This window comes from Miniopterus natalensis, chromosome 4 (genome assembly GCF_054644295.1).
Source record: "Miniopterus natalensis isolate mMinNat1 chromosome 4, mMinNat1.hap1, whole genome shotgun sequence".
NCBI lineage: Eukaryota > Metazoa > Chordata > Mammalia > Chiroptera > Miniopteridae > Miniopterus > Miniopterus natalensis.
The window spans coordinates 65,024,471-65,166,059 of record NC_142084.1 but is presented as its reverse complement, the minus strand read 5'-3'; the positions used below and the strand labels follow the sequence as shown (position 1 = coordinate 65,166,059).

The following is a 141,589-nucleotide window of genomic DNA, read 5'->3' as shown; positions in this document are numbered from 1 at the left end:
AAGGTTCAGGGAACAGTGAGTCACCTTCAGCCCCACCACCTTCTGGAGACACAAGTGTGAGATTCGGCCCTTGAGTTGGCAGTTCTCTGTATTCTGTTCCTCCAGTCAGAGGTGAGGTTGATCTGAGCAGACATCAAGAGCTTTGCAAACATAACCCTGACTTCCTAATGCAGTCACTCGTTAACTCATTGGCTCACCCACTGTACCAGTTTTCTGTGGCTGTTGTAACAAAATACACAGACCAGGGACTTTAACACCAGAATTTTATTGTCTCAGTTCTGTAATCTAAGTTCAAGATTAAACTCTTGGCAGGGCTGGTCGCTTGTGAGCCCTGTGAGGGAAGGACCTCTTCCAGGCCTCTCTCCTTGGCTTGTAGATGGCCGTCTTCATGTTCACACGTGTTCTTTCTATATGCATGTCTATGTCCAAATCTCCCCCTTTTATAAGGACACCAGGCGTATTGGCTTAGGGATGGACCACCCAGCTCCAGTATGACCTCACCTTAACTGAACTAATTCCAACTGCAATGACCCTATTTCCAAATCTAAGGTCTTGGGGGTTAGGACTTCAACATAGAATTTTTGTGGGGGGAACACAATCCAACCCATAGCACCCACCAGTGAGAGACTCGTTTCTCTCTGTGTGTCTGTCTCACAGTCTCTCTGTCTTTGGTTTTGTGCCCGCGTGCATGTGCGCGTGTTTTTTTCTCACTCTCTCTTTGTCCAAGTTTTTTCCCACCTCAGGGCCCTTGGATGTGCTGTGCCCTCTGCTTGGAAAGCCCTGGCTCTTGCAGGTCTGGCTTTTTTTCAGCTCAGATGACACTCCTTAGTGGGGGGCTCTCCAATCTACCTCACCTCCAACAGTCCTCTATCATGTCCTTGCTGTTCTTCAAACATGCCAAGCAAGTTCCTGCCCCAGGGCCTTTGCCCTGGCTGTTTCCCCTGCCTGGAACACCCTTTGCTCACATGGCTCCTTCCTTCATTTTATTTAGGTCTCACCTCCTGTCACCGTATTAGCTAAAGAGTCTCCCTCTCTCAGTCCTCCCAGAGCCCCTTCTCTCTGGCTTTGTTTTTCCCCATTGCATGTCTCCCCTGCCAGATAAATTATAACCAATTGCTTGAACTGATTCTTGCCATCTCCACCCCAGACTGTCAGCCCCACAAGGACAGGCACTGTTGTCTGTTTTGGTTCCTGCTGTGTCCCCAGCGCTTGGACCAGGGCCTGGCTCACAGCACATGGCCAATAAATGTCTGTGGAATTGACAAATCATGGCTAATCAGAAGATCTCAGAATGACTGCCCTGACCTCGAGCGTTGTAGAAACAGGGTTCGTCCCTGAATCCCAGGCCTAGAATCTTACAATTGACACTAAATCTTAGAATCAGAAAGAAAGGAGTCTTGGAATCCTCCTGCTCCAGTTCCCTCCGTGGACTCTGGGGCACGGTTCTCTAGTTCGCCTGGGTTACCTCCTGTGATGGGGCCCTTATTACCACCTAAGGCAGCCTGTTCAGGTTTTGGGTAGTCACAGGTATGAAAACCCCTCCTTAAGAACTGAGCCCACATTTCCACCTTGCCATTCCCGTTGGCCTCAGAACCACCCCCATTCCTGCAAAACCTGTCCACTCCCTCTGCTCCCAGGAGTCATTGGATTGGGAGGAAGGGATTTGAGGCAAAGAGTCCTGTTTTCTGAGGCTCTCCCCCCCATTCTTCAGCCTCCTGAACACTTCTGACAAAGATGAGAGCTGAAGTGTTAGCTGATAGCTAAGGTGTGAGCTGATAACTAAAAGGTTAACAGATAAGGGAAGCGCTGGCTGATAAGAAAATACTGGAAGGTAACTGCACCATGTGAGGCAAGAACTAAAGTGCTTTGGCCAGGAATTCCTCCTGCCCTCCTTTCTTTCTCAAGCATTTGTTGACCACCTACTGTATGCCAGGCCAAACGCTGGGACAGGAGTTACAAAAACAGATCAGACGCAGTCTGTCCTTTGGGACGCCCAGTCTTACACAGCTGAGGGCTAAGGTCTCTTGGAAGCCCCAGAGCCAGCAAAGTCTTTAAGACACCAAAGCTGGGAGCCGGAGCCGCAGCGGGCGGCGCGCACATTTCCCCCTCCAGCCCCTGCCTGCTGGCAAGGAAACCCCTGAGTATGTCCCCGCTGTTGGCACTTCTGGTCCTGCTTCCTTCTCTCCAGGCGTGGGTGGCAAGTGACTTCATCTGGCCCCAATGGCTGTCACTCAGCCCTAGTCAGACAGGAGACATCACAGTTGCCATGGAAACGAATATGCTTCCCCCTGGGGAGGGGGCGGGTGAGCCAAGGGAGCCAGAAACTGTGGACGTGCGAACTGAGGCACAGAGTGACCCAGGCCTGGTGACTCAAGCGGTGGTGGCAGCAGAGGGTTAGTTAACTCCTTCACCGCCACTCTCCCCTCCTCTGCTCACGCTCCGGGTCCTGGAGGAACCAGGGTTTCAGCGACAGAGTTGAGAGTGTCAGTCCTGGAGAGTCTCGAGCCCAGCTCTCCCCCCAGGCGGCCTAACCCCTGTGCCTCAGCTGCCTCATCCAAAAAGTGGGCACGAGGAGATGCACTCAGGGAATGAACACGGACGGGATGCTCGCCGCGTGCCTGGCACTGTTCGGACGCCCTCGGGTTGTCTAGACCAGTGGGGAAGGGTCAGAGAGCAAAGAAATAAGTGAATTAGAGAAAAATAAACAAGTGCTACGCGGGGAAGTTAAGAGAATGGGGATGCGGTCGGGAGTGGAGGAAGAGGGCAGGGGAGCATTTAGCTGGGGGTCAGGAAGCAGCTCTGAAAGGAGGTGACATACATTCAAGCTTAGATGTCAAGGACGAGATGTCAGGGAGAAGAGTGGTCCTGGTTGAGGGAACAGCTCATGCAAGGGCCCTGGGGCAGGACTGTGCCTGGTTCAGTAGAGGAACCCTGAGGAGGCCTGTGTGGCTGGAGCAGAGTGAGCAAGAGGGAGAGAGGGAGGAGGCGGGGCAGGGAGTGCAGGCCTTTATGGGCAGGGGCAGGATTTGGGCGGTTGCTCTACCGAGGTGGGAGCCCTGGAGAGCTGTGGGCAGGAGACTACCCCTGATTCAGATGCTCACTGGCGCCCCCTGTGGTGGTTGTGGGGAGGGAGAGATGCCAGGGGTGCTGGGGAGGGGACACCCACCACGATGGAGGTAAATGCCCTGGACAGGGGAGAAATAACGGCGCCTGCCAGGCAGAGGCCACCTTGGCCAGCCTCGCTGTGTCCTCTTTTATTGTTGTGCTGATGGCTTACATATAAAAATACATAGAATTTTATTATAAAGAATATTCTTTTCATTTTTCCTTTATATTATAAGTAGCAAGTTATGTTCTTTGAAATTACACGTGTAGGTTGGTTATGCTGTCTATGAATTTTACTCTAGGATGGGCTGAGACTCATGGCACTGGAGGGGGGTCCCTGGTATGGATCCATGTGACAGGGCCTGGCACATAGTAAGGGCTTGGTAAACAGCACCTGTGGTTCATGGGGTCACAGGACAGAGGTGGAAGGGAGACAGGGTTCTCTCCAGGCTTTTGGGAGTTCCATCACGATGACCCCATGTCTCAAGGACCCAATTCCAGGCTCCCCTCAGTTCTTTTTTTGTGGATGGAGAAACAGACTTCCAGAGAGGCCAAGCCATTTTCCCTCGATCACACAGCCTGTCATGGTGAGCCTAAGATTTGAAACCTGGCCGTCTGGGCCTGCTCAGATGCTGTGCGGTGATAAATATTTGCTCTGCCTTTGGGAGAACCCCTGTTCCCCACTCTCTGCCTAACCCCACCCTTCATACTTCTGGTTCTTAAGTGTCCCTGAGCTGCTTAGTGGGAATGTCATATCCCTTGGCCACAATGATTGATTCAGAGGTGGCCACAGGACCTGAGTAAAGCCAGTTAGAATCAGCTTTGGACTTTGCAGGAACCAATAGTCAGGAAGGCTTCCATTTCTATTTGTGTTGCTGATTGGGAAGAGACAAATAAGCTGGATTTTGGGGTCTCTTTAGACTCTATGGAATGGGGGGCCTGCCTGTGAATGAAGCCCACTCAGAGGAAAGCCAAGCTGAGACACTGAAAGAGACAGACTTCCAAAAACTTTTCAACTCCTAGATTCAATAACACCATCTCAACTCCTGGATCCAGGACTTTATAGCTGCAAAACCTGTTTATATGCATATTGTTGGTTTTTTGTTATTTCTTTTTGTTTTGTTTTTTCTAATCTGTTTAAGTTTCATTGCTCACAATTGGAGACACTAGAATTCCTACCCTCGAAGCCTGTGTCCCATTACGGTGCCAGGCTTTCTTTGTGTGCTGGGCAGGCATTGTAAAGAGGCACAAGGATGATATATTTATTATCTTGATTGTGGTGATGGTTTTATGGAAATATACATATGTCTAAACCTATCAAAGTGTACACTTTTACAATTTATCTGTCAATTATGCCTCAATAAAGGCATACGTTTAAAAAATAGCATCTATAGCATCATTTCGGCTCCTGGATCCAGCCATACTTGAAAGCAGGAACCTTTGGATTTTTCAGATACATAAGCCACCAGTCAATGTCCTTTGGGGAAGAATAATATTTATTATTAATTTTTATTTCCGTGTCAGTTTTGTTAACCCTTCTCTGTCTCTTTCATGTCACAGTCTAGACACAAGGGAGACCAGGAGAGGGCAGTGGTATGATGCAATGCCTCTAAAGATGTGTCCAGGAAACTGCTGCGGATAAAAGTTTATCTTTGAGCTCGTTTAGGAAACTGTTCAACAGATGTCTCTTCTGCAGGACTTGTCAGAGCCTTTAATGAATGGGACAACTCTGAGGCTTGCTTTACGCAGTCTCCCAGAGGTCCCCAGCAGGACTGAGCCCCGGATGGCGATAACAGTCACCGCTCATCAATGCCCCCATAATGGCCCCTTCCCTTGCCAGTGTCCATCTCCCCTCCCTTTCTGCTGCTTCCTGGAATCACCTCTCAGAAAACACATTTTCCTTCGAGAAAGTCCCCACACAGTACTTTTCCAGAACTCAGAGCCCCACACTCCCTCCTATTTGGACCTCATTGTTTCTTTGCTTTTTCCCTCCCTTGTTGGAGAACATCAGAAAAACCAGAAGGCCCCTTTCCATCTGGCCTGGGGAGAAAGTCTCACAACTGTACCATCTCCTAGTCAGTCCTCCCTCTGAGCCTTTGTTTATGCTGGGCCCCTGCCTAGCATGCCCTTCCTCTCCACCTCACCAAATCCTCACCCTGTGGGTCAGGATTCCCCGTGATTCTGGATTATGGAATCCATAGCACGGATCTGCATGGTGAGAAGTGAGTCCCTTTCCAATCCTCTCTCATTCCCTCTGATAACATAAAGATGAGAGACTGCACTGGGGCCTCAGGTTTTAACCCTTTCTCTCTCTCTCACTGATGCTCTTTTAAGCAAAGTGAGAGCAGGCTGCAGGCTCCGAACCTTGGTGGGCAGCAACACCTCACTGATGGAATAATCATATTTTGTTTCCATCGCATGCATTTTGCCACCCACCTATTTTTGGCAGGTGCAACTGGCTCTGATTTCCAGGAAAGAAGCAGAGATTCTGTTTTTAAATAAATTCTGGAACAGGTGGGGTGCCTACCTGGCAACAACCATTGCCCTACAATACTTGGGAAACACTCTCCTCTTTCAGGAAGCCCTCCTGGATTGCCCTGGTGAAGCCTGCAGGGTCTCTGCTTTGCCTTCGAAAACCCCACCATTTCTGATGAGGGCCCCCTACGTTGGCACATGCAGAGTGCAGTTTTCACCGCAGAAGGGCAACCTAGAGCATTTGGCAGGTGTCTCTGGGCCTCAGTCTCCCCGTCTGTGCCAGGAGGAGGGCGGGGGTGGCTGCAGTGCTCGCATGGGGGTGGGGGGGTGGCAGGTGCCTCCTTGCCAGCTGGGCCTGCCTTCCCGCAGCTGCTGGCGTTGCCATGGTTACCCCACAAGCCTTCCCCGCCCCCATCCCCCACCAGCCAGCCCTTCACCCTCAGACCAGGCCTTTCCGGGGACTGTGGCTCCTGGGTGTCATGGAAACGGTTTCCAGGCATCCTCAGCAGGCTTCCTCATTGGCTGGCAAGGCTGCAGGCAAAGGTCAACCTCGGGGTCACTTCCAGGGGCCAGATCTAGGTTTCTTCAAGGTCCCCAGCAAGTGGGATGTCTGCTGGGTAAGCTTGATTTTTAACCCATTTGTTCCTGGGGCTGAGGGTCTCAAAGTCACCTGGATGGGGCTGGGACCTTTAGGAACTCCCCCCAAACTCCCAAAAGTCCCCCAAAAGACCTCTGTTTTGAGGCAATGAACTGGGCTTGCTCTGCATATGTGGTGCTGAGAGGAGCCACCAGGCAGCCCCTCCCCCTTCTTCTAGAACCTTCACCCAGCAGTGGTGGCTGCCGCAGGGCAGGGGCTGGGGGCCAGGACACTGGAGTCAGGAGCAGAGGAGAGCAGGGCTGGGACTGGGTCCTAGGGGGTTGGAAAAATACAACAGCAGGTAACTCGCTTGTGAAGGCAATTCTCATGTACCAGGCTCTGTTCTATATATAAATGTGTAGTAACTCACTTAATCCTTAAACAAGATAGGTACCATTATCCCAGTTTTAGCAATGGGGAAACTGAGGCCCAGAAAGGTCAAATGCTTTGCTCAGGGTCACACAGAATGAATAGCAAGAGGGAACATGGATTTGAACCCAGGCCACATGGCTCCAACATCAACAATTTTTCACCACCAGGCTCTCAGATGCTTCCAATAATTGTGATTGAAGGTAACATCTGCCATTGGAGATGGGGGCAGATGGGACTGAGAGGGGGCTGCCAGGAGGGGACTAGGACCCTGGGTAGCCAGAGGGGGAGATGGGCATTGCCAAGGGATGTGGTACAGGGGACTTCCAGGCCCTTCTGAAATCTCCACCAGGGACTGTGGAGCCACCCTGAAGAAACCGATAACTCAAGTTTAAGAAGTGAGCCCATTATGTAAACCCAGTTTCAAGTCCCCTCAGACCCCCAGCCACTCCATCTCTTCCAAACAGATGCTGCAGCAGACCCCCTGATCCATGGAAATTCTGGAAGGAAACTCAGGCCAAGAGGGGTCAAGAAGAAAAATTGAATTTGGACAACAAATGTCTTAGGGTGGCTGCTTGGGTGTTCAGCCCTGTGCTGAGAGGTAACCAAGGGGCACTGGGATGGTGGGTCAACAGAGCTGGACACAGACACACCCAGTACCTTGGGGTCAGGGAGGCCAGAGAGGGGACCTATCGGGCCAGGCAAAGAGGTGACATTGGAAGAGGGACATTGAAACTGGGCTTAGATGGTGAGTAGGAATTGGCCAGCCAAAAGAGAAGAGCATTCTGGGCAGAGGGAACAGCCAGGGCAAAGGCCCTGGGGCAGGGCAGTGCATTGCAAGGTGACTCATGTGGCTAGATCAGAGTGAGCAAGGGGAAAGTGGGAGGAGATGGGGTCAGGGAGGACATGGAGATTGCTATAGAGTGAATATCTGTGCCATACCCCCTCCATGCATTCACTGAAGCCTAATCCCCAAAGTGATGGTATTAGGAGGTAGGGCCTTTGGGCAGTGATTAGGTCACGAGAGTGGAGCCCTCCTGAATGGGCTTAGTGCCCTTATAAAAGAGACCCCTGACCTCTATGAACCAGGATCAGCCTTTGCCAGATACTGAATCCACCAGCACCTTGATCTTGGACTTCCAGTCCCTAGAACCATGCGAAATAAATGTCTGTTGTTTATAAGCCCTCTGGTCTATGGTGTTGTGTTAGAGCAGCCCCAATAGACTAAGACAGAGATTGACTATGCATGGGAAGTTAGGAGGGCTTCATGCGGGAGGTGACATTTGAGCAGATCTGGGGAGAAAAGTGTTCCAGGCACAGGGAAGTAATCAAATAACAGTAGGGGGCCCATGTGGCTGGAACAGAGTGAGAGGTAGCGAGGACAGGGAAGTAGCGGGGACCAAACCCGAGAGGGGCTGTTGCACTAGTCCCGGAGAGAGATGACAGTGGCCTGGCCCTGGCAGTGGGAGCGGGAGTGAGATGGAGACAAGGACTTGGATTCAAGGCATAATTTGGAGTTAAAACCCCAAGTTTTGCTGATGAAAGGAAGTGGGGAGGGAAGGAAATGGAGGAGCTAGGGGTGACAGTCAGGTTTGGGGCTCTTTCCTCCCCAGCCAAGAGAAGTCACCAGGCAAGTTTTGGCCACAGACAGATGGTGAGACTAGGAGGTAACTCAGGGCCACCTAGCCTCCCGGAGACGTCACTGTGCTTCGTGGCGTCCCAGATCCCACCAGCTGCTGACAACATGTGGTCCAGATGTTCCATCCCGGGGACATCTGTGCCAGGCCTTCCCCAGCATTCAGCAAGTTTCATCTGCAGCGTGACATCTGCGATGCCTTGAATGGGGAGGCAGCAGGGTGGAGCTGGGGCTAAGAGGGGGCCCTTTGTTCCGAGTCAGGAGTCTGTCACTACCTCTCACGGGGAGGGGACACATGGACAGCAGAACCCAGCGTGGCTGAAATGGTGTTGGAGATGGGATCTGTGCTGCTTGAGTGTCAGGTATAAACCCCTCTCCGGAAGGGGAGGAAGCTGGCGGTCCCATGCCAGGCGCTTGGGCCTCACAATACCCAGTTGCAAATTCTTGCCTCCGAGCCTTTGCCCAGCCATTCCCCTGCCAGGCGTGTGCTGTTCACTCCTCAGCACATGCTGAGCATAGACCATATACCCAGCACTGAGTACCAGAAAAATAGCAGTGACCAAAACAGACCCACCCCTAAAAAATCCCTGATCTCCTCTCAGTCTAGTGTGAGGCAGGTAATAAATTAACAAATTAAAACAAAACAAAACAAAACATTTTAAAAGAGTGTAAATGCTGGGAAGGAAACAACATAATGTGATGTAAAAGAAAGGACCAAGAAGGCTTCTTCAGCTGGGAGTAGTTAGGGAGGGCCTCTCAGAGGAGGTGGCATTTGCACTGAGAGCTGAAACAGGAAGAAGGGCCAGCCCCCAGTGGGAGGAGGACACTTAAGAGGGATCAGCAAGTGCGAAACAAAGGCTGAGGCAGGACAGAACTGTGCCTGGCTTGTTGGCGGAACTGCAAGGAAACCCTCGTGGTTTAAACCGAGTGAGCAAAGGAGAGGGAGGGAGGCGTGAGGGCCAGGAGGTGAGCAGCCGCTGTGATGCTGGTAGGACAGTGGGACGTGGGTGCGGATTTAGCCTCACGTGCCAGCCTGGCCTTTCCCCACAGCTCTGCGATCCGGGGGCCCCAGCACTCAACAGAAACTTTTCTCCAAACAGATAGGGAGAAGAGGGAAAAGAAAGAAGGGAGGGAAAGCTCAATATTTCTATTGTTCTTATCCAAATAAATTGAGACGTATTTGTGAAAGTGTCAAGGAAACCTCCAGGAGAGAAACTATAAAATCACACAGCTGCTCTGAGGGCCCGTGACAGACAGCTCAGATTAATGTAGCTGTATTTTTACGGTCTGTTAACAACTGATATGGGTTTTAAATATATTATCTTCCATTGTATTGTCTGTCATTTAAAAAACTGCTCATGTCTCCCGTGTTTGCTTTTAAAAGGTTCTTATAGAACCTTCGGCTGCTGAGTTCCCAAATCTTTTTCCTGTAGATATATCATTGCACATCTTCCCGAGCAGCGTTTTCCCTGTACTTTCATGGGTAATTTACCACAGAACCTATTGGAACCCCTTGGGTTTCTTAATTCAGGGAGCAGCTGCAGGAGGCCAGCTTCCTGTCTGGTTGGGGATTTCTGAGATGTGTAGATGGAGCTGTACTGGTTGGGATAAGCAGTGGTGAGGATGTCTTGGGCCTCCATTTCCATGTTTGTCAAAAGGAGCCTTACCTCAGGGAGCTCAGAGTCTGTTTAAGGAGACTTGTAGCAGTCAGCTAATGCTGTGATGATGCCACATAACAAACTATCCCTGAATCTCATAACAACAAACATTGGTTTCTTGCTTATGTGTCTCCACTTTCTCCCTCTGGGTGAATCTATCCATTTCAGAGATTCCTGCCAAGTCTGAACACCACCCTGAATTGCTTTCTGTGCTCTAGACCAGGAAAGCCAGCATTTCGCCCCTTAGGCAGGATTCAGATAGAACTTAGCATCATTATTACAAACCTTCATGTCCACTTCTGGGAAATGGTCCCGTCGCCCACCTCATTTCCCCTTGATCAAAGACCTGGGGGTCTGCTGCCCCTCCTCCCACATCCTCGCCATCACTTGTCAGTCTCCACATCCTTCCCATTCCACCCCCTGAATCTCTCTCTCATCCATTCCCTTCTTTTCACCCCCACAGCCTTTGAACCACTCAATCCATCTTAACCTCAACTCTGGACAGCAGAAATCACCTCCTTCCTGATCTCATGGCCTTCGCCATCTCCTCCTCCTCCTTACTCTCCCAAAGCATCTAGAGTGATTCTTTCTTTTTTTAAAATTTAATCTGTCAAGTCTCTCTCCTGCTCAAACCCTCTTGTGTATCCTCAGAAGACAAAATCCAAGCCCCACAACCTGGTCTTCAACGTCCTCATATAGGACCCCCATTAAATCTTCCACTTTCTCCCTAAATTTTTTCCTGCTGTAATTTCACATTCCAGCCAGGCTGTTCCACTAATTCTTACCTTCCCACCGAAATACCCAGCTCTTTCAACATCCAAACCTTTGCACATGCTGTTCCCTCTGCTTGGAATTCCCTTCCACTTCACAAACTCCTATGCATCTTGTAGGACCCAGCCTCCACTGCACCTCCTCCAGCACAGGGCGCCCCACTCTCCGGTCAGGACTCGTGGCTCCCACGAGCACCTTGTGAATCCTGCCTTTGCTTGTCTTCCTGTCAGTGGGAGCTGCATTTTCCGCCTGTGGGCACCGCCAGCTCCCACCCCAGGAATGCACATGGCTCTAACTACACAGAGTGGAGAGGACGCCCTAACACGAGGCATTAATTACAGAGTCTGGACAATTAGAAGCGAGGCTGGTAGACTGTAGACGTGCAGGCAGCCACAGAGCCATGTATAACGAGGTACTAATTGTGCAAGGAAGACAATTAGGAAGGGAGGTTTTGAGTCACCGGTTCTGCAGTCTGGACAATTAGACATTGGGCCATATATAAAGGATGTACTAATTGCTTGGTTCAGACGATTAACGGGGCACCCAGGAAATAACAAGGCAAAATGCCACCATGCAGCCAGGCACAGAGCCAGGTGGCACAGCCTTGGGGACTGAGTCTTCCCGCAGGACCTCAAAAAAGAGACTTTTCCCCTCGCTGAGCCTCATTCTTCTAATCTGTAAAACGGGATTGTTCATGGCACCTGGCCCACATGAGCATTATCAGATAAATGGCAGCATGGAGGCTGCTAGAAGGTGCTCATTGCCAAGCCCTGGATGGTGCAAGAGGCTAATTACCCAGGTCACACAATGCGAGAATAGATTAGTGTATATGATGAAAATTGAGTGATGGGCACGAGAGGCTGGGAGAACCTAACAAGGTATGAGTTACTCAGTGTGAACAATACAGAGGACATCAGTGAGGTACCCCACTCTGTCCCAGCCCTTATGACCCCACTCCTTGTGGATTTGCCCTTAATTGTGTTCCCTGGGAGCATGGGACTGGGAGCTATGGAGCAGACAGGCCTGAGTTTGAGTTCTGGCATTGCCAGTTTGGTCAGGTACTTCCCCCTGGCTGAGTCTCAGTTTCCTCATCTGTGAAATGGGTGCATTTATCATCCCCATATCTCCAGATTCGATAAGGTGTCACACACAAGCACTTAGCACCATGGCCAGCACGAGGAAGAAACGGGATACATAGTGGCTGTTTAAGTATCATTATTCACATCAGTGTTTTCACTATTGTCAGCCACCGTGAAATGTTTCTCACAGTTCCCTCATGGCTGCGCCTGCACTCCAAAGCCAGGGTTCAAGGGCACACACAGGGCCTTGCAGAAATAGCTGTCCCATCCAGACTAGAATGTTTCTCTTGGTGGCTAGGTGGCCTGGGACCTGGTGGAGGGTGATGGCTGGGTCAGCACGAGCCTCCAGGAATAGTTGTTCAATGGGTGGGAGGGACTCCTGGGAGGAAAGGCCTGCTGCTGGGCATATGTGGGGTTTCTTCAGGTGAGCAAAGAAGGGTGTTCCAGGCAGAGAAACCTGTGTTCAGTGGTATGGAGGTGGGAAGATGGGGCGATGCTGAGGGTAATTCAGGAGTGGTGGGACTAAGCCATAAAGGGCATCATCGTCTGAAGGGGAGGGTGTCGGATTGACTCTAGAGGCAGTGGGAGCCACAGGAGGTTGTAGAGTAATAGAGGAGCTGCATATTACATCTAGAAGACCCACTGGGGCTTGGTGTGAGCTTCCTTCCATTCTGGGCAGGAATGTCTGAGGTCACTTCTGCTTTAATGCAGTTTAGAAAAAGCTTAAAGCATCCTCTTTCCTCAAATACATGTCCTGTGAGAAGCCCTTGGCCCCTCTCCAACCCTGTAAGAGCCAGAATTGATTGCTTACTGTATACCAGAACATTTCTTTTTCTCAGGTAAAACAAAACCAAAACCAAAAACTTATGTTCCCCCTTTCCCTTTTACCCCTAGGAAGCCCAGACCCAAATGTGAGGTCCAATGATAAGTACCTTATTACAGCCCCAAACAAAAGTAGGACATTATTGTAATTACTCCTCACAGAACCTTACCAGACAGGAACTGTCCCCTACTCCGGTTCAGGACCCCCAATCCCACCTACCCACAGTGTGTATATATCTCAGTTTTCCCGGGATAGTAAGATGATCAGCCCTCCGGTTTGCCCGAAGCTCCCTGCTATGTGGGGACACAGGACTTCCAGTGCTAAACCCAGGGAAGTTCTGGGTAAACCAGGATGAGTTGTTCACCTATATGACAGCTTTTAAAAAATCGAAAAAGATCAAACAGCACGCTTTTCCCACCCAGGGGCCCATTCATTTAGATATCATGGAAGCACCTGAGCCAAGTGTGTCTTCTTTTTACTGAGCGCTTGTTAATAAATTAACAAAAATAATAGCAAACAAACCCCTAGTCATTGTCCCTGGAGAGGTGGCAGAGCACTGCTGAGTCTTCGAGGAGGTTTGTACCGGGGGCCCAAGGTCTGGCCCTGCCCCTGGGTCGCTGGGTGACCTGGGGAGCATGCTGGGCGTCTCTGGGCCTCAAAGGGCACTGCGGGCTGGGAGGGTTCGAAGCTGAAGCTGACCGATTATGTGAGTCTCCATCAGGTAATGCTGGGGAGATGTGCCACCTCCCTGAGGACGAGCTGCTCAGGGTGGTGGGAGATGAGGCTGGAATGTTTATAACATCTTATGCTGAGCGCCCACCGGGGTTCAGCCCATCATCGCCCGTTTGGACCAGTGCTGTTGGCCACGCCCCCACTGCCTGTCATCCCCGCAGTGGCCACCAGAGGGCGCCTGCCAGCCCAGAGTCGGGTCGGGCCTGTCCTCTACCCACAATCCTCCAGGACTCCCTCCAGGTAAGAGCCCAAGTCCTCCCTGTGGCCCACAAGGCCCTGCACAACCTGCCCCTGTCCCCTCCCTGCCCTCACCTCCCTCTCTGCCCCTGCTCACTCTGCTGCAGCCACACAGGCCTCCTCGCTGTTCCTCCAACACGCCAGGCAGCTTTCTGCTTCGGGGCCTTTGCACAGGCTGTTTCCTCTGCCTGGGACACCCTTCCTCCCACCATGACTGCTTCATCTCATCTTTCATGTCTCAGCTTAAATGTCAATTCAGAGACGCCGTCCCTCAGCATGCCAGCTAAAGTTGCATCCTCCCACCAATCACTTTTTCCCACACCGCCCTGCTTAAATTCTGCCCATCATGTGTCTCTGTTTGCAGCGATCGTTTTGTTTGTTTACTTGCCTGTTCTCTCTCTCCAATGTCCAGCAGCTCCAGGAGGGTGGGAAATATTGTCACTTCTGTTCTCTGCTGGGTCTCCAGTGTCTAGAGCAGGGACGGGCATACAGTGGTCATCAGTGTTTGTTGAACAAATAAGTGAACAAACAGAGGCAGAGAGGGTAAGAACACAGATGTGGGCGTCGAAGAACTTTATGTTTAATTCCTAGTTCTGCTGCACACTGGCTGTATGACCTTGTATCAGTAGCTTAACCTCCCTGTGTCTCCATTCCCCCATCTGTAAAATGGGAAAATCTAATGAAATAATTCACATAATGTGCCTTGTGCAGCGCCTGACAGCTAGTTGGGCCTCACTGAATGAGCAACTATTACAGGAAAGCCAGTATCCCACTTGTAGGACCCGATAACCTTCATCTCAGAGCCCTTGCCAGGTCAGGACACGTGGGCCAGCCTCTTTCTTTTTTTAATGGCGTATGTTTCCATACAGCGCATGTTCTATGGTTTATCTACCATGTCCCCACATGGTGGACACATATCACCAACAACCCTGCAGGGCACACCCTTGGGCACACCTCTTGGCACACCCCGTGCAGGTGTGTCTGAGTTCACAAAAGAGGATGAGTTGCTGCTCTGCAGTTTGATGCCTCGCTAATACTTGGTTCCATCCATTTTCCCCCAATTTTCCCCCAATCTCATCAGTGCAAAACGAGATCTAGTTCTGATTCAATTTTCCATTTCCTTGACCATGATGACTTTTTGGTTTTTTTTTAATATATCTTTATTGGTTTCAGAGAGAGGAAAGGAGAGGGAGAGAGATAGAAACATCAATGATGAGAGAGACATTGATCGGCTGCCTCCTGCACGCCCCCTACCGGGGCCTAGCCTGTAACCTGGGCATGTGCCCTGACCGGGAATCGAACCCCGATCTCCTGGATCCTAGGTCGATGCTCAATTGCTGAGCCATGCCGGCCGGGCTGCAATGACTTTTTCCCCTCCTCCTCCTCCTGGTAGAATGGACGTGCCCAAGAGATGTGGGCATTGCCACCCACAGGCACAACACGGGTGACGTGCATGGCCTGCCAGCACCGCAACTCAGCCCAGGAATGAGGGGGAGGAGGCTGGAGAGAGGCTGGAGCGTGAGCTCTGAGCTGCTGGTGGGGCCACCAATCCCCTCCACCCCCCATCACTGTGATCACAGTGTGTTCCGGTCAAATTGGGAGATACACCCCATGGAGCAGCCTCTGTGCATTCATTGATTGTTGGGAGGTCAGAGTCAGACTGCCAGTAACAGCTCAGTGGCCCCCCCAGACTCCCTAGACCCGGAGTGTTAGGGAGGAAGAACTGAGGCTGCCCAACCAGGCTTGATTCCCAATTTTTCTACTGACTGCCATGAGACCTGGAATAGGTAATATCCCCTCCCCAAACCACTATATGCGTATCTGTGAATGGAGCATTAACAGCCTCCTACCTCCCAGAATTCATTCATTTAGTCATTCATTCAACAAGTATGTATGGAGCACCTACTGTGTGCCAAGTTTTGTCCTAAGCCTTGCAATTTGTAACAGTGAGTAAAACAGACAAAATCACTGTCGAGATGGTAACAGTCTGATGAGGTCATGGGCAATAACCAATGTAGAAAATAATGAATGGTTTTGAAAAGGATGTGAAGAAAAATAAAGCAGGGTGAGAGAGTAGAAAGTGAAGGGGGCATGGTTCCTTGAGGTGGAGTGGTCAGGGAGGGCTTCTCTGAGGAGGTGATATTTGAGCAAAGACTTGAAGAGGGTGAGTAGAGAGCCAGGTTGGTATCTGGTTGGGGGTGGGGAAGCACTTCAGGCACAGGGAGGAGCCAGTGGTGCAAAGGCCCTGAGGTAAGTGGGACCATGATGGCATATTGAGGGAACAAGGAGGAGGCCTGGGTGGCTGGAGCAGAGAGAGCAAGGGGAAGAGAGGGAGGAGGTAAGAACAGAGAAGGGATGGGGCAAGCTGTGTGGTGCAATGGTTAGGCCCTAGGAGCCAAGGCATCTGGAGTTCAAATCCTGGAACTGCTCCTCAGTGGCCAGCGACTTTGGGTCCAGAGAAGCCCATACAGGTGCTGAGTATCCCCATGCCTCATTTGCCAAATGGAGGTGATGATACAGTATCTGCTTCATAGAATAGAGGAGTCTGAGCAGGCAAAGAAGAGATTTAATCTGTGACTTCTTTAAAAAAATTCTCTTGGGCCCAGCCAGTGTGTCTCAGTGGTTGAGAGTCAAAACATGAACCAGGAGGTCACAGTTTGATTCCGGCTCAGGACACATGCTCAGGTTTTGGGTTTGATCCCCAGTAGGAGGCGTGCAGGAGGCAGTAATTGATGATTTTCTCTCATCATTGATGTTACTATCTTTCTCCCCCTCTCCCTTCCTCTCTCTGAAGTCAGTAAAAACATTAAAAAAAACTCAACTCTCTTGGGCTGCAGGAATGGGAGCCTGGAGGCCAGAGGAGTTTGGGGTGGTGTCTAGACAAGAGATGACAGCTTCCTGTGAGGGTCTGTAATGTCTGACACGGCTGGTCTTGTCAAATCCTCACCTCGTGGTCATTTTATTATTTTATTATTTCCATTCCACAGGTGAGAAAACCTAGGTCATTTCTTATTAGCACACCACCCCCAATGTTACCTGGGTTTCCTTTTTCCCTCTTTCTTTAAGAACAAGAATTTATTGATGTCCTTTACTTCAGCTCTGACCACAAAAATAACTAAACAAACGAAAGTGTGGTAATAAAACTTAGCTGCCATCTCCCCCAAAGAGCCCCAACATGTGTGTTTCCTTTTAGTCTTTTTTCTATGTGATTATATACTTTGTAATTTATTTAATGGCAACATACTGTTTTTTTCAATTGCTTCTCTATTGTTATTTAGGTTGTATCTGATGGGTTGCTATTATAGACCAGGGAATAACACCCTTGTAGCTACGTATATGTTCACATTCACAATTATTTTCTTGGGAAAATGTCCTAGAACGACTAATTGGAGGGCAGGCATAATTATTAGGTTTTCCTCCCCTCCTTCTTCCCTTTCTCCCCTTCTCTCCCTGCCTCTCTTCCTTCCTTTTTTTTTTACTAATTTAAGACAACTTTATTAGAATCCTTACATAAAGCTCTTTGTATCAAGTAAATTTTCACACCCAAACACACACACACAATGAAAGAATAGTAGCATATCCTTTTAGCAAGGTTCTTGATGAAAATAACGTGTGATGAAGCCCTTGCCGTGAGTGACCCCGAATGAGACCACCCTGATTTCCTCTTTGTCCTTAGAACATATTGTTCCATCACCTCTCGGCCTTTTGGCTAAGATCAAGTGTGGAAACATATTGTTCCCTTATTGATTCTTGATTTTGAGACGGATCCAGAATATCCTCCTAGGAACACTCGTCATCTGAGATTTTTACCTGTACCATCAATTTCACCGTCAGCATCTGTCTCCAGGGCCTTCACTGTTTTTATTGTCATTGAGGTGAAATTCACATACCGATCATAGCCTTGGGATGTATCCTTTTGATGCAGATTACCCAGTGTTCAGACATCCCTCCACCCCGGGTGGCCGCTACTACTATTTTGTTGTGTTTTTGTCCAGTCTTTTTTCTGTGCATGTGGGATGTGGGCACCTGTCTCTCTGCGCCTGCTTCATTCTTCCCCTCGTTACAAATCTGATTTGATTAATCACTAAAGCGAGGGCCAGGAGTTTGTCTGTCTTGGACACTGCGGTGCCACCGGTGCCTCGAACAGCCTGGCACACGGGGACTGGGTAAATACCTGGTGAATTAATTCATGAGCAACATCTCGAGACTTGTTTTATTTTGCAACCCAGGTGCTGACATTACAGGACCTTCTTCCTAAGCGTGTGAATATGGGTGTGACATGATCGGTACAGGTTCGAGAACATGTCCTCTGATTCAAGTGGAGACTTACACCCCACACCCTACCAGTGTCTCCTGCTCTCACACGCCTGCTTAGTGGAACATCAGGACGTCACCAAAGAGTCCTCCGGAAACACCCAGTCTACTCTCCGTTACAGTTGGGGAAGCTGAGGCCCAGAAAGGGGACATGTTCTGCCCGGAGAACCACAAGAAAAAAAATAGCAAGAGGGTCCCTTTTGTTTTTAAAGGACAGTGACTCGAATGGGTGACACTTGACTGGGACTTTGCACTGTGCGCCACATACCTTATCTCTTTTGACGGTCACAACATTCTAGTGAGGCCGGCACCGTTGGTGCCATACCCGTTTTACAGAGCAGGCAAACTGAGACTCATAGAGGGGAAGGGAATTACAGGGTGAAAAGAAAGAGGGCAGCTGGGTAGGAGACAGGGCTCATGCAAAGACTCGGAGGTGGGCCTCGCAGACGGTGCACAAATACGCGCCCCTTCGAGGGGCTCCCACAGCTGCTCTTGCTAATCCCCAGACAGCCCAGGGGCTGGTCTGACAGATAAGCAGACGCGCTTGATCTGGGGAAGCGACTGCTTAAGCAGGGGAACCGAGGCCCGGAGAGGGGAACGAGGTCGGGAGGCTCCGGGAGAGAGGCCGTGACACCCCTGCTTGAAGGGAGGATCTTTGTCAGTTCCGCAGCAAGCCGAGGGGAGGTGATGCTAAATCTTCCTGTGTCAAAAATTAACAGGAAATTTATTTCAGCGGCATGTGGATGCACCTTTTCTGCTCTTCTCCCTCTCCCAGGCCACACACATGGTGGGGTGGGGGATTTTAGTTAGAATGAGGGACAAACTAGGGGGCCCAGATTCAACAAAGTAAGGGGCGGACTCTCCAGAAGGGCAGAGAGAGAATAGAGCCCCACTCTAGGTCCAGGGAGGGGGAACTGAAGCCCGGAGGAGAGCACGCAGACTCACCTTGCCCCTCCCGCGTCACCACGGGGTCCTCCGCGCACTGTGCGTTCATTCAGGTGAAGCCCCGCTCGAGCCCCATCTCCCGTGTAGCAGCACATTGTCAGCACACAGTTGGAGCTGCCTGATGTGTGCTCACCCCCCCAGACACACAGCCCGGCTCACATGGGAGGAAACTGCGGCCCAAGAAACTTGGGTGGGTGACATGCCCAAGGTCACTCAGCTAGGGGTACTTGGCACTCAGCTCTGCTTTCGACCAGCCTGTAATTTTTTAACTGCAGGCAGCTCTTGCTCTCTCTCCCTCTCCCTTATTCTCTCAGAACCATTTAAACGATTACAAAGATGCTATTTTTATCTCAGAGAAAATTCAATTATAGACATTGACCTTTATGTTTTTCCCAGGCTCACGTGCTGCAGGCCCGGGGTGTGAAAGGCTCCTGTGAACGTTCTCAGAAGAGAAACGTCTTCAAAGGCAGAAATAGAGGGGTAAGAGGAAGAGCAGAGGTCAAGGGTGAAGGTGCAAGGTCACGGGATGGGAGGCATGCCTCAGCCCTCAGGGGGAGACAGGAGGGCAGGCAGGCCCTTGTCGTCGCCACATTTTGGGGCCAAGGCCAGGAAAATCCGGAGTGTACTCGCTCTGAGCGCGGACTCTTCCTGGGCTGCCCACCTGCCTCTCATAGTATTTTCTGTTTTCCTGGACAGATCTTTCGGGCTGTAGCAATAGTAGAAGCTCATCCAATGGGTTGGGGCTTCCCTTAAGTATTTAATTATTCAACAAATATTAACGGTATGTCAGACGCTGTCCTAGGTGCTGGGGGGAAATGGTGACCCGACCAGATGAAATGCTCCATTTCCAAGAGCCGATGTTGTACGTTAAAAAGTGAACGAGCCCGATATATGTGGGTGGCAAGAAGGAAGGAAAGAAATGGAGCAAAAGAGGAGGGGGTGTGGGGAGGTAGGCCCTGAACAGGGCGGTCGGGAGGCCACGGGGAGATGACGGCATTGGAACACTGGAGGCCGGAGGAAGGGGCCACACCACAGAGCCACACCCGCCAGGGCTTCAGATATTTTTCTACACATAGGAACAACTTGGGGATCATAAGCGGGATCCTATTTAAAACCGCTCTCTCCCGGTGAATTAATAACTGCAATAATAGTTAGGCCTCCTAACCCAGCGCTGGGCATTTTATAGTTCGTTATGTTCTCCTAACAGCTTAGAAAGGAGATGTTTTTATTAGTCTTCATTCATAGAAGAGGGAAAGGGTCATGCAGCGAAAAGAAAGTCTGGATGGGACCCCAGATCAGCCTGATTCAGAGGCTGGGGTTAGCCAGCCCCCGCTGCGGGGAGGGGTGGCTCCCCTCCCAGGGCAGCCCCAGCCGCAGGCCTGGCAACCTGCTCCTTTGAGATGCTAATTAGAAGATTCCCACCCTGGACCCTTCCAGAGAACTCCGTGCCAAAGGGGCACTCCCTCCCCCGCTCCCTATGTAGGCAAGGTGTTACCCGAGCATCCGGGCCTGAGGGACTCAGTTTCCCCAGGTTGCGTCACTTGCTCTGAGGCTGGGTCCCTGGAGGCTGAAGACGGGAGCAGAGAGAAGGGCTGAGCTCACCAGTTCGGAGATTGGAGATACCAACCGTGGCCCAGGAGCCAGGCCCTGAACACTCCCCTTGTACTATTCATTCAGTGTTCAAAAAATTTAGTCTTGTCTATTTCTTTGTTTGGATAGGGAAGGGTAGAACAGGGTATACAAGTGAAGAACAGTTTTTAGGTGGCACCTGCCTTATGCCAAACCCTATTCTCAGCGCCTGATTAATTGGTATTAATTCATTATCTCATCCAAACAGCCCTCCAAGGTGCTCATCACCATTTTTGTTTTGTAGGTGAAGACCCTGAAGCACAGAGAGGTTAAGTGGCTACCCCAAGTCACACAGCTGGTCAAAGGCAAAGCTGGGCTTTTCGCCACTGCCTTTGGAGGTACAAGAACTCAGGGAGAGAAAAAATTCTCCTCTCCACCCTGGGCCCGGGCACCCAGCACCCATCCCTAGAGGCGGCCACTGTCATAGGCCCCTGATCCGTCAGGACACCGTGCGCACACGTAAGCCCCTGTGCGTGTCGTCCCCCCCCCCCCCCCGCCTTTCTCACTTTCGCGTGTATTCGGTGCTGTCCTGCACTTTCCTTGCTGTCACTTAGCAATCCCCCTTCGAGGTCATTCCTTATTGGTACCTGGCTTCTCCCTTTTTACGCTCTGTCAGCTCCTCCACAGAGAGCACAAACCAGACTGGTTTTAATATGGTAAAAGACACATAGTATAAAATTTACCATTTTAACTATTTAAAATGTACAACTCAGTGGCATTAAGTACGCTCCCAATATTGTACAATCATCACCACTATCAAGTTCTAGAAATTTTCCATCTCCACAAGAACAACAAAAAAATTTTTTAACCCTCACCTAAGGTTATATTTATTGATTTTATTTTTAAATTTTTTTCTATTTTTTATTTTAATTTATCTTTATTGTTAAAAGTATTACAGGTGTCCCCCCTTTTATCACCCCCTTGATCCCCTCTACCCCACCCCCAGGCCTTCCCCATAACAATGTCTGTGTCCATGGGTTATGAATATAAGCATATAAATTCTTTGATTACTCTCTCCCCACCCACTCTCCCCTCCCCGCCTTCCCTCTGAGATCCCTCAGTCTGTTCCATGCTTCTGTGTCTCTGCATCTATTTTGTTTATCAGTTTATTTTGTTTATTATATTCCACATATGAGTGAGATTACATGGTACTTGTCTCTCTCTGCCTGGCTTATTTCGCTTAGCATAATATTCTCCAGGTCCATCCATACTGTCCCAAAGGGTATGAGATCCTTCTTCTTTACAGCTGCGTAGTATTCCATGGTGTGAATGCCCCACAGCTTTTCTATCCACTCAGCTACTGATGGGCGCGTGGGCTGTTTCCAGATCTTAGCTATTGTCAACTGCGCTGCTGTGAACATGGGGTGCATAAGTTCTTTCTGATTAGTGCTTCAGGATTCTTAGGATATATTCCTAGACGTGAGGTCACTCGGTCAAATGGTGGGTCAATTTTTAATTTCTTGAGGAACCTCCACGCTGTTTTCCACAGTGGCTGCCCCAGTCTGCGTTCCCACCAGCAGTGCACCAGGGTTCCCCTCTCTCCACACCCTCGCCAGCACTTGTTTGTTGACTTGCTGATGGAGCCATTCTGACAGGTGTGAGGTGACACCTCATTGTGGTTTTAATTTGCATCTCTGATGATCAGCGACTTTGAGCATTTTTTCATGTCTCCTGGCCATCTGCATGTCCTCTTTGGAGAAGTGTCTATTCAGGTCCTTTGCCCACTTTTTGATTGGATTGTCTTCCTTTTGTTAAGTTGTATGAGTTCCTTATGTATTTTGGATATTAGCCTTTATCCGATGTGTCGTTGGCAAATACGTTCTCCCCACGGTGGGCCCCCTTTTCGTCTTGTTGATGGTTTCCTTTGCTGTGCAGGAGCTTTGTATTTCGATGCAGTCCCATTTGTTTATTTTCTCCTTAGTTTCCCTTGCCCTAGGAGATGTCTCTGCAAACATACTGCTACGAGAGATGCCTGAGATTTTGCTGCCTACGTTTTCTTCTAGGATTTTTATGGTTTCATGCCTTACATTTAAGTCTTTTGTTCATTTTGAGTTTATTCTTGTGTATGAAGTTGGTGGTCTAGTTGCATTATTTTGCGTGTACCTGACCGATTTCCCCAGCACCGTTTATTGAAGAAACCCTCTTTTCTCCGTTGCATGTCCTTGCCTCCTTTGTCAAGTAGTAATTGAGCATAGTGTCCTGGGTTGATTTCTGGGGTCTCTGGTCTGTATGTCTGTTGTCCCAGTACCAGGCTGTTTTGACGACAGCGGCTTTGCAGTATAACTTGTTATCCGGTATTGTGATCCCTCCGATTTTGTTCTTCTTTCTCAAGGTTGCCGTGGCTATTTGGGATTGTTTATTGATTTTAGAGAGAGGGGAAGGGAGAAAGAGAGAGAGAGAGAATTCTCACCGTGAGAGAGAAACATGGATTCATTGCCTCCCCTACACGCCCCGATCTGGGATCAAACCCGCAACCTGGGTGTGTGCCCTGACGGAAACCAAACCCGCAAACCTTTCGGTGTACGCGACATGCTCCAGCCAACTGAGCCACACCCGCCAGGGCGCATCTTAACCATTTTTGTGTCCAGTTATGTGGCATTAAGCCCATTCACAATGTTGTACAACCGTCACCCCATCCGTCTCCAGAGCTTCCTCACCTTCCCCATCTGAGACTCTGTCCCCATTAAACACCCCCCCCAGCCCCTGGCTCCCACCTACTCTCTGTCTCCGCCGGCTCCTCTAGGGGCCTCCGCCTGCGGGCACACAGTGCGGTGTTTCTGCGCCTGGCTTACTGCCCTGAGCACAATGTTGTCAAGGTTCATCCACGCTGCAGCAGATGTCAGAGCTTCCTTCCTCCCTTTTTTTTTTGGTTAATTCTCACCCAAGGATATATATATATTTCCATTGATATTTAGAGAGAGTGGGAGGGAGGGAGGGAGGGAGGGAGGGAGGGAGGGAGGGAGGGAGGGAGGGAGGGAGGGAGGGAGGGAGAGAGGAGCATCAATGTGAGAGAGACACAGCGATTGGCTGCCCCCGGCATGTGCCCAACCCAGGCTGGGGCTCAAGCCTGCAACCCGGGTGAGCGCCCCTGCCCGGGCACCGAACCCGAGACCGTCCGGTGCGTGGGCCGCACACTGCCCACTGAGCACACCGGCCAGGGCAGAGCGTCCTCCCCTGGTGAGGCTGATTCCGCTGCGTGGCCAGACCGCGCCGTGTCCGTCTGTCCACTCGCCCGTGGCGCTCGGGCCGCCTCCACCCTTCGGCTCTTGCGAATGGCGCTGCTGTGAGCGGGCATGCGCGAGTTTCCGTGGGGGCGCCTGTTTGCAGCTATTGGGGGGTTAAACTAGACGGTCCTACGGAGCCCTGTGGGTGGGCGCCGAGCCGCTCGCGCTTTCCTTTGGCCGCCGCGGACCAACTGCGGCGCTGCCCGGCTCTGCGCCTGGGCCGGTGGCTCCGCTCCTGGCGCATCGGCTTCCCCACCTGTACTGTGGGGCTGACGACACCCCCTAGGAGGGGGCCGACTGACTGTGAAACTGCAGTAAAGGGCTTGGAATAGGGCCTGGGCACAGTAAGTGCTCAATTAACGCCCGTCCTCTTGGGATGTTGGGAAGCGCTTCCTCTCCTGCCCCCTTCACAGCGTCAGCTTTTCAAACTCAGGAGCCAGGAGGTGGCTGGCTGATTGAGTGTGGGGTGGCGGGAGGGGAAAACGTGGCAGGGGTGCAGGTTGGTACTTCACAGGGGTGACAAGGGTCCAGGAGGCCACGTGGAGCCTGGCACACAGGAGGGAACAGTCACACTCGCTGCCACATGTGCCCTCGGATGAGTGGCCTGGGCATGTGCCGAGGCGGGGAAGTAGCAGCTGAAATTCACTAGACATTATGAGCCCATCGGCCTCCCCTCACAGGCAGAAGCAGGGACACGTGTGGGGGACACCAATGCCACAGTGACATCTGTACCCTGTGCGTCTTCGATGAGATCCAGCTCGTCAGCCTTAGAAAGGCAGCTCTGAGAGGCAGCCAATGCTGCACGTGAGAGAGAGAACGAATCTTCTCGGTCTGTTTACTCATTCACACGCACACACCGGGCACCTACTGTGTGCCAGGCGCTGTTCTAGGTTCTGGGACCTACCAGGGAACAAGTTAGCCGGTTGTGGCCTCAGTGTCTGGTGACTCATACTCCCATTTGACAGATGAACAAACTGAGGCTCAGAAGGAAGGCAGGGACTTGCCCAAGGCGGCACAATTCTAGCAGGAGAGAGAGCCGTTGGACAGGTAAATAATCCCTGACAAATGCACGGATTTCTACCAAGTGGTATTGGAACTGAGAAGGAAATGAATAGGGGAGAGAATAATTGGGTGTGTGCCCAGATAGGGTGATCAGGGAAGCCTTCTCGGTGGAGATGACATTTAGGCTGAGGGCTCAGCGGTGAGAAGAAGCTGGGGATTCAGTCAAGAGTTTGGGGGGCTTCCAGTCAGGATGTTGGCATAGGTAAAGGCTGTGCTCACCTCCTCCCACAACCACATCAAAATTACAACAAAACTACAGAACAATCATCGTGCACAACTGCCCAAAGCCAAGCTGAACAGAAGCCCGATAACTAAGGATACACAGAAGCAGCCACGGAGAGACTGGCCGGAGTGGGGGAGGCCTGGACCTGGCTGGCCCCACACCATGTGGCGGTTAAAATCAGGAGGGATATCTGGGCTGTGGAGGGCCCCCCTGAGGAGCAAGGAGTCCCAGCCCCACCCCAGGCACCCCAGTCCAGTGTTTCAGTACCAAGAAGACACGTCCCCTTAACTCCTGCCTGTGAAAACTGGCTGGGATCGTGGCTGAGGGAGCTGGAGGCTGCTGGGGTCCCAGGCGTTTCTCCTAAAGGGCCAGCGCACAGACTTACTCGGACTCACAGAAGCTCAAAAGGCACCCGGGACGTACAGGGAGGAACTGAATTGTCCAGCGAGGGCTAGAAGGGCAGCTTTCTCCCAGACAGAAGTCATTCATCCATCCGTCCATCCATCCATCCATCCATCCATCCATCCATCCATCCATCCATCCACCCATCCATCCAATTTCCAGGTGGCAAAAGTAGCCACAGAAGGATCTAAGCAGAAAAGGGACATGATAGGGTTTGTGTTTTGAAATGCTTCCTCTGGCTGCTGAGTGAAGGCTGTTGTGTTGGAGTGAGCGGTAGGGGTGGGAGTTAAGGGACCAGGTGAGAACCGAATGGCTGAGAGAGGCCACCTCTCCCCCTTGTGCCCCAGGTTGGTCCAACCTTGTCTCATCCTGAACATTTACTGCTTCCCAAAGTTACCCTGGGTCAGGCACCAGCAAGATGCTTTTGAGGCGTCCTCTCCTCCTTACAGTTCCCCACAGTCCCTCCAGTCCATGCCAGGTAACAAAGGAGGCAAAGTGACCCCAGCCACCTGCAGACATAAATGTTGAGGGTGGAACACCAGGCCAAGAGTTGGGAGGCGGCCACGCATAGGGACAGCCCCCGCTGTGGATGGTAAGGAGCACCCTCCCTGGCAGGCCCAGATGGAGGGAAGCGACTGGGGGGCCAGGTGGAGAGTCCCAAGCCCATCTGTCCCTGTGCCCGCTTTGTTTTATGCATACTGCCACCGTGTGGGGCCTAACTGGATGGTGGCTGCCAAGGCTTTGACAGCTCTGGGGACAGAACCCAGGTGCAAGATGCAGCCGAGGGTGTCTGCCAGATATGGGGGGCAGAGCTGGAACCAGCCCTGGAGCTGGACCTGGAGATAAACCTGCGTTGGCTTTAGACCCTGGGCTGCAGGGAGGGAGGCCTGAAGAGGCTGACATCAACCACAGCCGAGCACTATTTATTGAATGTGGGGCATGTCACATGTACCACTTCACACCATCCACAGAACCACTCCACAAGGGAGAGATTTCTGTTCCTTCTTTGCAGAGGAGGGAATGAAGCTCAGTGATAGGAAGCGACTTGCCTAAAGTGATCCAGGGAAGATGCAGTCCATCCGAAATTTGAACCTGATCTGAGTCCAGGATCCATCCTACTGTCCTTTTCAGGAGGGTATGGAGGGTTGTCTCTGAGCAGGAGCAGCCCCTTAACCTCGGGATGGCAAACGATACTCTGTTCGCCTGTCCGTGGCAGGCATCACTAATCAACGGCAGAACTCTCCCCAAGGAGACAGGACCCAGGCATCACTAATCAATTGCAGCACCCTTTCCCTGCAGAGCTGGAACACAGGTTCCGGATCCAGCCCCTAAGCAGCAATTTCTCACAAATGAGCGGGTGTGCCCTTGGAACTGTGAGGGGAACACAGGCTGACAAAGGTTCCTGCATCTTCCAGACGGACAACATTAAGCCACAAATTCCATCCCTTCCCTGTTAAAAATCCCTTTAGTTTCTTCTCATTGCCAAGGATGAAATTCAAATTCCTGGCCCTGCCTTTGACCTTGCCGTCCCCTCCTGCCCTCCATGCCATCTCTTAGCTCTTCAGAGAGCTCCCTCCGACCAGCCACTCTGGCTAAAGTCTCTCCAACATCTACCCTTCCATTATGCAATGCTTTTGTTTCTTTGTAGCAATTGCCACGATCTTCAGTGATCATCTTTATTCCTCAGTGTGTTTGTCCCTCTCACAAGACAGGGATGTGGTCTGCAGGGTCTGGAACCCGGAATGGATGGGCCGGGGTCCTGACTCCCACCTCCAAGAGGAAAGAACCTGATGGCTCAGCCTATGCCCTGGTTCAGTCTGTTAAGACAGGAAGGTGGGGGTCACACTGCTAATGAGGCAGGGGGCACTGTATTAGTGGGGTGGAGAGTCGGGGCCATTCTCGGGAAAAGCCCATGGGCAGGGCAGATGCCCCAGATGGGTTATGAAAGCAACAGCTCAAACGACAAAGAGAACTAATAATAACAGCAAGTAATCATAGCTAATATTACAATTTTAAAATTAAAATATTGTTCGTATTGGAAAATGGGAAAACCAAGGGTTGGAAATGGAACGCAATGTGCCCAAGATCACACAACGAGTACTCAGATGTTCACTAGAAACCTCCCTCCCCAGGAGGAGATACATTCCTTCAAAACCTGACCAATAGGAGAACTCCCCCTGTCCCCCCCCTTCCCCCCAGGAAATGAAAATCCCTTCCCCTGGAGGCTGAGCCTGGTCCTTCCTATCTCCTGAAAGGGCCCCAAGGGCAAGTCCCTCCCCACAGCATCTCAATCCTCTGTGACCTTCATTCAATCTTGGCATGGCCCCAGGAACATGTAGGGCTTCAACTCCAGAGCAATTATGTTTTCTTTGTGGCTACTCTGCCTCAACCGCTCTGGAGGGCCTGGCACCAACAGCTGTGGGTGAAGTTTGCGTGTGGAGGACAGGAAGTGTCTATCTTTATATTCTGCCATTAACAAGCCTCTGTCATATTGAAATGGCATTTTATTTCTCCTCCTAATAAATGAGAATGTATTTTTTTAGCTCTTCCGCCATCACTTGATTCTCAAGTTCGAATTGTCTGAATGCTTAAAACACTTTTGACTACATCAACACATTTTAACATTTTCCTCTCCTGAATGAGAAAAGCATAAAAAGGGGAGAAAAATGTGAAAACATTTTGATTGTATTAACAGGAGTATGGAGTGCAAAAATCGGGAGGTGATTGTGCCACTTTCTCTGCTTGGAACTTCACTAAGAGGAATGTGTTTAATTCAGAAAACTCTGGTAAACTGGCATATAGGAAGGAAACAGGTGGGATAGGGTATAATATGTGTCATTCATTTTTTCATTCAAAAGCAATTATTGGGCACTTAGTGTGTGTCTGGTACAGTCCAAGGTGCAGGGGTACAGGTGTGAAAGAGCAGATAGCAAGTTCTCCCTCCTGACATGGAGAATGTATGTGAAAACAGAAGTTAAGCAGTTACTTACATAATTAACTATCACAGTCTAAATATAAACCATTGGACATGGGATGGGGAGGAAGCCCAGAGGGGGAACCTCATGTGACTTCTCAGCTGTCTTATTAAAGATGAAAAGCAAAGGAGGCCAGCAGGAAGAGCATTTCTGGCAGAGGGAACAGCATGTGCAAAGGCCTTGATTTCGGAAGGAGCTGGGTGTAGTGGGGAGCAGAGAGAGGATGGCTGGGTCTTGCAGGTCCTGGTGAGGGGATGAGTGTTACTCTGGGAGTCCTTGGAATTTCTTGAGAAGGGTCAGATTTGGAGCACATGAGGAGTAACCAATAGACCAATAATTGAAAGGAAAAACATTCATTGGATAAGTATTTATTGAGCATCTGCTGTGTGCCAGGCTCAGCAAGGTGCTGGGGCCACAGGGGCAAACCAAGATAGGGGATAATGCCCTTGTTTTTACACACGAGGAAACCAAAGAGCAAATAGACAACATGGATTGCCCAGGGCGACAGAGCTGCCAAGTGGCAGGTGTGTCTGACTTTAAACCCTGGGAGTCAGATGTTTCCCCAATTCTGGTCCTTAGAGTGAAAGCTGAAGGCCTGCCTGGAGGAGGAGGAGAGAAAGGTGGTAAGGAGAGGAAGGAGGGAAGGGAGAGGGGAGAGTGAAGAAACGAGGGAGACTTTTTCTGAGCAACCTCCGGAGAGTAGGACCAGGATCAGAAAAGGGAGGTGAAAGGGAGACAGAGACAAACAGATTAAAGGAAAAGCTAACCCTTAGCATAACCTAAAACCAAGGCAGCTGTCCCATGCAGGGAATGAGGGTCCGATTACTGGAAGTGTGCAAGGCCAGCCTGTGTCAGGAAGCGGTTTCCACTCTAAGAAATCCCTTGACCTCCAGGCCCTCGCCTCTCCAACAGCCTGTGATGGAAGGACAGAGGGGACTCCAGCCTGAGACTCCAGGGCAGCCTTGGCTGAGCATGACTCAAGTCGCAGAGAACTGGTTTCCAATCCAGCCTCTGCTGTGTGGACCTAGGCTGGTCATCAGCCTCTCTGTGCCTCACCTGTAAAATGGAGCCATAACAGCACAGACCTCCCAGGAAAAACATTGGGAACAGTGTCTGGAACAGAGAGTGCACTCTGGAATGCTGGCACTTCCAGCTCTGGTCATCAGGCAGGCTGTGGTTGTTACTAAGGCCTGGGAGGGGTCTGGCACACACTGGGAGTGGCTGGCAGCAGCCAACAGACCTCTGGGAGTGAGTGATGTCACTGGTGTTTCCAACTCAGCCCTCTGCAGACTCCCACTCAAGTGCTCAGGGTGGAGTGGGCTCCTATTTATTGAGTTTTGGGGGCACAGGCTGCCCTGTCTGTGGGTGGGGGGCTCACAGACCTGAACCTCATCACACAGGGGCTGAGGGAACTTCAGCCCCTGGGGCAGCAGCTTAGTGCATGCCTGGGGGCTGAGTCTTGGGACTCTGTCATCTGGGTTAATAATACAAATGTGCCCCCATTTAGTCCCAGGCCCCAGAAAGACTGCAAGGAAAGTGTGGCCAAGGGTCACTCCGTCTCCCTAGTCTGTCCCCAGTCTAGCTACTTTTCTCCCTAAGCTGCTTGCATCCTGGTCTACCCTGTCATCACCCGCCCCAGCCAGCACTGTCACCTCCAACCTTGTGTCCTGGCTCCAGCCCTTGCCCACCCGTGGTTTGTCCTCCCTGCGGCAGCCACCAGAGGGCACCAGTGAGCTCTTGAGTCAGTCCCCTTTCTCCTGTGCCCACACTCCAGGGCTCCCACCTCCCTCAGGGTAAAAGCCCCAGTCCTCCCTGCGGCCAACAAAGCCCTGCACAACCTGCCCCTGTCTCCTCCCTTTCCTCGCTTCCCCGCACTCTGCTCCAGCCACAGGAATCTCCTTGCTGTTCCTCCAACGTGCCAGGCACAGTCCTGCCCCAGGACCTTCGCACTGACTGTTCCTGCTGCCTGGGATATTCTTCACCAACCACTTTTAGGCCTGTGATGTTCAATTATCACAGTGAGGTCTTCCCTGGCCATCCTGTTTAAAAATGCACCCTCAGTCCTTCCCTTCTCCTGCTTCATTTCCCCCACTACTTCTCACCATAGATTTATTCATCTGGTTTCATGTCCATCTCTCCTGTTAAGAATTCAGCCTAAGATTGTTGCCTGTTTTGTACCCTGCTGTGTCCCAGTGCCTGGCACAGAGTAGGTGCCTAATAATTGTCTGTTGGATGCATGGGTAAATTTAGAATGAGCTGAAACAGACCTGGGGCTAGAAGCCCAGCCCTGTCTCTCCCAAGCTATGTGAATGCCAGTACATCCTTTTAACTCTGAGCCTCAGTTTGCTTGGCTGTAAAATGGGGAGAAATCACCCTTTTACTCCCTGGGGAGGATTCGTGCTGCTCAGCTGCACGGGAAGCTCTCAGCCCACAACCTGGCACACAGCAGGTCCTCATCAGATGGAAATTTCTGTTGTCCTTTGTCCATGACCTCCCCCCTTCCCTTAGCAGCCTGTTCCTAGCTCAGAGACATTCCAATATTTTGGTTTCTGTTCCAAGAAAAGTTATGTTCCCTTAGGTGACAAGGACAGTGACCCTAGGTTGGGGGGGGGGTGTCCATGTGCTGCTTCTGAAACACCATGAGTCTCTGGGGCACAGGAAAAGCACCCTCTCAAGGGCCCCAGAGTGCCAGGCACCCGGAGAGAAGCTTGATGGGTAATTGGGACGCAAGGCAAGCAGATTTATTTAGCACTTCCCATTTTATCCTGCACGACATCTCTGCTTCCAGGACGATCCCACTCGCAGCCACATGGTTGGATGGGAGCCTCAGAGGGTAGCAGGTGGAGGCCTAGGCTCTAGCACTGCTGGGACATCCATACCCACTCTATGTCCTGGCCAAGTGGCCCCTCTCCAAGGCTGGATTTCCTTTGGAGGTGTGAAATAACACTATGGTATCTAGTAAGTGCCTACTATGTGCCAGGTATTTCTGTGATAACTGCACATAATTAAAGGCAACTAGAAGTTGCTCTTGGATGTTTGTTAACTGACTTAGTGACATGCACAGTGGTTAACACAGGCTGAGTAGAATTGCCTGGCAGTGGCTGCTGCTAGATTAATTTTTGTGAGAATACCGTGTGTAAAACCATAGGCAGGTAAACTGAGGACAACTTTATAATATCCTGGGGTAAAAAATATACCTTTGGAGGTACTTGTGGTTGTCTAGTTATGGGGAGAAGAGATGTCACTCTGATCCCACAACAGTTAAGGCAATCTGTGCCTCACTCCTGCCTGCATCTCCCACCCCCAGCTCAGAGCCTTCTAGCTCTGCCCAGAATAAGGCCTTTCCCCTTCATCCACCTCTTTGGGTGCTCCAGCACTCCCCTACACCCCACTGTAGCGGGGCTGCAGTCTATTCCCAAGATGCATCTGGGCACAGTATACAAATGAAGTAAGTTAACCCTTTTCTCACTCAGGAAGGCCCCACACCCAGCAGGTATTTAGCGAGCCCCAGGGTATGCTTGGCTCTGTGAGAAGGGTTAACAAGCTCCCTGCCAATCCTGGGCCCCCAGCCCAGTTGTCATAGTGACAAGTAAGACCAGGGCTGTGAGCTGGAAGAGTCAGTAGAGCTTCCTGGATGTGCCTTGTAGGTGTTAGGAAAAATATGGAATGACAGAAAGGGCAAGCCTGAAGTAGGCACAGCCTGGGGAAACATCCAGAGGTAGGACCATCGGAGAAGGAAAGGGTATAGCTCTGCAGTCAGGCTGATCTTTGTTTCAGACTTGTCCCTGGACCAGTGATGTCACCTCACAGATCCTCTCAGCTTTACTGAGATATAATTCACACATCATACAATTCACGTATTTGAAATATATAGTTCAATATTTTTAGTATATTCCCAAATGATCATCAGCCACCCACAATCTAATTTTAGAATATTTTCATCACCCCCAAAGGATTCATTGCCTAATCCAAGATCATAAAGATTTATGCCTAATGTTTTTATCCAAGAGTTTTACAGTTTTAGCTCTTACATTTAGGCCTATGATCCATTTTGAGTTAATTTTTATATATGGTGTGAGGTAAGGGTTCAGTTTCATTCTATGGCATGTGAATATGCAGTTTTGGTAGCACCTTTTGTTGAAAAGACCATTGTTGCCCCACTGAACTGACAACCTTGTTGAAATCAATTGATCATAGATGTGAGGGCTTATTCTAGGCTCTAAATTCTATTCCATTGACCTATATGTCTATTCTTATGCCAGTAGCAGTGTCTTGATGGCCATAGCTTTGTAATGATTTTTGTAACTGGGAAGTGTGAGCCCCTCAACTTTGTTCTTTTACAAGATTGTTGGCTATTCTGGGTCCCTTGAATTTCCATACGAATTTTAGGATCAGCTTGTCAATTTCTGCAAAAGAAGCCAATTGGGATTTTAATAGGGATTGAGTTGAATCTGTAGATCAGTTTGGGGACTATTGCCATCTTAACAATATTATGTCTCCTGATCCAGGAACAGGGGTTGTCTTGCCATTTATTTAGGTCTTTTTTCATTTCTTTCAACAATGTTTTGTTGTTTTCTTAGTATAAATTACACACTTCTTTTGGTAAATGTATTTCTAAATATTTTATTCTTTTGATCAATTGTAAATGGAATTGGTTTCTTAATTTCATTTTGCTTGTTCATTGCCACTGCATAGGAAATAAAATGGATTTTTGTGTATTGATCTTGTATCATGCAGCCTTGCTGAACTTGTTTACTAGTTTTAATAGTTTTTTTAGTGGATTCCTTAGAATTGTCTATACACCAAATTATGTCATGCGCAAATAGAGATAGACTTCTTCTTCCTTTCCAATCCGGATGCCTTTTATTTCGTTTTCTTGCCTCACTGCTGGGGTAAAACTTCCAGTAGTTTTGAACAGAAATGGCGACATCCTTCTCTTGTTTTGGTCTAAGGGGGACAACAGCCAGTCTTTTACCATTAAGTATTATGTTAGCTGTAGTGCCCTTTATCAGGTTGAGGAAGTGCGTTCTATGCCTGGTTAGGTGAGTGTCTCATCAGGAAGGGATGCTGAATTTTGCCAAATGCCATAGTCACAATTTGAATCCATGTTTCTCTGACTCCAGAGCCTCAGCACTTACCTGATACACTAAATCAGGGGACTCTCAAAGGAGCCCCCCATGGAATCCAGTAAAGAGCTGGTGTTCAGCAAATGGGGTGCTTCCATGTGTCCCCTTTCTCTTTAGCATTTGAAGTGAACTTGGAGGGAGAGAGAGAGGGAGAGGGAGAGGGAGAGGGAGAGGGAGAGGGAGAGGGAGAGGGAGAGGGAGAGGGAGAGGGAGAGGGAGAGGGAGAGGGAGAACCACGTTTAATTGGAAGGAATGTGTAATGATGGTGGAATCTCTGGCACAGGACAGAGTCGTAGGGGAGATGTTTTAGACCTGTCTCACAGGGATTTAAAGCTGGGTACTATGCAGACAATCCTGAACTCGGCATGAGGAGTCCTGTTTATATACAGTATTGGGCAGCTGATGGCTTCCCTGGAGTTGTCTCAACAAAAACACACTGGAGCTAATTACCAGGTTCTGGGAGAAACTACAGCGTGAACAGGCTGGGCTGGAAGGGAAGGAGGAGGCGGCTGGGAGGGTGGGAGAGCCCCCATCCCCAGCAGAAGATGGAAATGTTCATTGACTGAACTTTTCACCCAACAAACAATGAGCCACACCCACTGCTTTCCAGGTGCAGAGATTGGCAGAGACCCAGAGCCCACAAGCCGTGCCTCCCCATTCTAGTGTTTTCCAGGGTGGAACTTTGAGGCTTTGGCCATGCCTCCGGGGAGAACATTCTCTCTCTCCAGCTTGAAGCTCTGGCTTGCGGGAAGTCTTGGTTTGGTGTTACTGAATCTTAATGCCTTTCTGACACTTGTCAACCTCCTGGGGCTGCCTGGAGGCTAGGACAATGTCAGACTAGAATGTTCTGTTCTCCTTGTATTGATTTTTATGGTCACCTGGCTAGCCATCCTGACTCTTCCCACTGACAGTGGCCACATTTATCAAGCAATCCATTCTTGATTCTATACTTGGTGTCAGATGCTTGGTGTTACGTAGTTCACTTCACTCTTCCAACAACACTAGGAGATAGAGACTATTACTATCCCCCATTTATAGATGGCCAGAGGCACAGCCAGAGTGGGGAGACAGAGAAAATAAGCAAACTCGCCCCAATACAAAATCACTCCAAATTATTAGAAATAATCTGGTACCAAGATGAAGGGTGAGGAGGATCCAGCCTTGGGAAGAGTAGGGGGAACAGCGCCCTAGGCAGAGGGAACAGCCAATGCAAAAGCTCTGAGGCTGGATTGTGACTGATGTTCAAGGAACATTGAAGAGTCTGTTGTGTGTGGAGTGAAGTAAGCAAGGGAGGCGGTGGAGGAAGGAGAGAACGTGGACAGGTTGTATAGGACCTTGTGGGCTTCACCAGAGACTTGGGTTTTTGCCTGGAGTGAGACCTGGTTTACCTCCTCCCCTGGATTATTAACTCCTGGAGGGCAGGACTTTTTAACCTGTTTACTTCTGTGTCCCAGACCATGAAACAGCCTGGTACAGATTAATGGCCTGAAGGGATAGATTTCCCGGGGAACTGTATCATACTTTATGCCCGTTTTCCTTTGCTGCTTGAAAGAACCCTCACAGGCAGATGTAGTTGTCCCCATTTTACAAATGGGAATAGTGAGGCTCAGAGTGACTTTTTCAAGGTTCCTTCCCTAAACAGGTGGCAGAGCTGGGGCTCATGCCACGCCCACGAGCCTGCAGTCTCATTTCACTCTGTCTCCTCGAGCATGCAAGGCTTGAGCACCTACTGTGTATGAGAAACCATGCTCAGAGTTTGTGGGACCATCCACTTGATCCTTTAAAATGGCGCTGGGTCCCCATTGCTTGGATGAAAAAACCAAGGCCGGATTGTCAACGGCTAGGTCAGGGATTGCACCTAGGAAGGACAAAGTGGGCTCTGCAAACCTGGCCGCTGCACTGGCCGCTGGGAAACTCCAAGCTTAATTTAGGTTCCTTGTTTAATTATTCATTCCCTCCTCTCTATTCTCCTATTTATGACTTCCGCCTTCTCATTTTGTTCCCCCGTTAATGCCTTTTGTTTATATCTGCATCTTTGGCCTGGAATGAATGAATCAACGATTTTGGAGGAAAAACCCCTCAAATTCTAAACTTGAGTTCCTTTGTGGGTATGAGGCCCTCTCCAAATACATACCTTGAAGAAATAAAACTCTTTCAACATGTTCAGAACACAGTGACTCCACTTGCGATCTTGTTTGGTGTCTGAGCACTCACATCTCCCACGGTCATCCTTTTCTTTTATATTTATTTATTTATTAAAATATGTTTTTATTGATTTCAGATAAAGAAATGGAGAGGGAGAGAGAAGCACCAATGATGAGAGAATCATCGATGGGCTGCCTCCTGCACGCCCCCTACTGGGGATGGAGCCCACAACCCGGGCATGTGCCCTGACCTCCTGGTTCACGGGTCCAGGCTCAACCGCTGAGCCACACTGGCCGGGCTTATTTTAATTTTTGTCTTGTTTTCTCATTATCCCATTTTCAAGCACCAACGACAGGCTAGGCTGGCACCTTATCACAATTCGTCCTTACACTCTCCACGTGAGCAGGGGCTGCCTTACCCCATTTCACAGATGGGGGCCTGGAAACCAGAGAGGGAAGCCCAGTTTGCAGGTGGAAACATCCAGGCTCCGAGCCCCACGCAGCTCGGCAGTTCCCGAGCTGGGGTTCCTGCGGCGGTTTGTCCTGACTCGGGGGCAGCTGACACGTCATCAGGTGGGATGTTTGCAAAGTGCTCGCTCTGCAGGAAATGCTCCCTCGTCCATGCCCTCGTTCATCAACCAACACACAGGGATTCACGAGCCCCTGGAGCCGGAATGAAACCAGGATGACGGATAGAGGATGGAGTGTGAGGCGGCCGGTGGCCCAGGGCAGGGAAGGCGTCTCTGAAGAGTTGCCCTTTGAGCAGAAACTGGATCTTGGAGAAAGACTATTTCAGACAAAGGATCAGCACGGACAAGGGCCCTAGGTCAGGAGTGAGCAGTTGGTTGAAACTTTAAGGAGCCAGCTTGTCTGGAGCGTGGAGCTCTGAGGACAGAGTGGTGGGTGCGAATGCGGCGAGACGGCTGGTTTTATTCCCAGGGCACTGGGGAGCCTTGGCAGTCTGGAGCGGGGCACAGCAAGCGCTGTGGCCTTTGCGCCAGGGGCCCGGGGCTCACGAGGAAGCCAGGGGCCGGAGCAGCCCCTCGCGCTAACGCCGCGGCCCACGTGTCACGCGAAGCCGTGTACCCCACGTGCTCGCGCGGCCCTTCAAAGGCCCGCGGCCACGTGACGCCACCGCGCGACCTCATTGGCCGGGGGGGCGTGGCGGCCGCGCGGCTGCGCAGTGACGCGCGCATGCCGGCCCCGCCCCGCGGCCGCCGGCCGTGGCAGAGCGCTGGCGGAAGGGATGACGTCACCGGCTGGAAGGGGGGCGCGCGAGCCGGCGCGAGGGGAGCGCGAGCCGCAGTGAGTGTCCTCGCGCCGCCCGCCCGGCAGCCCGGCCGGCGCGCGCATGCCGCGAGCCGCTGGCGCTCGGGCTCCGCTCGGATCCCATGTAACAGCCAGGATGTGAAGCGGGACAGAGCCGGGGGAGCCCAGCCCAGCCAGCCTCCAGGTAAAGGGAGAACAAAAATCCTGAATTACCCTAAAATTGCAAGCTCTCCAGTGGGGGTCTCGGTGGCAGCGGAGTGGGCAGCGCGCCGGCTTTGTGCTGGGGAAGCCTGCACGGCCATTGTGCTCGGAGGACGCTCCGCTGCAGCCGGCTGCATGCCCAGTCGCTGCGCCCGGCCAGCTGCATCGGAACAATGCCCCCGAGGGCTGGACTGGGCGGGGGCTACGGGGAGGCTCGGCGGGCGGGTGGGGGGCTTCGCCGCGGCGGGGGAGGGGGCTGGGCTGGACTCGCCCGGAGCGCGGCGTTGGAAGCTGCCCAGCGCCGCCGGCTGCACCACCCGGGCTGCGGGCGGGGCGAAGGCGCGCAGGGGTACGTGCATGTGTGGAGGGGGTACTGGCCCCGGAGGCACCCGCGAGGGACCCCGGGCGGGTCCTGGAGCCAGGGGGCGCTGTGCTGGGGGTGGGGTTGAGCAGACGCCCCGGAATGGAGACCAGACCGGGTCGGGTGGCTCCAAGTGCGAGCGAGGGAGGACCGGCAGGTGCGCCCAGGTTGGCTGCTTTGCCCGACGCCTTCCCTCTCCAGTCCCCATCCCCTGGAGACCCCCGAGTCGATGCCGTCTCCCTCGAGCGTCTTCCCGGCTTCCTCTCTCCCTTGAAAGGGGAGCGCCCCTCCATCACCCTGGCCTTGCCCCACCCTTCTGCCGCCCTGGTTTCCCCTTCCAGCCCCCCAGGCGAAGCGAGGCTTCGCCCCCAGCCTCAGGGACTCTGGCGGGCGGACGAGCGCGCGCCCGGCACCCGACCTCCCCAGGGCGCTGGGGGTCCCTGGAGAGGGGAAGCCGCCCCTACATCCGCCAGCCCCGGGGGTTCTGCACGCCGCTGGAGCCCCCTGGGGGCTGGGAGGGTCGGGTCGGTGACGTCATCCCGGGGGCGGAGTCGTCGGAACGAGGTTGAAGGGGGCGTGAGGGGGATGGGGGTTGCCCTGAGGGGAGGCTCCCCGAGTTAGAGTGCCCAACTCCGTGCCCCGGGCGAAAGGGTTTCGGCTAGGCTGCGGCCAAGTTCACTGCTCCTTATGGAAATCTTTCAAATTCAGGAACCCCCCTCTTAGTGCCTACCCCTATAAATCCAGGACACTCCACGAAACCCCCCTAAATCGGGGAACTCTCCTTCAGCCGCTTTTTCTCCAAAATTCTCAAACGAGGGAACACCCTGCGAACTGGATTTTTTTTTTAGCCACACCCCCCCAATCTGGACCCTCCTCCTACGTGACCCTTTCCCCATTTCAAATCCTCCTCTAGTAGCTCCGTAAATATGCAGCTTTTGAGAGGCCGGTTCCTCCGCAACCCTTCTTCAAATTTAGCCACCCCCTAGGGACCTCATTCCCCAAATTAACAAACCTTCCCAGCGTCTCCATCTGAGGGGCACCTCCCCTCCCTCTCCTGGTCTCAGCTGGGATTCCCTGTTCCCCCCGTGTCCATCAGGGGGAGTTCCCACTCTGAGCATGGGGCCCTTCAGCCGCTGGTCAAACCCCTGAACGAACCAGCCTGGGCATCCGGGCTGGTGAAGCGGGGTGTCTGAGGCGTCCAGGTTGGGCTTTAGGGCTCTAAGAAGCGGGACAAATTCGGAGGGTTCTGGAGGGTCCCCAGGATAGGGACCCACCCGCTCTGGGCCTCCGGTGGCCTTCATCCAGACTGGTTGCTGGGGTTCTGGCCTACTCTCAATGTAGTTGTCCCTGGGGTGCAGGGGGAAGGGCCCCTCTTTGTTTGGGGCACTCTGCTTCCTGCTCCGACGGGCTTGCCGCCTTCGAGGAGAGGAAGCCAGCCCTCCCCATACTCCTGTGATACCAGCTGCTGCTGCTGAAGCTTTTATTAATGGCCGAGGAACCCAGTTGATTCTACCATTTGCATAGCTCCCCTCCCCCTCCCAGGGTCCCTTTCTTTTGTACCCCCTCCCCCTGCCAATCTCGCTAGCCTTCTGTCCTTCAGCTATCTTCTTCCTCTGCCAGCTGATACTTTGGCTGAGGATGGCAGGCTGCTGGGGCTAGGGGCGGCTGCTTCCTGTGCCCCCAAATCCCAGAGCCCACCAACTTGGGCCTATGCCTCTGGCTGGACTCCCCTGCCCCCCAAGATGCCCTTCATTGGGCATCTTTTGCTGCCCGTGCTGCCCGAGCTGCCTGCTGTCTGTCCAAGTCTCCCTTCTTCTCCAGAAAGCTTTGTTCTGCCTGTCCCTGGGGTGGAGGGGTGGGGGTGGGGTGGGGGCACCTTCACCATGACAGTGCACTTCTTCATGGGGCTCAGCCGCCCCAGCCCCTTGGGGGCTGCCACCGCCATACTCTGTCACACTGAGAGTTGGTATAATTGGGCTCAGGCAAACAAAACGTCGAGGGAGACCTGGTCTGCCTGGTGAGTTCATGCGTTTTTCTATTCTTGCCACCTGGGCCAGTGACATCGACCCCCCCAGGGGGTAATGGAGGGGGAGGGGCTGGTGCTGTCATTTCAGTGGACTTTGATAGCCTGACCCACTCCCTTTGGGAGATGGGGGATGGGTCATTCTGGTTTTGTCGGGGTATGGCTTTGGAGGGCACTGCTGGGGTGGTGTGCTGGGCTCCCTGGGGAACCCTCTTTCAGAAAGGTTCCTTGCAAGCCTCTGAGCTAGGCCTGTGGTGGGTGCCAAGAGAGGGTCACTGAAAACCAGGTGCCTGCCTGCTGCATAGAAATCAACGTCCATGACCATGGTCTTCCCCTCTCAGAGCCTTTCTCTTTCCCCTGCTTCCCTGGGGATTCCGGGCATCTCTACGTGTCCACTTGGAGTCATGAGGCATTTTCTCCCAACACTGGGACTGTGGCTCAGGGAGCAGGTGGAAGGGGAGAAGCTCCCTGGATGTCAGGGATTAGTGGTGACATCTGGGTGGATGATTCTGGAGCCATCACTATCCACCCATTCTCTTCTATATTTGGGTCGAACACAGTGTGGGGCTCTGCGTGGCATTTCCCGGACCTCGGCCTGGTCAAGGAGACAAATCCAAATCTGCTGGACAAATGGATTTCCAAGGATGACTCAGTTTCCCCTCCTGTCTTCTGGGTCAGCATTGAACAGCATTTTACAGGTGTTAGAGCACAGCACACACTCCAACGGCTGCTCCCAGCATCTGGGCGCCAGGAGACCTGTGGCTCTACTGATTATTCCATCCGCCGAGTGGCCTGAACGACTATCAGCGTCGAGTAAGGTGGCGGGGGAGGGACGGCAGGGACGATGTGACTGAGGCATAGCGTGGCATTTCCACCCTGGCACCCTCTGCCCTGTGTTCACCTGCTAACTGTGACTTTAGAACCTACCGCGACTGTGTGTGTGGGGAAATATAGCGGAAGCATGGAGCGAGAGCATGGGTGGGGATGAAAACCCTAAAAATAAAAACGGATATTTATAAACCCAGCAGGTTTGGGGAATAATTGACGAAGCTTAATGTTTTCAGCTGAGAGCAATTTCCCCCACCCGACTGCATTAGGCTCCATTTGTGGAGTCATTTGGAGCCAGCTGAAGGTTCTTGAAGAGTGTGGTGGGCTTGGTGGTGCCTTGCAGGCCGTGGCTCTTTTTGTGGGGGTCTCGTGCTTCTGAAGGGAGACGGGGGTCTAGGCAAGGGTGCTGAGACACCAGAGTCCCCGGCTTCTCTTCACCCAGGGCAGCCTCCTGGCACTCTCCTGTGGTGGGCATCCCCTCTTCCAGAATTTGTAAGCAGGAGGATGTCCGTCTCCCATGAAGCCGGGTGCAGGCTGTCCTTGCCCTGTCCTTCTGTGCAGCAAAAGATGCCCGGGGTTGGGTATTTGGAGAGACCCCCCACCTGCCCACCAGGCACGGTGGCTCAGCCTTTAGTGGGGACAGAAGGGGAGATGAAGGCATAACTGCTGTCCCTGAACAGGATCCATGTGCCAACCCGACAAAAACCCGCCATGGGTGCGGGACAAAGTTACATCATTGCCTGTTTTAGGGAGAACCAGGGTTTGAGAACTTTTCAAATGGTTTTAAAATTTTTTCTTGTTTCCACCTGGTCTGGAACCAGAAAGCTGCTGACTTGTAGGGTGCGGAAGGTGGGTGCTGGATGGAGTGGAGGTTCAAGTGCATGCTACCCTATTACAATGACGGACAGCCTAGAGACAGACACATCTTAGTTCTGAGATACGCACAAAGTAGTGACACCTGGGTCTCCTAGCCCTGCGGTTCAGTTTGTCACCTCCTCTGCCTTTTAGAAGCTCAAGGATACTGAATGAGGGCTTATCCCCCCCCCCCTTTTTTTCTTTAAGGAAATAAAAGACACTCAAAAAAAAAAAAAGGAAAAAAGTTCTAATCCCATTTCTGTCTTGTCTCTGGCTGATATTTCTGGGGTGTGTGTGTGGGGGTGCATGGGGAGTATGAACAAATCAATTGGCTTACACTTCCGCAAAGGCGAAAATCAGATAGCAGGTGGGAGTGACTCACGGACAGGGCCTGGGCTTTTCATTGCTTTATTTTTGTCTCCTTTTTTCCCCTCCTCCAAGTAGCTGTGGGTCCCCATGCCCCTCCCCAGGCCTGGTCAGACTGGACCTGGGGGCTTGTGCTGTTTGGCCTGGCCTTGAAATCTCCTCTTTACTGGAATCCAGGCACCCCCAGAGTGGACAAGGCTAAAGAGATCCTACACCAGAAAATCCTCCCAGGTTTTGTCCAGCATCCCTGTTGGTTCCTTCTTGGTCCTGTGGATTCCACTCTGGTGGGAGGCTTGGAGCCTTGGTTTCTGGGTTGCAGTGACTTCTCCCCCTAAAATGTCTGAATTGGAGCCAAACTGCAAATGTCATTTTTCTTTCCAAGGGGCAGATTTTGTCCAGAACTCCCTAGGTGGTGGTCTCTGTGACTTCTGAGTTGTTGTTTTTTTAATCTTTGCTGTTGGCCCCTGTAGGAAGGCCAGGAGTCCTACTGGGGAAGCTGAAAATCCCAGTTTCTCTCCTGGTTCTCTCCTTCTCCTCTCCTTCTCTGTATGGCCTCGCATCTGCCCTGGAGCCCCTTTGTGCGGAAGCCTTCTCGCTAGCAAAATGAGGCTGTGCCTCTGGTTTCAGGGTCAGAGCCCTGACTTCCACCGCCTGCCCTGCTTCATCTGTGCACACGCTTGGGCTGGTTATCTGACCTCTGTGCTGCTTCATCTCAGATCAGGGCAGCCACAGCCCATTTCTTGGCGAGCTGGGACATGAGATGCTGTGTGTCTGATGCAGCCCCAGAGGCTTGGGACCCCCCGGGTGGAGGTGGGGGGGGGGGAGGGCAGAGAGGGCTGGGAAGATGCTCTATTGTTGTGCTGTTGTGTGGGTAATTGAGTGTTGGTGGAAATTTAGGGGTTCTGGGGAAGTAAGGTTGACATGTCTGTGTGTGTATAATTTAATGCCGCTTATAATTAACCCCGTGATCAGCTAATGAGGGGATGTCGGGGGTATAATAATAGCTGCTCCAACTTATTTGGAGTTGGCACTCCATGCCAGGGCTTATGCCGAGTAAGCACACGAGGCATGTCCTCATGCTTTTAACCTTCACACCCTCTGTGAGCTCAGTTGCTGTTCTTGGAGTCCCATTTTTCAGAGAGGGAAACTGAGGCACAGAGAGGGGTCTTCACTGGCCTGGGTTTACACAGCTTGTAAATGACTGAGGGAGAAATCTTACCCAGGGCCAAAGGATGCCAGAAGCTGAAGTCTTAATTGCTGCAGAGTCTGGTGCTCTGCCCAATTGTCAAAGAAGTTGTTTTGATGACATTTCACCTGCTGGGGGCACCTGAGAGTCACTGTGGAGGCTTTGGGGCTCCCAGCTGTCTTTCTCAGAGGGTAAGAGAAGAGTCTGGATGCTGGACCAAGGCTGCCTGGGTTCAAATCCCAGCTTGGCCACTTGCTGGCTGTGTGACCTGAGGCAAGTTGCTCAATTTTTCTCTGTGCTTTTATTTTCAGATCTGTAGAATGGAGAGTAATAGTACCCACCAAGCAGGGTTGTTGGGAGGATTAAATGAGTTAATATGTATAAAGCAATGCATTGTGACTTAGTGGGACCTGCTGTGCAGGGGCTTCCTAGCAGCCCCCCATCCCTCCATGGGGTCCAGCATGGAGAAATGTCGGGATGACTCAGCCACTGCAAACTGGGGCGTTTCCCTTCACTGGCTGCGTAATCAAGGCCGCCCCACTTCTGCAGCAGGACCAGGCCAGGTGCCTGGTAGGATCTGAGCCACGGGAGCCAGGTGGGGCTGGTGGGGAGGGCAGGCACTGCCTCAGAAGGCTCTGCGTGCTCCTGAGACTCCAGGAGATCGCCCCAACTGCCAGGATCCATGAGTGAGTGCCCAGGGGGAGGACAGAAACACTTCACAGCTGTGAGGTCTCAGCCTTGACTGCGGTCCCACTGAGGAGTGCTCAGGAGAAGGTCAGTTTACAAGCTTGATGTGCCACCATCCATCCATTCACTCATTCACCAATTCATTTCTTCATTCAACCATTATTTGTTGAATACAGCTGCCAGAGAACTTGAGAGCCGGACTCTGGGTTCAAATTCCAGCTCTGCTGCTCACTGGCTGTGGGGCCTCAGGCTAGTTACATAGCTGTCCTGTGCCTCAGGTTCCTCATCTGTAAAATGGGTGCTTTGGCAATGCTTCACTCATGATAGGGGTACTGTGACGGGCATAGGAACTAAGCCTGGCAGAGAGAAAGCACTATGTAAGTACTTTTCCTTTCTTTTTAAAAAATAATAGCAAATAAAAACGAAATTCTGGGGCTACAGCAGTGAATAAGGCAAGCTGGGTCCTTGGACCCTGCAGTGTATTGGGGGAGATAGTGAGGACATAAATAAGCAAAAAAATATTGACTACAGTAGGGTTCTAAGGCTGAAAATCCGGTGGCACCTAGTACATCACCTGGCCACTATTTTTTCTTGGGGAGACATGGAGGGCCTTTCTGAGATGGTATTTGGGGGCAGCAAGTGCAAAGCAAGGAGGGGGCACCCACCTGTGTGGCCGGAGGTAAGGGAAGCAGAAGTAAGAGGTGGAAGGCCCCACTGGAAGGTGGGCTGGGTCCCCTCACACTAGTCTGGAGGGGGAAACTGAGGCAGGAAGACATGGCAGGAACATCATTCTCAAACCCCAGTGCCCATTAGGGCCTGGCAGGTAATGGCAGTGGGTGAGTGGGCAAGGTGGGCTCCCCCAGCCTCTAGGGCAGCCCCGAGTGGCTTTACAGCCAGATCCGCCAGTTTTTCTGAGAAAAACCAGAAATCTAGATTTTACATGAAATTGCCCCATTTCACATCCCTAGATCTTTCTTTTTCTTAAAACATCTCCATTTGCTGGTTGTGTTACCTTGAACTACCTCACTTGCCATTGTTGAGCCTCTGTTTCCTGGGCTGTAAAATGGGTTTAAGATTTGAAATCACTTTGATGGGTTCTTTAGAGGCACCGGCCCAACAGCCCATGGGAGGGACGAGAACAGGGCCTGGGCCAACGTCAGCGCTCGATAAACGTTGGCTCTGATTATATTAATATTGGTCATAATGATAAACTTGACTTAAATTAAATGCTGAGCAGAAGGAAGCCGGCTGGTCCCGTGGGGCAGGCCTGTGAATTATCTTCTGGCTGCAAGACCCGTTCCTCACACTCTTGTCTTTTCCCGAACATACCTGTTTGCTCTCAAGACTGGGGCGTGGGGGTCACCAGTATCCTGTGAAGAATTTATTGCAGTGGTTTGCAACCAGGGATGGTTTAGCTCCCTGGGGGACATACGGCAATGTCTGGGAACATCTGGGGTGCTTCTGGCATTGCGTGGGGGGGCCAGGGATGCTGCTCAACACCCCACAGTGCCTAGGACTGCCCCCCACAGGGAATGACCCGGCCCCAGTATCATCAGTGCCGATGGGGAGACCCTGATTCATGCTCAGAACCCGCGGCGGCGTGAGAAATCAGGCTGTTGGCTTGTCTGTGGGCGTCCAGCTCCCACGCTTCGCAGGGTCCTGTCGGATTTGAACGCTGAGATTACTGATGGGTTCCCGCTGTGCACCTGTCCTGCCCCACTGCCCAGTTGATTATCAGAAGCAGGTAATTGCCCCTGACATGTGGATTCTAGCGATCGGGAACGGCTTCTGGCGATGGTGCTGGATCTGGAACGTGGAGGGGCTGCCACATCCAGGTTTGTGTTTTTCCTTTTCATCCCACCTGGCCCTGCGAGCCTGGACTGTGTCCCCACTGGGGAAGGGCTTTCGGAGGCTTGAGCACTCTCATTGCAAATTCTGACACCAGTCTTCCCCAGCTGTGTGAGGCAACCCACTATTCCCTCCGCCCTTGATTTTTCTCATCCGTGAAATGGGGACAAAGCTTGCCTGCTGCGTCATTGGGGATTAAATGGTGTCATGTTGATATGGTGCCAGGCACCTGGAGTACACAGGTGGGGAATGAGCGTGTCCTCCCGCCCCCATCTTCACGAACAGCTAGGGGGCTGAGGATGGAGTCCCAAACCTACGGTTTCCCAGCAATTGCAGTGGAGGGGAGATCACCTCAGCAGGCACTGAGCCCCTGTCGCAGAGCCTGCGCTGCATACCTGGTCCTGGGCTCTGGCTTTGTTTGCATTTTCTCTTTTCATCCTTAGAATGGCTCTGAGATGTGGCAGCTATTGCCCCATCTTGCAGAGAGGGAAACGGAGGCACATAGTGGGGATGAGAAACTGGAATGGCTGGAGCCTTTTGTCAGGGCTGCCCCCACCCCAAGCCAAACTGCGGTGTCGTTTCTGTGGTTGTAGGGGTTCCGAAGGGTCTGCACTTGGTTTAATGCTTTGCTGTTATTTTCTTGAAATTCTTAATAATTTTTGGTTGCCCTGCAGTTTCATTTTGCAGTGGGCCTCGCTATTATGCAGCAGTTAGGAGCCGGAGGGCTGCTTCCCATAGCGGTTTGGGAGCAGAGCAGAGGGAGGGACTTTGTTGTGGCCAGGTCTGGATTTCAAATCTGTTTTTGCCTCTCACAAGCTGTGTGACTTTAGGGAAGTTGCTTTGCTTCACTGGATGAGGCACCAGACTCCCCCCTTGGCAGCAGAGTCCCTGCCGGCCTCCCTCCCCTCTCCCCTCCCCTCTCCCTCTTGCTCGTTCTGCAGCCACCACCGTCCCCTACTGATTGTCCCAGACGGGTAGGTCATGGCTGGGAAAGCCCTGCCTCAGCAGCCTAGACGACCCTGCTCAGCTCACTCAGCCCTGGCAGGGAATCTGGAGACCTGGTCTTGAGTGGAGGTGCTGTGTGACTTTGGCTACTCACTTAGCTGTCTCTGAGCCTCTGCATGCCTGAGGTGTCTGTTATAGAAGCAGTGATGAGTGGCCATTGAGAGTCAGGGAACCCCAAAATAGCCCATGAGATTTCCTGTCTCCTGGGAGAAGCCCAAAGGAGCTGGGACCCCAAAAAGTGCATAGTAACCAGGACAGGTGATTTTAAGGCTCAATTACCCCGATGTTCATTTGATACCCTTTGTGTCTGGCCAGATTGCTGGAGAAGACACCAAGGAGGCCCCCGGGAACGGGCCAGCTTTCTTTGGGGGATTGAACTAGACGTTTGAAAAGCCCACACTGGAGCCTTGACAGGGCCTCATATGTGGTGTGACCCCGGGCCAGTGGATCCATCTGCTAGGGCCTCTGTCTGCTCGTCTGTAAAATGGATATGAGGTTCTCTTGGGTGGTTAGAAGGATCCATACCATAGATGCCTGGAAAGTACTGGCATAAACATTGTACAGTACAATGTGATGGTTAACGCCCTTTGGGAGCAAATTGGGAGACCTGTGTATAGGGTTTTGGAGGATAGGGTTTGGGGGTGCTGGGGAGCGGTTGGGTCAGGCAAGTCTGGCTTGTCTCAGTGGTGTGGAGTCATGCCTGGAGCCTCCTGCTGCAGTGCCAAGAGCAGGCTGGCAGGGGCCAGTGGCAAGCCCTGGGCAGATGAACCACAGGCCAGGCTGATGCTGTGATTGACTCTGGAAGGAGGCCTGTCCAGGAACCACCTGAACCGTGCTGGGGAAACCAAGTCACACTAGTGTGGCCAGAGTCCTTGGCAGGTATGGGGGGTCAGTTCTGACTTTCTAGGTCTGTGCTGAGGTCACCCTGAAGGCTACATCAAGTCCTCTGGACTCCCTGTCTAGTGCTCTGCTGGACACCACCCAAATTTCAGTCACTGATTGTGACATGTGCCTTTTGCCCTGGCTGCCTGGTCCTCCTAATGACTAAGTAGTTTTCTTGAAACCCATTCTCTTTTAAAACTTAAAAGAGAATACTTTGTCTTACTTTCATGAATGGGAAACTGGTATGTCCTTGATATAAGTAGGTGGGACTTGACAAAAACTGTGATGGGAGGGGAAAAAAAGACATTAAATAGTTTGGCTGCTGCCACAGAATTGGAGCAGAGGCCTAGGGCTACTGAGACATTAAAGCCACATTAGACTCACCGGAGACTTCCAACCTCCAGAAGGCTAGAAAACGCCTGGGACAGGAATGGCCCCCTTGCCGGTTGAGCCATTGTTACTGATGTGGCTAGAACTGTTTGGGGGTCTCCCAGCCTTGTTGGGAGGCCCGGTTTCCTCCTGCCTTCCGACTGAGTTGCTTGGACTTTCTTGTTTGCATCTGAGTGTTCCTTCTCAGCGGCCTGGGGAGAAGGTTATTTCTCCCTGAATTCAATTAATGAGCCTATTAAAAACTATTTATTTTCCCTGACAGTTGTTTACTGAGGAGAAGGAGATGAATTGGTCAGGCGTCCTCACCAGGCAGGCAGGAGGGAGGATGGGGGGGATGCCTGGAGCCTTGGGTTCTGGCGCTTGGGGAGTGCAGACTGTGGGTGGGGTTCTGTCTTAAGGGTGCCCCCAAAACACAGAGCCTGATCTTGGGCTTTGGGCACTGTTTCTGACTTTGGAGCTTTGGGGGAGGTGGATCCTGGGATGTGTGAAAACCATCCTGGTGTGGAGGCAGGAGCCTGGCCCCAGTGACTTCCATCTCTACTTTCAAGGCCAAAGTGTCCCAGATGCACTGGTTTGCAACCTAAGACCTGACCCCACTGGGCCATGTTTGTGGCAGGGTGTCCCAGTATCCCTTTTCTTCTCCATAGCAGTTGAATCCTATGACTTATCTGGGCACATGGCCACCTGGTGGAAAGAAACATTTTCCATTGTACTTTGAAGCTATCTGTGCTGTATGATTCAGTTCTAACCAGTGGGATAAATAAGCAGGATTTCCTGGAAATGCCTTCAAAGGGAGGTGGTGCAGGCTCCCTTTGACCCCAGCTGGATGTGGAGGCAATGGTAGGCACTCAGGCAGCCATTTTGGACCATGAAGCAGGTATCGTGGGTAAGAATGAGGGAATCAAAGAGATGGAAGGAGCCTAAGCCCTAATGATTGTGGGGTGGGCACGATAGCCCTGAAAGGCCACCCTCGGGGCTTACTTGATGTGGAGAGAGAAATTACGCCATTCTCACAGGTTTTTTGGCCCCCGCAGTCCAACTGGATCCTAATGGCAGCAGTACATGAGCCTCAGGAAATGGTGCATTCTTTTGTCTCCTTCAGGTCTCTCTCCTCTTTTTTTTTTTTAAAGATTTTTTTTTTTTTAATTGAGTTTTAGAGAGGGAGGGAGAGAGAAACACTGATGTGAGAGTGAAACATCAAATCGGCTGCCTCCTGCATTCCCATCCCAGGGATCAAGCCCACAGCCCGGGCATATGCCCTGACCAGGAATTGAACCGGCAACATTTCAGTGCGTGGGACGACACCCAACCCACTGAGCCACACCAGCCAGGGTTCTGCTTGCTTTTAAGTGAGGCTTCCCCTGACCTACCTATTGAGAGTTGCAAGATTTGCCTCTCTACCCAGCTCCCCACTTCCCCCTTTCCTGCTCTGCTTTTACTCGAAGCACTTGTCACCATCTCCCTGTTGTGTGTATCTTGCTTGTCATCTGCTTCCTGCTCTGGCTGGGGCTCCCCAGGGGGCGTTTTGGCCTGCCTTCTCTGCTATGTCCACAGCAGCGCCTGTACACAGTAGGGCTCAATGCATATATTTTGCACAAACAGAGCTCCGTTCACAGGAGAAGAAATGAAGCCTGAGGTCTTCCACCTGGCTGGTGGCAGTGCCGCACTTGCACCAAGCAGGTGGCTCCCAAGTTCTCCCTTTTCACCCTGCCCCCAACCAGTTGGCCAGTCCAGGCGGGCCGAGTCAGTCCCAGTGGCTGCTCCTGATCCTTTCTCTCGCCCCCATGTTCTCACCTCAGCCTCCAGAAATAGCCCCTTTAAAATAGCCGTGTCCCTGTGAGCCTTCCGGGGCCTCTGCCTGCCCACGGATGTGACGCCTTGCTGACGGGCCAGTCTCCTTACTGCTGTGGGATTTTTAAAAATATAGTTGGTGTTAGGTGGTTTTTTTCACCCCTCTTTTATGCCTGAGGAAGCCCTGTCATCCACAGGGCTGCTTTCTCATTCCTGATACTTATCATTTAGGTTTTGCTCTGTGTGTCCCTATGAATATTCCATCAAGGCATGGCTGCTGAGGGATGTCTGGTTGGCAGAGCCAAAAGAGCTTCTGTCATAGGCTGATGGCAGCTCAGGCAGGACATGTGGCCCACAGTCCCAAGACTGGTTGGGAAGCCCTGAGTTTGAGTTCCAGTGCTGTCTCTTGCTGGCTGTTTGACCTTGGGCAAGTCTCAGAACTTCTCTGGGCCTCAGTTTACCTGTCTGTGAAATGGGAACATCTCAGGACTTAGGCAAATGGCCAAAGTTCTCTGGGCCTCAAACACAGCTGATGCTCTGTAGAAGTTATAGGCATTTTTCTAATGTTTTATTCTTGTCATTAATTGAGACAGTGTAAATTAGTGGTTAAGACTAGCTCCAGGTGGCCTGGGTTCAAGTCCCAGCTCTATTCCTTATTTGCTGTGATTTCAGCTCTCATGGCCTCAGTGTCCCCATCTCTAAAATGGGGATACTGATGACCCCAGCTTGCCAGGGTCCTTGGGAGGAGTTACTAAGTTGAACCCCTTAGAGCAGCACTGGGCTCAGAGTGAGGGTGAGATGGTGCTTGTAAATAATATGTTTATTTGGTAAATATTTATCAGGCATCTTTTGTGGGCCAGCTCTTTCTGGAAACAGGATTAGTGAGATGGAAGCTTCTCCAGTTGATCTGTTTGTTTGACTTCGGGGTCCTGGATCAACCTCAGGGTCCTCTCTCCCACCAGGGCAGGGATTAAACTGGCCGGAGGGACATGCTCAGCCCAGGCCACAGGCACTATGCAGGGGCCCCTTCTTCCTGTGTTTGCCCAGCAGGTGTTGGGCCACCGGATAGCTTAGACTGGAGCTGGAGACTCAGGAAAGGGGGCAGAGGGCAGAGTCCAGGGATGGCTCTGAAATGGGGACAGGAGGAGGCGTGGACGCTTCCGATGCTCGCCCAGCGGCTGGTTCAGCTGCAGCCACTGCCTTCCCCACACCCGTGCCTTCAGTCATCCAGGGAGTTTCTCAGACACCTACTGTGTGCTGGGCTCTCCGCTGGGGCTCTGCTGGCAAGGAAGTGCTTGCTTTTGTGAGGCTCGTGTTCTGATCACAGAGAGACAGTAAGCAAAATAAAATATGTGTCGTATTAGATGGTGATAAGAAAAAGCAAGAAAGGAAAAAAAGGGATTTGGGGGGTGGAGGGATGAGGGTTGCCATTTTAAATGGGATGGTAGGGGCAGCTTCATTGAGGAGGTGACAGTTTGAGTAAAGGTGAGATGTAGGTGAGGGAGGAACCAAGTGTTTATGTGAGGGAAGAATGTTCTGGGCAGAGGGCATAGCCATGAAAAGACCCTGGGGCAGAGCCATGGCTGGCATGTTGGAGGATCAGTAGGAGGCCTATGTGGCTGGAGCAGAGAGAGCGAGAGGGAGCGGGGATGGGAGGGGTAGGTTGTTGTGTAGGGCCTTGTGGGCTGTGGGGAAGACTTGGGTTTTTAACCTTTGGGAGGTGGAAGCCCTGGAGGGATATAGTCAGAGGAGGGCTGGGACCTGACTCAGATGCTCACAGGCTCCCTCTGGTGGCTGCTTCGGAGCGGCAGCCTTTGTGGGGGTGAGGGCAGGGGTGGTCTGACCAGGGCAGAAGAGGCAGCCTTTGTGGGGGAGGGGCGTGGGGGCAGGGGTGGTCCTCACCAGGCAGGAGAAACTGCCCTAGTCCAGGTGGGTGGTGATGGAACTGGACCAGGTGGAGACAGAGGAGCGGGGAGGAGTGGTCAGATTTGAGAGAGAATTTGAAGGCAGACTTGTGTACCTTTTGTAGTTTTAATCTTCACAATAGCTGTGAGGGAAAGACTCATACCCATTTGACAGATGAGAACACTGAGGCCCAGAGAGGTTAAATCATCTGACAAGTGTCACACAGTTAGATGTTGCATGGTGACAGGGTAGCCAGCCAAGCTGACCTGATGCTGGGTCTGGATGGGGTACAGCTTGCTCCCCAAGTACTTAACGGCCATCACTTCTTCCTAATTCATAGATTAACCACATGCTTTTAAAGGTTGTGTGAGTTTAGTTTTCTTAGTAGAGAGGTTTGTTGGGTTCCACACCCTGTCCTGTTTTAGGAAAAGACATTGTAAGTGCTGAGGTGCGCAGACCAGTGCAAAGCTGGCGATTCTGTTAGACCTCAGTTCAAAGTCTGCCCTCACCTCTTGCTTAGCTGTGTGACTTGTGACCAGTGCCTGACCTCTCTGAACTTTAATTCTGTGACGTTTGTTCATCCAGAAATATTTTTTGAGCACCTATTATGCGCCAAGCACTTTGTTTTTTTTTTAACCCTCACCTGAGGTTATTTTTTCCATTGCTTTTTAGAGAGAGTGAAGAGAGGGAGGGAGAGGGAAGAGTGGGAGAGGGAGAGAGAGAGAGAGAGAGAGAGAAACAAACATCAATGTGAGAGAGACATCAATTGGTTGCCTCTCACACATGCTTCAAGTGGGGCCATGGATCAAGCCTGCAAGCCTGCAAGCCAGGTACATGCCCCTTGACTGGGAATCGAACCCATGATCCCTCAGTATGCAGGCTCTAACCACAGAGCCACACTGGCCAGGGTGCACCAGGCAGTTTTAGTCAGAGTGGTTATTCCTGCCTTGCTCACTGCAGCCTCCAAAGTGTCAGTTGACAAACCATATTGCTCGGGCCATGTGACAGTGGGCAGGAGCCTCAGCCATTGTTGGTACCTTCTGTGGATCCCTTCAAGGGGGTGTTGGCAGCTCAGAGGGAAATCCTGGAGCAGCTGCCCATGGGAGATGCTAGGTTTCTTGGCCTGGCAACACAGGGATCTGTGCCGTGCGTAAAACCCCAAATTGGCAAGTCTGGGTTAAAAAGCAGTTCAGAAGAGTTGAGCTTGGGACACAGAGGAGTTTTAGGAAAACTTGAACCTCTACTTACACTTTCCATTTTGTACCTAGTTCAGGAGAGAAAGCTGACCAAAATCTCTATTCAAAGAAGTCTAAAAAGCTCTTTCAGTAACTATCAAATCATAATTCTCTGTGATAAGGAGGTCGTGTCCAGTTTAATTGGCAGTGTTTTTTCCCTCTTATTGGTATGTAAAATAATGATGCACCTTAATCTCAGTGAAGCATGGAAATTGCCAGATCTGGCACTGGGATGGGGAGAGGAAGAAAGGATGGGAGGGAAGGTCAAGGAGGGCTTCCTGGAGGAGGCAGCAGCTGATCTAAGATGTGGAGGTTGAGTAGGAGTTAACTGGGTAGTGGGGAAGGAAGACTGTCTCAGGCAGAGGGAACAGTGTTGGCAGGCTTTCCTTCCCATACAAAGTCACAGCGAGTCCTCAAGGTGAAGTAGTTGTTTAATCTTGTACCTTGCACTGGGCCCAGCACATAGATATAAATGGTTGCTGCTCTCAGTCGCAGATCTGGATGATGCCACCCATGTGGGTGTGACTTTCCGGTGACTGTGTTTTGAAAGACCTGAGACCCAGAAGTTTGGGTCTGTTTGAAGTCCTTCAACAAGTTGACTGTTGAGCAGGGATAACTAAGGGTTAACACCCTCGGCTCCCTGCCCCGCCACTAATGAGGTTTCAGCTTCAAACACACAGTGGGCCTGTAGTCTGAAAGGAGAACAAACCCAAATCAAACTGACTTTAGTATAAAAGCAGATGAATCGGGCCCTGGCCAGATAGCTCAGTTGGTGAGGGTGTCGTCCCGATACGCCGGAGTTGAGGGCTCAATCCCCTGTCAGGGCACTTACAAGAATCAGCCAGTGAATGCACAAATAAGTGGAACAACAGATCTGTCTCTCATCAATTTAAAAAAAAAAAGGAAAGCAGCCTGGCCAGCGTGGCTCAGTGGTTGAGCATCGACCTATGATCCAGGAGATCGGGGCTCGATCTCCAGTCAGGGGCGTGCAGGAGGCGGCCGATCAATGACTCTCTCATCATTGATGTTTCTATCTCCCTCTCCTTTCCTCTCTTTGAAATCGATAAAGATATTGATTTTAAAAAAAAAAGAATATACCAGCTTCAGGTGTGGCTTAGTCCAGGGATGCAAACAAGGAGCCTTTAACTGATGAAGAAAAGCAGACCCAGGTTGCTCAGACCCCTTGCCTGAGGCCACAGAACTAAGCGGAGGTTTAGCCAAAATTCAGAGTGAGAGTTGCTGTAAATGTGAAGTTTGTGGCTTGGGAAGGTTGTCCCAGGCCAGGGGGTGACAACTCCATTTTACAGATGGGGATACTGAGGTTCATAGATGGGAAATGATTTGCTGAAGGCCACACAATAAGCAAGGAACAGAGCCTGAAACTGAACTCTCATCAAACCTGTGGTCTTAGACCTCTCACCATATGGTTCTCTGTAAACAGAGGTTAAATGGTAGGTTGGTCCAACTGAGGCAGTGAGGGAAAACAGGTTTGCTAGGGGCCACATTGACCTTGGGCCAGGCTGTCCCCTCCCCACCCAAGAAGTGCCCCTTATGCTCCCTCCTGCCACCCACCCCAGATGGTTATGACATTTACCTCGCTCTTGATGAACACATCATGGGTGACAGGTGGGGAGGTCCCTGCTGACTCTGGCTCCATGCCAGGCGTGGGCCCTGGCCAGGCCTGCCCATCTCTGTCACAGGAGGAAATGAGACTGGCAGCCAATTGTTCTCTGAGCCAGCCACCTTGCTCGCCTTGCTCTCGGAGGCCCAATTCCCTGTGTGTTTGATTGCTTGCTCCAGCCCTCCCTCTCCTCCCCAGCAAGCACCCGACTGACTGCTCAGCAACTCCCGCCGTCTCCGCCTGGACATGTGAGCCGTGCCTCAGCTCACTTCGCCTTTAGGCATCCATGGCATTTATTGGGCACCTACTGTGTACCAGGCATGGAGCTTGGCTGCTGGCAGGCTTTGCCACCACATATCCTGTTCTGTGTGATCTTGAACAAGTGTCCTGACCTCTCTGAGACTCTTTCCTCATCTGTAAAGTGGAGAGAATTAGGTGAGATGTTATATGTAAAGCACTTTGAACAGTGCCTAGCACATAATACATGGTCTTAAAATATTAGCAATTATTATTATTGCTACTGTTATTTTAACAGCAAATACAGCTCTGTTCTTCTCTTCCCTTTTCCACATGTCGTCCCCTCATTAGCATTCGCTGGATCTTGCCCGGTCACCTATAAAGAGTGTTTACAATCTCCACTCTGGTCACCAGTGAGCCAGTGCAGGCCTCCCTGTAGCAGCTCTGTGGGACAGGAATGTTTTTCTTCTTTCTTTGGCTGCTCTTGGCTGCTCCCACTGAGCCAGCTGCAAGAGCCAGTGCAGGCTGCCACCCCCTCCCCACCAATTCCTCCAGGGGATGGTTCAGCCCTAAAGTTTTCTTTCGGACCCTGAGAAAAGCTTCTGAGTGTTGTGGAAACAATCATAGCTCCTTCTCTGGGCCCAGAACCCTGCTGAGGGTCTAGATTCACCAATGGATATGTATTGAGCACCTCCTGTGTGCCAGGCCCCTGACCCAGGTGCTGGGAACAGAGTGGTACAGAGACAGAGGGAAAAGCCCTGTCTTCATGGAGTGTAGCAGGGAGAAAGACAATACACAAGTATTTATTAACGGCCTACTGGATGCCATGCTTTTAAGAAAAATGAAGCCAGGGAAAGGGTTAGGCATTAAGGATGGGCTATTTTTAGCTACTGAATCTAGGCAGGCCTATCTGAGGAGGTGACATTTCAGTAAAGACTATCAGGAGGTGAGGAAGTGAACTGTGTGGAATTCTGGAGGAAAGGTGTTTCTGGCAGGGGGAACAGCCCATGCAAGGGCTCTGAGGCTGGACCATGCCTGGGTTATTGGAAGAGCAGCGGAGAGGCCCATATGGCTGGAGCAGAGTGAGTGAGGGGGAAAGGGAAGAGAGGATGGGGGCAAGTTGTGCAGGGCCTTGTGGACTGTGGGGAGGGTCTGAGCTTTTAGCTCGAGGGAGGTGGGAGCCTTGAATGACTGTGGGCAGAGAAGGGATGGGACTTGGCTCAGGTGCTCTCAGTGTATTTTTGCCACCGCCGGGAGGACAAACCATGGGGGCAAGGGCAGGATCTGGGAGACCAGGGTGGGGGTGACTGCACTAGTCCAAGTGGAAGATGATAGGGCTGAACCAGATGGAGCAGAGGAGAGGGAGTAAGTGGGTGGATTCTGGAAGGGTTTTTCACAAAAGCCAGTGTGATCGGCCACGTGGTTGGGTGAGGGTAAGATTGAAAGGAATCAAGGATGACTCCTAGATCTTTGACCGAACATCTGCAAGGACAAGAAGGGTAGGCATGGGGAACCCCCTATTACAGGATAACCACCAAGGTTCCCAGAAGGCAAAGGGGCTGGTTCTCCCTAGAGGCTTGGTGTGGGCCTTCTGGAGGTGGTGGATGTGATCTGGGGCCCCTGTCCCTGTGCTGCAGACAAGCCAGTGCCCTCAGCAAGGCACATTCTTTTCTCAGCCTATGTACAAAGCACTTAGAGTAGCACCCAGCTACACCTTTGGGGTTGGATGGGGCTCGGGTTGGGGCTTTGCCAACTCCAAGCTCAACTGGGGCCCTTGGGGCAGAAATTCAGAGAGTCATGGAGGCCTCCATTTTGGGATGTAGAGGAGCTCTGATTTGCAGACCAGAAGGTAGAAGCCCAGCGAGGTTAAGGCACTTGCCCCAGGGCACACAGCACATAGCAGGAGTTTGACTACACTCACAGGCCCACACTCCCTCCCTTCCCCTCCCGCTCCTTTTTTTCCTCCTTTTCTGTGTGTCTTCCACCCCAGGGGTTGCCAGCTTCAGTTCTTGGTGGTTTCCAGGTTCCCCTTGGCTCCAGCTTGCACTCAACTCCCGCCTCCACGTGCTCTGGGCCGAGGGGCTGGTGCCAGGTGGGCTCGAGGGACCAGATGAGCACCCTCTGACTTCTATCCAGGGTTCCCTCACCCCCCTACCCAATCCCACTAATGATGGAAGAGAAATGGGAGCGAGGGAGTGAAATTATATACACACGAACATATAAAAATTAGTTTAGGATCTGGGCCAAGAACCACTTGCGCTTGGCTGGGCATTGTGGGTAATTCATCGCCGATTACCATAAAAGCAAGAGCCTGGCTGACAGGCGGCTGTGGGGCTTTTGTTTAAGATTCTGATGAATATATAATTTCTCTCCAGGCCTGGAACCTGAGGTTCCTTCCACCCCCACGGCTTCAGGACCCCTGCCCGCCCTCCCCATGTCACCCACTGCTGAGCACTGCCCCCCAGAAGGATGTATACAGGCTTCTGCCCAAGGGACTGGCAGTTCTGGCCTGCCCAGGAGCCAGGCTGGCTCTGTGTCCATTGGTGAAATGGCCTCAGGGAAGCTTGCCTGGGCATTCCATGCCCCCACCAGCCCCAACAATCCCTTGTATTGCAGCCCCATCCCTGGGCCCAGTTCCCTTAGTCCTTCATGTGCATTTATTGGGCTTCAACTGTTTGCTTGCTCCCGCACAGATGCTGCGGATGCTGGAGCGAATGAGATAGATGGGGCCCCTGTCCTCTGTTCTTTAAGAGTCTGAGGTTGATGGACATTTATGTATATTTAAAGATTCCCAGGAGATGCAAATTAAAACAACAAGATAACCATTTTTTGCCCATCCTCTTGGCACAATTGTCTGGAACTTGGTAATATCCAGAATGCCACCAGCAGGAGAATAAATAAGCATCTCCACTTCGCAACATCTTTTATTTTTAATTTATGTTTCTGGCCAGATAGTGCATACACCTGGGGCACAGTTACGGAGATGCAGAAGAATGCGCGATGGAAAGTCTCTGCTGCCGCCCTCCCTCCCCATCCCCAGTTCCCTTCCCCCAGAACAGATCAGTAGATTTTTTTCTGCAAAGCACCAGATAGTAAATCTTTTCGGCTTTGCGGGCTGAAGGGTCCTGTCTCTGCTACTCAACTCTGCCATTGTAGCGAGGAGGCAGCCAGAACAGTGCAGGGACCAATGGGCGTGGCCACGTGCCCGTAAAGCCTAATTGGCCTGTGGGTTGGAGCTGCCGCCCTGGTTCTGCGTCAGTCAAGTTCAACTTTTGTGCACTGATAGAAATGCTCTCCACCTGTACTTTCTAATAAAGCAGCCACTAGCCAAATGTCTTCGTACACATTTGCAATGTGGCTAGTGCAACTGAGGGCTGGGATTTTAAATTGTATTCCATTTAAATATAAGCAGCCATGTGCGGCCCATGGCTACCGTTTCGGACAGTGCGGTTATGGAGAGCTCTTCTGTGAACATTTAGTAGGCGAGTAGATTTATACTCCTTTGTTTAACCAAATGCTAGCATCCTTTATATGCTGCTCTGTACCTTGGTGTGTTTTTCCCCTCACTTAAAAATATAGTATCTTAAAAGTAATTTCATAATCGTACATCTAACTTCCCCATTCCTTTTCACAGCTGTGACACCAATCTCATAATACTAAGAAATACAACTTTTTTGTGGCATTACTTGGTCCCTTGTGCTGTTATATGTTTAACTGAGCCACTGTTGATGGGCACGTATGTTATTTCAAGTCGTGCTGTGAGGACTTTCTACAGGTGTCCTTTCAGGGGTGAGGACTTTCTACAGGTGTCCTTTCAGGGGGATGGTCTGTCAGATACATTTCTAGAGGCATTGTTTGCAGGCTCAAAGGGGATGTGAAAACATCCCTCCACCTCTTAGCACTGAGAGAGACAAATGCTTCCCCGAGGGCCTGGGAGGCAGGGGTGCAGAGACTCCTCATGGCCTTGGGTGAGCAACAGGGGATCATAATAAATGGGTCCAGGCTTGTAGTAGAAAATTGTAAGTCAGGTGGAAGGAGGCCAGGGATGTGTGTATGATGTCATGGGAAAAAACGCAAGATGGGAAATGACACAAACAGGATGATACAGTTTCCTCTTAAAAACCCACTCTGCATTCTGGTGTTCCCTTTGGTCTGTAGCTGTGTGGGGGAGATCTGTAGAGATCGACACAAACCCACAGCAGAGGTTGCTTCTGGAAGCAGAGAAGAGGGACTCTCCCTTCCGCAATGTTCATGTCTGCTGTGTGCCAGCTGCTCGCTGTTCCACGCACAAGTTATTTATTTATTTATTTTAAAAGATTTAAAAAGAAAAAAGATTTTTAGAGAGAAAGGGAGAGGAAGGGGGAGAGAGAGAGAGAGAGAGAAACATCTATGTGAGAGTGAGATATCAATCAGCTGCCTCCTGCAAGCCCCCTACCAGGGACCGAGCCCACAACCCAGGCATGCACCCTGACTGGGAATCAAACTGGCAACCTTTTGGTGCATGGACGACACCCAACCAGCTGAGCCGGGGCAGATGGGAGTAATTTAAAAGAACAAATCCCCTGTCTTCTTGCAGCTCACAGCTTAGTTGCGGAAACGGAGAACAAACTGCGCAGCAGAATCACATCCACTGTCAGGGTGGTACATTGCTGTAGGAAAAACTCAAGAGAAGGGGAAGGGGGAGTGTCACAGTGGAAGGCAGAATTTTAAGCAGCGGGTCCTGGAAGCCCTCCTTGTAAGGGGAACATCTGCACCGAGATGCTGAGGGAGGGAGCCAGGGGGGTTTCTCGGGAGAAAGTGGTCCTGGCAGAGGGACAGAGAGTGCAAAGCCATCATAGGAGTGCCAGAAGGGGAGGGAAGTGAGCGAGGGATAGAGAACCTGTTTGAAGAACGAATGGCAGAAAACTTCCCTAACCCGGTAACGGAAAAAGTCACGTAAGTTCAGGAGGCACGAAGAGTCCCGAGCAAGAAGAACCCAAAGAGGCCCATGCCCAGAAACATCATAATCAAAATGCCAAAAATTTGAGAGTGCAAAGGCCTGGTGTTGAGTCCTCCTGGAACAATTGCTGAGCCCAGGCCACTGTCCTTGCCCATGCCTGTGCCTCCTTATGGGTCCCAGTGCTAGGGGCAGCTGCTAGAGAATAATTGATAATTAATAATAATAATAAATACCTTTGGGAACCAGTGGTCCATCCTTATGCCTCCAAGTGGCTACCAGCCCCTGACCATGTGCAGACTGCGAGTCACAGATGGGCTGTTTTGAGATGCCATGAATTCTGGGACTGTGTAACTTCCAAGTGAGGCAGGAGGGTGATGGCTGGGGAGGGGAAACTGAGACTCCGATGAGTGGTTCGGGGAGGAGTTGAGAACCAGCTTGGGTTCTGGTCCCTGCTCTGTCACTTATTAGTGGTAAGAATTTGAGCTCAACCTCTGTGCCTCAGTGGGGGGAATAATACTATTCATTGAGGGGGTTCAACAAGCTGCTTGTGGATGCCTGGCTTTCAGGAAGAGACAGGAACAATAGCTGGTGTGTTCCTTGAGCACCTACTGTGTGCCTGGCTCAGTTCTGAGTGCTTTGCCCATACTAAGTGCTTAAAAAGCGTTTTTAGGTCTTGAGGGAGACTGGGTTTTCTTCCAGATCCAAACTCCTGTCTAAAGATGTCACCTTCTCTCTAGACTTGAGAGCTTGGGGAGCTGTGAGGCTGTACTTGTACCTGGGCTCACACAGCAGGCCTGGCCTCCCACCCCCACCCCCACCCCAGCAGCTAGCTCCCTAGTCCCTGTCTTCTCACCTGTGGGGTGTGACTGGGACTTGGCCCAAGGTCCCTAGTCTCATCTCTTCCATTTTGTCCAGTGCTATTTAGGTCTCCTCTTCCAGTCTCTCTTCATATCTTAAGTATCACCTCCTCCTGGAAGCCTGCCCTACTCCCAGGCCTGAGGTATTCCCCATCACAGGTCTGATCTTTAACTGCTGGAGCCCCTGTGTACCTCCCCCACAGGCAAGTAAACTCCTTAAGACTGGGCTGGGGCTGCCTGGGTCATCCTGTGCCCCTAGTGCTCAGCCTGGAGCCTGGTATACAGTAGGGGCTCTATAAATGCAGATTGGGTGTTAAAGGAGAATTGTTGAAGGAGTGTGATGATTGTTCATGCCTCAACTATATTCATTTCTCAAATGACATTCCCCACCCCCTTACCCCACTAATCCTGTTTCTCAGCTACCAGCCACTTCTCTTTCCCTAGAACTTAGTGTGTTCAGCCCCCACCTCGGGGCCTTTGCATGTGCTGTACCCTCTGTCCAGAACTCCCTCTTCACCCCCATATTTTCATGGCTGCTTTTGTGTGTCATTCTCCTTCCCTGGAAGAGAAGCCCTGGGAGGTTGTCTGCCTTGGTCCCAGCTGTGTCCCCAGAACTCAGGATAGCACCTGGTGCAGGGTAGATGCTGAGGTTTGAGTAGTGAGTGACCAAGACCGGGTCCCACCTCACCCTGCCTCAGGGACCTCACTGGCCTGTGTCCCAGTTTTCTTGGTGTTCAAGGGTCTTGAATCCATAAAAATCAGCTTTGGGCACTAAAAAACAATCTTCCTCTGTAGAGGTAGGGAAACTGAGGCCCAGAGAGTGGCAAGGACCTGCCCAGGGCCACTTAACTCCCCGGGGACAGAGCTGGGAAGAGAACCTTGCCCTCCTGCCTCCTGTGGGCAGTGATTGCTAAAGTGGGGGTCTGCCCCCAGAATAAGGCTGTTTTGGAGTGACCTAAGGAGGAGGCGTCAGGTGCCACAGAACTGCACAGACTAGCAGTGACTTTTCTTTCGGTTGACATGTAACAGGTCCAGGAGAGACTCAGTCAGGTGCAGGGTGACCTTTAACATCAGCACCTGCCAATCCAATCTCTTCATAACCAAGTCCCATTCAGGCTGCTGCCTTTAGCAACAGTATCTAGGGAAAATGGAAGAATTCTGTCCATATTTTCATTGTAACAATTTTTCTGATGACTTTCGAGGCTAGGCAGTTAGAGCTGTGCATTATCAAATTAGTTTCTAAAGTAAATTAGTTTAAGGCAGCGATTTTTAACCTTTTTCATCTCATGGCACACAGAACTAATTACTAAAATTCTGCAGCACACCAAAAAAATAAGTATAATTTTGATTGATTTTTTTAAAAAGTAATTACCTACCCGCCCTACCGGGCGTGGCTCAGAGGTTGAGCATCGACCTAGGATCCAGGAGATCAGGGTTCGATTCCCGGTCAGGGCACATGCCCGGGTTGCCGGCTCGATCTTCAATGACTCTCATCATTGATGTTTCTATCTCTCTCTCTCCCTCTCCTTTCCTCTCTCAGAAATCAATAAAGATATATTTAAAAAAAAAAAAAAAAAGTAATTACCTACACTTTTTGCTCCAAAGTGAATTTTTTAAAAAAATCAGATGCCTATACTTGTATTTAAGGATTTCTGGTACCAAGAATTAACCAATTAGATGCAGCCTTATCATGCAACTTGACCAGTAAGATGCAACTCTGTTATATGACCTGTATATTTATGGTTCAAGACAGAGCATTCACACCGGACAGCTATTGTTGTGTTGGCTGTTATCACTTTTTTATTTGACAGTCTAAGGGAAAGAGGTCAGTGCCCCTGATTAAATAGTCAGGTATTACATGTTTTAAAAATTCTTGAGGCACACTGGTTGAAAATCGCTGGTTTAAGGGAAAGGCATGAGCCAGTTGAATGACAGATTTAAAGAGGGGATTGGGGTGTGGCAGAAGTCATGAGAAAGGAGGGTGCAGGTTTTCGAGAGCGCCATGTACTGTTGATCGTAGAGGCACCTTGCAGAGAGCATGTGGCCAGAGCCATGGAAGCAGCCACAGATGGCTCAAGGTGGGAGATGGTGGTGGGCCGGTGGGGGCCCCAGCCTAGAAGATTGTGCCTGGCAGGGGATCTGGCCCTGCTGCCCCAGCTTCTGGTTGGGTCAGTATTTTGGTGCCAAGCTGTAACATGGAGTCTGGCAGTGGCCAGGGCAGTTTTTTACAAATTTCTGCCCTTGGGGCTGGAGTAGCAGCCCCCAGAGAATACCTGGGTTGCAAGTCAGGTAGACCCAGGTGCAGATCGCAGCTTGTGGACTTGTGGCTGCAGATGGCACCTGTCAACCTCTGCCCTGTCCTGCAAATCAGCCCCTCCAGGCTTTGCAAAGCCTCTTAGTTATTCATTTGTTCACTCATTTATTTAGAGATCATTTATTGAGCACCTACTCTGTGCCAGGCCCTGGTACCCAGTGGTGACCAAAGCCAACCCAGTCCCACCTCTTGGCTCCCAGTCTCCAGTAGAGCTGGCCACAGAACTTTCTGTGATGATAGAAATACACTATATCGCTCTGGCTGGTGTGGCTCAGGTGGTTGAGCATTGTCCTGTGCACTGAAAGGTTACTGGTTTGATTCCCGGTCAGGGCACATGCTTGGGTTTCAGGCTCGATCCCCTGTAGGAGGCATGCCAGAGGCAGTCGATTAATGTTTCTCTCTAAAATCAATAAAAAAAATTTTTTTAAAAAAGGAAATACACTAGATCTGCACCAGTACCGTAGCCATGAGCCTCATATGCAGGAAACTCAGTCAGTGTGACTGAGGAACTAAATTTTGAATTTCATTCAATTTTATTTAACTAGTCATCCATGGCTATTGGTTCCCTATGGGACAGTGCTGATCTAGACAATAAACGAGATAAATACAGGGTAGGACAAAAGTAGGCTTACAGTTATTTGTATGGAAAATAATACAATAATTAAAAAATAATAATACAAGAAAAAACTGTTTCAGGTGGTACTCACAACTCTAAACCTACTTTTGCCCCACCCTGTAATTTCAGTGCCAAAAAAGAAAAAAATAGTGGCATGTGTGAAAAGGGCTGAGGGGGGTGCTACCTGAACCGTGTAGTGAGGTCAGTGGGGTGTTTGCGAGGAGGTGATGTTTGAGGGCGACCTGACTGGCGAGAGGGAAACAGCTATGAAAATGTGGAGGAAGGGTGTTCCAGGCAGAGGGAATAGCTGGCTAGTGCAAAGGCCCTGAGGCAGGACTGTGGCTGGTGTGTTGGAAGAGGCCATGTAGCTGGAGTGGAGTGAGCAAGGGGGAAGGAGGGAGGAGGTGAGGGGAGGAGGGCACGGGGCAGATTGTTCAGGGCCTTCTGGGCTATGGGGAGGGCTTGGGCTTTTACCCCAAAGGAGGTGGGAGCCCTGGAGGCCTGTGGGCAGAGGAACAACAGGACGCAGGACCTGACTCAGGTGCTCACAGGCTCCCTCTGGCTACTGCAGATAGGACAGACTGCGGGGAGTGAAGACAAGAGCTGGGGGACCAGGGCAGAGGTGACTGTCTGGTGTAGGCAGGCAATAATGGGAGCTAGATAGGGTAAGAAGGCACATGGAGAAAGATGGACAAATTCATAAGTAATTTAAGAGGGATACTTGGGAGTAGTATTTCCAGACCAGCAGCATGTGCAGGTGAGGGAAGAAGCATCAGGGCTGGCGCCTAGGTTCTAGCCTGAGCCTCTGAAGGATGGAGCTGCCATCAGCTGAGAAGGGGAGAACATGGGAAGAGCAAGTGCATCTGGATCCAGCTGCACCTGAAGGCATCCTAGATTTCTCCAAAAGGAGAGGAAGGTAGCTGGGCCTGTGAAAAAGGCAGATGAGGAGCTGGGGCATGCCTGTAGTGGGCAGTGTGCCTGCTGTGGTGTAGCTGGCAGGCAGATATGGCGCCAGGACCGTGATGTGAGTGTGGGTGACGTGGGCTCCTGGCTGGTCAGCACACGCTCACTGCCCCGGGTCATGAAAAAGGAGGAAGCTGCCCAACCAGTTTCTCCCTCACCCTGGACCCCAAGGGTGTGGAGTTTGGTGGTTGCCTGTAAATGAAACTTTTGAGAGATTTTGGCCCCAAATGTGAGGACAGTGGGGCAGATTGGGAAAGGAATGGGAGTGGGGGGTCCTACCCAGGTATGCGTGGTTTTGCCTGAGGGCACCGCATCAGGGCAGGTGTCAAAGGCTGTAGAACATCCCAACAGAGACACTTGCTGATTGGAATGTATGAGTCAGGTCCTGCTCTTCCTCTGTCCATATCCCTCTGGGGCTCCCACCTCCTAAGCCCTTCCCAGGAAGTGACAGGCCACAGGTTCATATGTGGATGTATAGGAAGTGACAGGCCACAGGTTCATATGTGGATGTCCCTCTCAGTGTCGTCATTTGTAATGCAGAACAAGTAGGAGCTGATTAAATTCTGTGGGTTGGACACAGGCAAATGCTGATCTCCATTTTAAAAGGAAAGTACTAATTTGCACACATAGAAGACTAGAAGGACACAGTTGGCCTGAGGACCTTCGGACTTGTTTCTCCTGCCTGAAACACTGTTCCCATAGGTGTTTGTATGTCTGATTTGCTGACTTCACCCAGGTCCTCTGAGAAGTACCCCAGGCCCCTCCAGGCTTCTAGAGCCTCACTGCATTTTTTTTTTTTTCTTTATATCTCTTAACACTGTCCAGCATTATGCTATTGACAATGTTGGTTTCCCTATGAGTGTCTGTCTTCCTCACTCATCTTGAGGGCAGGGGGGCTGACTCTGTGTCTATTGCTGTGTCCCCATTGGCTTGGCACACAGTAGGTACTCAATAAATGTTTTTGGAAAGAATGAATGAAAATGATCACATGCTCACATTTCCTCTCCAGGAGAGGTGTGGATTATGGGCAATTTTTATGTTCTTTATGCTGATTTTCTGTAATTTTCTGCTGCATGCGCCTATTTTATAATTAGAAGAAAAGTTATTTTGAAAAAAAAATTACCCCCAAATGTCCCAGCTGCAGGGGCTGACGTGATCTAGCCCCATGCTTCTCCCCAAGGGCAGCTGCCTCCTCGGTGTATATATAGAGGACATATCAACAGAATGTTCATGAGCTCCTGGGGGTCAGCCCTCAAGGGCACTGGGGAGGCAAAGCAGTCAGGGAGGGCTTCCCAGAAGTGGCAGCTCTTAATCTTCAAGGTGTTCCAGGCCAAAACCCTGGAGTTGTCCTTGAGTTCCCTGCTTTAATTTATGCTCCACAACTAGTTCTTCAGATAATTTTATTGGATCTGCCTTCTGAATCTATCCAGAATGTGCCTGCTTCTCCCCTGCTTCCTTCCTGTGCTTCCACCTGATCCAGCCCCCTCATTGCTGGCCTGAATATGTGCAGTCACCTCCCCCATGGGTCATCCCTAACCCTCCACAGTCTTTCTTTGCAGTAGACAGAGAGTGCCTGTGAGCACCTGAGTCAGGTCCTGCTCTTCCTCTGTCCATATCCCTCTGGGGCTCCCACCTCCTAAGCCCTTCCTGGGTACCCACAAGGCCCTGTATGACCTGCCCTCCCCTCCTCCCCTCCTTGCCCTCCCCTCCCTCTCTTACCCCCTCACTCACTCTGCTCCAACCACACAGGCTCCTCCCTGTTCCTCCAACATGTCAAGCATGGTCCTGCCCCAGGACCTTTGCATGTGCTGTACCCCCACCTCTGGATTGCACTTCCTCCAAACATCTACACTCCTTCACATTCCCTCACTTCCTTCAGGTCTTAGGTCAAATGTCACTTACTTACTCCCTAACCTCCCTGTTTAAGACTGCATCCCCCCCCCCCCCCCCCCCCCGCTTTGTCCATCTTCATAGCACTTACAGCTAACTGACCCTTGGTGTCTTTTATTTCTTCTGTTTCCCTTCTGTTGTCCTCAGTAGAGCATCAGCTCCAGGAGGGCAGGGATCTTTGTCAGTCTTAGTCACTGCTATGTCTCCAGTGCCTCAAACCAGTCCTGGCTTACAGTAGGTGCTGAGAATTTTTTGTTTAAGAAAGGGTGGGTGAAGATGCCTGCTTTGTGGCCAGATACCACGCACTGTGGCTCCTAGGGGAGAATAAGGTTGGAGAGGGCCCTTCTGGGTGAGGAGGGTCCTGGCTGTTTATGTAAAGGTTTGCCTAGAACCTACTGTGTACCATGCATGCCCTCTGCTGGGTGCTGAGGACCCATGACACCGTGTGTGCTCTGATCAAGACAGACCCTTCCCTCAGAGGTCACAGTCAGTGGCAGAGGCAGGCCCTTGACTAGGCAGTTAACCAATGGGTGATTAGAGCTTTGATGGTGGGGGGCATTAAACGTGCTGTGTGGACGGGGTCACCCAGCTCTGGTAGACCAGATGCAGGCCTCATTCCTGGCTCAGATCGCTCCCACCCCTACCTCGAAGGTGGCTGTGTTCCCAGTCCATGTGGTCACTGCCATGCATGGAGGCAAGAGGTCATCTCCAAGGAGACATGGGCAAGAGGCCCAGAGAGGGCAGGGCTGGCCAGGGAGTGGGTAGCAGGTCCTCTGCCACCATCCCCTGGGTCCTGGACAACCCAGAGATGTGCACTTCTGCCCAGGTCACACAGCCCTGGGCATCCTGACATGTAGATTCACTGAGCACCTGTTGTGCGCTCTGTTTTTAATAAAGATGGGAAAACAGGCCCAAAAGTACAGGTTCTTCCTTGAGGTCACATGGGACATGCTTGGATTCATTCCTGGGTATGTATGAGTCCAGTGCCTGGGCCATCAGCAAAACACCCACTGTGTCCTGGTAGCATTTTCTAAGGGCCCACTGTGTGCCCTTCTAAGCCAGAGGAGGTTACACTGCTTGATTTCACATCCATGTTGATGCAGAGCATCTCCTGTGTGCCCCATGTAGTGTTGGGGTGCCAGGGATCACGCCTCATGAAGCACCTACTGTGTGCCTCCCACAGTTGGGGCTGTGGGAAGGGGAGATATCAGAGTATCTTGTGTTTAGCAGCACCTACTATGTGCTCCATGTAGAATCCACATCCAGACATTCACAGAGAACCTACTGTGTGTCCAGTGCTTTGGGAACTCTAGTGCAGGCCTCTCCAATGCTAGGGGAGGTGGCATTATACACTGTTTTGCAGTGGGGCGAATTGAGGTACAGGTTGGGAAAGGGGCAGATCACCCAGCCAAGGGAACTGGGGAGAGGTGGGGAAGTGACCCTCTAAGGCAGCCATAGTAGGGCATGGATAGGCCACCTTAAAAAGTGAGTTTCCCCTGAACCCTTATCAGGGGCTCCTCTGGGCTCCCACAGCTGCCTGTGTGGCCCCATCAAAGCCCCTGTCCTTTGCCCCACTGGGCGGTGAGCTTATTGAGGGTGGGGCCTGTCTGTGTCCAGTCCAGTACTGCTGTGTCCCTGGATGATTTTAATTTGTAGCAGTTTGTCCATTTGCTCTGCCCTGACCCCCTTCCAGGCCTCCTGTGGCATTGTGGGTAAGGACTCATCCTCTGGACCCAAACCCTGGTTCTAGTTCCTGCTCTTCCTGACCTTGGACAAGTAACCTCTCTATTGCTGCGCTAATCCCTTTGGAAAATTGGGGTGCTGTTGTGGTGACGTGAGCAGGCACAGCGCTTGGCATACACTAGGAGCTCCATAGATGTTAGCTATGGGAGTCATCCTGAGCACTAATGGTGGAACAAGAGGCACTTTCGCCAGGGGTAGGAGTAAATGGGGCCCTCGGCTCTCCAGGCGGGTCTCCGCCCCTCCCTGGAGGCCTCTCCAAGCTCCCAGAACCCCGGGGGCCTCCGCGTTCCCCGCCTCAACCTTGGGAGTTTTCAAACCCGCACCGGGCAGCAGCACGGCCGGGATTGGCTGCGGGGTGGGGCGCCCCTCCCTGCCTCCCCCACTCCTCCCACCACCCTGTGGATCGGGTGTCTCCGGCCTGGCATGGTGGCCCCATCTGTTTCCAATCTGGGCCTGCACTCCGCCCCCTCCTCAGGGTTGTGCCTGGGGTGGGGGCGTCTGCCACCGGGTCCCCCATTCATGCCCCCGGACCCAGCGGGAGGGCAGCCTCTTTGTGCCCGCGCCCTCCCCCACCCCTGGGACTCTGTGTCGGGGGCGCGGCCTCTGCCGCCGGGCTCAGGCTGGGAGGGACTCTCTGCCCCTTAGCCGACCTCCATTATTTTGTGTGTTTGGGGAGCCCTCCGCTGCGGCGTCCGGCATCCAGCCCCTTCATCCGTTGCCATGGTCACGACCAGCACCTGGAAAGGGAGGGGGAGCAGAATAGGGGTTCCCTCTGTCATCAGGTTGCCGAAGGGGGGGGCCTCAGGGTGCTGCCTCATGCATGTGCATGTGGGGTACGTAGTACCCCCCTTGAAGGCTTCTCGCGCACAGGAACCCGGTGGCGGCTTCAGGGCCCCCTGATGGGGCTCCCCCGCGGGCCCCCCGCCCCACTTCCGCCCGTAGCCCCGCCCCGGCCCCGCCCCCGGCCGCGCTCCGGGGCTGCGGCCTCTCCCGAGCCCCTCGCTGCGCGCGGCGCTGGCGCTCAGAGTGGACGCGGGACCAGGGACCGGCTGCAGCGGGGCCCGCGCCCCACCTCTGAGCCGAGCCGCGGGGTGAGTGCACCCAGGACCCTCTCCCACCTCGAGGGCCAGCCTGCGCTGGGCTTTGTTTCCCTCCCTGTCCCCCCCTGGGCTCCCAGGAGGGGGTACCCTCGCGTTCCTCACCCACCCCGCCCCGTGCGGGCCCGGCCCGGCCAAGCTCCGGGGACAGCAAGCCGCCCGGTGCTTCCCACTCAGGCCTGTCGCTCTTACTTTAGAAAACTCCCGACCGTTATGCTCCGCAGGCCCCCTCCCGCCTCGGCCCCCAGCCCTTCTCCTCCCCGACCTCTGGGGGCGGAGCCAGGCGGGCCAGCCTGAGCTGCCGCCGGGCGCTTTGCTGGGGGGCTTATGCGTCCTTCCTCAGGGACTCGGACCTTGGACCTTGGAGGAGGCGGCTGGACCATGGCGGTCGGGTGGGGGATATGCGACTGGTATCTCTGCTCTTAGCACCCCTCAAAACTCACAGAAAGTTTCCCACTCTCCATTTGTCCCTGTGCCCTTCTCGCCAGTGGACCCCAGGTTGATCCTGTGTCTCCTTGGGGCTTTAATAAACTCGGGGGTCAGGCAAGCATATCAGCACCCCCTTCTCACCTCCCATTTCTGACCTCAAGCTCCATGTCTTTGTACCCCCCGTTATAATCCACCAAACTCCTGTTATTGCCCAAGAGTCCAGCTTCCCAAGATTCCTTCTTATCCTGGGCCCCTCCAAAGGAACTCCCTGCAACTCTCCGGCAAGGGGCCCAGCCTCCCATGTTCTGCCTGCCCCTCTCTGAGTCTCATTTCTACCACTTAAGACTCAAGTTGACCGCCAGAGCAGATGTAAGTTACAGCTAGCAGAATGCTTATGTTGGCCTCCCCTGCCTGCAGTGTCTCTCTCTGACCTCAGCTTCCCCTTCTGCAATGGACGTGACCACAGGAACGATGTGGGTAAAGTACCAAGTGGGGCCAGGCATACAGTAGGCATCTGTTATATGCAGGGGACTTGCCACATTACCGGGGTGAGGAGAAGGCTCCCATCCTGGAGGATGACAGGCCCATGATGGGAGCAGAGCTGTGAGGGGGGGACACAGGGTGCTGGGGAAGCCCAGAGGGGGTCCTGATCCAGTCTTGGGCATTTGGGGGGGGGGCTTCCTGGAGGAGGTGAGAGCTCAGCTGAGACCTGATGATAAGTGTGAAGGCTGAGGTTTGGTGGGGAAGGAGGAGAGATGTGCTGGGGAAAGGAACAGCATGAACAAATACCACTGTGAGCCAGAGGGCAGTGAGTAGGGAAATGGGGCAAGCAAGGCACTAGGGGTGCCACGCGATGGGGTCTGCAGCTCTGGAGGCTGTTAGGAGTCTGGATTTTAATGGATGTAGATGAGACTCGGAGGAGATTTTAGAGCAGAGGAGAGATAGAGTAAGACACAGCTACTCCCAGCTCCAGGGGTGTGGGTCAGAGCTTGAGCTGAGGAAGGGTCCTGGGATTGGGGGAAGAGTCCAGAAGGCACCAAGGCTTAGCCTGGGGTGGAGGGATCTGTGGCTTCAGCTTGAAGGATGAGTTCACAGGTGGTCCAGCTGGGGAAGGGTGTACTTGTTAGAGGGACCTGTGTTAAGAAAGGCCCAGAGACCCCAGGCAGACCAGTGCATTCTGGGAATGGAGGTAACCTTTGGGAAGAGGCCATAGGGTGGGCCTAGGGTCAGATCCCAAAGGTCCCACAATGCTGAGCAGAGGTGCTGGGGAGCCCTGAAGGGTGTGAGCAGGGTAGGGGTCAAGCTTCTCCATGAAGCCAGTGTGAGGGGCATGCTGGCAGGAGCAAGCTTGGCGGCCTGGGCACTCAGGGAGTATGGACTCTGGGTTCGATTGAAAACCGGTCTCTCACCTTGAATCCCAGCCCAGCCCCCTCCGTGCTGTGTGATCCTTCACAAGCAGCAACCCCTCTCTGAGTTTCAGTTTCTTCATCGGTGAAACAGAAGGAAGCTCAAGGAGCATTTAAGAGGGCTCGGCACCTTGGGACACCCAGCTAGGATTGCAGATTCCTCCCTCTGGGGCTGGGCCTGGCTCCCTCTCTGCCCTGCCCATCCGCTCATCTTGGGGACAGCACCTAATACAAATGGATATTGTTAAAGGCAGCTCCCTCGCCCCAGTCCTAGATGCTCCAGGAAGGTGGTAGGGCTGGCCCAGCACTGTTTCCCACTGGGGGAATGATGAGGCCCACCAGAGACTCAGAGCTGGAGCTTGGACCCTGCTGGGCACTTTGGGAGCACAGTTATCCAGCGAGGCTAGAAGCCCAGCTCCTGCCCTTAAGAAGGTCTGGGGCTTTTTTCTCAGGAAACTCTGCTCGCCCAGAAGGGAGGTGGTGGGGAGGGAGAAGTGTAGTGGGTGGATGTGAGGGCAGAGAGGTGGTCCAGTACCCGGTGTCCTCAAGCCGCACTGCCAACATCACCAGCCTTCCCTTCCCCTGGCCCAAGGCCATGAGAAATCTCCCGAGGGTCAGAGTTGCACAGTTGAGCCCCCAGACCCCCTATGACAGGATGAACCCTCAGGTGGGGGCAGGCATCCTCGGGCCCCAGGAGACCCTGCCTTGTACGGGTGACACAGAGCCTGTTTGCTTTGCAGTCCTGGGTCATAATCACCCCTTTATGCTCCCTGCTCTGCGTGGGTACACAAGGCTGACTCTGGGATCGCGTGACCCATGCCCCGGCGCCTGGCTGGAATGGGTGCCCACTCGTCCCCCATTAGCACAGTCTGGGATCCCCCAGTGGCTGCCCAGGAAGCTGTATCAGGCCCTGAGGGTCATTCACTGTCCTGAGATCACATACTGGCCAAGGAAGGACACAGTCATGTGATTAAATGTGGGCTCTGGACCAAGGTCCAGAGGACCCAGCCCTAGCTGGGGACCTTGGGCAAGTCCCCAGGGACTTCTCTGTGAGCCTCAGTTTCCTCACCTTTGAAAGGAGGGCACAAACCATGTTCCCCCACAGCCCCCCAACTGGCTGCTGGGAGCAAATGGTGGACAACTCAGTACCTGGCACAGAGGAAACTCTCTTCTGATGGCTGGACAGGACCCTCCCTGGACCCTGGGTTCCAGGTCCCGAAGCTGCTCCTTTCCTTCCTCCCTACCCCTGGCCCAGCCTCATTTGCTGCCCATTATTTCCTGCAACTCCCATGGGAGGTTGTTCCCTTCTTTACAGTCACACCATCTTCCCAAAATTCAGGGATTGTGGCATCATGCGGCACCAATGCACCTGCCTCAGTTTCCCTTTCTTGACAGTGGCAGGGCTGGTGTTGCAGGCTGCTTTCCTGAAAGAAGCACAGGGAGGAGGCTTGGCTGGATGCCAACCTGGCCACATCTCCCCCTGCCCAGAGCTGCCTAGGGCTCCTTGCTGTTCTGTGTTTCTGCCCTGATCTCTTCCCATCTCCTTCCTAGGACCTCTAGGTACTGCTTCTTGCTGTTTCTTGTGTGGATGACCCTCCCCTCCATTCCCATTCACCCTTTAATTCTCAGCCAAATAATAATATTAACATTAAATCTGGAGGCAGAGGGAACAGGCAATGCAAAGGTCCTGGGGCAGGACCATACCTGTTGGAGGAATAGTGAGGAGGCCCATGTGGCTAGAGCAGGTGGGCAAGTGGGGAGAGGTCAGGGAGGGGACAGGGGCAGGTCATATAGGACCTTATGGGCTGGGGAGGACTTGGGCTTTTACCCCAAGGGAGGTGGGTAGCTTAGGAGGGCAGTGACAGAGGAGGGATGGGATCTGACTCAGGTGCTCACAGGTGTCCTCTGGCTTCATGTTAAGGACAGACTATGGGGAAGTGAGGGTGAGAGTGCATTGGCCCAGGTGGGTGATGATAGGGCTGGACCAGGTAGAGGCAGAAGAGGGAAAAGTAACAAGTGGGCAGATTTGGGATAGATTTTGAAGGCAGAGCTGACAGAGCTTTTTTATATTCTCTCCAGGTTCCTTGCAAAAGACCCCACACTTGGGGTCTTTTAGAAAGTGGTCGTTGGTAGGAGGGTTGTGGGCTTTGTAGGGTCTTAATCTCTGTCATAGCAAGTTCCTCCAGCCTGCATGGGGGCCTGAGAGACACTGTCACTTTTTGTCTTCTGTGTGGTGACTGACCCTCTCCTCTCTGAGTCTGTCCATGCCTCTCACCCCCATTCCAGCTTCATCATCCAGGCCTTGACACACACTGTTCTCTCCCTCCCCACACCAGACCCCAGCAGGCTGGCCCTGAGGGAGTTGGGAGCTCATGGCTCGGCCCATCCTGCCCAGATGTCAAGAAGGCATGGACCCAGCAAGGCTAGGGCTGCAGGAACCAGGGGCTAATTTGAAGCTGCCCTGTTTAGAAGGTGCTGCCCCTGGCTCCCATGGGGTGTGGACAGTGGGGGAAGCAGCTGTGTCCGGGGCCCTCCCATACACCAGGCCTTCTGTGCAGCTGGTATTCTAGATGAGGAGACTGACGCTGGAACAGGGATGTCACTCGCTCGAGGGTCCATGGTAGGCTGGGCAGCCCTGGATTTGAGCCCCTCTGTGCTGCAGGTGTGCTATGCTGCCGTGGTTTCCCCAGACGTTCTCTGAGGGCCCACCCAGCTAACCAAAGTGGTCTGGGCCAGAGTCCCCCTTCCCAAATGTGGTCCAGCAGATGTGCGTCTGTGGGTAGGGCCAGCTGCTGTGGTCATCCTGGCCTCATCTGTGCCTCTACCTTCCTTGTTTCCACTTTTAAAGGGCCCATGGCAGGGGTACGAGGTGAGGGGCTATGCTCAAGGTTCCAGTTTCCCCAACTACCCAGTCCCCAGCTGGTTGTGTCTGAGTGTGTATTATAGTCTGTGTACATGCCTATCTGCATGTGTGTGTAGATGAGGAGGATACGGCTTTGCATGTTTCGATTTATTTGCCTGGCTGGGTGAAAGTGTGGTTTGTTCACTGCGTGGCCTGTCTCTGTAGCCTGTGTGCACACATCTGAGTCTGGGGTCTGTGTGTTAAGTTTACCTGCCTGTGCACCACCCCAGATCTGACCTGACTCCATATTTATATTTCACTGCAGCCCAATCATGTACCTGCATTGTTTGCCTGACTATGACCCTGTGTGTGTCTCTTATCTGGCTGTGTGTCTGGCTGTGCTAGTGGTCTGACGTATGTGTATTGTCTGTCCCACTGTGACCCTGTGTGTCTGAATATGTGCATCCGAGGTCTGATTTTGTACCTGTCTGTGTTTGTGGTCTGACTGTGTACAAGTTTTATTTGCCTGCCTGTGACTGTGTGTGTTTTGGCTGGTTGTGTATCTGTGGTCTTGGTATGGACCTGTGTCTCTGATCTGTGTGTTTCTGTATACTGTGGTCTGATTACCTATATTGTCTGCCCTGCTGTGATCTCGTGTGTGTCTCTTGTCTGCTTTGAGTCTGTGGTCTTTGTGTGGACCTGTGCCTCTGATCTGACTGTGCTAGTGGTCTGGCCATGTATGTGTATTATTTGACCCACTGTGATCCTGAGTGTGCATTTTATCTGACTCTGTGTGCCTGAGATATGATTTTGTGCCTGCCTGTGTTTGTAGTCTGACTATGCGCAAATTTTATTTGCCTGACTTTGTGTGTAGCCCCATCTCTATTGCCTGACTGTATGCATACATCTGTGACTGTTTCTGTCTCTCTGTCTGTCTGTGGTCCAATTGTGTGTCTGTGACTGTCTGTGGTTTGACTGTGCAGGCATCCTTCTTTGGGTCTGTTCTGACTGCATGTCAGTTACTGGTCTGACTGTGTGAAAGTTGAGCCCCCCTACCCCCACCTTCCATCCCAGTTTCCCCATCCTCCACCCTGGGCCATGACCCAGCCACCACCCAGTCTCCCCTGGGGCCGCTCCATGGCTGGGCGAGGTGACCGCAGCTGGGTATTTTGGGAGCAAGATGACAGGGGCTGCCCCATCATTATGTGGCACCCATCCCTGTGGTCATGGCCCAGACCCACCCAGGGCATGGCCTGGCCAAAGGGCCTTATCCTTGAGTCTCTCCCTGCCCTTCCCTAGCCCTCTGCCCTGACTGGCCAAAGCAGAGACTTGGGGAGGAGGCCAGCCCAGGGTTCTGCCCATGGGACGCGGGACCCTTCTGCCTTTAGACAAGTTTAGGTTCTTGTGGGAGAAACAGATGCTGAGTGATTAGCATACCATTTAATTTACAAACTAGGGTATATGTTGTGGAGGATGATCTTAGTCACTTCTGAGGCTGTGGGATGTGGAATGGGGTGGGAGGCTGACCTTCGAGGGGCAGTGAGGGTTCCGGAGGAAGTGACAACTGAGCTGAGACTTGTCATGTGGTAGTGGGGGGAAAGGGAGACAGCATTTCTGGCAGAGGGCACAGAAGGGGCAAAGACTTGCAGGGGAGACTGAGCTCATGCTGTGTGGCTGTCAGCAGAAGTGGCTTCCCCTGGGGGTGATGGGAGCCACAGCAGGTGTTAGAGCAGAGCAGGGATCAATAGATGTGTGTTTGGAAGATCTGATTGGTGGCCGAATAGGGCCAGGTTGTAGGGACAATCGGCAGTGTTAGCTGGTATCTCATTCTTCCAGAGTTCCACGCTATGAGGGGAAGAAATTAGGTGTTCAGAGCAAATTCTAGAGCTGGTGTTCAATCCTGGTTTGGGGCTTGGCTGGAGTCAGGGCTTCTGTCCAGGTTTGGGGGCTCAGTCAGTGTTGGGACTCAGCTGGGTGTTGGGGCTGTTTCATTTTGGGCTCCTATAACAGTACCAGAGACTGGGGGGTTTCAAAACAACAGACATTTATTTCTCATGGTTCTGGGAGCTGGAAGTCCAAGATCAAGGTGTGGCGGATCTGATGTCTGGTGAGAGTCCGCCTCCTGGCTCATAGACATTGTCTTCTTGCTGTGTCCTCACCTGGTAGAAGTGCTCTGTTATCAGGGCACTAATCCCATTCAGGAGGGCTCCACCCGCATGAGCTAATCACCTCCTAGCGGCTCCAACCTCCTAATACCGTCACATTGGGGGTTAGGATTTCCACGTGCCTTTGGGGGAGGGACACAGACATTCAGTCTGTAGTAGGGCTCAGCACTTTCTTTCTACCCCATCGTCACCCTGTGACCCTCCCCCATTGTCCTGTAACCCTCTCTTCCCCATCCCCTGGCTCTTCCTCCACCCCCCTGTGATCCTCCTGCTGCCTCCCCCAGGGAGTCCTCCCGGATTCCCCTGCTCGCCTCTCATGGCCCCTCTGTTGTCTCTGCAGACGCTGCCTCATTTGACGTGTGGCTCGAGGCCTTTCTGTGAGGGACTGGGGCCACCCCCCCTCCAGGGCTGAGGTTGGAGGTTGCAGGTCACTGCTAAGCATGGCGCCTGCCTGGGGCCCTGGTGCAGCGTCTGTGATTGGTCCCATGGGCCTCCTTGTGGTCTTGCTCATCGGCGGCTGCGCAGCAGAAGGTAAGAGCCTGGCATAGGGTGTGCGGGTGTCTGAGTATGCATTTATGTGTGCGTGTGTGAACACATGTTGTCCCCAGGGCTCCTGGATTTGCCAAGTGGAACCTCTGTGCTCCATGAATGTTACTGAGTAAAATGCCTACTATGCACTGAGTCCTGAGAGATTCAGAGGCAAATAATAATGACGGTATTAATAAAGCAATAATGGTAGTGATGTCAACGATGCCTGCTTCCCCAGCATCAACTCTGCACCAAGTCTAGTGCTAAATACAGACTTACCTGCTTCATCTCCCTCCAGCCTCTCAAAACCCAGCATGCCTGTTCAATTACCTTCCACATTTTCCGATGAGGGAAACCTAAGGCTCGGAGTAAGAAGGGACTTAATTGAAGTTCCTCATTCCTGAGTGAGCCACAGAGTTCACCTTCCCTTGCTGTAGGTAGAAACACCAGCACCCTGGTGACAGATACACAGGCATCCAAACCTTTCCAGGCAGAGCCAGAGGAGGTTTCTTAGGAAAGAGAGGGCATTGGAGTTGGGGCTTTGTGGGTTTGTAGGAGTTCACTGGTGGAAAGGGCATCCCTAGTGAAGGTGCTAGTACATGCAGTTTGGATAGGATAAGAGTCAATTGTGGGCACACCACCAAGACCCACCCCACCATGCAGGGCCTAGAGGAGACATCACTCAGACCCATGGGGACACAGAGTCAGTCCAGAAGGGAAAGAAGCTGGGATCTTTGATTAGGCCAGTTTTGCTGAAGACCTGCTGTTTGACCTTGGGCTTATGACTCAGCTATCATTTCCTCCTTGATTGAATGAGACTTATAACATTATCCCCATCCCAGCATCCTTGTGACAAAGACAGCTGATAAGCCCCTGCATGCTGCCTGGTACATAGTAGGCCCATAGTCCCAGGTTACCACAAGCATAATAATTATTGCAGCTGGGTGAGAACACCGGAGACACACTCCTCCTCGTCCGTTGGTGCTTTTTCTCGTTTTCATGTTGTTTTTTAGTAAGTGCCTAACAGATCAGCCACCATAATCTGATGAGATGAATACTGTTATCATTATCCCCGTTGTACAGATGGGGAAGCTGAGGCATAGTCAGGTTACAGTACACCCAAGAAGTGGCCATGCTCAGATTTGAACCTGGGCCGCCTGGCTCCAGAGCCTGAATTCCCCACTATGGTATGAAGCTGCCTCCAGGCCAGAGGCCAGAGGCCAAAGGTCAGGGGTGGCTGGGCTGTGATCTGTCCAGTTACTACCTAGGGCTCTGTTCCCTGCAGTGGAAATGGTGGAATAAAGGTACTAAGAATTTTAGTTTTTCATTCATTTTTTAACACAGGGTTTTTCCCTGTGGGCACTGCTGATGTTGAGGTCTTGTCATTCTCCATGGGGGGCCGTCCTCGCCATTGTGGGGGGTTAAGCAGCCCCCACCCACTCGATGCCAGGAACACCCCCAGTGTGACAACGACAGATGTCCCCAGAAAAAGATGTCTTACCCCCATTTGAGAACCACTGACTTAACTTACACTGGTTGAATAAATGATATATTTACTGCTTGGCATTTTGCTTCACTGATAATTACCAGCCTTGGCCATGGTGGAGCTGAGATCATCCCTGTTTTCAGGTGGGGAAACTGAGGCCACAAAGTGGCCATTGTGATGAGGGATAGAGATCACAGAGTTCTAGATCTAGACTCAAATCCTGGCTCAGTTTTGTGACATGGAAGGGACTGTTCTCATTCACATAAGCACCTATTGTGTGCCAGGTGTAGGTTTAGACACAGGACAAAACAAAAGTCGCACCCCCTTATGGAGCTGCTAATACAGAGAGGGAGAGACACTAAGTGTGTTAGATGGTGGACATGCCCAGGAGCAACAAAAGGGGAAAGGGAGATGAGGGTGTGGGGGGTCAGGGAGAGGTCACAGTGAGTAGGTGGCATCCGTGCAGAGACCTAGAGCTGAGGAGTGCACTTCACTGGTATCTGGGGAAAAGTGCCCCAAGAAGAGGGGCTAGCATGTGCAAAGGCCCTTAGGCAGGACCATGTCTGGTTTGCTGGAGGAACAACCAGGAGACCTGTGTGGCTGGAGCAGAGAGCGGCAGGGAGGGCAGGTTGTGCAGAGCTGTGTGGGCTTGGGGAGGACTTGGGCTTTACCTCTCTGGAGGTGGAAGTCCTGGAGGGCTGTGGGTAGAGGAGGGGCTGCACCTGACTCAGGTGCTCACTGGCACCCTCTGCTGGCTGCTGTGGGGAGGACAGACCATTGTGGGTGATGGGAGGAGCTGAGGGACCCGGTGGACCATGGTGGGTTGTGACCTAGGATGTCAGCTCTGGCATGTAGCAGGTGTTCCCTTTGTAAGTCCTCATTTATTATTACTGTATTACTTTAGGTGTTGGTAGTGGTCTAGATTCAAACCCAGGTCTCCATCTTTAGGGCTGGGACATCTCCACCCCAGTAGGTGGGTCTGTTTAGCGGGAGCCCTGTCATCTGGGGCCCAGCAGAGGGCCTGTGGGCACCATGATTGGCATTGCCAGCTTCAGGGAGTGGCCCAGGTCCTCGGGGGGCCATCTGAGGTGGGGGGCTGTCAGGCTGCAAAGAGCCTGGGGGAGCAGCTGAAGTGTTCACAGCCGGCGCCAAGAGGAGTGATTTGTGCTGTGGAAATGGCTCCTGGGCCTGTGGGGCCTTTCCAGGGTGCTGTGGGCCGGCCCAGGCAGAGTGGAAGGAGACGGTGGGTGGGTCTGTGAATTTGGCACCAGATTCCTCTCTGCAGAATCTGAAATGGAAAAACAGAAATCAGGCCTTTCCCAGCCTTTGCACTGCTGGCCTCCCCACTTGGAAACTCAGTCTCTTCATCTGAGCCTCAGTCTCTTTGTCTAAGAAATGGGCACCCCTGGAGTGCTCTTAGTAATGAAAACCCACAGCCCAATTTATCAAGACTGCTGTTTGCAGGGCCTGGGAGCCAGATAGGATGGGGTTGGAATCCTAGCTCTTGGACTATCATGAGCTGGGTGACCCTAGGCAGGTCACTCACCCTTTCTGAGCCTCAATTTTGCCTGTGACGCAGGTGTAAGAATAGTGCTGAGCCCCACCAGGCCTAGCACAAAATGAACATTTGCTGGCGTGGACCGCGCCCATACCCAGTGCATATTTCTTGTGTCTGGGCTCCTTTGCCAAGAAGAGGGGAGAGAATGAGAGAATCCGAGCATCCACAAGGAATTTTCTAGTGGTGGATGCAGTGGGTTGAGAAAGCTCTCCAGGGCTGGCTGGGATTTTGGAACCACCTGGAGAGAGGCAAAGAAGGCGACTGCTGCGGGGGGGGGGGGGGGGGGGGGGCCCAGGAGTGAGTGGGCAGCTTCACTGGGCCTGGTGTTAATGGGCGTCAAAGTCAAGAGCCCTATTTTCTCAAGGGTCCACTGGATACAGAGGAGGTATGGTGGCGTCCTGGGGAGTGGGGGCTGCCCACACCCACCCTACCCTGTGGCACATAGCCAGGTATTTCAGCCCAGCGGGATCAGGGCTGTGATGGGAGACGTCCAGGCAGTGGTAGGGACAAAGGGGCTCTTGACCTCCTGCCATAATCGAAGAAGGCTCCCAGGGTAAGTGCTGGCCCAGCTGAGATTGGAGCTGCCAGATGAAGGGACTCCAGAAGGAAGGAACAGCAACGCCCCACGTGTCTCCTTCCCTGGATTGGTGGGAGTAGGGGGTGTCCCCAGCTCCGATAAACAGCTGTGCCTCCTGCAGCTGCTCTGCCCTTTCGTCCAGAGGCTCTGAGGGAGTATTTTCCCAGAAGTAAGATTCCTGACCTGGCCGTAGTGACTTTCCCTGTGACCTTGGCTGAGGACCCATATGGCCCCAGTTACCATTCCTGAGGCTCAGAGGAGGGGCAGCCAACAGTCAGAACCAGGGAGGCGGGCCCAGCCCAGGGCTCTGTGGAGCAAAACATCTAAGTCAGGCTCAAGGCCTGGAGGCGATAAGAGCATAAGATGTGGTCTTGGGGACAGAGAGACCGGGGTTCAAATCCGAGTGTTCTCATTTCTGAGCTGTGTGACCTTGTGCAAGGTTGTTAACCTTCCTGAATCTGAACAGCCCCACCCGTACAATGGGATTAAGTCACTGCCTCAGAGGCATACGTAGGAGTTGAATGAGGTCACACGTGCTGCATGCAGTGGGTCCACTGATTTTCAAGAGAGATGGCCAATGTAGACACATGCCACATCAATGGGAGCAGAGCCCTGAATGAGGGAGGTGAGGCAGGTCAGACCCCTGAGATGGGCATTCTGTTTTGTTCAAGCCTATCCTGAGCCACTTATGGGATAAACTAGGGCCTGTGGGGCACCCAGCCTTGGAACCTGAGGCTTCCTTGAGCTTCCCCAGGCTCTGAGCAGCTAGAAGTTTCCAGCTGAGCCCTTATGGCCCTCTGCTCTCCCCACTGATTTTGGGGGCTCAGAGGCCCGGGATTGCTCTAGTTTGAGTTGCTTGGCCCCTTTCTGCCTCTCCTCAGACCTCAAACTTTTACTTAATAGGTTTCTTTAATCAGCTTACCTTTTTATTCAGTCCTTTAAAAAAATATTTTAAATTGATCTTTGAATAGTTCCAAATATTAAAAAGGTACCAAGGTATGAAACCTCCTTCGTCCTGTGTCCAGGGATGTGGTTTTTGTCCCTGGAGGCAGCCACTGTTTCTGAACATGTACATACACACACACACACACACACACACACACACGACACACACATATGACATATACACACACTCTCTTTCTCCCTTTTCATTTTTCTTATCACACAAACAATAGAATTCATACACTTTTTTTACCCCTAACTTTTCCCCATTTCATGATATCTCTTGCTGTTTTTTCCCTAGTAGTTCATTTGAAAAGCATCCTGTTCCTTTTTATAGCTGCATAGTATTCCACTTCATGGGCATTCCAGGATGCATTTAATCACTCCCCTTTGCTTGGATATGTAGGTTATTCCCCTCAGGACCTTTTAAGTATGTTGCAGCCCTTGAGTCTGGTGGTAAAAATCTCGGAAGTAACTGAATTCATTTTATGGGATACATTGTAGCATGACTGTGAATGGAAATCCAGTATCCCTTTGGGCAATTCAAAGGTTACTGTGAAAAGTCAATAAAAAGGAAATAATGTTATTGAACTCTGGCTGGATACTGTAGTCTGTCCTAGGTAGGCAGTTGAGGCTATCTGGGGATGTTAAAGACGTAATAGTTCCCACTTGACACTTTCTTGGAACGGTATCAGATCATTGCAAGGGGCAAAGAATGTGGGCACAGGAGCCAGCCTGGTTCAAATCCCTCAGCCCCTGGCTGGCTGCATGTGTCTGAAGCAAGTGCTATGTCTGGTCAGTGCCTCAGTTTTCTCATGTGTAAAATGAGAATTATGATGGCCTTGCCCCTCACGCTGTCAGAAGGATTAGATGTTACTAATCTTAGATGTTACTAACCTGCTTGGTGCCTCAGTTTCCCCACAAGTCTCTCTAGGGGATTAGACCAAGTTATCTCCTAAGTCTTTTCAGGACTAAAGACCCTTCAGAGTTTGACTGGTCACCACTGGGGGTCTCCAGGTGCTGAATTTGGGGACCTCAGGATCTCAGGGGTCTCCTCTTCCACCATCCCCTGTGGCGCTGAGTGGGTGAGCCCACGTGAGACTGTGTACACATGAGTGTATGTGGCTGTTGATCCAGGTGGTGGCAGATGGGGTGGGGCTATGCAGACCCCGGGGTACCCACAGGCGCCTTGGGGGGAGCATTCATTGATGGCGTTCTTTCACCTCCCTCCTTCTCTCTCCAGCCCTCCTGTTGGGCCCACATCGTGACTCCATGTCCGGCGGGCGGGGGGGGGGCATGTTTGCATGGCCCCGTGAGGTCCTGGCCACTTACCTGGGCCCACTGGAGCCTCTTTTTCCTGCTCTATCCTCAGAGCCCCCTAGTTTCATCAAAGAACCCAAAGACCAGATCGGCGTGTCGGGAGGTGTGGCCTCCTTTGTGTGTCAGGCCACAGGCGACCCCAAGCCACGGGTGACCTGGAACAAGAAGGGGAAGAAGGTCAACTCACAGCGCTTCGAGGTGAGTTGGGGGTGAGGGGAGGCAGCCTGGGGAAAGTTCCCCCCCCAACAGGTCTGTAGCAGCTCAGTCATGGAAGATGTCACAGAAATGTTCCCCAACATAATGTGGGCAGCCAGGGCCAGTCACCCTCTCCAGCCAGGGCCCTTCTTCCACTCACCGCCTGCCAGGTGGCCCCACCTGCCTGCTTAGTAAGGGCCCTGCCAGGCTGGCTTGCTCTGCCACCTTCATGCTGTGTGGCCTCAAGTAGGGCCCTGCCCTCTCTGAGTCTTATCTTACATTCACACAGACTCACATTCAACGCCACTGCTCGCAGGAAGGAATCTATATACATGCACATGATCAGACATGCATGTTTCCATATCCAAAACACCTTCACATGCCAGTCACACATATTTAATGTGCATGTCACATTCCCACATTCCCACAATACTCTTTACTTTGTACATGCCCAGGCCCAGTTTTCTGCCTCTAGTGTATACATGTGGGACATCCACACACAGGCGTGTACAGCCCCCAGTTCCTCTCCCTGGACCCCTGGGATCCCAGCTTTGCCCTGACCTTCCTTCCTTGTCCATGGCAGACGATCGAGTTTGATGGGAGTGCGGGGGCTGTGCTGAGGATCCAGCCGCTGCGGACACCCCGAGATGAGAACGTGTATGAGTGCGTGGCCCAGAACTCTGTTGGGGAGATCACAGTCCATGCCAAGCTCACTGTCCTCCGAGGTATTGGGTTCCCCAGGGTTGGTGGGGGAGGAACTGGGCCCTAGGCTTTGGGGACAAACACCAAAGGCATCTGTTAAAGTCTTGCTTTGGGTTTTCTCTTTGGAAGACCTTGATCTCTCTTCTCTAGCCTCTAACACCACTGAGCCCAGAAGCTATGGATAGGATTGCGTAAACCTTTGCTGCAAAGAGGAATGTTAAGAGACTAGAGCCATCCTCACTTTTTTATCTTAATCATGCTCTTGTGATTACAAGAGGCTGACCAAACCCAGACTGGTTCAAGAAAAAAAGAGAATTCATTGGTTATGTAATTAAAATGTATGTAGAGTAGTCCAGCTTCAGGTTCAGCTGGATCCCGGAGAACACTCATACAGTGTTCTCAGAGCTCACTCTCTCTCTGCCTCTGGGCTTATTTTCTTCCATATATATCTTCAGATGCCTCCCATTAACTCCAGGCTTCCAAGCCCCCACCCAGAAGGGAGGACCGAGTGACCCAGGACTGGTGCACTTTGGCCCAGCTTGGCCATGTCTGAGCCAGTTACTATGGCTAGAGGGACAATCAGAGGACTCCAATCGGCAGAGTGTTCCTTGGAGTCCAGGGTGTGTCAGCCGCTTAGGGTCAGTAAGGCGTGGCTTCCCCAAAAGAACAGAGGAGGAATAGCTGGACAGGCAGAAGCGGCTGCCCCCCACTTCCCTGTACACTCACATGGATCCCTTGGGAACACTGCTTCGCTGGGCTCTTTCAGGCGGGTGGGGGTGGTAGTGCAGAAAATTGCTTCCTCATTATAAAACAGCAGCATTTGGACAGCCTTGCCACAAATCCCCGCCCATCTGCTCTCTACTGCCTTCTCTATTATAAAGTGGTTTTAGCCCAGGGGACTACAACTTGAGTTCAAATCCTGACGCTGCTACTCTGAAGCTGTGTAACCTTGGACAAGTTAATGAACCTCTCTGAGCTGCAGTCTCCCCACAAGGAGTGGATTCATGAATTAGATGAGTGGACGACACAAGTGAGAGAGATTCGTGCAATGCTATGCAGGGAGTGAGCACTTGGTCAAGTCTCTGTTTGATATTATTATTATTGTCGTCGTTATTTTGGTTTGAATAAGATAGCTTGGCCACCAACCATTCTGCAGGTCTCAGGTGGGTGAGTTGCTCCTGTCACCTTCAGGGATACCCTGATTCTTTCTGATCTATAAGTATGAGCCATAGCCAGCGGTTAGGTGGGAGGTGGCCCCACATGTGGCTCCCGGGGTGGTGTTCTTTCAGTGTCCTCCAGAGTGGCAGAGCTGTGGTCAGCTTGGAGCCTGGAGGAGGCATCCCATTGGCCCCAGGGACACTTTGTCCCTGACCCTGGTGTGTGACCTCTGTAGGGTCCCTCCCTCAGAAAGCTCTGCCATGACCATCTGGAAATCCTTAATAATTGTTTAACTGGAGGCCCCATCGTTTCATTTTACATGGGTCCTGGAGCCTGTCCTGCAGGAATGGAGGGAGGAGGGAGGCACAGGGAGGAGTCAGAAGCCTGGCCGCCTTGCCCCTTCCCAGCAGATATTTTTGCCCTGACCTTTCCTGGGCATAGATGGAACAGCCTGCCTCCCCTCGCGCCGTGCCAGCCTCCATTGTAAGGGCTCAGAGAGTTAAAAGAACAAGCTCGGAATCTATTAAGTGCCCTGGGCGTCTGGGAAAGCTACATCTCTGCTCCCTGCCCCCCATCAAGGCCTCCTTGGCATCTCTGTGCTCCAGCTGCTAGAAGGACGCAGTGCTTGGACTGGGCACCCAGCCCAGGGTGTTTGACCCAGGAGCGCCTGGCCTCCCCAGCTCTAGGCCCTGAGCCCCCATCCTCCCACCCCCATTGAGTGAGGAAGCTCTGAGCTGCTGGGCCCGGCATTCCTGCTTCTCCCTCCCTCCCCTGCCATCTGATTGTGGACTCCGCTCACGCCTCCCACACCGTTGTTTTAATTAAACTCCGAGGAATAGGGCACAATGTGGTACACGATGAACATTTTTGTTTAATTAGGAGCTCGCAGTAACGCCAGGCGGCCGTGGCCTTCCCCGGCACCCACGTGCCTGCTCCCACCCTGGCTGGCTGCCACCCACACGTGCTCACGGGGACTCCAACAGCTGCATGCACATGGGAAGTACTAACATGTGGACATGCATGTGGGTGCATACACAGGTGAACATGCATGCACACATATGGAAACAGGAGCACAGAGGGTTGCAGGCAGACCCAGCCTCCAGCATGCCCAGGCCAGGCCTGAGCACCAAGAATTGAGGCCCAGTAGTTTTGGCTTTGGCCTCTTTTGATGTCGTCCATACTAATGAGAACCACCTTTTTGATCATTCAGGCCTTGGGGCCTGAACACCTCAGACAGGGTCTGGCTGCTTCCTCAGACCCCAATAGGTCCAGGCCTGGTTTGGGGGTTCTGCAGCTGCCATCCCAGCCTCCTCAGGCTCAGCCAGGCCTGGGTGCCAACCCCAGCCTTGCCATGTCCTGGCTGTGTGACTTGGGGCAGGTTTGTGTCTGTCTGAGCCTCAGTTTCCCCCTCTGAGGAGGCACAGGAAGTTACCTACACAGAGCCTGGCACATAGTTAGCATTTGAGACTTGGGACTGGAGCCACTGGCCCTCCATGCGGCGACCCCTGCATGGCCACAACCACAGCCCTTTTGTTCCACTGGGGATATAGGGTGATATGGCTCCTGTCCAGGCAGCCAGTCCCCAAGCCCTACCCTGGAAGGGTGGCCATGTGATAACCGGGCCTTTGTCCTGTTTTTCCTATCTCTGCCCTCAGAGGACCAGCTGCCACCCGGTTTCCCCAACATTGACATGGGCCCCCAGCTGAAGGTTGTGGAGCGGACGCGGACAGCTACAATGCTGTGTGCTGCCAGCGGCAACCCTGACCCTGAGATCACCTGGTTCAAGGACTTTCTGCCCGTGGACCCCAGTGCCAGCAACGGGCGCATCAAGCAGCTGAGATCAGGTGAGTGCAGGTAGCCAGGAGGACCTGGGAGCCACGGAGGGCAGCAGGGGAAGGGTGGCATCTCCAGGCCTAAGCCCTGTGGAATAATGGGAGACAGGCAGAGATGCTGGGCAGCCATGGCGGGCGTTGATGATGGGGAAAGTATCTTCAGAGCTGGACCAGTGGGGATATAATGGGGCACAGACTGGCAGGGTGATGGAGAGCTGTGGTAGATGATAGGAGGAGAGCTCTTTAATGCCTGAGTGGGCATGTCCTGGGCCCAGTTATGCATAATGAGGGGGAGCTCTGGAGTCCCCAGGGCATAGTGTCTCCAGTACCCAGCAGTGGGTTCCCAGTGAGGCACAGATAGTTGCAGGTGATGGAAAGCCACAGAGGATGGTGGCTATCTGCAGTGCCCCAACAGTGGGACACAAAGTGAGAAAGACAGGCAGAGATGGTGGGGAGCCATGACAGGTGGCAAGGGAAGGCCATTTTCAATGCCTAACCACTGGGTATATAATGGGGCACAGACAGTCAAGGTAATAGGGAGCCGCGAAAGTGGCATAGGGAGAGTATCTTCTATGCTAAAGTAGTAGGCATCTCCAGAGGAGATAGTGAGCCATAGACAGGAATGGGGAGCCATTGAGAGCTGCAGGGATAGTGTCTCCAAGACTGAAGCAGTAAGGAAGTATGGGGCAAAGATAGGCAGAGGATGGTGGTAGAGGTTTGTCTGTTATGGGGCACAGACAGGCAGCCTAGCCTGTTTGTCTAGGCCCTGGCTAGGCTAGGGGGCCTTGGGACAGAGCACAATGCCTTGGTCACCTCAGGGATAGGCGGGTCCACAGCTGTCTCAGCATAGCACCCACGTGCCCCATCTGTGAGTCCATGCGTCTGGGGGGCTGTGTGTGTATTGTGTCCGTTTCCCCCCTGCCTCACGATACGTCCATGTGTGTTTGTCTGGGCTCCCTGTGCTGGCCTGATCTGTGGGCATGCAGGCCATGCCATCAGCACATAGGTTTGCCTTCTCCCTCCCAGGGCAGAGCTTGTCTGTGTGCATCTCAGCCACATGTGCACCCATGTTACAGTCCCTTCTGTGTGCTGTACCCAGGGCAGCCCCCCCCTCCCCATGAGCACATGTCTCAGGCCACAGCCCCCTAGTCCTTGTGTGTGCAGACACGTGTGGTAGGGGTGTGCTGTGTGCACTCATGCATGTTCCAGTCCGTTGTGAGTACACATGTTGGAGCACACCTCTTTTTGCTTTCTCTCTCTCCTTCCTCTGAGTACTCCACCTTGGAGCCACCCGTGCTCGAGGCCTCCCAGTTGTTCTCAGTGCCTCTTACTCATGCTCAGCCGCATCTTCTGAGGAGCCTGTTTACCCATCCTCTGCTTTCTGTTTCCCTTTCCAGGGAATACCTAAGCCCTGAAAAGGGGCAGACTTTAAGCCCAGAATCTCTACATTGGGGAGAGAGAGAGCCTGGCCCCGCCTGACCTGTCTGGGGATATTCGCAGCTTTGGGGGTTCAGCTGGGGGAATGATGGCAACCTTGGGAATCCAGTTGCTTCCTTGTTGGCTTCCACCATCATCTCCCCAGTTTAGTGAAATGATTAAGAGCATGGACCTCAGGGCCTGATGGCCTGGGTCAGATGTCAGCTGTGTTCTAGAGCAAGTCCTCTCTGGGTCTCAGCATCCTTATAAAATGTGCCTACTCCCTGGCATTATTGTGAGGGGCACAGGAGGGAACTCCTGGCACATAATAGGTGCTCAGTGAACATAAGCTGCTTTATTAATTATAATAACTGATTATTCTGACTTTCCCTCCGCCCCCCGCCCCATGAGTATACAGGTTCTGCATAACTACCCATTAATGATCCTGTTCTCTTTTTCTTGTCCCTCTGTTGTAAACGTTCAGAAACCTTTGGTAAGTCTCATTTCTTCACCACGTCAACAACTAACGTTCCTTCTTTGTTCCCTTGTCCCTTCCCCCCAGACTAACAGCCACTGTGACAGTAACTGTGACCCACTCCACGTGGCATGTTTACTAACCCAGCCCTCTCCACCAGCACTCCCCACCGGCCACCCAGCCCTCCCCAGCCAGGTACCAGGGAGCTGCAGAGAGAGGAGCCCGAGGGAAAGAGGAAAAAAGGCAAGGCCACACAACCCGAGAGTGGGGGCTGAGGGAAAATCAGGGTCATCCTGGAGCTTTGCATATAACAGCCCACCTGCCCCATTCTGGAAAATGATGGAAAATGAAGTTACAGAAGTCTGGGGGCTGAGGCTAGAGTGAGAGGGGAGTTTTCTAACTGGGCTGGTACTGGGCACTACTCATCTCCTTTCCCAGCATCTAGCCTGAATTCCCTGAAACCAGCTGTAGGCTAATTCTTACTAAGGTGAGAATGACTAATCGTGGTCCTTGATTTTACTTTATGTTCCTTGGGGTACATCGTTTTCCTCTCACTGTAGTGGCCATGGGCAATTGGGCATCTTGGGGAGAAACCCTGTTCTCTAGCCTCTAGTTTCTATCGTAATCCATGTGTAGTGAAACAGCCCAAAGCAGGGGCCGACCTAGATTCCCAACTGGCCTGGATTCTAGTTCTCCACATTGCAGCTAATTCTCATTTCTTCTCTGTAAAGAGGAGAAAGTGGCCTTGCTGGGTTGAGGATTTTGTAAGAGATAATATGGGGGTCCCAAAAAGTTCAGGCTAGACAGTCCCTAACCCGATAGGTTGGATAGCTGCGTTCAAGGCCCACCCCTGCCTTTGACACATGGTGTGACAATTCCCTGGCCCCTCTGGGCCTCAGTTTTCCCATCTGTAAAATGGGCCTGGGCCATGCAAAGGAGCTATTTTTTTCACCCTCAGCAGCATCTCTGCCCTGGCTTTGGGGTCCCCTCATCCTCAGCAGGGTTATGAGGGTTATGAGCTGCCATTGGGGAGGGGGGAAGATATCCTCCAGGAAGATGAGCAGAGGGTGTGACACTCCAGTCCGGGACCTCCTTTTCCTGTCCCCTGAGTTGTCCCTGCCCCCAGTACCCACGTAGACACACAGATAACCCTTTTTTCCTCTTTTCCTTTTGGAAGTAAAGAAGACTGACTGCAGGGCCCTCCTCTACCCTTGATCCCTTTCACTGTCCTCCCTGTCTTTCCTACTTGGCCTGTCTATAACACCTTCCCTTTGCTTTATTAATGCCCGACCCTGGGGCACTAACCCGTCTCCCACTGTCTCTAACAAGATTCCTGAGATCCCCATTGCTCCCTATCCCTCCTAGAAAGGAAAAAAGGAAAGGAGGTCATGGACCTCCCTCCCTTAGCCCCGAAGGAAGGCAGTCAACAGGGCCAGGCCAGGCCATCGACCTCCCCGGGGCATAGCGATGCCCCTCCTTCCCCAGGAGATTCCTGCCCAGCCTATGGGAAGCCCTCCCGATTGATAAGCCCTCAAACCCACCCTGCTCCTCGGAGCCTTGCCTTCTCTCAAGGTCTGCAAGGCCCTTAGACCTAGGCTGGCTCGGCCCCTCCGGGGGCAGAATGGACAGGCCTGGCTCATGGCCTGGCCTGACCTCCCTGGGGCCCCCGGCCCCCCAGGACTGCCTTTGTCGTTCACCTGACTCTCTCTGCTTCCCTTTCAGAAAGCACTCCGATCCGAGGTAAGAGGCTCTTTACTCACCCACCCACCCACTCATGCTCTCTTGCTGCCCACCCAGCCCCCCAGGCTCCATGGGAGGCTGCCGCAGGCCCCCCCCTCCAAGTGTCTCCTCCTCACCACCCTGCCCAGTGTTCGTCTATTCTCTGTGTCTATGTTGCTGCCTGTGGCTTGGGGTCAAGCCTGGCCATGGTGGCTCCTCAGGCCACCTGGCTGTAGGAAGGGAGCTGTCTCCCGCTCTGGAAGGGCGGTGCCTCCCAGGCCCACCCATTGCTCTGTGTGCAGCCCCGTCCATCTCCAGCCTCAGTTTTCCCATTGGTAAAGTGAGCGTACAGAAGGGGTCTTCCAGCTCTGAAGCTTTGATCTGCGGCTTCTATCCCGAGGGATCCGGGAGACAGGCTGCCTCAAAGGCCAGATCTGACTTTAGCCCCTGGGTACTGCCCCAGAGAATAGACTAGAATAGGCCTGACTAGGAGCCCTAGGAAAGAGTCAGTGTCTAATCCTGGCATTACCATGAAATGCTGTGTGACATAGGGCAGCCTCTCTGCTCTCTCTAGGCCTCTATAACAATACCTGCCTTCCTGCTTCCTCAGAGCCTTGAAGTTGGGGAAAAGTAAGAATGTCACATGAGGGAAGACCCTCTTCCACCTTCCAAATGAGGTGTCCCATGTCACTCCCATGGGACAACCATGAACAAAACTAGGAGGAGGGGTCTGCTTGGGAACTTGGACTGGATTTTCAGACTCTTGGTGCCAGGAACTCTGATCAAAGCCTGTGATTCTAACACACTTGGAGATACTCATATTTATTTACAGGTCATTAAGCACTTGCGCCCAGGCCTGTGGTTCAGACATAGTAAGAGATGTTCACTCATCCTATTTACTTGTGAAACTGAGGGTTTGCCCCAGGTCTTGGTTTCAGGTGTCCTTGGGGAAATCCTGGGCTCATTTTCATTTACTCCTGGGCACTGTAGTGCTTGATCAAGGCCTGTGCTTTCACATATTTTTGAGAAGTTTCATTCATTCTTCTATGATCATGGGAAGTGAAGTCTGCTTTTGGGCCTATGATTTCTAACGTGCTGAGAGGAAATCAGCCCTATTTTCATTGACCTCAGGGGCACTAAGATCTATGATTTGGGCCTGTGATTTTAAATACACGTGAGAAAATTGGCCTCTTCTTTATATTTGTATTCACTCATGACCAATAAATTCTTTGATCCAGGCTTGTGATTTCAAATATACTTGATGTTTATCAGTTCGACTTCCTTTAACTGTCATCAGGAGTAACCCAGTCCTGAAATTTCATTCAAACACCCTTGAAGAGTTAACAACCTGCCTCTGTTGACTTGCGGGCACTGCGGGCTTTGGGGCCTGTGATTGCAAACACACATGAGGATCCCAGACCCATGTTCATGTCCATCTGAGCACTGGGTAAAACCAGCATAGCACCCACCGGCTCCCTGAATTTGCACATCGCTTGGCGTGGCCCGTTAGGTCCTAGGGTCTCTGGAATGACTGCTGTGGGGCATGAATAACCGTCTCTCCCCTTTGCCTGGACAGTATAACTCGGTGTTTTTGCAAATTCACCATCATGGCACACACACCACCCCAGCTTGTAGTTCACGTTGGCAGCTGTTTATGAAGGCCGAGCTCCATGACCAGCTGCTTTTACAGTGACAGTGGAGGATTTCTGGGGAGTGTGGTGTGTTCAGGAAAGTATGGGGCTAGACTCGGGGTAGGGGGAGACGAGCCAGGGAGGTGCCAGACTAGCTGGGGCTTCCAGGCTAACTCAACTCTTTCATCTGCCTCTGGCCCAGCCAGAACAAGATCGGGCCAGATGGGACTCTGGGAGAGCCCTCTCAGCCCACCCCTGGGCATCCCCTGACTGGCCAAACTTTCTTCCCTCTCCCCACAGGGGCTCTGCAGATTGAGAGCAGCGAGGAGACCGACCAGGGCAAATATGAGTGTGTGGCCACCAATAGCGCTGGTGTGCGCTACTCCTCACCTGCCAACCTCTACGTGCGAGGTAGGGAACGCCGTATCCAGGTCGAAGTCAGGGACCTGCCCCATCCTGTCCCCATCCCTCCTGGGGCTCACAGCCTCCGGGCTCCCCTGTCCCCTGCAGACCGGAGCAGGAGAGCCCTCCTGCCCAGTCGAGGCAGGACCTTGGGCCAGGCGGCATCCCTCTCTAGATCTGAGTTTCCTTGCCTATAAAATGGGGGCAGCTTAAGTCCCCACCCCTGTGCTTTGTGATAGACGCCCAAGTGGGGTACCGGACTTGGGGGAGGGCAGGATGGAACAGGGCAGGGCCTGGGGCGGGGGCGATTCAGTCTGGAGCCTACAGGGCCGGGGGAGTCTGCAGGCCTCTGCCCCACCCTGCCCACCCACCCGAGTCAGCTTCTTCTGTGGTGTGTCGTGCGTGCCTCCCCTTGTCATGTGCTCGCTTCGCTTCTCCAAAATCCGTGGCCTCGTACCTCGCCTCACCGCCCCCCCTCCAGTGCCCTCCATCTAAGAGTTAGGGAGATCTTCGAGGGTGCCCCCCACTGCTGGCCCTGCACCCTCAGCTTTCCCAGAGCCCAGTACCATCTCTCCTAGTTACCCTTAGAAAGGACTCTTGTAGACCAGAGTGAGACCAGGGCCATAGCAGGCACCTACACCCAGGGCCTGGTGTTCTATCAAGCCAGCCAGGCTTCTCCTGCCCAGAGGCATGGGGTTCTTGCCCCAGCACCCCCACCCCACCCAAGGAAGCCCTGGGAAGCATCTACACACACTTCCTTTTGGGTCCCTTGATATTCCCTCATACCCTGGGGGCTCCCCTGCCCCCAGTTCTGCCTGTCGCCCCCTTATCCCTGTGTTGGTTCTCTTCAGTCCTTTCAGAAATTTTAATCTGCCGCCTCCACTGTTTTTGTTCCCTCATCTCCTGCCTCCTAATGGATATTTCTGATCAGATTTGTGGTAGAAACAGCTTCTTCCTGCCAGGAAATGGGCCTGTTCAAACCCCACGGCAGTCCCAGTTGGCTCATACACTTGACTCCATCACGCCCCTTCTCCAGCCCCAGTTTCCCCATTTGACACACCAAGCCCCTGCCATTCTTCCTTCACCTGGGAGACCGGGCGGCTCCTCCCTCACCCACAGCCTACCAAGCGTAGCCCACCAGGCACACAGCCCCACTGGCCCTGAAGCAGCTCCTTGGTTCTGCACCTTGGGTTTTGCATCTGGTCTCTGAGGAGGAGGCTGCATGGAGGGAGGGGACGGGGACTTGGGTGGGCAGGTGGGCAGGGGGCACACATTTGATCTGCTGCCACGGCCCCTCTGGTGAGTTATAGTGCATCCATGACTCCAGCTGACTGGTCTTCGTCTAACCTGCTTATTTTTCTGCAAACACCTGGGATGGGGGTGTATAAGTCTGGCAGAGCTCCAGGAGAATGTGGATTGCAGGGTGGGGGTGGGGGGCTCTATCACGGGTATGACAAGGGAGGGGGGCCTCTGTGTCCCCGGCCCCCTAGAGGTGGGGTCCTCAGCATGTGCTTCCTTCCTTTGGGAGGGGATCCAGCCTCCCAATCTTTGCCTGGGTCTCAGATGCTCCAGAATTGAATTTAAAAAAAGAATCGTGGAAGGCAAATGTAGATCTTGTTTGTCAAGGAAGGAGTGGAGGAAAGGAAAAAGGTCATTGCTGTTCTTTTTTATTTTTTAATTTTAATTTTTTTTTTTGGTTTAAAGAAAAAAACGACAACAAACTATTGCAGCTTTTAGCCTTGGGAAGTCCTCTTTTTACTCTCTGTATCTCCCCTATTTTTTCTCTTCTCCCCATGTCATTGTGTTCTGCATCAAACCCCCTTTACATCCCTCAGAGCTTCGAGAAGGTTGGTGTGTTTTTTTCTTTTTTACTTTCTTTACCCACATTTTTACATTCTGAAAGTGACACGCACACACACAAAATACACACAGACACGCATATGGACACACACAGACACGCACATGGAAAATGATGGAAAAATCAACTAAAAAAATTAAACTAACGGAATACGAATAATAAGCGCAAAGCAAACAAAACAAAACAAAACAAAACCGCCAAGCGAGAGCAAAAACCCAGAAAGACACGAAAATCTCAGCCGCGCCCAGCCCGGCCTAGGGCAGGCCGCACACATGCGATGCTTGCATTGTGGTCGCCTCTATGCATCCTGTTGGTAATGTTGTTGCTAAGTTTTTTGCACTCCTCGTCGTCATGGTAACTTGGGCCTGATGCATGCTGGGAGAATGTAAAAATTTCTCTGCATGCCACTCTTGTCGGTTCGGTTTGGTGAATTCCCGACACCTTCTGTTGGAGTGTTTCTCGTCTTCTGTTCCGTTTTTCTCTTTTGGTTTTCTTCATTTTTCTTTCTTTCTTCCTTTTATTTAATGATGAGTTTTTTTGTTTTGTTTTGTTTCATTTTGGGGGCAAAAAACCGATCAGTTCGTTATTTTTTCCCCCTCCCATTCCCTTTCCCCGGCCCCCTCCTCCTCCAAAGCGTTTTTGTCTTTGGCTCTGTCGTGTGTCTGTGCTATTTGATTTCGGTTTCTTGGGCTGAGCTGCTCTGTGGTTGTTCTCCAAACGCATTGTGATTTAAAAGCCAGTGTTCCTGTCCCAGCTACCGTCCCGGAGGGCGGAAGTCCCACAGCTGGGATGCTGCGGCAGAAAGTGACCGCCGAGTGCAAGGGAGGGGGCTAGACAGGTGGTGGGAGGTGTCGTGGCCCAGGTGGGGGGTGGGAGGAGCAGCCGGGTTTACCTGACCTCCCTTGGCCAGCCCGTTTGCCCGGATCTGGTGCGGCGGCCCTGCCAGGCAGCGGTGTTGGAAGCGGACTTAAGCAATTCCCGTTCTGCTTCAGCATGAGGCCACCTCACCCTCCCAAACAGCCCCAAAAAGCGGCGTTTGAAACGCAGCCAAATGGGCAGTCGGCATCTCGAGGCCTTGTTCAATATAGTGACAAGTCGAAGTGCGGGAAGCGGTCACCCGAAACTGGACCATCCTCCCCAAATGATGCATGCCTGACCCACAGGCAGCATTCAGAATGGCAGCTGGTGTGACGACTTTGTGGGGCCTGGTTGGGCACAAATACGGAACCGCCCATCAGAAAGCGCAGCCTGACAGACTTTGGAAGAAGGACAGCCAGTCATCCTGCTCTTTAGTGTTATGCCCTCGCCTCCCAGGCAGTGTGGCTGATTCCCCCACCCCCTCGCAAGCTCCGGGTCTAGTCACAGGTGTCTTTTGCCCAGTAGTACAGCACGGTCACTTTCTGAGAACCTGAGCATCGGAACTGTGGGATTCTGGAGAAAACCCAAGGGAACTTTGGACACAGCCTCTCCACCCCTCCACCCCTCTCTCTGCCTCCCCGATTCTCTCTGCCTTTCTCTCTCTTTCAGCTCTCTTTCTCTCTCTGTCTCTCACTCTTGCAGACCTTCAGAGATGCATGCTCCCATCATTTGCTCCCTCCCTTGAATAAAGGCAAGCCCTTGAGAGTCCCACTCAAACCTCCAAACCAGTCTCCAGTAAAATCCATTTAGATTTCTAATCCCCAGCCCCCAGCCACTACCCAACATAGATGGTAACTGAGGGCAGAGGCCAGCCTCTTTGGGGGTCACCTTTCCCCCTATTATTCCTTACCTGCCTTTGATAAATTCCCAATTATTAAGCCTAGGGCCAAGTTGGCAAGAGGAGTTTAGATGCAAAAAGAGGGGGTGTATTTCTCTTGCCTCCTTTTTAATCCAGCGTGAGAGCTCTCAGGCTGACCTTCATGGAAGTCCCAAAAGATGGAAGAGAGGGCTCTCCCAGCCTCTACTAAAGTTGAGTCCCAGTGAATTGGAGCTGAGGGAGCTGAGGATCTCTGAAGACCACTTGGACTTTGGGGGCAGTATTGCCTAGTGGTGAGAGCACAGACTCTGTGCTCCAACAGACCAGGGTTCAAATCCTGCCTCTGTTCTTTGACTCTGTAGCTTGGGCTAGTCACCATTTCCTCGTCTAAACAATAAGGATCATTAATATGCCTATTTCCCAGGGTAGTTGGGAGGAGTCCATCAAGTTCATTAACAATCCTCAAGTGCCGTGTATAGTACATGGAACAAAAGAAAGTGCAAGTGGGATTGTAGAACAGGGAAGTTCAAGCAAATGATTTGGACTAGTCACCATCCATTGTTTGGGGACCTCAGTTTCCCTGTTATGTACTTCACAGATCCACTGTTTGAATAATATGGCTTATGGGAAACTGCTTTGAAAGGGCAGAGGCTAATTCATTTGCTCAGATCTCATTTTTTGCTAGTGCCTTTCTGAGGCACTGGTCGCATTTTCTCCTGGCTCCAAACCCATTCCTGTGAGATCAGTGGCCTCCCCAGAGCCACGCCTCTCATCTCACGCCCTGTCACTCCCCTAGGCAGTTCTGTGGCCACAGTATCAGAAGGGGGCAAAAAAAGGCCCAGCTTGGGTGCTAAGCTACCCTTGCAGATAAGTGCCAGCCCACCAGAAGAGATGGGCCACCTGGCATGTTCTGCCCTCAGAACTACAAGCGTTTACATTGTTGCCAGAGCATCCAGTCCTGGGAGTTAATTGCAAGGAATTTCCACCTCAAATGTAACTCTTCTTCAGTTCACAATCTCCAGGGTTGTTTAGGGGGTGGAATATTCAGACCTATCACTCTCTTCCTGAACTTTATCTCAGATCCAAAGGACCGAAGTAAAAACCAAGCCCATTTTTAAATGCAGCTGGCAGCTACACTCCCAGAACTCCCTTGGGTAAGATGAAGCTAAAGCTTTTGACAAGATGGGAAGATGGTCAGATTATATGCTCCTGGGCTGTTAATGTTCTTCTTTGTCTCTTTAAAATTGTAAGGTACGAGTTAGTGGCAAAAGGTGGTATCTTTACCACTTGGTCTAGCAAATTAGCATTATTGAACCACAATGCACAGGACCCGGTTAAATGATGTGCCACATGCTTCTATTGTGGGAATGTGCAGGGAGAATTCAGAGCAAGCTGGAGACAGTGGGGAAGAACTTTCCACTTCCAGGGGCCTTAAGATATCATCAGGGTTTTAGAGGAGGCCATGTGGGGCTGGGGTCATTTAACACCCAGTCTTGAATGCTAAACTAAGAAACTGGGGCTCGATGCCCATCACCAGGGGGAGATCTAGATTGCCCCTATTTCCAGGTGTTCTTCAGAACCTTTTATATGAGACCTGTGCCCCAGTCTTTTCAGATAAATCTGTGTCATGGAGTTTTATGGGACAAATTGTTCTTAAAATTAAATTTCTGGCACTCAAGCCATGTAATTAGTGGATATGACCTCTAAGTGCTCCCTCTACCTCTTGGCCTGCCGAAACAGGAGTAGATGAAGATATTGGGCTTGGAACCCCTCTCACCTCCTATATCTCCCGAAAGACTTCCAGAGGATGTGTTGGCGAGCTCCCCAGTTCTGCTGGTTATACCTAGCCATGCCACCCCCAAGACCCCTGACTTGGGGGTAGGCGATGGCAGATCAGGACCCAGCCCTTCTCACCCACCCTTATCCCTAGGGGAGAGGGGGCTCCAGGGTGGGGAGGCAGGCTTTCCTCCGTTTGGGCACGGCGGGCGGCGGGGAGGGAGGCGTTCTGCAGGAACACTGAGCTCTAGACACCTCTCGCCTGCTGCCTGCCTCACGCTCTTTGCATTGCTGTTTCCTCTGTTTTCGGTGGGGGGTGAGGGGAACATTAGATTACACCTTGTCATTTGGAAAGCCCTTGTCTCTGGCTGCAGTGAAGGGGTCAAGGGGAGTCAGTTGATTGGCAAGATGTCATCCCAATTTCTACTAGAACCAAAAAAAAAAAAAAAAAGTGGGGAGAGAGAGGGTATTAAAAAAAACCCCAATAAAAAAATCTATAGTGCAGTAAAATGTCCAGTTCAAAATGCCAACTTGCCAAGGCCGCTGGTCAGCCCGTGGGCCAAGGTTCCAGCCAGGTCCCTCCAGGCCTTGCATGCTATCCTGATGGCGGAGGGAGCTGGTGGTGGGAGAAGGGAGGCAAGAGTGGGGGGAGGGAGAAGATGCACAAGGCAGGCGGTGGTGGTGTTGGGGTACCCATCCTCCCTGGGCTACAGGCTGAGGTTCAATGGAGGGGCTGAGAAGGGATTTGAAATTAGGCCTCGGACCCCCTCCCTTCCCCTGACAGGTGTAATCTAAGCTTAAACCCGTGGAGGCTGCAGAACTTCTTGGCATCTCTCCCGTGCCCTCCCCACCCTCATTGTCATTTTGGAGTCCGGAGGAGCATCCAGTAGCTTCTCTCACCCCAAAATGCCCAGCAGAGCCCCACCCCCCACCCCCTCGGAGCTGCGGCTTGCTGAATCATTGAGATGTCTGACACTGTTGAGTTCCTTACCTAGTGCTTCAACCAGATCACCTCACTTTTGAGTTTCCCCCTCCCCCCTCCCCCACCCTTCTCCCCTGAACCCCACTTTGGTGTTTGAGTTTCTGCCTCTTCCTGCTTGGGGGAGGGGTTGTCTCCCGGTTGCTTTGATGGTTTTTGAGTTGTTTTTCCATGTGAATCGGGGTTTGAAGCGACCCACCCCCATCCCAAACCCGCCCCCCCCACCGCCCACCTTCCTGACCCCCTCACCCATGCGGGTCCCCCCGCTGGGACCCCCGGCTACTCGGTGATGAGAAGAGCTGGAAACGAGAGCCAGCTGGAGCGTGCTGAGGACCAAGGCTGGTGTGGTCCCCTTATAACCTGCCTGGACCCTCCATTCAGGTCGGTAATTGGGGGCGGGGGTCCCGCGGGGCCACTCTGTCCCGTGGGCTCCTCGCCCACCTTACTTTCTCACCCGCACCTCAAACTTGCAGCCGGGGGTGGAAAGATGACATGGGTGGGTGTCAGCACCAAACTGGGCAGAACACAGCGTCAGCCGCCCGTCCTTGCCAGCTGGGAGGATGCCTGGAAGCCTTATGAGACCCCCAAGGGGGTTCTGAGTCACCTAGTGCCAATGGGCACAGTCCTCCCCAAATTCGTGGCGAACCAGCCCTCTCCCCACATCACACCCTTAGAAATGAATAGGGTGGGTGAGAAAGCAAGTGGGCAAAGTGTCTTAGGTGTCAGCTTTTATAGCTATTGGCAGATCCATTTAACTGATGGCTGCCGGCCATGTTGGGGATCATAAGCACTAAAATTACTGTTGTTGATAACTGCCCTCCCACATTTAACTGACTTATAGTTAACAGCCTTGCACGGCAAGTCTTTTACTTATTCAAGATGTATGCCTTGTCTCTACTTCTGAAAAAAGATACCTTCCAAATGATGATACTTCCTAAGGGAAGAATTTTTTTTTTTTTTGGTAACATATTTTTATTGATTTCAGAGAGAGGAAGGGAGAGGGGGAGAGAGAGAGAAACATCAATGATGAGAGAGTCATTGATCCTGCACGGCCCCGACTGGAGATCGAGCCCGCAACCCGGGCATGTGTCCTGACTGGGAGTCGAACCACGATCTCCTGGATCCTAGGTCAATGCTCAACCGCTGAGCCACGCCTGGCTGGGTGCTAAGGGAAGATATGTTAAGATCAGATGTGAACAAGATCTTTTGGGCAAGATGTTGAGCCTTACAGAGGAATAAATCGGGCTCACATTTAATCTTTAAATTCTAAAGCTCTTATGCCCTTTGATGTTCCAACAATCCCTTTCAGTGTAAGCCTTTTACTGAAGGCTTCTGGGCATCTATTTTGATGGCTGCTGGTTGTTATCCAACTGGCGGTTACTGGGCATTATTCAGTTGATAGCAGTATATAGGCGATGGGTACTTTTGCCCTCTTTGGTGTCTTCAGTGGGTAAGGACACACAAGTTTGAAAGAGCCAAATGCCAAAAAGGGACATCTGGCTATAATTCTTGCTACCTATAGGTGACAGAAGTCTCACTTTATCCGAGGCAGGAGCCAGGCATGCCTGGCTTTGATCTCTGGCTCCATCACTTCCTTCCTTTGTGTCTCTCAGCTGGCCCTATCACCTCTCTGAGCCTCTACTCCCTCACCCACAAAACTGGCATTAGAACATTTGCCTCTCAAAGTTGGGGGGGGGCAGAATAAAGTGAGATGGGGATTTAGTAGAAGTTTTTACTATTTCCTTTTAAAAAAATGTTTTAATTGTAATCCATCCCCAAACTCTCTTAAGGTAGAGAATCTAGTTGATCTTCCCAGCACCCTGGAAGTCCAGAAGGAAACTTCACTAGTCCCATGCCAGGCTGAGCTCTGTTCTAGGCACTGCCCCAGGCAGTTTAGTGGCCTCGAATGTCATTGATTGCCTCCATGTTACATATGAGGAAACTGGGGCTCCAGAAGGATGAGGGATCTTCCCAAAGCCACAGGGCTCATTCAGCCACATCAGCACCCCCACCTCTGCCCAGAGAGGTTTTCTGAGGCCTCAAGGAGTTGACCTTATTGTGCAATTAGTGTCTGGTCCTCTAGTTTTTGTTCAGCCCCAAATGACAGGCAAGGTGTCACTGAGAAGTGGGCCTATAGAGAGGGGCTCCAGTGGGGCCGGGCTGGTTTGCCCCGAACGTTCTTTCTCTGCGAGGATGTCACCTCTGTGGCCGCCGAGGCTCTTGGGTGCTGGGTAGGGGGGCCAGACCCTGTGTTCTGCCAGGGGTGGGGGGCACCTCCCCGGGGAAGCCACAGCCCTCCTCCTTTCAGACCCCGATTTTCAGCCCCACACCCATTCCATGTTTTTTTCTTTTCTTCTTGCTTTTGGGTGTTTTGTTTTGGAAGAATTTTTGTTTGGTTGGTGTTTTGGATTTTTCTTTTTTTCCGCTTTGTTTCTTCATTTGTTTCTTCTGGCTTGGACGTCGATGCCGTTTTCTGTCCTTGATTAATTAGCTCCCCACGCTCATCCCCCATCGTGTTCCGTTTCCATGACAACGCAGCGTAGGGCATCCCACTGGTATGCCTCGCTGTGGATGCTGGCGGCGGTGGCTGGCCTGGACCACGTCCGCTGGCTGGCCGGACCCCATTCTCTTCCCCCGACTCCCTCCCCCCAGCCCTGCCGGAAAGCCACCCCCCATCTCAGAGCCCCACCCATTACCCCCAGTCTGTCAGCATGGCCCCTCTGTCTCCTTTCCCTGTCCCAGTCCCACTCCTCCCCTCAGGGGATACCTTCCACTTCCTCCATCCTGTCTCCAACATGACTCTGGACTTTTCGTGGGGCTTCCTTTTCCGAAGGGCTGCCAGCGTCTTGGCCCTCCTCCCTACCCTCCCAGAGCCCCCCCTTCTCTTTGCCTCCATTCAGAGATTCAGAGAGCAGAGGTTAGGGTTTCTGCTGGGAACCCAGGCTGCCTTCCTTTATCCCTGTAGCCCCCTCCTCTGTAGAGCAGGCTACACCCCCTACAAACACCCTCTTAGGGGTGCATCTGTACCCCCAATACCATGTGAAAATTAGAGGCAGGTCGGAATGCTGAAAGTTGTGGCCCTGTTTTGCCTTTTGAGACTCTACTCTGTCCTCTCTACAGTTAGAGACAAGACTCCCTGGCCCACCCAAAGCTGGGGATCTGCCCACGTGGCTTTTCAAAGCCCCAAGATCTTAGCCAGGGACAAGCGCTGCCTGGCTGGAAGGATTTACTAGGCTAACCTCAGTCTTTCCCACTGCGGTTATACCTCCCTTAGGGGCAGCAAGCCATTTAGAAGTTCAGGCGCCCGTTAGCATGAGCCCCTCACCACACCCCCCGACCCAGAAACCTGTCCAACTTCTGAAAATGGAGCCCCCGAAATGCGTCCTGCTGCCTTCATGGTCTGCGAGATGGGGCCAGAAGGCTGCATCCGCTTTCCTGCTAAGAAATGCACAGAACATGTCCCTGTTTTCTCAGCGTTCAAGTTCATTCCCCACGTTTATTATTATTATTATTGTTGTATTCTGCCAGGGCTGTGATGTAACAATGTGACATGTCACATTGGGTCACATCCGCTAGAATTAATATGCAGCATTGAAGTGGGCCCCCTCCCTCCTCCTCTCTGTCTCTGTCCCCCCCTCTCTCTGTCCCTCTCCCTGTGTTCTTTTTCTCTCTCTTGCCTCGTCTGTCTCTTCTCTCTGGTACCCACACGAGTGTGCACTCAGGCCCCTGAGATCCAGGCCTCTTCAATGCATTAGCTCTCTGTTCTCTTCCTGCCTCTCTCTCCTTTTCTTTCTTTTTCTCTTTCTCTTGACCAATCTCTTTTGCATGCTGTTTGTGACTCTGAGAGCTGCATTTATCAATGGAAACTTGTGAGATCCGACAGAAGCTTTTAGAAGGGTTTCTATACCCAAAAACCACAAAAATTTCATTAGAGTTTCTCATCTTTTCCTAGAGGGCCCCCAGGGAAGGGGGTGGGGCCCAAGTCACCAGGGGGGTGAGGGTGGGCAGCCGGCCGAGATTCTGGCCCCCTGTGCCTCCTGGTTCCAACTCTTCCCCTGACTTTCCCTCTTCATTCCGTCCTTCCCAGAGTCCCCCACATGCAGCCAGGCTCTTCTGAAGCTCCCCACGTGGGAGAGCGTGTGGAGGGTCTGCTCCCTGAAGCCACATCTGTCATCAAAGATGAGAAACAGCTGATAAATTTTTGTGTTTGTAACTGTGCTGTGACCAGTCCCTCTGGTCTCTGAAACCCTGTTGCTATGAAATAATGCTTCATGTCTCTGATTATATATCGATATATCTCTATTGTTTGTGAAGTACCTTCCTTTGAAGTTTTGGTTTGTTTGTGTTGGAATTTGGTTTTAATTTGGCTTCTTTGTTTTCTTTTCATTTGGAATAAAAAAAAAATTCAACTGGGGGAAAAGAAACAGCCATTTATATTTAAATTGTTTTCCGCTTTTTCCCCCCCTTTTTTTCTTTCTTCTTCCTTTCTTCCTTCTTTTCTCTTCTCTCTCTCTCTCTCTCTCTTTCTTTCTTTCTTTTTCTCTCTCTCTCTCTCTCTCTCTCCTTTTCTTTCTTTCTTTCATCTTCTTGCTTTTCTTTCTTTTTTCCTCTGCATTCTGCCCCCCCACACCCAACCCCATGCATCTCCCTCCTGCCCCCAGTCCGCCGCGTGGCTCCTCGATTCTCCATCTTGCCCATGAGCCACGAGATCATGCCAGGTGGCAACGTGAACATCACCTGTGTAGCCGTGGGCTCACCCATGCCATATGTCAAGTGGATGCAGGGAGCTGAGGACCTGACACCCGAAGATGACATGCCCGTGGGTCGGAACGTGCTGGAACTCACAGATGTCAAGGACTCTGCCAACTACACGTGTGTAGCCATGTCCAGCCTGGGCGTCATCGAGGCTGTGGCCCAGATCACGGTGAAATGTAAGCAGGGGGCACGGGGGAGGTAGGTGGAGGGACCTCAGGTTCAGGTGATGGGGTACAGGTGGAAAACCTCTGAGTTTTGGCATTGGACATTTGTGGCTTTGAAGGGGACAGTTCTGTGGACATATATTTATTGGTTATAAATTATTCTGGGCCTGGCCCCATGGCGTGAGGCATAGTTTTGCTCTGTTGACCCCACAGTCCAACGTGGGAGATGCCTGCGCAGCCATGTAGCTATGATACATGCTAATTAGGGTTGTGATGGGGGGTACATTGGGCCATTCACACCCCAGAGTAAAGGCCCCATCACCCAGGAAAGTTAGGTCAGGGAAAGACTAAAAGTTGAAAGGGAATAAGCCGAAGAAGATGGGGCACAGTTTGAAGAAAAGGGAATAGCTTGTGCAAAGACTCAGAGAGATACGGAGGGTAAGGTGTGAGGACTACAGATTCTCCCTGTGTCTCAAGTTTGTGGTGAGATTCAGAGGAAGGTGCCCACAAATATTTTTCTAGCTTTAGAACAGGGGCCAGCAAACTGCAGCCCTAAACTTTTTTAAAAATGAAAGTTTTATTGGCACACACCCATTGGCTCACGCCTTATCTGTGGAAGCTTTCTGGCTACAAAGGCAGAGCTTAGTCTCCACAAATGCCTGCAAAGCTAAAAGTATTTACACTCTGGGCTTTTGCAGGATAAGTTTAATGAGCCCTGCCCTAGGTCAGCTAACGGTTTGTTGGTCATTTTCCCGAGGGATTGGACTCTTGGTGAATGCTTCCTGGGCCTGTGTGGTGTGACATCTTGGGACGAGTGGTAGAGAAAGTCACAATTATCCAGGTGCAGGGACACAGCTGTAAACAAAACTTGAGCTCTGCTGGTGGGGAGAACAGACACATGTGAAAATGAGATAACCTTGTGTGTGATAAGAACTGGGCAAAGTAGCCTCTAGCCTGGTGGTGAATGAGGGCTTAAGGGGTGATTTTAGAAGGAGCTGGCCAGGCGTCCATCTGGGCACTGCAGGTACTGGAACAGGAAGTGGGAGCAGACAGAAGGGCCCCGTGTCTGAGCAGAGTGACCGCAGAGAGAGCTGTGGACCAGGGTCCGCCAGTGTTTGCTTCAAATATAAATATTTTTGTTAAATAGCAATTTTTTTTTTTAAAGTCAGTATTTTCAGCTTTACAGGCCAACTAGCCTCTGCTGCATGCACTCATCTGTCCTGTCATGGCTACTGTTACACTGTGACAGAAAAGCAATAAGTAAGCGCTGCTCCAATAAAACTGTATTTATAAAAATAGGTGCCAGCCTTTGGACCTTCATTTGCTGACCCCGGCTACAGGTAATGGGATAGGGGTCGGGTCCTTAGGCCCGTGGTCACTGCCAAGGAAATTAAGGCTCAGAGAGGGCAGTTGTGTAGCAGAAAGTCACACAGTTTTCAAGGCCTGCAGGCAACATGCCCAACGTGTGACCATGCCCCCCACCCACAGCTCTCCCTAAAGCCCCCGGGACTCCAGTGGTGACAGAGAATACAGCTACGAGCATCACCATCACATGGGACTCGGGTAACCCAGACCCTGTGTCCTACTACGTCATCGAGTACAAATCCAAGAGCCAGGATGGGCCGTACCAGATCAAAGAAGACATCACCACGACACGATACAGCATTGGCGGCCTGAGCCCCAACTCCGAGTATGAGATCTGGGTGTCAGCTGTTAACTCCATTGGCCAGGGTCCCCCCAGTGAGTCAGTGGTCACCCGCACGGGCGAGCAGGCCCCAGCCAGTGCACCGCGTAATGTGCAGGCCCGCATGCTGAGTGCCACCACCATGATCATCCAGTGGGAAGAACCCGTGGAGCCCAACGGCCTGATCCGAGGCTACAGGATCTACTACACCATGGAACCCGAGCACCCTGTGGGCAACTGGCAGAAGCACAATGTGGACGACAGCCTGCTGACCACCGTGGGCAGCCTGCTGGAGGACGAGACCTACACCGTGCGTGTGCTGGCCTTCACCTCTGTGGGCGACGGACCCCTCTCAGACCCCATCCAGGTCAAGACACAGCAGGGAGGTGAGATGCCTGTGAGCATGGCTTCTGTGAGGACAGCAGGATTTGGGGTGTCCCAGCAGAGGGAGAGGCAATGGTGCGATGATGTGCTTCCTCCTAATAGGCAGCTGGCAGATCTTGCCTGGAAGACACAAAGTGATTTATTTGTCCCACACGATGCTTTAAAATATTTTCATGCTAGCGTTTCAAAGCAGGAAGTTGTCCCAGAAAACCCAAATTTCTGGCTGTACTTGGAAAATCTGATTTGGCAAGCCCACGGGGCTATAGTCAGACATCCAGAAAGATCCCCGTGGCTGCATCTGAATAAAGGTGCGGTTTCCAGTTGCCTCCCTCTTCTCCGTTAACTGCCCAGCCTGTCAGCATCTGAGTTTGAGAGCCCCTGTCCACTGCTCTCATTGGAGAAATTCATGCTGCCCATTTTGAAATAACAAATGGGACGTGCATGACCCAAAGGCAGTGGGCCAGTCTCCCGCTACTCAGGTAGAAGGACCGGCATTGGGGTGGAGAGCATCTAGGTGTTTTGTACTCCAGCTCTCTGCATGTTTCTGGTCCTTCCCTCATGGGCTGAGACTTCCTGACCCTGAAATCCAGGAAGACTGAGGCAACCCAAGCGAAGGGATAGCAGGGTTGGGATTCTGCCAACAGATTGGAAAGGATGGAGATCCATATTTCCAAATATTGTCCCCACCAATTTCTCTGACAATTTGAGGGAGGGGGAAGGTGCTGGGGTGATTTGAAAAGGGATTTGTAAATGTTTTTTCCATTGGATGCAGAGAGGGTGGGAGAATTGAGGTGGATAACTGACAACAAGAAGGCAATAGGGGGTCCCACGGGAAAACAGGAGTAATAAGGCCAGTGGGAGAACATTCTGGAAGCCTCTGGAGACAAACAGCCTGAGCTCCACAGGACTCTCTTTGAGGAGAATGCAGACACGTGGCAGGTTAGGTGCCCCAGGGGTGGACCCCTCCCTGGCCTCTCCCCGATTTCTGTTCCTCTGCCTTTCCGCCCCCAGTACCTGGCCAGCCCATGAACTTCCGGGCCGAGGCCAAGTCTGAGACAAGCATCGGGCTCTCGTGGAGCCCCCCAAGGCAAGAGAGCATCGTCAAGTATGAGCTCCTGTTCCGGGAAGGCGACCACGGCAGAGAGGTACCTGGGGAGCCAGGCGGGGGGCGAGGCTGCAGCGGCGCTCACTGGGCCTCCCTCGCCTGCTCTGAGCTTCCTCTCGAACCTCCCTGACTCTGCCTGGATGTCTCTTTCCCCTGCTCTTTGCCTGTGTATTGCTAATTTTCCCACCTCTCTCCTGTTTCTCTATCTCTTTCTGTGTCTCTGTCTCTTTCTCCCCCTTCCCTCTGCCCACTTTATCTCCCTTTTCTCTCCTGTCTCTCTCTCTCTCTAATTCATTGGTGTTTCTGTGTGTCTCTCCATTTCTCTTTTCCTGTGTCTTATTTGTGTTTCTGTCTCATAATCTCTGTCTCTCTGTTATACCTGTTTCCATCTGTTTCTCTGTGTCTGTTTATGTCTCTGTTGTCATCTCTGTATCTCTGTCTCTGCTTCTATATCTCTGTCTCTCTGTGTCTCTCTGTCTCTGTCTCCCTCTGTGTCTCTGTGTGCCTCTCTTCCCGCCCCTGCCCCTGCTCCCAGGTCGGGAGGACCTTCGACCCAGCCACAGCGTTCGTGGTGGACGACCTGAAGCCCAACACGGAGTATGCCTTCCGCCTGGCGGCGCGCTCCCCGCAGGGCCTGGGCGCCTTCACCTCGGTGGTTCGGCAGCGCACGCTGCAGTCCAGTAGGTGTCTCGCGGACCCGCCCTCATCTTCTGGGGGGACCCTCGGCCGTCACAGACGTCCTCTGTGCGTTGACCCAGGAGGAGCCTGCCATAGGATAGGGGGTGGGGGTGCCTCTGGCCCATGCCCTCCTCGCTCCTTGACCTCAGACCTGTCCACCGGCGCTGTCCTCACTTTCCCCACCGGGGCCGTGGGGTCCTACGGGCTCTGGCTTCTCTGTCTTCCTGGGGACCAGTTTTGTGGCTTTTCCCCTTAGTTTGGGAGGAGTTCCTGACTGCACCTCTCTCCTCTTCCTCTTCCTGATTTGGGGCTAATTAGAGGGGTACATGAGGCTGTAACAGCTCACACCCCAGAGAGAGAAAAGGGTGCAGAGACCATCTCCCCAGGTGGCCCTTCCCCCCCAACACAGGGTCCCCATGACCAAGGACGAGTGGTGGGAACCAGAGCTGACACTGGGTTTTGGGGATAGTGCAGGGCCCAAATTCCTAGAGTTCTTTGCTGTACCTGCCTGGCCTCCCTGTCACAAACAAGTTACCTTTTGGCCAGGACACTACAGCCAGGAGCTGGCTCTGGGCCACACGGTGGCCCTCGACATTGCCCTCTCTGCCTCCTCCGAGCTCAGGGCCTACACAGGCCCCTCCTCCTACTGTTCCCTGCCTCCCTCTCTTCCTTCTGCTCTCTCCTCTCTGCTCAGTGTAGCCTGGCGTGGCCTCTGGTGTGGCCTCCGCCGCCGTGGTACCCACTGCTGTGGCCTTCGTCGTTGCGCCCCTCCTCCCCTCCCACTTCTCAGTCAGTCACGTGTAGCCACCCAGGCCTTGTACTGGAAGCAGCTTCAGTGTTCAAACATTCAAGCCCCCCTGGGTGTGTGCACCTGGGGGGAATCACGGGTCAGTCGAGAGTGACAGCAACTCGGGCCAGGGTGTCTGAGCTGCTGGGATCAGGGGCCTCGGAGACACAGCACTCCCCCACCCCTGCCCCCCTCCCTGCTCCTGCGTGCTCCTCCATGCCGAGCCCAGCGCTCTGCAGGTCACAGGCATCTGGGCGTGTTTGTGCGTGAGGCGATCAGTGAGGGTGTCCTGTGGCTTGGGTGCCACGTGAGAGACTGGCACAGGTGCCTCAAAGGTGAGTACGCGCTGGCCTCAAGCAGGTTCACAAAGACGGCCCACCCTGCGTGCTCCCCGCCTGCCCCAGTAGCTCTGGGCTGCACGAGCAGTCCAGAGCCCAAATTCAGCCCCCCAAATTCTCCGCTGCACGGTCAAGAGGCACACCTGCCAGAAATGGTGAGTCCGGAATCCCGTGCTGCTGCACACGTGTGTCTGTATTTCTGTCCATCCCCACCCCCTCTCAAGACGTCATGCAGGTTGGGCCGGATTGTGAAGGAGGCGGCCTCCAGGGTCGTCAACAAAGTGGCTTTGGCCCAGCCATGCGAACCTCGGGGGCGGCCCAGGACAGGGACCAGGGGAGAAGGGACTCTCCACTTCTCGCCCTCAGACGGGTGGGGCCTGAGAAAACTGGCAGCCAAGACTCAGGGCCAGGCGTACCCCCCCGGGGGCTGCGGGCTTCTTAGGCTGAACTCAAGGGTAGGTGGAGGCCAGACCACTCAGCCGTGGGTCTCCCCAGACACCGCCCCGCCTTCCCGCCTCGTCGGCACCTGTCCGGAACCGCAGCGTGCCCGCACGGGCCGAGCAGGGCTGTAGGCCCGCGCGTCTGGAGACCCACCCAGAGCTCGGTCTGGCCTTGTAGCTCAGCATTCGCCATTCCCTCCCTCGTAAGAAAGTCTTATAAGTTAGCAGTTGAAGAGTGGAAGGTAGGTAACCAGACTGGGAGTATTCTGGAAGGCGTCTTTCTTTTATTATGGTTTTCCTCATCATCATCACTATCACTGTTGTTTTGTATTTTATTATGGTTTTGGTTTTATTTTTCCTGCCCCTTTCTCAGCAAATCCATTCCTTCCAGCACATTCCTTAATTGGTTTTTTCGCTCCTGCCTGATCCCCTTGGGCATTTTTGGTTGGGATGGCTGGTCAAGAAATGGGGGAGGGGACCCAAAGTGTCTAGTTTTGAAGGAGAGCGTTCCGGTATTTCACTTTAAGTGAGGCTGGGGGATCATTCTAGTTGAAGTAAGTCAATGGAATGGCCTCTGGGGCCTCTCATAGCCTGATGACTTTGAAGACGGGCTTGTGATTCATCTCTGGATCCCAGGGTCTAGCACAGGCTGCTCATGTGGTAAATACTATAAACACATGTTCAGTGAACAAACAAGGCTAGCATGATGGTGAAGGTCCTTGACATCAAGCAAGGCCAACTCTCAAGGCCTGCAGCTGAGGCAGTGTGGCTCCAGCCATCCCCAACTGGCCTGAGCTGATAGAAGGTACAGGCTGAGGTCAGAATTCCCAGCCTCAAGCTGAGGCAGTCCTTGGAGAACAGCTGAGCCTAGGTTCAGACCCTGCCTCTTGCCCTTGGGCAGGCAACTTATCATTTCCCAGCCGCAGTTTTTTCACCTATAAAATGGGAGGTGATATATGAAAAGCACCAGGATGGGTGGGGGCCTGGGATCCAGTAGGTACTGAATCAGTGATAACAGAAAACCAAGCAGATGGGTTTTGAACCTGCTTTTACCACCTGTAACATGGGTAGAGCTGTAGGGGTGATAGTTCCGGCTCCCTAGGGGGATCATGAGTATTAAGTGAGGCATGACCAGTGGAATGCATTTTGAGTCTATAAAGGCTTAGGGTTCTGGGTGTGCAAAAAAGGTACATAGAACTTGAGATTTATTATCAGTAATGCCCATGGCACAGGATCTGCCCATTGTAGATGCTTAACACATGGAAACTATTACTGTTATTTCATAAAGCTTTGAACACACAGTAGGTGCTTAATATATGAGAACTATCACTGTTAGCACAGTGCCTAGCACGCAGTAGGTGTTCCATATATGCAGCTGCTGTTTTAAATCTAAACATGGATTGTCATGGTGCTAGGCATATAGTTGGCATTCAATGAATGGAAAGCTATTAGCAGTTTGTCCCAAGGTTAACCTCATGCCTGGCACACAGTAGGCACCCAGAACATGGGGGCTACTATTATTGTTCTGCAAAGCCCTTGGCACAATGCCTGGCATACATTAAGTGCTCAGTAAGTGGTACTTTCTTTAAAGAGGTTGGCCTGGTACTAGGCACAAAGTAGATGCTCAGATGGGAGCCATTGTCATTCTGAAAAGGCCTGACATGGTGCTGGTACACAGGTTTTGCTCAAAACATGGAGTTATTATCTGCAAAGCTCTTGGCACCATGCATGCAAATAGTAGGTGCTCAATAAGAACTATTACCATTTTTATATAAGGCCCTTAGCATAGTGTCTGGCATACAGTAGGTGTTTAATACATGGGAACTACTACCGTTATCCAATAAAGCCCTCAGCATAGTGCCTGGCATACAATAGGTACGTAATGTATGGGGACTACTACTGTTATTAATACCGTTATTGCCTGGCTGGCATCGCTCAGTGGTTGAGTGTTGACCTAGGATCCAGGAAATGGCGGTTTGATTCCCAGTCAGGGCACGTGCCTGGGTTGTAGGCTCGATCCCCATTGGGGGGCGTGCAGGAGACAGGGAATCAGTGACTCTCATCATTGATGTTTCTCTCTCTCTCTCCCTCTCCCTTCCTCTCTGTGAAATCAATAGAGGTATATTTAAAAACAAACAAAAATACAGTTCTTGCCACACAGTAGGTGCTTAAGTGAGAACTATTAATGTTCTATAAGGGCCTTAGTATGGTGCCTAGCACGTAGTAGGTATTTAATTTGTGGGAATTGTTACTGTTTTTCAGTTAACCCCCTAGCACAATGCCTGGCACACAGTAAGTGCTGCATAAAAGGCAATTACTATTTTTATGTTTAGAGGGCCATTATGATGCCCAGCCCATAATAGATGCTCAGTAAATAAGAACTCTGATCTATAAAGACCTTTGCACACAGTAGGTGCTAAATGTGGGCTGTGTTCTCTGTAAAGCCCTGAGCCTGGGACTAACATTGTAGGCACTTGTTTGTATTATTCTGTACAGCCCTTAGCATGCTAACTGGTACACAGTTGGTGCTCAAGACATTGGCATCATTTTCAGATGAGGCCAAGACTGTAGTCCTGGATGATGTAAGCCATGGGTGTAGGTAGCCTCTGGGGTCTCTGGTAAAACATGTTCAGTAAATAGATGCGTTTGCTGTTAACCTATGAAGCTCTTAGCACCATGCACATAGTAGGTATCCAATAAATGGAAATGGGGCTTTTACTGCTATTCCCCTAACAGTGCTATTCCCTGGCAATGCTATTTCCCTGGTACACAGTAGGTGTTCTGTAAATAAATGTGCTTATTGTTATCCTATGAAGCTCTAGCACCATGCCTAGCACATAGTAGATGCCCAATAAATGTGGCTTTTTATTGCTGTTACCCAGCATAGTGCCTGGCACAGAGTAGGTGTTCAATAAATAAATATTTTCCTATCATTCTTTGAAGCCCTGGCATGGTGCTTGGCACATAGTAGTTACCTAATAGGGCTTTTCACCTGAGGACATGCTTTTATTGATTTTAGAGAGAGAGGAAGGGAGAGGGGGAGAGAGAGAAACATCGATGTGAGGGTGAAACATCGATCGGTTGCCCTCTGCATGCACCCTGACCAAGAATCGAACCCTTGACCTTTTGGTGTACTGGACGACACTCCAACCAGCTGACACCAGCCAGCCAGGGCCCTAATGGGGCTTTTCTTGCTTTTCCACTTGGCTCAGTGGCTGCCACATAGTGAATGCTCAAAAATAAGGCTTTTATTGCTATTCCCTGGTAGTGTTACCCCCTGGCACACAGTTGGTGTTCAGTAAATAAATGCATTTACTGTTACTTTTTGAACCTAGGACACAGTAGGTTCCTAATAAATGGGGTTTTTGTTGCTATTCCTCTGACACACAGTAGGTGTTTTGTAAATTAATGTGTTTACTGTTATCCCATCCCTGGTGCTGTGCCTAGCACACAGTAGGTACCCAATAAATGGAGCTTTTGCTATTCTTTTGCCACAGTGCCTGACACACAGTCGGTATTCAATAAATACTTTACTGGTACTCTGTGAAGCTCTTGGCACCATGCCTGACACATAGTAGTTACCTAATAAATGGGGCTTTATTGCCTTTCCACTTGATATGGTGGTTGCTGCATAGTAGGTGCTCAGTAAATGGGGCTTTTATTGCTAGTCCTCTGGCACAATGTCTAGCACATAGTAGATGTTCAATAAATAAATGCATTTACTATTTTATGAAGCACTTGGCATGGTGTTTGGCATATAGTAGGGGTTCAATAAATAGATGCTTTTTTTAAAAAACTTCATCCACTGGTATGCTTGTATTAGTTTTAGAGAGAAAGGAAGGAGGAGAGAGAGAGAAACATCAATGTGAGAGAGAAACATCATCAATCAGTTGCCTCTCACACTTGCCCTGACTGGGGATTGAATCTGCAGCCTAGGTATGTGCCCTAACTGGGAATCAAACCCGCTCCAACCGACTGAGCCACCCAGCCAAGGCAATAAATAGATGCTTTTGCTATTCTATGAAGCCCTGGGCACCATACCTGGCACACAGTGGGTGCCCAGAAAATGGGGCTTTTATTGCTATTCTACTTGGCATGGTGCCTGACACATAGTGGGTGCCCAATAAATGAGGCTTTTATTGTTATTCCTCTTATCACAATGCCTGGTACACACGTGTGCTCCACAGGGTCTGTGGTGGTCCACCACCTAAGACCTACTATGTGTCAGGTGCAGCCACATCAGTGAGTGCAGTGTTCTTGGCCAGCCCTCCCAGCCCCACCCCCACCCATCTCACCTTTGGTTGACACCCACTTCTTTTGGGTTCGACTTCTCTTTGCTTTGGTCCTGTTTTGTTTGTTATCATCTTCTTTTTTATTTTCTCTTTCCCATCTTTTGTTTCCCCGCCCCCTCCCTGCCCATCCCGCCTCCCTTCCCCACCCCCACGTTCTCCCCCCCAATAGAACCGTCTGCCCCCCCTCAAGATGTTAAGTGTGTCAGCACACGCTCCACGGCCATTTTGGTAAGTTGGCGCCCGCCACCGCCGGAAACGCACAACGGGGCCCTGGTGAGCTATAGCGTCCGCTACCGACCGCTGGGCTCGGAGGACCCGCAACCCAAGGAGGTGAACGGCATCCCCCCGACCACCACTCAGATCCTGCTGGAGGCACTGGACAAGTGGACGGAGTACCGCATCACGACTGTCGCTCACACAGAGGTGGGACCAGGGCCCGAGAGCTCGCCCGTGGTCATCCGCACCGACGAGGACGGTAAGCACCACCCTAGCCTGGGGACCCCCGCAGGCCCCAGGCCACCCCGCCCTGGAGCCTTCTATCTGGAAGACTGGGCTGGCTGGTGGCCGAAAGGTAGACGCCACTGTCATGAGAGGGAGACATGAAGCACTCTCTCTCCCCAAGAAATCCTGGGCTCCCTGACTGGGAATTCTGTTCTAGACCCTTGGGCACCATTTGCTCCCTGAGCCTCGTGCCTGGAGAGTTGAGCTGGCAGCCCTGTGTTTTGGTCCAGTGGTGGAAGCCATGGAAACAAAGTGTAACAAGCAGCCAGTAGCACTTGCAAAAAATTTATGGTCCCTCACCCCAGAAACCTACCTTTTAGACTTATCTTGGGATGAGCCAGGACCTGCGGCTTCCTACCTGAGAGTAGGTGGACTGTGTGCTGATAACATTTAACTACCAGCTGTCTGGGAGGCGGAGACTGATTTGTACCGTTGGTCAAATTCTGGGGTGTCAGTACTCCTGCCGTGGCCGATTGCAGGTAGAAAGGTTTAAGCTGCAAAGTGAGGGGGATGCTCACGTGGCAGAAGCTGAGGGCTGGGGCTGAATGAAGCAAGCAGCTTCTCCAGTAAAACTGAGCCCCTTTGAACCTGGTTTGCTTTCTGAGCCACTGACCTGGAAGGTGTGGTTGGCAGCCCCACGTTGTGTTCTGGTCGTGGGCGGGGTGGCCTAGAGGCCTCTGACCCGGGGGCCCGCCGAGAAAGATCTCCAGGGCCGAGGGGCTGGCTGCGTACTCGGGTGTGCAGGAGCACGCAGCTGGGCCGGGCCTCAGCTTTCCCGTCTGTAGATGAGGAAAAGCCCCTGTCTAGAGGGCGTGCTGCGAGGGTGGTGGCGGCGTGCCTGAGGTTCTCCCAGCAAGGCTCAGGGCCTCTCATGTCATGTGGCCCTGGGAGGTAGCCAGGCACTGGGGCTGCTCAGTTACCCCAGCTGTGAACGGGGCGCGCCATCAGGGCCCCTTCCCCGGGCTGGGCCGCTGGTGGTGTGCGCTTAGAGCACCCCGCGAGCCAGCAGCTGCTTGTCACCCTGGCACCGAGCAGCCGCCCGGGGCAGGGCCGGGTGCCCCAGTAACAGGACCTCCCACCCTCCCCTCCGTTCCCGCTTCGCCCTCCCACCGCCAGTGCCCAGCGCGCCGCCGCGGAAGGTGGAGGCGGAGGCGCTCAACGCCACGGCCATCCGCGTGCTGTGGCGGTCCCCCGCGCCGGGCCGGCAGCATGGCCAGATCCGCGGCTACCAGGTCCACTACGTGCGCATGGAGGGCGCCGAGGCCCAGGGGCCGCCGCGCATCAAGGACGTCATGCTGGCTGATGCCCAGGTGGGTGGCGCTCGGGGGGGCCGGGGGCGGGCTGGGGTGGGGGGGATGTGCCCCACCCCGTGCTCCTGCCCTCTCGCTGCTTCTCTCTCTGGCCACCCGCTCATCTCCTCCTCTCTCCCCTGCCGCCGCCTCTCACACTCAGTGGGAGATGGATGACACGGCTGAATATGTAAGTAGTGCCCCGGCCGCTGGCGTGCTCTTTCCGCGGGCCGTGCCTGCCGTTCTGTGACACCCGCCCCTGCACGCCTCTTGTCAAAGGGTCTCCTCCCCTGGGTCCCGGATGCACACCCCATTACCTCTTGGAGCTAGCAGTCTCAGTTTTCACATGAGGCAAATGGGCACAGCGGCCCCAGGCGGCACCTGCTGGGGGACCCAGAGGTCACCCATTATCCTCCTTACCTGGATGGCCCCTAGACTCCCAGTTTTCTCTCACACGCACTCACGCACACGCGCGGTTTCACCATCATAGCTTTACTCAAGCTGTTCCTGAGGCCTGGAATGCCTTTCCTACAGCACCGACCCACTCCTCCATCCCTCTGCCTCCCCTGTCGGACCCAGACCAGAACTGGGTCACTTTCCAACGCAGCCTGACCCTTTGTCACCTGCCTCAGCCCTCCCTCACCTAGAAATTTCTTTCTCTCTTCAAAGCATCCACTTCATTCTGGCCCTTGAACGATGGAGGGGTCAGTGGGCCCAGGGTGGGAAAGGAGTCCTGTAGCCCCACCACCATCTTCATCGTTCCAAGCTTTCTCTAGAGACCCTGAACCAGAGTTGGGCAGGTCACTGCCTCTCTGGGCTGTCGTTCTGCCTTTCATAAGAAGCCACAGGCTCTTATGACAGCCCCAGGTCTGATGCCAAATTGACACTGGCCCTACCTCCTCCCATAGGGAAGTTTTAGCCCCTCCCACCTACCAGGACCCTGAGAGGGACTAAATGTGAGGCTCAGGGGAAGGAGACCCTCTGTTCATGCATCCCTGTCCCCCCTCCTCATGCTCTTGACCTGGGGACACCCACAGCTCCCAGGCATGCTGAACTTTGTTTGTGGTGTGCATGTGTGGGAACATGGGCACATGTAATGGTGTTCATGGGGGGGGGGTGCAAGTCAGGGTGCTCTGGCATTCATTGAACAAGCAGTCATTTACTGAGCACCTAGTGTAGGCTAGATCCTCTGTAAGGTGCTGCGGAAATGACAGTGACCAACACAGAGCTCAGAGCCTGCCCTCCCTGTGATCACAGTCCAGTGTGGGAGAAGGACGTTAATGGGAAAGAAACACAAATATATGTCTAGTTACAGCTCTGGTAGAGGGAGGCAGGGTTTAGACAGTGATATAAAAGTCAGTTCTCCAGATGGGTGGATGGGGCAGCCCTGATCTGTAGCATTTGCATGGTGTAAATACTTCCATTGTGTCAGTTTTCAGCTAGATGTGCAGTAGCTCATTGCTGTATAGTTTTCTACCACAAGGTACAAGAGACAGAATAACCTTGACAGCCTAGGTAGTGGTAAACGTAGTAGAATGATTAGGAGGGGGGTACTGAGTACTTAATACCTTTGTTTTTTTAAAAAAATTATTTTTGTTTAATTCTAAGTTTATATAATTTACTTCTAAATAATGGCTGTGTTTAATAACTGGCTCACAAAATTCCTGAAAATTTAATTATTCGCTCTCATGAGCTGGTATAGGAAATTCCAGCACACCAATGGGCGTAGTGGAGGTAGCGGGAATAGCCTGTGCAAAGGTCCTGGGGAAGGACCATGCCTGGCCTGCTGGAGGAACAGTAAGGAGGTCCTTTTAGCTGAAGCAGAGTGGGTGAGGGGAGCAGAAAGAGGAGGTGAGAGCAGGGAGGAGACCTGGCAGGTATTGCAGGGCCTTGTAGGGCACAAGGAAGACTTGGGCTTTTACCTGAAGGGAGGTGGGAACCCTAGAGGGCTGTGGGCAAAGGAGGGGTGGGACCTGACTCAGATCCTCACAGGCTCCCTCTGGTGGCTGCTGCAAGGAGGACAGACTCTGGGGATGGGGGGGTGGGAGCCATATCACTAGTGCAGAGGCAACTACCTTATTCCAGTCAGGCTGCGCGTGGCCATCTTAGCATGGACCTGCTACCTGTCATGGTCTCTGCATGAGGTCGGGTGCATGTCTCTGCCTGAGGACCAGGGCCCACATCTACCTTGTTTGAGCCCAGCCTTGGAAGGAGGGTGGACAGGGCTGGTCTCCGCCCTGGTTGCATCGCTGACCCCATCCCTGCCTGCAGGAGATGGTCATCACAAACCTGCAGCCTGAGACCACCTACTCCATCACTGTAGCCGCCTACACTATGAAAGGCGATGGCGCTCGCAGCAAACCCAAGGTGGTAGTGACCAAGGGAGCAGGTATGAGACCTCCTCCCCCCAACTGCTCCTTTGCCCCCAGTCTCCCTGCAGAGTTCTTGAGCCCGTGTGGGGAGAGAGTGTACTGGACAGGAGGAACAGCCAGAGCTGTGGGGTGGGGTCTGCTCAAGGGGGCATTTGGGGCCCAGCAAGGTCCAGCCCCCTCATCTTCCTTAGCCACTTGGCCAACTCTAACCCCCTTGTCCTCCTGGATTTACCTGGCTGCTCCCTCTGCCTGGACTTCCTTCTCTGGGCTGGCTGTCCCCTCCCCATCCTTTAGGTCTTTGCATCATTCCTACCTCATTAGGGAAGCCTTCCCCACCCCACTCCTATCCTGCAGTCTTTGTTCGATGCCCCTGGGCCCCCCCCCAGCACCCTGTCATTCCCCCATCATGGCTCTAGTCACCCCAGGTGGGTTGTCATTTGGGGGTGGTGTGCCCTTCTCTCCAGCTGCACCATGATGCCTCCTCTTCTGGCAGCCCTGCCTCAGTTTCCCCTTCTGGCTCCTCTCCCATCAGTCCCAAGGTTCTATTTTTGCCGCAGCCACAGATGAGCTGAATGAGGAGGAAGAGACAGCTGTGAAAATGTAAAGGGAAGATGTTCCAAGCAGAGGGCACAGCCTAGGCAAAGGCTTGGAGAGGCGAACAAGCTTAGTGTGTTCAAGAAACTGTGGAAAGGCCTCTGTCCCACTTCCCATACCCATTCTTCTCTCTGGGACCCTCAGTGCCACACCTCTGACCACATAGCCTAACATCCAGGCTGGACACAGCCCCTCTCTACATTGCTGCCAGCCCTGCCCATGCTGTTCCTGAGCCTGGCTAGTCTGTATATCTATCCTCCAGTGTCCAGTGCCCATGCACCTCCTCCAAGGAGCCTCACATGGTCTCCCCCTCCTCTCTCAGGGACATTGCATTAGAGCCATGCTTGCTAAGCTGAATCCACTGCATATACTGTGACTGCTCATAGCACAGCCCATTAAAGGTCCTGATAAGTCCTGCAGTGGAGAAGCTTGGTTTCCTTTGTAGAGCCCAGCTTTCCCCCTTCTTTACCTGACCCCAAAACCTTTTTTGGCACATTCATTACTACTCAGACTGCGAAGATCATGGGGCATGGGCAGGATTTCGATACTCCTGTGTCCCATGGATATTAATCAGGTGCCAGCGAGGGACAAATAAACAAAGCAAGAAATGTATGACTTAACTGACTAAAGGAGGAGATACTTAGGTGAGGCCTACTGTAACATCTGTGAATGTTTTCTTTTATTGGGTTCTGTGAGTCCCTGGCCTCCTAGCTGTTCCTTACACTCATACAGCACAGTCCTACCTCATGGCCTTTGCACTGGTTGTTCCCTCTGCCTGGAACACTGTTCCTCCTAGACCTCCCTGTAGCTCCCTCCCTCGCCTCCTTCAAGTCTTTGTTTCTCAGTGAGGCCTCTCTGAGACCCACTTTTAAAAACTGTAACTCTACCCTGTGCTCCCAGACTGCCAGGTGGTCACTGATGCTGGCCTTGTGTCCCCGCAGTGCTGGGCCGCCCCATCCTGTCGGTGCAGCAGACCCCTGAGGGCAGCCTGCTGGCACGCTGGGAGCCCCCAGTCGGCACCGCCAAGGACCAGGTACTGGGCTACCGCCTGCAGTTCGGCCGAGAGGACTCTTCACCCCTGGCCACACTGGAGTTCCTGCCCACCGAAGACCACTACACAGCATCGGGCGTGCACAAAGGGGCCACGTATGTGTTCCGGCTGGCAGCTCGGAGCCGAGGTGGCCTGGGTGAGGAGGCAGCAGAGGTCCTGAGCATCCCGGAGGACACACCCCGCGGCCACCCACAGATCCTCGAGGCAGCTGGCAATGCTTCGGCTGGCACTGTCCTGCTGCGCTGGCTGCCACCCGTGCCTGCTGAGCGCAATGGGGCCATTGTCAAGTACACAGTGGCAGTCCGGGAGGCCGGTGCCCTGGGCCCCGCCCGAGAGACTGAGCTGCCGGCAGCAGCCGAGCCAGGCGCTGAGAACGTGCTCACACTGCAGGGCCTCAAGCCCGATACGGCCTATGACCTCCAAGTGCGGGCCCACACGCGCCGGGGCCCCGGTCCATACAGCCCCCCTGTCCGCTACCGGACATTCCTGCGGGACCAAGGTAGGCGCGAGGCGACCCCCACACCAGAGCCGGACCGGGCCTTGTGCCCACCCCCACCCCAGCCCCTTCCCTCTCCCCCGCCCAGGTAAGTGGTCACTTTTCTGCTTCCTCGTGATGCTCGAGGCGAGTCTGGACCCTGAGGCTCTGGCGTTGGCAAAGGTGGGACGTGCCTCAGTGGCACCACCATCCCCCACCCCCCACCCCCACCCCCCTTCCTCTGCCTTCTCTCTGCAGCCGCGCCGTCTCCCCCAGCAGGGTCTTGGGTCAGGGCCAGGCAGGGCCGGGCCAGGGCCAGGCAGGAAGGCCATGGGCACAGCGGACAACAGGGAACGCCTGGGCCGCCCCACCCCACCCCACCTGCCCGTCCACCCACCCCTGGCACTCACTGGGCTTTTCTTTTCCTCTCTTCTGCTTGACTGCTGCCTGGCAGTCTCCCCCAAGAACTTTAAGGTGAAGATGATCATGAAGACATCAGTCCTGCTCAGCTGGGAGTTCCCTGATAACTACAACTCACCTACACCCTACAAGGTGTGGCCACCTGGCAGGCCAGTGGGCTGGGTCAGGTTTTGCTGCTCAGCCAGGGTTGGGGCTTGGTTTGGAGTCAAGGCTTATTGGGGTGTGGTGGGGTTCAGCTGGACTCAGCTGAGTGGGATCAGGCTTCATTGGGGATTAAGGCTCAGTCTGGGTTTGGGCTCAGTTTGGGATTAGGACTCACGTCTGGGACTCAGGGCTCAACAGGAATTGAGGCCCAATCTGGGCTCAAGATATAACCTGGGATCAGGGATCAGTCTGGGCCGGGGCTCATTCCGGGATTAGGGCTCAGTTAAAGTTGGGAAGCAGCTGGGACTGAAGCTCTGTCAGGAGTTAGGGCTTAGTTTTAGTATTTGGGCTCAGTCATGATTGGGACTCAGAGTTGGGGCTCAGCTGGGGTTAAGACTCAGTCTGGGGTTGGAGTTCACTCTGGGATTAGGTCTCAAAGTTGGGACTCAGCTGGGATTAAGGCTTAATCTGGGATTAGGGCTCAGTAAGGATTGGGACTCAAATCAGAATTGGGACTCAGCTGAGATAAGGCTCAGTCTGGGATCAGTTCAGCAGGGCTGAGTCTAGGATCGAGGCTTAGTCAGGGTTGGGGGTCAGCCCAGACCCTACTAAGCCAGCCCTGGCCCACAGATCCAGTACAATGGGCTCACACTAGACGTGGATGGCCGCACCACCAAGAAGCTCATCACGCATCTCAAGCCCAACACCTTCTACAACTTTGTGTTGACCAACCGTGGCAGTAGCTTGGGCGGCCTCCAGCAGACAGTCACTGCCTGGACTGCCTTCAATCTGCTCAGCAGCAAGCCCAGCGTGGCCCCCAAGCCCAACACTGATGGCTTCATCATGGTGTATCTTCCTGACGGCCAGAGCCCCGTGCCCATCCAGTATGCTTGACATCCCCAACCCCCAGGATTCCTCTCATCGCCCATTAGCCAGCTGTGTGACTCTCCAGCCACTTGACCTTTCTGTGCCTCAGTTTCCTCACCTGTCTATAAAATGGGGATTATATTAGCCCCATCGAGTGTGGTTCCCCTGAAGGTCCAGTGAGTCTCATGGGAATAGTCACTAAATGTGGCTTTGTGTTTGCTTCTCCAGCATTTTCTGACATCCCTGTGTGCCTGACCTTCTACTTGTTTGGGGTTCTAAGATTGTTGGGGAGACAACTATACACAGATTCTTGACCCCTTGGTGTGGCAATAAGAGGCAGAGAAGAATTCAGGGCTTTAAAAATCTCTGGGCATGGAAGCTGGGGCTTTGAAGGGTGTGTAGGAATTCAGAAATTGTAATTGAATGGGATAGGCTTTCTAGGCATAAGGCACAGTGTAATCAAAGGCCTGGAGGTTTAAATATGGCTGGGGCTGTAGGGCAATAGACCCCATTATATGAGCAGAAGGGAAAATTCAGAAAGGGAGGCTCCCCACTCACCCCTAGACAGCATCTCTGTCTGGTCATGCCTATAGACAGCCTCCCTCTGACTCTTCGTCTTGTGACAGGAGTTACTTCATTGTGATGGTACCGCTGCGCAAGTCTCGTGGTGGCCAGTTCCTGACCCCACTGGGCAGCCCAGAGGACATGGACCTGGAGGAGGTAAGGGCTAGCGCCCAACCTGCAAGGAACAGACACATCGCAGCTGTCATGAGCCCAGTTGATCCCAGCCGTGCTCTGAGCAACCCACACCTGTTTCCATAGCTTATCCAGGACATATCCCGGCTGCAGAGGCGCAGCCTGCGGCATTCGCGGCAGCTCGAGGTGCCCCGGCCCTACATCGCGGCTCGCTTCTCCATGTTGCCATCCACTTTCCAGCCCGGTGACCAGAAGCAGTATGGTGGCTTTGACAACAGAGGCCTGGAGCCTGGCCACCGATATGTTCTCTTTGTGCTTGCTGTGCTGCAGAAGAGCGAGCCCGTAAGTCCCAAGTGATGTCTGCCCACATCCAGCCGTACCCCCTGAGTGAGGCAGGCCTCAAAGTGACCTCAGCCCTCAGGGCCCTGACCTCAGACCCAGACACAGATCCTCCCAGCTTCATGGGCAGAGGGAAGGACTTAAAGCTGCGGGAATCCCAAGGGGAAAGCGTTTTAGAGGAAGGAACTTGGGAATTGGGGCTGGACGTGTAGGAATCCAATAAAAAAGAAGGCACCCCAGGGTTCTCATGTGCAAAGGTCTAGTGGTACAAGAGGAACAGAAAGGATTTCAGAGTGGCCAATGCAGAACGGGAATGGGGGCAAATGCCAGTTGGCAAGGGCGAAGCCATGCAGGCTACCACGAGGGTCAGTTTTCTTAGAAGCCATAGGAGGGTTTAGAGTATGGGAGAGACTTAGATTTGTGTTTGAGGAAGACCCATCTGGCCTGTGTGAGGAGATGGACACTGATGGAGGCTCTGTCCACCCCGTTTATGCAGACATTTGCAGCCAGTCCCTTCTCAGACCCCTTCCAGCTGGATAATCCAGATCCCCAGCCCATCGTGGACGGTGAGGAGGGGCTCATCTGGGTGATTGGGCCGGTGCTGGCTGTGGTCTTCATCATCTGCATCGTTATTGCCATCTTGCTCTACAAGAAGTGAGTCCCCTGCCTCCCCTGCTTGACAGAAGGGGAGTTTCCTGGAAAAGGAGGGTGTCTGGGGAAGGGTCAGTTCAGAAGATCATCACGGGAGCCCTCTATGGTATAGGTAGGGAAATGGAGGCTCAGAGGATAAGCCCCTTGATCAAAGTCACACAGCTTGGGAAGTGGCAGGACTGGGTTTCACACCCAGCTAGTGATTTGACTCCTAAGCCCCACATTCCACTCAGTAAGATTTGGGGTAGAGTCTGTCTCTGTCTAGTTGAATGAAGATACTGCTTATAGTAGCCACATGGGGCCTGTTTCAGCTTAGAAAGGGAGGGTGGTGCACCCAGCAAAAAGGATTAGTCCAATTTTCTGGATGAGCCCAAGGCTCGGAGACGTTAAGCAAGCCACCCCACCATCGCAGAACAGGCCCGTTATGGCTAGCACACCCTCACCGGTCTTCTTTTCCCTCCTCACCCATGTCTGCTTTTGGACGCAGCAAACCTGACAGGTAAGAACTGGCCCTGCCCTCTAGAGGCCCAAGGAGGCCGAGGAGGGAGAATGGAGTAGTGCTGAGTCTATGGGGCGGGGGATACCTGGCTGCTCCTGCATGCATGGCCCTGGGACCCCAATTGTGTGTATACAGTGTAAATACCATGCACAGTCCCTTTCCCACTGGCTGGGTTACACGTTCACGCTTCTTGGAGTGTGTTCACATGGGCATACACATCAGGCACATGCTGACACTCACTGATTCTTCCTCTTCCTCCTACAAAGTAAACGCAAGGACTCGGAACCCCGCACCAAATGCCTACTGAACAACGCTGACCTTGCCCCCCACCACCCCAAGGACCCTGTGGAAATGAGACGCATTAATTTCCAGACACCAGGTATGTCCTTATCCCAGGTGCCAGGGACAACACTGACAGGGAAGAGGAAACTGCCTCTTGGCAACCCTCATCTGCCTTGCCAAACTGTGCTTGGTGCATTTAAGGTCCTGATGCCCAAATTCCTGCATGGTTCCAGGCCTGGAGCTCTCGTGGATTGGTTCTGTTTACAACCAAATGAGGCTTTTGAAAACTTGCATTTAACTGGTGATTGCTGTCTTTAGTGGGGAGCTTGAAGGACATGTAAAAACCAAAAAACCCTCCTCATTTCTTCTGGTGGAAAGAGCTCTGCTTCTGTTCACACCTCTAGTCTTAAGATCTCTTGGCTTTTTCCCCACACTCCCCTGGGATGTGCCCCTAGCAAGACACTAATTACACCTCCCACATCCCTGTATCTCTCCCCTCCACAGCCACAGATGCTCATGCGCCTTCTGCCTCTAAACAGTTCCCTGTTAATTAATCAGGTGCAGCTTAAGGCACCTGCCATGCCCGGGGGAAACTGAATCAGGGTCTTGTCCTCGGTCATCTTCGTGTACAGTGAGCCACACACTCCCCCGTCTCCTCCCTCTTAATGGGCTCATGCTAACTGCTTCTCACCAAATAAGGAATTTTTAATGTAACTGATGGCTGCTGTTGTCCTTAACACGGTTACATCTGCCCCTCTGCCTGCCTCCACTTCCTGTATCTGAACTGGTTCATATTAACTCCGTTTCCAACCAAATAGAGATTTTAAACATTTGTATTTAGCTCATGGCTTCAGTCCTCAAGAGCTCACGTGCGATTCCTGATGGACTCCTTTCTCTTTTCTGCTGCTGGACTGTCTCATGTCAGTTCTGTTTTTATCCAAATGAGGATTTGGGGCCTTTGTATTTAACTGGTGGCTGCAGCCCTCCGTGGGGGTCATGAACGGTCTCATACGGCACCTCTAACGTACTCCCTTCTCTCATCTCTCTGTCAGTTGTTTCCATCCAAATGAGGATTTTAAACATGTGTGTAACTGATGGCTGCTGTCCTCTTCAAGTTCATGGCTGTGGCCCACATGTCCTCCCTCTGCCCCCAAGTTCTCCCTCACGATCCTGCATTCTCCAAAATCCCCGTTGACCCAGACGGGGGACCCAAGGCCAGATTAGTGTGGGGTGATGTAGACAGAAGAACCAAAAGCTTTGGGATCCTCCCAAAGTCATGGCTAAACAAACACCCGGCGAAGGAAACAGCAGCTACTCTAGGCCCAGCAGCCATGTCCCTCGTTGAAGTTGCTCTGCCCTGTGTGTCTGTTGGCAGGCCGCTGTGCGTGCACCCAGCAAGGGGTGGGGGAGGTGGGCCCCCCGCGTGTTTTCATTTATTTATTGTTTGCTGTTTCTGCAGATTCAGGCCTCAGCAGCCCCCTCAGGGAGCCGGGGTTTCACTTTGAAAGTTAGTTCCTGTGTCTTTCTGTTCTCGGCTCCCTTCCCCACCCCACCCCTCGTTTGTTTTCATCTTTGGTTTCTCCATCCCGCCACCTATCTCTGCCCACCTGTCCTGCACTGGCTTCGGGGGGAAAGGGGGGTCTGGTCCATTGTGCCCTTAGGGTGCCAATTGTGATTATGTGTGTGGAGGGCGGGGACAGGGACGTAGGTGAGACACATATGCCTACCCATGTGACAGGCAGGGAGAACCACAAGGAAAATGGACACTAGCCTCAGACCCCACAGAGGTGAGCTCTTGGGGGACACCAGGGGGCCCCACTCAGAACAACAGTTGTTTACCAGCCAGCCTTGCAATGTTTGTCCCGTTTCATGCCCACTGCTACTTTCATGGCAGTACGCAGCTGCAGAGCACACGTGTAGCACCGGCCTGTGCGTGGAGAGGGGTCTGGCAGACCTGGATGTCAGGAAGAAAGAGCCAGATCCATGCCACTACCTCCAGTCACCCCCCTGGGGGTGCTAAAGATCAGGGCTGTCACCATTCTGTGTATCAGATGAGAAAACAGGCCCTCAGAGTCGGGCTCAGTGCACCTGCCCCATGCTGGTGCAGAGACAGATCCCTGCTAGGCCCTCTCAGCTCTTCCTGGCAGAGGACTTCCCAGGTCCTCTGATCCCAAAGGTGCAGAAAGGAATGTTTGTCTCCCACCCCAGGGAACAATGTTTTTGGAGGCCCAGCTAGCTGCCATCTGCTTCTTCATTTCTGTGTCACTCGCCTGCTTCCTGCCACGAGGCACTAGGAGCTTGAAGTGCTCCAGGGCAACCCTCTCCCTGCTGGGTTGGGGTTGGAGTGGGAGGACAGTGTGAAAAGGGGTGTCGGGCTTGGCCGGGAGCTGCAGCCTCTGATGCTCCACTCTCAGACCCTCAGGCCTGGGGTCCCCGCACCCGCCATGCCCTCTAACCACAGCTCGTCCATTGCAGACTCACACTGTAGAGCATCCCCACCCCACCCCGGCTTCTGGGCTGGCCCCCCCTGACCAGCCTGCACCGGCGGGGTCTGCTCTCCCCGCAGGCATGCTTAGCCACCCGCCGATCCCCATCTCAGACATGGCGGAGCACACGGAACGCCTCAAGGCTAACGACAGCCTCAAGCTCTCCCAGGAGTACGAGGTGAGCTGGACCCCACCTACCGCCCTCCTGGGCCCTCCGACGCCCACCCTGACACCTCCCACCTTCCTTCCCCTGCAGTCCATTGACCCGGGCCAGCAGTTCACCTGGGAGCATTCCAACCTGGAAGTGAACAAGCCCAAGAACCGTTACGCCAACGTTATCGCCTACGACCACTCCCGCGTCATCCTCCAGCCCATCGAAGGTAGCACGCAGGTCCCGGGCTCCATCCTGCCCTTCCTCGTTCCCCAGACAGCACACAGACCCCACGCTCCTCTCGGCCATGGGGCAGAGCCAAGCTAGGGGACAGATAGGGAAGAAACCCGATTCTGGTCTCAGGCCTGGTCCAGCACTAGCCAGAAACCACTGGGAATTTTTAGATGTGTATTTAACGGATGGCTGCTGTTACGTTTTTCTATCCATCACTCTATATCAGTCTTTCTCAACTCAAGCATTTCTGTCACCCAGGGACGTTTGACAGTGTCTGAGGAAGTTTTTGTGGTCGCAAGTCAGAGGAGGGGGTTTCTAGTGACATCTAGAGGGTGGAGGCCAGGGACGGTGCTCAACATTCTACAGTGCACAGGGCGGCCCCTCCCCAGAGGATGGTCTGGCCCCAAATGGCAGTCGTGCTGAGGTAGAGAAGTCCTGGAGTCCGTGCCCCACGATTTCCTCGGGGACAGATGGGGGCACTCCAGGAGGGCTTCCAGTTGGGCTGCATAGAGCCAGCCTAGGACAGGGCACCCCCACTGATCTCTGCTTCTCACCCTGGCCGTAGGCATTGTGGGCAGTGATTATATCAACGCCAACTACGTGGACGGCTACCGGCGGCAGAACGCATACATCGCCACGCAGGGGCCCCTGCCTGAGACCTTCGGTGACTTCTGGCGTATGGTGTGGGAACAGCGCTCGGCTACCATCGTCATGATGACACGGCTAGAAGAGAAATCACGGGTGAGGCCTGGACCCCGCCGCCCCCTAACCCCCAGCCATCCCCGGCCCACACTCACCTCCGTTCTCCTGCCCCGTACAGATTAAGTGTGATCAGTACTGGCCCAACAGGGGCACGGAGACCTACGGCTTCATCCAGGTAACGCTGCTGGACACCATTGAGCTGGCCACGTTCTGTGTGCGGACATTCTCCCTGCACAAGGTAGGGCCCAGGCCTGGTTGGAGGCTGGGGGAGGGGTAATGGGGCAGAGGAGGAAGACAGGACACAGCTTCTGCCCTGGGAGCTCCCCATCAGACAGAGACAACCAAGCATATTGACCCAGGTTGACCACATTCTCGTGAAGCCCACTTTATAGGCGGGGAAACTGAGGTTCAGGGTGGGGCACTCTCGTCTCTGGCCACAGCAGGAAGACAAAACCAGCAGACCCCAACTTAGCAGTGAATCTGTTATCCTCCTGCCATCAGTCACTCCCAGGTGTTACCTGCTCTCTTACCCGCCTGGGCCTTTGACGGGGTCCTGGCAGAGTCTTAAGCCCTGCCCTTAAGGGGCCGTAAGTCTTGGGTGGAACACAGAGCTGGAGACACCCTGCTAGCCTTGGACAGTCAAGGCCAGGGCAAAGGTAATCTTTAGATAAGTGTTTAACTAAAGGCTGCGATCCATAATATTGTTCCATCTGTCTTCTACATCAGTGGTTCTCAATTGCGGCAGTTTGCAATCCAGGGGACGTTTTTTATTGTCATGATGGGGAGAGGAGGTGCTTACTAGCACCATGATGCTCCCGACTCCAGTCAGGTCCTCTTTCAACATTAAGTGCAGGCCTCACCCAAGTGCTTGAAAGCTTGGTAGATGGACAGGAGAAGGGAGTAAGAATTCTTTTTTAAATTTTTAAAATATAGCTTTATTAATTTCAGAGAGAGGAAGGGAGAAGGGGAGAGAGAGAGAAATATCAATGATGAGAGAGTCATTGATCAGCTGCCTCCTGCACGCCCCTGACTGGGGATCAAGCCTACAACCTGGGCATGTGCCTTGACCGGGAATCGAACCTTGATCTCCTCGATCCTAGGTTGTTGCTCAACCATGCCTGGCCGGGCAAAAATTCTTAGTTCATTCCCACATATCAAGCACATGTGTGTCAGGCCCTGACCTGGGCACCAGGACACAGCAGGGACTAAGACAGAAAAAATGTCCCAACCTTGAGGGGCTTAGTCTAGTGGACAAGACACAGACAAAAGACAAGAAAATAATAAATTTTTTAAAGTTAAATTTATTAGGGTGGCATTGGTTGATAGTAACTAAAGTTCCAGGTGCCTGTCTTAATAATTTTACATCTATATTCCATTGTGTGCGCACCACCCCCGTGTCCTCCCCCACCCTTTTTCCCTCTGGTAACCACCGTTCTGTTGTCTGTAGCTATGAGTTGGTTCATTTGTCGGTTCTTACTGTTCCTGTTCTTTTCCATCTGACTTATTTCGTTCCATCCACACTATCACAAATGGCAGCATTTCATCTTTCCTTATGGCTGAGTAGTACTCCCGTGGATATATGTACCACATCTTTTTTATTCATTTATCCTTCAGAGGACACGTCAACTGTTTCCATGTCTTGGCCACCATGAGTAATGTTGCAGTGAACATAAGGGGTACATATCTTTACGTGTGTTTTGAAAATTTTTTGAGTCAATACCTATAAGAGGGGTTGCTGGGTCATATGGCAGCTCTATTCATAGTTTTTTGAGGAGCCTCCATACTGTTTTTCCTGGTGCCTGCCCCAGTTTAGACCCCCACTAGCAGTGAATGAGGGTTCCCTTTTCCCCACACACTCTCCAACACTTGTAAGTGGTGTCTCTTTGTAGTTCTGATTTGCATTTCCCTGATAGCTAGTGAAGCTGAACATCCTTTCATGTATCTGTTGGCCATCTGTATGTCTTTGAAAAATTGTTCAAGTCCTCTGCCCATATTTTAATCAAATTGTTTCTCTGTTGTTGAGTTGTATGAGTTTTTTATATATTTTGGACATTATTGGAGATACCGCTTGCAAATATCTTCTCCCATTCGGCTGGTTGCCTATTTGTTTTGTTGATGGTTTCTTTTGCTGTGCAGAAGTGTTTTAGTTTAATGCAGTCCCATTCATTTATTTTTTCTTTTACTTCTCTTGCCTTTGGGGGAGGGTGGTCAAGTTCACAAAAACCCCTCTGAGACCAAGGTCCAAAAATGACAAGAAATCTCACATGTAGGGTTAAAATAAAGCTGAGGAGAAGAATAGAATGTGTACTGGGGGACCTGGAGGAAGTGAGGAAGGGAGCCATGAGGAGATGTGGGGAAAGAGCATTTCAGGCAGAGGGCACGGCTAGTACAAAGGCCCTGGGGCAGGACCATGTCTGGCCTGTTGGAAGAACAGTGAGAAGACCACCTGGCTGGGGCTGAGCGATCAGTGGGGAGAGAACAGGGAGGGGATGGGGCAGGTTGTACACGGCCCATGGGCCACAGGGAAGACTTGGGCTTTTACCCCAAGGGAGGTGGGAGCCCCGACTCCTGCTCACAGGTGCTCTCTGGCTGCTCTGGGGGGAACAGACTTTGGGGGTGGCAGCAGGGCAGAGATAACCGTGCAATCTGAGGGCGATGATGGAAGGACCATGGTGACTGCCATGAGGAGCGTGAGAAGTGGGCAGGTTTGGGATAGGTTTTAACGGCAGTGATAGTATTGGCTGATGTGTTGGATGTAGGAAGGCATCCAGTCGAGGGTGACATTTTAAGTCCTGGTCAGAGCACCTGGAGGGATGGAACCACCATCAGCTGAGACGGGGGAAGCAGGTTTGGGGAGAAAGTGGGGGCACAGTGTAGGCTGCATTGTGTAAGACAGATGAAACTCTCCTGTGGAGACCCCTCTGTGTCCTGGGGGCAGTCGGACACCCGGGTCAGACACTTGGGTACAGTGGTCTGGAGGTGTGCATTGGGTATCCTCTGCACGTGGGTGGTGGGCTGCAGTGATAGGTGGTTTTCCTGTGGCTCCCAGAATGGCTCCAGCGAGAAACGTGAAGTCCGCCAGTTCCAGTTCACAGCGTGGCCAGACCATGGAGTGCCCGAGTACCCCACACCATTCCTGGCTTTCCTACGGAGAGTGAAGACCTGCAATCCCCCAGATGCTGGCCCCATCGTGGTCCACTGCAGGTACGCGTGTCACCATCCTCCACACCCAGCTCCGTCTGCACTCCGTTCTGCATGCCCACCTCATTCCCCTCTCCTGAGGGTCCCCTGATCACCACACCTGTCCCTGCAGCGCTGGGGTGGGCCGCACAGGCTGCTTCATCGTCATTGATGCCATGCTGGAGCGGATCAAGCCGGAGAAGACAGTGGATGTGTATGGTCACGTGACACTCATGCGGTCCCAGCGCAACTACATGGTGCAGACTGAGGACCAGTATAGCTTCATCCATGAGGCCCTGCTGGAGGCTGTGGGCTGTGGCAACACAGAGGTGCCTGCCCGCAGCCTCTATGCCTACATTCAGAAGCTGGCCCAGGTGGAGCCTGGCGAGCATGTCACTGGCATGGAACTCGAGTTCAAGGTGGGAAAGGATGTGGAGGCTGCTGTGGGTGGGAGGGGGAGGGGCTGAGGAGCTGGAGACGGAAGTCACCCTAACGATGGGGACCAGAGCTTAGGGGGTGTTCCTCTACCATTCTACCATTAGCACTCTGGTGGGAAGCTGTTCTGATGGCAGCCCTGCCTCCTTGTCCCCACAGCGGCTGGCCAACTCCAAAGCCCACACATCCCGCTTCATCAGTGCCAATCTGCCTTGTAATAAGTTCAAGAACCGCCTGGTAAACATCATGCCGTACGAGAGCACGCGGGTCTGCCTGCAGCCCATCCGGGGCGTGGAGGGCTCCGACTACATCAACGCCAGCTTTATTGATGGCTACAGGTACCTTACCTTTGCCTGGGGTTACTGGGGCCCCAGAGGGTCCCAGCCTTGTCCCTAAGAGGCCTCCACTCTCACTTGGGAGACAAAACTGCAGAGACATTGCCAGCCCTGTGCAGCATCATTGAGGTGGAAGGAACCTTCGAGTGTAATAACTGATGGCTGCCCCATAGCATGGCTCTTTCTTTCCTTTGATATCACTGGTTCTCAATCTGAGCAATTCTGCCCCCAAGGGAAATTTGGCAATGTCTAGGGACAATTTTGTCATGATTTGAGTGCGTTGGGGGTTGGGGTGGCTACTACTGGCATATAGTGGGTAGAGGCCATGGATTTTGCCCAGAACAATGCACGTTCACAGAGAGTATCCAGCCTTGAATGTCAGTACTGCTGGTGTTGAAAAACCATGGCCAAGGGAGGTTGTCTGGGCAGAAGGCACGGCCTGTGCAAAGGCCCGGGTGTGAGGGAGAACTTGGCCTGTGCATACAACCGAAAGTACTTTACTGGCACTTGAGGGGGGTGGAGCAAGAAGGCAGGAGAAGTCAGCGGACAATTTTGCGAGCTGGAATGTATCCGGGGGCTAATAGTTTCCCCGTGTGCAAAATGAGATAATTGGGAGGGCTGAATAAGACGGTGAGGGAGATAGGCCACTGGTCGGCCGTCCCCGGGAAGGCAGGCATGTGGCAGGTAAGGCTGCCGTGGACTCCTGCTTTGTTCCTGACCCATCAGGCAGCATCAGGCCAGATCTAGGCCTAGGCCTGGGGCTCCCCATCAGCCCTGGACTCACCCCCCTCCCCGCAGGCAGCAGAAGGCTTACATCGCAACGCAGGGGCCACTGGCAGAAACCACAGAGGACTTCTGGCGCATGCTTTGGGAAAACAACTCGACCATTGTGGTGATGCTGACCAAGCTGCGGGAGATGGGCCGGGTACGTGGGGACCGTGGAGGGCAGGGTAGGGGCCTGGTGGGGACTCGGACGGGGCTGACCGCAGATGCCATCCCCTCGATAGGAAAAATGTCACCAGTACTGGCCGGCTGAGCGCTCAGCCCGCTACCAGTACTTTGTGGTGGACCCAATGGCGGAATACAACATGCCACAGTACATCCTGCGGGAATTCAAGGTCACAGACGCCCGGGTGAGTGTGGGGACGATTGGCAGCAGGGACTAGAGCCCAGGCTGGGCTCAGTGCTTCCCTGGTGATCTGGAGAGGGCTTCCCTGGTTGGGGGATAGAAGCAAAGGCCCAGGGATAGGAATAAGCGTGGGGGTTTGGGAGGAAAAGGAGTCAGTTGACTAGTTGACCAGTCACTCCTACAACCAAGTGGGTGGAAGAGACCGTGTCCCTGTGCTGACCCCATAGTGTCCCCATTAGAGCATGTATGACCCCACTCACTAGGGCACATGGCCCAAGGGGATCAGGTAAAAGGGAGGGAGGTGTCCCCTGGAAGCAGCAGCCTGTGGAGGAGAGTGTTAGAGGGCTGGGAGCTGGGTGGGGAGAGTTGATGGGTTGATGGTGCTGGAATGGAAAAGGGTGGTGATCAGTGCGAGGTAGGTGGTGGGAATTGTCACCACTCAGTAGGGAGAAATGAAAAGGCGGAGCGGATGTCGTTGGCTGATGAAGACTCAGTGGAGGAGAGCGGGGGGGCAGCTCTCAGAGAACGTCAGTGGAAGGTCATCCCCTGGATGGTAAAGAGGGGTATTAGATGGCAGCTGATGAAGACTGATCCTGGAAGGTGGCCCAGTTGGGTGAGAGAGGATCAAAGTTAGTGGTAGAAGAGGGGATTGGAGAACACGGGTAGGATGCTGGGGGTTCAGAAAACGCAGTCAAGGTGTTGCCAGGGGCTGGCGAAGCCTGATTGAACGCACAGCATCACTGGTCGTAGTGTTGGGTGGGGTAAGATGGTGCCATTGGATGGGTGGGATGTGGGATTGGAGAATGGAATGTGTGGGTAACACCAGTGGGACATGGTACTGCAGGCCAGCGAGGGCGACTGGTCATCAGCAGTGGGCGGAGGAAGAGGAGATTGGAGAACAGCTGGGGTGTGGGCTGTGAAGAAAATCAATGGAAAACAACTTCTAAAAGGGAAGAGGGATGAGCATTCAGTGGCCGTAGACAGTGCTGTGGACGGTACAAGAGGGAGGGGATGGGACTGGAGAAAGGACATGTAAGTGGTAGGGGCTGGAGACCTTTAGGGTAAGATGGTGTCATTGGGTGGCACCATTTTACTGTAGAGAATGTGACTGGAAAAAGGCAGGTGACAGGTGAAGGAGGTGAGAGAACGTCAGTGGAAGGTCGTCCCCTGGATGGTAAAGAGGGGTGAATCATTAGTGATGGGTTGTGGCAAATGGTGCCATTGAGTCGTGAAGAATGAAAGACGGCAGAGTAAGGACATTGATGGCGCTGCAGGGTGGTGGGAAGACAGGGTTGGGGAGAAGGGTCACTGAGTGGGGGGGTGGAGAAAGTCATTGGAAGGTGACAGCACTGGATGGGCAGGATTGCGAGTCGCCAGTGATGGGTGGTAAGACAGGAGGTGATGGTATTGGTAGTGCTCTTAGGTGATTGATAGAGGATCACAAGCACAATGGTCCCCACTTATCTGTGGGGAATGTCCCAAGACCCACAATGGATGCCTGAAACTGCAGATAGTCCTGAGCCTGAATATACTATGTTTTTTCCAATACGTGCCTGTTATAATGTTAAATTTATAAACTAGGCACTGTAAGAGGCAAACAACAGTACTGATAAAATAGGACAGTTGCCCTGGCCGATGTGGCTCAGTGGTTAGAGCGTCAGCTCACACAAGGGTCACAGGTTCAATTCCAGGTCACGGACACATACCTGGCAACCAGTCGATGTGTCTTGTCTGTCTCTCCCTCCCTCCCTCTCTCCCTCCCTCCCTCTCTCCCTCCCCTCTGAAAAAGCAACGGGAAACATCCTCTAGTGAAGATTAACAACATAAATAAATAAAATAGAACAATCATGACAATATACTGTAATAAAAGTTACGTGAGTGGCTTTGTGGCCAATATGAAGTAAGATAAGGGTCACTTGAACATGAGCACCGAGATGCCACACAGTTGATCCAATGACCAAGACGGCTTCTAAGCGACTAACAGGCGGGGAGCGTATAAAGCTGGGACACACCAGACAAAGGGGTGACTCGTACCAGGCAGGACGGGGCAGGATGACGTGAGATTTCATCACGCTACTCTCAGTGTCACACCATTTAAAACTTATTAAATGGAAAATTCCAGGAATAAACAATTTTTTATTCTGGACCATGGTTGACTGGGGTTAACTGAAACCATGGAAAGCAAAACCGCAGATGAGGGGTGGGGGGCGCTGCCAAGCGATAGGTGAGTTAGAGCAGCGGAGGGTGGCGGGGGTGGTAGTGTTGGGCGTCACTCTGGTGGTGGATGGGATTGGAGATGTGGAGAGAGGAGCAGGTGGGCAGCGGGGTGGACAGTATCCATGTAAGATGGTATCATTGGACGGTGACAATAGAAGATGGTGGAGAAGGGTGTTGTTGGCAATGAGACTGGAGCATCTCAGTGGAAGATGGTACCATTGGAGTCATCGGGGTGGATGGGGAAGGATGGGGGTGATGCTGGCTGGTGATGGAGGATGGGATTGGAAATTGGCAGGGATGGAAAACAGCTGTGACCACCACTGACCTCAGTAGCAAGACTGGGTGCCTCTCCTTTCCAGGATGGCCAGTCCCGGACTGTCCGGCAGTTCCAGTTCACGGACTGGCCGGAACAGGGCGTGCCAAAGTCGGGGGAGGGCTTCATTGACTTCATTGGCCAAGTGCACAAGACCAAGGAACAGTTCGGCCAGGATGGCCCCATCTCCGTCCACTGCAGGTGAGCTGCTTCCCCACCCCAGCTCATTTTCTGGCTGGGGAAACTGAGGCCTAAGGAGGATAACCATCAGCCTCGAGCAATCCAATCTGGGCTATTTTCATGCCTGGGGAAGTGGGGGCTCCAGAGCCCCTGCCCCTGAGCTGCTGTCTACCTCCCACAGTGCCGGCGTGGGCAGGACTGGTGTCTTCATTACGCTCAGCATCGTGCTGGAGCGGATGCGGTACGAAGGTGTGGTGGACATCTTCCAGACTGTGAAGATGCTGCGGACCCAGAGGCCAGCCATGGTGCAGACGGAGGTGAGGCGGCTGGCCTTACAACTCTGTCCCCAGAGCCTTAGTTTTCTCCTCTGTGAGGTGGGCTTGTGAATGGCTGGTCTTCAACACCTCCTGCTTTGAGCAGGAAGATGATTAGCTCCTGACACAAGAGTCGATTGAAGTCCAGAGCTGAGAAGTGTCCCTTGGAATAGACAGAGAGGGGTCCATTCTAGTTCCAGAGTCACAGCAAGTTTATGGCTCAACCAAGACCCTAGTACAGGCCACAGATTCTAAAGTCCCACTGCTCCCCTGAGGGAGAAACTGAGGCCCAGAGTGGGAGGGTCTTCCGTGGGATCGCATTCACATTGGCATTTTAACAATGTCTACAAATACTCTTCTGTCTCTGGAGAGACAAAGCTGGAGTCACAGACTCCTAGCCTGTAGGGGCAGGTGACTGGTGGAGGGGACAGCTGAGCAGCCATGTCTTCAAAGATGTACACGACCTTTAGGAAGAGAGAGGAGAGGGCATTCGGGGTGGAGAGTGGCTGCTCCTGGGCGGCGTCGGAGCGGGAGAGACACTGACAGAGCCCCTGTCCCCTCCCCTCCCACAGGACGAGTATCAGTTCTGTTACCAGGCCGCTCTGGAGTACCTGGGAAGCTTTGACCACTATGCAACCTAAAGCCATGGTCACCCCCGGCCCAACTCCACCGGCTCCAGATGCCTCTGCCCAGGCTGGGAGGGCCCCGGGAGGCCTGGACCCCCTGGCGGCAGCATTTCTGCACTGTCTCTGGGAAGAAGTGGCCCCTCGAGCCCCCCCATGCGGCCCCCAGCACCTCCCTGGCACCGGCCGCCGCCTTCAAATACTTGCCACATTCCTCGTTTCCTTCCAATTCCAAAATGAGTAATTCTGGGGTGGGGGGTGGGGGTGGTGGTGAGCAAAAAGGGGTTCTCCCCAGAACCAGAGGAGGGCAGGGGCTGTGAAAATGACCCCTTGTTCCCCCAGGGAGCCTTCCAGCCCGGCATTCTGGGGGTGCTGGGCTGGGGGGTGGGGGGCAGAATTCAGCTTTCTTTTCAAACTCCATGTAACTGTATACAGTGACATTTTCTTTTTTTTTTAAATAGCATATTTTTTTTCCTTTTTTTTTAAAGAAGAAACAAACAGACAAAAAAAAAGTGACTTGCAGTTAACGAATTTAAAAAGGAAATCATTGCTTATTCCTGTTCTCGTCACCGTCGGTTTTCCACCGTGGCAAATGTTGCGGTGTGAAGGCTGCGTCCCAGACGCGCTCCGTGGCCCGTGCTGGCTCTTTTCTTTTTCCTGCCATTGGAAGCCGTGCCTCATTCAAGAACAGGACATCCTTTTGCTCCTGGTTTCTTTTTGTTCTTTTTTTTTTTTTCCTTTTTTTTTTTAATGATTAAATTCTCAGACATATCAAGGACAGTTCTGAGGGTGGGGCAGTGGAGGGGTGGGCACTGCCACAGGAGGTGGCAGCAACCTGCCTCCCCTGCAGCCTGAGCCCCCATCACCCGCCCCCGAGGAGGAGGAATGAACAGAACAGATTCCGCCTCTTCGGGGACAGAGGCTGTGTGCCGCCCCAGTTCAGGGAGCCTTTCCCCGTGGACTGTGGGGCAGTTTGGGGGCAAAAGCAGAAAGGACGATATCCCCCACCCCTGAGCAAGTGAGTTTTTCTCTTTGTACAAGAGCAGATCTGCCGTTGCTCTCGACACTGTTTATTCAAACGGAAGCAGCTGGGTGGTTTTCCCACCTCTGTGTATGTAGATATATCGACTTTGTATTAAAGGAAGATCGTCTGAACCTGGCTGTTGGTGGCTTCTTTGTTGTGCCCGTCAGTCCCATCTTGTCCTGGGGCTGGCAGGGGCCTGGAAAGCTGTGTTCTCATCCCGTCTTGTGACAGTCCATTGTGGGTGGGGCCAAGATAACACAGGGTCTAAGGGTCCACGCTGGGATTTGAACCTAGAACCCGAGTTATTACTGTTTATAGTGTGACTACTATTGAACATCTACCAGGAGCCAGCTCTCTGAGATGGGCGCCATCAGCCCAATTTACAGATGAGGAAACAGGTTCAGAGAGGGGCACTAACCCAAAATAATAGACACAGAAGGTTTGAAATGGATCTGGGATTCATATCCTAGCCAGTCTCACCCACAGCCATATTGCCTTCTCCAGAAGGACCAGTGATGGAGCTGAGTCCATGGAAGGAAGCACTGGGTTAGGAGCACTATTCTTATCCAATGAGTGAGCCCATACTCAGAGCCAGAGTCAGACCCTGGGGGATGGATGGTGAGCCATTTCCTGTTTATACCTTGACTAGGAGCCAGATGTAGGATGAAAGATTCCCCCTTCCATGGTCACACAGAGGCTCCAGGGACCAGAAGGGGTGGTCTTAGGACAGGGGCCCAGCCTAAGAAAGGGTGAGGTCACCCCTTTTAGAAACTGTGAGATCTAGTAGTCAAAAATTCATTTATAGAAGATGTGACTAACACCATTAATAAACTTAGTCAAATAGATTGATCAAATTCTATATTCCCCAACCCCCAAATTCTCAATACATGGACCATTTATAAAAAATCAGCATTTAGAAAAAGCAGCAGTGGACTTTTTAAATTTTTACCCAAGGACATATTTTTATTGATTTTTAGAAATGGAGGAAGGGAGAGAGAGAGAGAAAAACATCAATGTAAGAGAGAAACAGTGATCGGCTGCCTCCTGCATGCATCCTGATAGAGGATCGAACCCACAACCTAGGCATGTGCCCTGACCGGGAATCCACTGCTCCAACCAACTGAGCCACCCAGCCAGGGCAGTAGTGGACATCTTTATAAGTTCCAAGAAACAATTAGATAAGATAACCTGATCTTGGCACCAAGGAGTAAATTCTGCAATTAAAGTCTGCCTCCCCCAAAAGGCCTAAAGGGGGAAATTTTAAAACACATTTCTAAATAAAGCATGGGTTTAAAGAAAGAATATAAAGAAGTATATTATGTAATGAAACCTTTGGATTGCAGCCAAAGAGATGCCCAGAGGAAAATATATAGGCTTGAACACATGGTTCAGAAAACAATAAATTCAGAAATTTCGAGAATTAAAAAACAAGTGAACCAAGCTTTCAATTCAAATAACTAGAAAGTAATAGAATAAATCCTAATAAAAGAAAAATAAAGATAAAAGTAGAAATTAACTGTAACTGGACATTTTTGAGATTCTTTTGAATTAACAAAAACATTTAGCTCCTGACTTCTGAATTCAATAAGTAAGGGAGAGGGATACTCTTAATGACAGATTGTGGGACAAAACGGACAGAAAAGTCAGACTTACCTAAGCTTGGTCCTAGCTGAATCATCTAAGATGATACTCTCCCCAGAGAACTCCCACTCAATTCTCAAAGCCCCATTCTAAAAGTCCCTCTGGTCTCCCAAGCCCATGAGTCTGAAGTGTCTAAATAGGATCTACCTTCCCTCCTTACTGGAAACTGGACAAAGAGGATCTTCAGGGAAAGTTAACATGTGTGACCCCTCAGTTCTGTGGTTCGGCCCTTGAGATGCTCATGGCTGTGGTTGGGTAGGTGATGGCAGGCAGGGGTTTATCTGAGGGCTTCCTGGAAGAGGAGGACCCTAAGGGATTGTCTTAACCTACAGGCATGACCACCAAGACACTAAATATCTCCAGTTATTTTGTCCCTGCCACAGGATACCATAACATCCACCCCCCATTTATTGACCCCTATTGTATGCCTGCCTCATGTAATCTCAACTCTTCTGACAATAGACAGGTAAGAAAGGCTGTAAGAGTCCAGGTCTCTTACCCAAGATGATGTAAATGGTAAGTAGTAGGACGTGGTGGGCCCAGGTCTGCCCATTTCCCATGGCCATAGCGAGGGAGTTCAGGGCATCTATGAACTCTGCCTGCCCATGGTCAGTATCAGCCACACACACCACAGGCCCAGGCTGGGAAGGATAGCCTAGAGCAGAGCCCCACCTCCTATCACCATGGATCTGTCAGGAGCAAAAGCATTGTAGTGTTAAGTGCAAATGCCCTAAATATACACTTTGTCTCTAAAAACAACACATAAGAATGTTTAAAGCAAAAACACCCACAAGGAGGAATGGAAAAAATCATAGTGGTGCTGGAGGCAACCTAACTCAGGAACAGAAAGACCAAGTCCTCAAAATAAGGATCTTGAGATGAATAATGCAGTAGCAAACTTGATCAAATAGATGTGTACAGGACTATGTCCCCAACAAATAAAGAACATACCTTCTGTCCAAACACAGAGCTATCACAAAAACGGAGCATGTATTAGGTCATAAAGGAAAGCTCAACAGTCAGACTTAATAGCCACAATGCAATAAATTTATAAATCAATGACCTCTAGCTCCTGGAATCCACATAATTGGAAGTGTTAAAACAACAAATCATGAATTAAGGATAAATCATGTAAGTTATAAAGTACTTAGAATTGAATGATGAGACCACTGCAAATAAAAACCAGTGGGATGCAACCAAAGATGTATTCAGAGGTAAACTTAAAGTCAACTGCATTTATGGGGGGGAGGAAGATCATAAAGTATAAATGAAATAAGCAGCCAAAGAAGTACTCAGAAGCAAGTAATGTAGCTTTATATGAATTTATGAGGAAAATAACTGAAACCCGTTAAAGCTTTCAACTAAGCATCTACAAAAAGAACAAACGCAAGGTAAGTCAAGGGAAAACATCATTAAGACAATCAGAAATCAATAGATGGGAAACTACGGCAGCAACAATGATATAAAAAGCTGGACCTTTGGGAATACCCATAAAAGAGGCAGGCCTTTAGCAGAAAGACAGAAGGCACAAACGACGTTAGGAATGATGAGACCAACTACTCTTACAGGGGAGAGATTTGAAAGGGCATATATACAAGTTTATACCACTAACCTATAAAAGGATAAAATAGAAAAAAAAATTAAGAACAAATCAAAATTAAGTCATTAAAAAGTGAATAATCTTAGGCATCAAAATGATAGTCAAGGGTCCATCCCTCATACAAAACACCTTCCCAGATGGTTTTTCAGGTGAGTTTTGCCAAATCTTCAAGGAAGAGATGATTTGCATCTTTTATAAACTATGTCAGCTTATAGGGGGAAAGAGAGCGCTCAGATTGTACAAGGACAACCTGGGGTGGGGGCAGCACATCCCACCTATGTGCCTAGGTACAGAAAGGCTAAGAAAATAGCCACAATGCAAACCCATCATCTCATTAAAAGGACGGGTGTTATAACAGTAGGGAAGGAGTTATGGCACGCAAGGAGCGGAGGAATTCTAATTTTCCCTTTGCATTCCTTAACTTCAACCAACTGAGCTACGCAGCCAGGGCGAAATATGGCCATTGTAAAACACGACCACAAACTCTTTGGTGCTTCTGTCATTGAGAGGTGGGGTCCACAGCCCCTCCCCTTGAACCTGGCCAGGCTTGTGACTGCCAGGACCTATAGAAGACAGGGCAAGTGGGGCTAAGTGATTCCCAAGGTGAGGTCATAAAAGGCTCTTAGCTTTCTCAGGATGCTCTCTTAGGCCCTTGCCATACTGTGAGGAAGCCCCAGCCACACGGAGGGGCCACATACAGGTGCCCTGGTCGGCAGTCCCAGCTTCCTAGCTGATGCCCCAGACATCACCAAACAGAGATAGGTGTTCCCACCACGCTTGGTCCCAATGACTGACTCACAGGATCAGTGCCCAGGAGCATAACAAAATGCTGCTCACGGCTTGAAATCTGGGACGAAGGGTGTGTGGCAATGGAAACTAGAAGAGAGTGCAAAGATGAGACCAGGGCAAAAGATGACGAAACTTTAGTTCTAATAGTACTATCTGTGTTTTTACGATGGAAAATGGGTTTATGTAGTAATGGTGTGATTAAAAATGAATTTAAAAAATGAAACCCTTTTATCCATTATCAGCTATTAGAGATTTAACTCATCCTGAGCAGAGAACAGCAGTCCACAAAAATGAGGGTACAGTAATCGTGCTATGTGACTCCCCCCAGGGCCTTGTCACTATCATTAAAAAACAACAAAACAGCTCCCACTGATTGAGAGGCAATTGTATTTCACACCGCTGTGATAACATAGTATTGTCACCATTTTGTAGATGAGACAACTGAGGCACAGAGATGTTAAGTAACTTGCCCAAGGTCACACAGCCAGAAAAATGACAGCGCCAAGATTTGAACCTGGGCCTTCTGGTCCCAGAATGTTCACAATATTGAGCAAGCATGTGCCAGGCACTGGATATTCAAGAGTGAACAACATAAACGCCACCTCGACCTTCATGGAGTCTGCTGATGAGTTGGGGAGACAAAACTGTAAACAGGAAGTGGCTGTTTTATTCTGCTGGGTGGAACACAAGGGACCACGGGTACATGGATTAAAGGGTGTCAAGAAAGGCTGCCCAGCAGAGCCAGGTAAATAGGATTTGAAGATTTTAATTTCTTCATGAGGGGAGAGGGGAAATGGTGTGCCTGGAAGAGACACAGCTCAAGTGAGACCAGTGAGAGAGCCCAGCATCTGGGCATCGTGGACATAAGCAAACTCACTGGCCCCTTCATTCAACTCACTTTCATTTATGTGGGCTGTCCCCTCCACAGGACAGTTTTAACGTCCATACAGCTCAGACTAGGGGAGGTGGGGAGCCAGGACCTGGCTTCTGGAGGAGGAAGAGGGCTGCTAGCTGTGCCCCAGCTGACACCTGTGGTCCCAGCAATTCTGTTCAGTCCCAACTGGTCGGCTCCTCCACCAAATGAATCTTGGGGAGATGAAAGAGTCATTTGAGCCAGCTCTGTGGGGGTCAGCCTTCTTTCCCAAGTCCCAAGATCCAAGTGGATGCCTAAAACCCTGGACAGTACCAAACCCTATAGATACTATGTTTTCCCTACATATACACACCTATGACAGAGTTTAATTTATAAATCAGGCACAGTAAGAGATTAACAATAATAATAAAATTACATTATATTATAATTGTTCTCTAAAAGTGATGTGAATGTGGCATTAAGTAAAATAAGGGTGACTTGAACACAAGCCCTGTGATAACCAAAACCATCATTCTGATCACCTAGATGCTACTCGGTGGCCAACGGACTGGGAGCGTTACAACCTGGGTATGCCAAAGGGAAGACTCAGCTCCTGCCTTGGACGGAACTGATTTCATCACTTAGCTCAGAATGGTGTGCACTTTAAAACCAATGAACTGTTGCCCAGCCAGTGTGGCTCAGTGGTTGAGTGTCAACCCATGCACCAAGAGGTTGCTGGTTTGATTCCCGGTCAGGGCACATGCCCAGGT

The 141,589-nt window shown here is 52.3% G+C and overlaps 1 protein-coding gene across 10 annotated transcripts; it reads left to right on the top strand.

Moving 5' to 3' along the window:
- Positions 1 to 36,869: 36,869 nt before the first annotated feature.
- PTPRS (protein tyrosine phosphatase receptor type S) lies at positions 36,870 to 136,067 on the top strand. Of its 10 annotated transcripts, XM_087816680.1 has the most exons (35): positions 36,871 to 37,019; positions 75,858 to 76,048; positions 81,981 to 82,126; positions 82,707 to 82,848; positions 85,639 to 85,827; positions 91,357 to 91,467; positions 102,468 to 102,737; positions 104,214 to 104,795; positions 105,805 to 105,938; positions 106,434 to 106,578; positions 112,603 to 112,661; positions 112,794 to 112,908; positions 114,051 to 114,244; positions 114,387 to 114,413; positions 116,495 to 116,612; positions 118,131 to 118,739; positions 119,170 to 119,267; positions 119,910 to 120,163; positions 120,773 to 120,866; positions 120,969 to 121,184; positions 121,678 to 121,835; positions 122,320 to 122,331; positions 122,598 to 122,710; positions 125,180 to 125,277; positions 125,356 to 125,479; positions 126,050 to 126,225; positions 126,305 to 126,424; positions 129,236 to 129,390; positions 129,500 to 129,785; positions 129,961 to 130,139; positions 130,935 to 131,061; positions 131,144 to 131,269; positions 133,842 to 133,996; positions 134,157 to 134,292; positions 134,862 to 136,067. In XM_087816680.1, the coding sequence occupies exons 2-35, from the start codon at positions 75,958 to 75,960 to the stop codon at positions 134,928 to 134,930; spliced, it is 5,628 nt and encodes a 1,875-aa protein (XP_087672806.1). In that variant the 5' UTR covers positions 36,871 to 37,019; positions 75,858 to 75,957; the 3' UTR covers positions 134,931 to 136,067. The 10 variants fall into 10 exon arrangements, with proteins under 10 accessions (XP_087672801.1, XP_087672804.1, XP_087672803.1 ...); XM_087816675.1 differs by having other exon boundaries at positions 36,870 to 37,019; positions 112,603 to 112,908; XM_087816681.1 differs by lacking the exon at positions 114,387 to 114,413.
- Positions 136,068 to 141,589: the final 5,522 nt, after the last annotated feature.

Bases quoted from the DNA above. Each gene is read 5' to 3' on its own strand.
- PTPRS (XM_087816675.1), top strand. From the start codon at position 75,958: ATGGCGCCTGCCTGGGGCCCTGGTGCAGCGTCTGTGATTGGTCCCATG. The intron at 104,796-105,804 runs GTGAGATGCCTG...TTCCGCCCCCAG, and splicing joins GGTCAAGACACAGCAGGGAG to TACCTGGCCAGCCCATGAAC. The intron at 133,997-134,156 runs GTGAGCTGCTTC...TACCTCCCACAG, and splicing joins CCCATCTCCGTCCACTGCAG to TGCCGGCGTGGGCAGGACTG.